This window comes from Rhopalosiphum padi, chromosome 3 (genome assembly GCF_020882245.1).
Source record: "Rhopalosiphum padi isolate XX-2018 chromosome 3, ASM2088224v1, whole genome shotgun sequence".
Classification (NCBI taxonomy): Eukaryota; Metazoa; Arthropoda; class Insecta; order Hemiptera; family Aphididae; genus Rhopalosiphum; species Rhopalosiphum padi.
The window spans coordinates 72,998,754-73,142,932 of NC_083599.1; the positions used below are offsets into that span (position 1 = coordinate 72,998,754).

The 144,179-nt window shown below is 30.5% G+C and overlaps 9 protein-coding genes, 2 long non-coding RNA genes and 3 pseudogenes across 11 annotated transcripts in view; 11 read left to right on the forward strand and 3 right to left on the reverse strand.

Annotated features, from left to right (window-relative positions):
- Nucleotides 1-20,680: 20,680 nt before the first annotated feature.
- LOC132928027 (uncharacterized) lies at nt 20,681-21,228 on the forward strand. The gene is made up of 2 exons (XR_009661949.1): nt 20,681-20,858; nt 20,973-21,228. It is a non-coding gene; the product is annotated as an uncharacterized LOC132928027 (long non-coding RNA).
- A 25,959-nt stretch (nt 21,229-47,187) lies between these two features.
- Nucleotides 47,188-53,839, forward strand: LOC132925629 (nucleolar protein dao-5-like). Its single transcript, XM_060990006.1, has 35 exons — nt 47,188-47,361; nt 47,426-47,693; nt 47,819-47,896; nt 48,014-48,091; nt 48,151-48,225; nt 48,343-48,420; nt 48,480-48,554; nt 48,663-48,830; nt 48,949-49,026; nt 49,086-49,160; nt 49,269-49,436; nt 49,555-49,632; nt 49,692-49,766; nt 49,884-49,961; nt 50,021-50,095; nt 50,213-50,290; nt 50,350-50,424; nt 50,542-50,619; nt 50,679-50,753; nt 50,871-50,948; nt 51,008-51,082; nt 51,191-51,358; nt 51,478-51,555; nt 51,615-51,689; nt 51,798-51,965; nt 52,084-52,161; nt 52,221-52,295; nt 52,413-52,490; nt 52,550-52,624; nt 52,733-52,810; nt 52,928-53,005; nt 53,065-53,139; nt 53,249-53,416; nt 53,535-53,612; nt 53,721-53,839. The coding sequence occupies exons 1-35, from the start codon at nt 47,188-47,190 to the stop codon at nt 53,837-53,839; spliced, it is 3,471 nt and encodes a 1,156-aa protein (XP_060845989.1).
- Nucleotides 53,840-55,907: 2,068 nt separating this feature from the next.
- Nucleotides 55,908-58,107, forward strand: LOC132925630 (uncharacterized). The gene is made up of 11 exons (XM_060990007.1): nt 55,908-56,081; nt 56,146-56,413; nt 56,539-56,616; nt 56,676-56,750; nt 56,868-56,945; nt 57,005-57,079; nt 57,197-57,274; nt 57,334-57,408; nt 57,517-57,684; nt 57,803-57,880; nt 57,989-58,107. Exons 1-11 carry the CDS (start codon nt 55,908-55,910, stop codon nt 58,105-58,107), a joined length of 1,266 nt encoding a protein of 421 aa, XP_060845990.1.
- Nucleotides 58,108-60,444: 2,337 nt separating this feature from the next.
- LOC132925631 (uncharacterized) lies at nt 60,445-62,698 on the forward strand. The gene is made up of 12 exons (XM_060990009.1): nt 60,445-60,477; nt 60,542-60,809; nt 60,935-61,012; nt 61,130-61,207; nt 61,267-61,341; nt 61,459-61,536; nt 61,596-61,670; nt 61,788-61,865; nt 61,925-61,999; nt 62,108-62,275; nt 62,394-62,471; nt 62,580-62,698. The coding sequence occupies exons 1-12, from the start codon at nt 60,445-60,447 to the stop codon at nt 62,696-62,698; spliced, it is 1,203 nt and encodes a 400-aa protein (XP_060845992.1).
- A 3,885-nt stretch (nt 62,699-66,583) lies between these two features.
- LOC132925632 (zinc finger BED domain-containing protein 4-like) lies at nt 66,584-68,816 on the forward strand. The gene is made up of 4 exons (XM_060990010.1): nt 66,584-66,599; nt 66,655-68,129; nt 68,221-68,455; nt 68,764-68,816. Exons 1-4 carry the CDS (start codon nt 66,584-66,586, stop codon nt 68,814-68,816), a joined length of 1,779 nt encoding a protein of 592 aa, XP_060845993.1.
- A 210-nt stretch (nt 68,817-69,026) lies between these two features.
- On the reverse strand, nt 69,027-72,601 carry LOC132925633 (uncharacterized). Its single transcript, XM_060990011.1, has 5 exons — nt 72,554-72,601; nt 71,882-72,420; nt 70,700-71,819; nt 69,303-69,570; nt 69,027-69,190 (listed from the first exon to the last, which is right to left on the reverse strand). Exons 1-5 carry the CDS (start codon nt 72,599-72,601, stop codon nt 69,027-69,029), a joined length of 2,139 nt encoding a protein of 712 aa, XP_060845994.1.
- Nucleotides 72,602-72,835: 234 nt separating this feature from the next.
- On the forward strand, nt 72,836-75,229 carry LOC132927796 (SCAN domain-containing protein 3-like). Its single transcript, XM_060992385.1, has one exon. It carries the CDS (start codon nt 73,165-73,167, stop codon nt 74,953-74,955), a length of 1,791 nt encoding a protein of 596 aa, XP_060848368.1. The 5' UTR covers nt 72,836-73,164; the 3' UTR covers nt 74,956-75,229.
- Nucleotides 75,230-83,129: 7,900 nt separating this feature from the next.
- LOC132925634 (uncharacterized) lies at nt 83,130-84,205 on the forward strand (annotated as a pseudogene).
- A 6,279-nt stretch (nt 84,206-90,484) lies between these two features.
- Nucleotides 90,485-92,887, forward strand: LOC132927795 (SCAN domain-containing protein 3-like). Its single transcript, XM_060992384.1, has one exon. It carries the CDS (start codon nt 90,823-90,825, stop codon nt 92,611-92,613), a length of 1,791 nt encoding a protein of 596 aa, XP_060848367.1. The 5' UTR covers nt 90,485-90,822; the 3' UTR covers nt 92,614-92,887.
- Nucleotides 92,888-92,923: 36 nt separating this feature from the next.
- On the forward strand, nt 92,924-94,699 carry LOC132925635 (uncharacterized; annotated as a pseudogene).
- Nucleotides 94,700-94,811: 112 nt separating this feature from the next.
- Nucleotides 94,812-97,643, forward strand: LOC132925637 (uncharacterized; annotated as a pseudogene).
- A 9,510-nt stretch (nt 97,644-107,153) lies between these two features.
- Nucleotides 107,154-109,068, reverse strand: LOC132925638 (piggyBac transposable element-derived protein 4-like). Its single transcript, XM_060990012.1, has 3 exons — nt 108,519-109,068; nt 108,283-108,382; nt 107,154-108,174 (listed from the first exon to the last, which is right to left on the reverse strand). The coding sequence occupies exons 1-3, from the start codon at nt 109,066-109,068 to the stop codon at nt 107,154-107,156; spliced, it is 1,671 nt and encodes a 556-aa protein (XP_060845995.1).
- A 34,119-nt stretch (nt 109,069-143,187) lies between these two features.
- The window catches only part of LOC132925639 (KRAB-A domain-containing protein 2-like), a 4,313-nt gene continuing 3,321 nt past the window's right edge, over nt 143,188-144,179 (forward strand). The window contains exon 1 of the mRNA XM_060990014.1: nt 143,188-143,630. Coding sequence (XP_060845997.1) covers nt 143,217-143,630 — 414 coding nt within the window. The 5' untranslated portion in view covers nt 143,188-143,216. The remainder of the gene's footprint in view (nt 143,631-144,179) is intronic.
- The window catches only part of LOC132927803 (uncharacterized), a 2,356-nt gene continuing 2,312 nt past the window's right edge, over nt 144,136-144,179 (reverse strand). The window contains exon 3 of the long non-coding RNA XR_009661847.1: nt 144,136-144,179. This exon is cut by the window's right edge and continues 519 nt beyond it. This is a non-coding gene — a long non-coding RNA (uncharacterized LOC132927803).

Consider the following 144,179-nt stretch of genomic DNA (forward strand, 5'->3'; position numbering starts at 1 on the left):
GCTCTCATTAAAAATTAAAAATTAAAAGAAAACTAAAGTTTGTAGTTTTATTATGACAGAAACAATTTTACACAATTTACTATTTAAATATTTTGACCTTAAAATTGATAAACGAAGTTTACTATAATATATAGGTACTCGTACATAGTTCGAGCAGAAAAATGATAGGCAAAATTTTCTGTTCTCTTTTTACTAGGCACCTATAAACTATATAAGCGTGATTTTCATCCGAACATATGGAGGTACTTGAAAATAATGTTTGCAATTCATATTATATTACGTATCTTGTAAAAATTAAAAGTTTTTACTATTTTTTATAAGTAGATAAAAACTATAAATGGACGTTACGCAACTTTTATCAATTTTATTTAATTTGTTGGGTTGTTTTTTTTTTTTTTTTATCGCAAATGATTAAATTACATCATTTACGTTTTTATTTACACATTCATTACAAGTTAAAATATTATAAAAGCGTATTACTACGCTATTAATTGTTGAAGATGTCTTGATGGCACTATGGCAATGGCGTAGATTTTATAATAAATTCTTAATTACACGTCCCAATTATTATTAGACATAATTATGTGACAGTGCCCTTTCTTCAACTACGTGACCTTTAATAATCTCGTCTTAAAATTCAAAAACATTAATTTTTAAGAAATTATAATGTTATTAAAGAAAATAATTTAATCTGTTAGAAATATTTCATTATTTAACAAATCAATAACTAAAAAATAAAAATGATTCGATTCAATTAATTATATCAGTTTATAATTTAAATTGGTAAAAAAATATATAAATAATAATTTTTTGTAGGAAATACGCTGGAATATTTAAGTAAATAGGTATATTGTTTGAGTAATAAGAGTGTTTAAAATAAAACGTAGTTACATTAGGTTTGTAAACAACCTTTTACCGCAGTTTGTTCAGAAATAAAATTATTTAATGTTACTTACTCGATGAAATAAAACAATAATTATAAAATATATATATATATACATACATAAAATAATTAGTACACGCTAAAACATGCTTTCTGTAAACAAATTAGATCCTACAATCAATAAAGAAAAACCTTTAAAAGGTGATTTCTTTAATTAAATTGTGGGTTTTCAAAATCATTTTAAAGTTTGTTTGATTATATTATTATTTCAGATGCAGTTTATTCTCAGGCCGACGTGTTAACATTCCAATCAGCTGATATATCTATTAGTACTTATTTAAAATGAAAAATTAATACCATGCATAAAATATTTTATTAAAAACAATCAAATCCAAAAACTATAAAATTAATCAAATACAGTTTTTTTTTATAATATTTAATTTTTTTCCCAATTTTTAGAAGTTTGTTAATATTAGTTTATTTAAAAATATTATATGTTAAAATTAAATATGTATATACGCCTAAAACAATTATGAACATGTCTGACATGCGGTCTTTTAAGTATAACTATTAACTAAAAAATACATTATTTACATTTTTATTATTATAATAAGTATGTTTATACCTTATGTCATTACTTATAATAATTTATAATTTATAAATAATCTTAAATCATAATATACTTATTTCATTTTATTATTAGTTTTATATGTGGCATTACCCAGGGCCCGATTAAAAGTTTTTTCTTCGCTAAATGGGTATAACTAATGTATTGCTTAATTCAGCATATTATTTATGATTTACTCCAAAAAATATTACGTAAAAAGGGCATTTTTACTTTAAAAAATATTATTAATAAATTAACAAATATAAATTAATCGATATTTTTTTGTTTATTTATTTAATAAATTCAAATTATATTTACTAAATTAAAATAAATAATAAAATATTACATATAATATATTCATCCTCTTCATATTATTATCTAATAATTAAGTATAATATCCTAAATAATTTATACCTATATAATATAATATCTTAAGTTCATTTATTTTTTTTTTTTACATTCTTCAATAATATCATCATAAGAGAAATATTAACTTTTTAACTTATATTCAATACTTTCAATACTATCTTGAGTTGGCTTATGAGTATGACACTTGGAAGTTAAAAGGCTATGCTTAAATTTGTCATATTATAGATTTGTAAAATAACTTCTGCGTGATATGTAAATATGTTACATATTATTTTCTTTTTTAATACAATAAACCAACTTTTAAAAATGATCACTTGCAAGTTGACGAGACTATAAACTTTTAGATATAATATATTATATTATTTATATACATTTAAATTTCATGAAATTTTAAAACCCTATATATAAATAATATTTGTTATAAAGTTAAATTCAATTACGGGCTCTAGTGTTCTTTCACGAGCTTATTATTTTTATTATTATTATTATCAACTTATTATGAAATTATTATGATATAATATATACACAACTACGACTGCAGTTTATTTTGAACACTTGAAAATAATTTCATAATATATTCAAATTGCTTGTGCTTACATTTTTAAAATAATGTTCCAACATCAATAATTAGTTTATTGTTATACCTTAAACAGTATAAAAAAATATGCTATTTTTTTGCCGTTTTACAACATTTTCTGCCATAGTCTGTTTAACCTACACAGCCTAAGCGGTTAACAACTATAAATAGTTTATTGATAGAAATACAATTTTAAAAGATTTACTTTATCTCTAGACGAATTATCTCCATTTGAAGTTCTCTTCAATCTGTTATTCCTGTACTGTATATTATTGTATCAATTAAACTTATTGTTCAAATTGTAACAGTTTCATTTGTTAATTTTCCTAAAATCACATCGGATAAATTTCAAGATTTTGATGGTCAATTTAATATTGATATTAATTTCATAAAAAAATGTTGTTTTTTCTAAGTCTTTAAATCTTTTTTATTTTATATACTTTTCGAAATGCTGTATAGTACTCAAAATTAGAAAAATGGTGAAAAATAGTGAGGATTTAACTACAGTTATTTCTAAAATAACGACTAAGGATGTTCGGGTTATATACAGTGAATTTAGTAGAGAAAAAATGGCGTAAAAATACTAAACTTTTCTGATACCAATATATACAAGTTTTTTATAGATAGGCACTTATAATAATTGAGGTAGTATCACTTAAGTTATTTTCTTTTTAATAAACAACTCATTTTTTTAAGTGTTTGCAAACAAATATCCAGATACAAGAGAGAAAGAGTTTTCAAGTATAGGTACTAAATTGTCGGTTTTCTGGAGCCAAAAACAGATTGAGGAAAAAAGAACGAATGGCCATGAAAAACTTATATTATATATAACTACTATTATTGTATTATATTTTATAAATATTATTTTAATAAATGCATAAGAAAGATGTGTGCATCTATGTTCATATTAATAATTATTTGACTCTGATATAAACATACATCGAATTTATTTGGGTTATGTGCTAATCTTATATATTTTTTTTAAATTTAAAAATTCGCATTATATGTAAACTTTTGATTAGTTAATGTAAATTGTATGGTCAATTTTTTAATTAAACATTGTATTATTCAAATATTTTAAATTCAAAGGATCAGATTTTAGATTTGTTTCTTTATTAGCAGTCATAGTACTTAATTAATATTTTGAATTATTTAGTATTAGTGTTTTACACATAATTAAATATAGTTATTAATTTATATTAAAAATACTTTACAGAAATTACGTAAATTTCAATAAAACGGTATTACATATTTTTCTAATGTTGTGGAATGGGATATAGACAATTGGCATACTGTCATAATAGTGTATTGGTGTGAGTACCAGTTGGGATAGTATAAGGTCTCAGTATCTCCCACTCGCCTTTTCAAGTGTTTTTCCAATTATATGGCACTATTGTCTGTACTATTATTATAAATGTATAACAGTTCTAAAATATTTTGTTACTATATCAGTATTTGGGTACTGCTAGAATACTAGAACTGGTAAAGCGATATCATTGAAAAAAATTAGCCAGCTTAAGTGTAGACACTCCTATTAAAAAATTCAAATTGTGTCTTTGCTCATTGATGTGATACATGCACACTCACTGTCTCATTCCATGAAAATATTGAGTTATAAATATTAAATTTCTAAGCAATATTTTTTTAAAATTATTTTAAAACATTTGCATTAAAAAGTGACATTATGAATAAGTATATGCCTACATCACAACATTTTGAACGCATTATCTAAACTTTAAAAAATTAACAAAACAACATATTCCTCCAGTATTTGATATGTACGTATATACTTCGATGTACGATCATCTTCAAAATGGTATTCTATTTCCGACTATATTTAATTTAAGAATGCAAACAGCCATTCATACATTGAAAGTTGATGGTATTTTCACCGACTAACGTAAGGGTGAAACAAATGTTAACCCACCTACAGTTAATAATATTAACATATGTGTGCCCGGCTATAAAAATACGTGCCTGGAAAAAAAAAAATTAAAAATAGCTGATCATTTTTGGAATACCTAATGGGTTATATTATTGTTAAAATATTCACCCTGTGTTATAGGCTGTTTGATTGAAATTTAAAAAAAAAAAATGTAATAAATCATCGGCGGAGAGTGGTCAAAATATAGGTTTGCTCATATCATTGTATTTTATGTAGGTATTCAATCATATATGGTATATATATTATGTTTAAGCATAAACGTGCATGCGACTACACGCAGCGCGCTTCGATGTATAATAACAGTGGCATTCGGTGTATAGCTAACATATTATATTATTATATTATAGTCTCGACGATAGGTATTGTATTTTATTATGGGTACAGTGTACATTGAACGATTGAAAATATTGGTATTATTATTATACACTACCATTGTCGTGGTGAAGCGAAGAACTTTTGAATGTTCAGATAGAAACGCACATACATATGCTACAATCATTCAAGCTCTGCAGCCGTCGTCGACGCGTGCAGTGGTCATTCCCGTACCTACCTATGTACAGGCAGAATACGTGTATATTACGTCCAAATATTTATCACCACACACACACCTATAAATTAACACTGAAACACTAACACACTGACACACGCGCGCACCCGAGTGTGGGATAATTTATGGTATCCGTTTTAAGTAATTTACGGTTATTTCCACCCTAAACAACTATTTTAGAACATTCTTATTGCTGATATCAAAATGTCGGAAAAATCGTTAGTAAAAAAAGTTGTGCCTACCTATGTTTTTTTTGTATTTTTAAAGTGATTAGAATAACTTATGAACTTATAGTATTACATTTTCATTTTTTTTATTTTATTGAAAAAAAATTGCTCCACACGCACATAATCTAAAAGTAAATACATTATTATACTTAACAAGAATAAACAATTATATAAGAGATGTATACAATGTTAGACTATGTCACTTAATAATGCAAAGATATCAAAAGACGAAAAAAGTAAAAAAAAATATGTGAGGAGGTAGAAGGTTAAGTACCACAAGTCCTTGGTTCAGGCCTGATTCGCCGACACCCAATTAGCTGGCACTACTTGTTTCGTCGACGCGAAAACCAATCTCCGGTAAAAATGGAAAAAGTTTCAAATCATAGTTTCACAAAATACAAAAATAATTTTAAACTTCGAGCTGGACCTCCAGCACAAAAAAACTGCAATTGGTCACAAAAGATGAAAACTAAGCATAGACAATTAGAATAAGTATTAACATTTGAAAAAGAAAGGTATAGAATTTGTAAAGTTGAGTGACATATAATATAATATATTTTTTTCTAATAACGTTTCAAATTAAAAATTTAGGTACCTACAATTTGTATTTTGGAATACTTGGACACAATAATGTTCCATTTTCATTTAATAGAAAACAGAAGCTCGTAAGGTTGGGTATTTTCTTATATAGTTGGTAGTTGATTTGGGCAATGTTCATAATTTCTACAAATAATTTAAAACAATAAAAAAATTATAGTTTTAAGTATAATCCATATTGAACTAAATTGAATGCGTGTGTCATTAAATCTGGGTATCGGCAAAATATGGCGTGCAGACGAATTGATTTGTCGGTCAATCGGTACGTCACGAAGTCCTTTACCTCGTCCGCATACTAATCGTCCTGATACTGGCAGAACCACTTTTATTTTCAGTTACGCAAAATGATTTTATTATTATATACATAATATACGAGTAAGTATTGAAAAATATGTTAACAATTTACGAAGTATAAATTAAAAAAATATAAAAATATTAGTGCGATTTTACTAATATGAAATATATAGACATAGGTATCTAATTAATAGGTGATACGTATAACAATAATTAACAACAATTTTAATAAAAAATATTAATATGAGTATACTAAAGTATAGTGAATATAGACCTATATAAGCATTTAAAATATGAAGTAAAATAATAATTACTATAACTAATTGTACTGATTCAAAATAAATAAAATAATTATTAGATTTCAATGTCTCTAAATATTTTTACTAAACACGTACGTAATACATATTCCTACTAAAAGTATCAACTTGAATGGAATTTACTAAATATTTTTCTAAATCATAGAAATATATAAACCAAAATAAATTACACATTCAAATGGTACATGCATTTTCGAGTTTCACCTGTTTATTTCTTATGGAATATACAAAGTACATACATCATATAATATTGTGTATTATATTTAGGTACTAATGTACTGTTGTAGGTAAGTAGTAAGCCAGTAAAATCTACTACGATAGTAATTAATAACATGTTAAATGTTAATTATAGCTTGGTACCTTAATACCTTCTGGTTGTTCTTATTTTGTTTAAGCATATTCTTTAAATTTGTTATCTTGCGAACATATAATAGAAATTAAACAACAATTTAAAATCACTCAAGTGTAAAAATATCAAATAAAATTTAAAAAATATATCATAAAATATGTTACATACTTTATTCATAAAAAATAACTATTTTGAATATAAGTAAAACGAAAAAGTTTGCTTTGATATGTACACCATTATTTGTGAATCATATTAACCATTAACATAAGTCAATAATAATAATAAAAAAAAAATAGTTAAAACACTGCGAGTAGAAAACCATCATCAACAATAGACAATCGCGGAATGAATGATTGAGTGGTGGTTTATAGAGAATATATTAATACTGTCACACGGGTCGTGCCTTAGCCAGTGAGCGGGGCGACCGAGGAAGGGTTTTGTAATAATTAGCACATTTTTTTTTATTATTATCTTAATAAAATATTTCTAGATAATACAGCTGATAAAATAATATGAATGTATAGAATTAAAGAAAAATAATATATTGATCATTGTTAGTTTGTATAACTTATGAACTCCAGTACAGTAGAACACTATATATGACGTATTACGTATATGTACATAATACGTTTTTAATTATTTTTAAATCATCAAACTTAAACCTATCATGACTTGTAACATCCGATACCGAAAGACTTAAAACGATTTTTTGTATAAAATTGAAACCTTATACTTATCGGCTCTAGTATTGGAGGACACGAAACATACCGTCGTGTTATGTTGTGTACAGTGTATATCCGACTTATATTTCGATCTCTATATATATATATATTATAGTTAATACAGGATACTGATACACATATGTGACCTTCGGTATATGATGACATTTAATATAATACAATCACCATACAAATTACAAAAAAAAAAAAAAGGTGTGTAAAGTAATACCAGATAAGTGCGAATACCTAACGGTATGTGTAAAATATAAATGTTACTTTTTATATCTAAATATTGATTTTACCGTTCCTACATTCCTATACATGGATATACATGACGCGATTTCAAAATTATTTTAATTAACGTTTTAAATTGAACGCGATAAAATGAAAATATATGTAGCATAGAAAATACCGACGATCGGTATGGAAAAAAAATTACTTTTCTATTATACGGTCGGTCGGTGGTGCTGAGGGGGGGCGCGTACATTTCGGCACACGCTTATAAATATTATACAGTGTATTATAACAATAATATGGCCATTCGCCATAGTATATAATGTATATATATATATATATATAGATGATGCATCGTCCTGCGGCGTTTGCTGCAGCATTATGGTGAAAGGTGAATACCTACGCGCAAAACGATTGCTGAAAACGCGGAGACCATTCATTGTTGTCGCCGCCGCGTCGTCGTCGTCGTCGTCGTCGTTGTCGGACTGCAGTGCACGCGATGCTCATAATAATAATAATAATAATAATAATAATGTATTATATTATATTATTATTATTATTATTATAACGACCGCCGTCGCACAATCGTTGCGAATTCGGTGAATCGAAAAGAAAAGGAACGGTGTGGGAGCGAGAGGGCGGACGACAGAGAAAGTGAAAAAAACGGGTTATATTATTTGCTCGTCCGGCCCGAGAGGGTAGTGTGTGCAATACGCGCACGTTTATATATATATATGTGTGTATTGTATTATATAGTAGCCAGTGTCCGAAACGACAACAATGGTCCGGTCGATGGTCCACAACGGTGTCGCACAAAAGGGTTTGTATATACGTGTGTGTGTGTGTGTACAATATGATTTTTGTCGAAATGAATGGAATACGCGCGCACACACACACACACACACACACGCTCGGAGAGATACGTATCGAAGAATAGGACCTTTATAATCTCACACGTTCCGCGGTCCATCTCGTCCGTCTCTGCGGATAGTAATAATATAATATAAAATAATGTATTTATATATACGTTGGGTTTTGCGTCCGAATATTATTGTTATTATTATTATTATGTGCGCGCCGCACGGTATTCCTTTGGACCGCGCGCCACGGCCGTATGCCGTCCGGTCACTACTACTGTGACTCAACAGGGTCGGACATCTGCGCGAAAAACCCTTTCGGCAAACAAACAAAAAAAAAAAAAAAAAACAGAAAAGAAACGGATGGCCAAAACATATTTTTAATAATAATATCGTCATCGTCGTCGACGTCGACGTACGCCCACGCGCGCCCGGTGCAAAACGGTCAACTCGCGTTCCCTTAGCGTAGGTCGCCCGAATATTGTATTATAATAATAATAATAATAATAATATATAATATGCGCGCGTGTTTGCCAACGATTGTTCGATCGTGTATAATATATTATAATGTATATAGCTATATATTTATATTGTGTCAGAAATGTATTCTGTGCGTGTACAATACATATATATTATATTACTTTATATCATGTGTGTATTTATATACATATACGCGCGTGCGATGCTGCGAGCACACGGTCACCGCGGCGGTGTACGTATATACTTACGTTTATATTATATATTTATGTATATTATATACGCATAAATAAATCTCAGTCCAATAGATCGACTGCCTATACGTATTACTATTATAACTATATTGACATTGCCGGAGTAAATATTAAACCTACCTGCAGATACGTGTAATGTCTCCAGTCTCTCCTCCAGAGTCTAGACCTCGGGAACCGACCGATTACACGAGTCCTGAAATCCGATCGACAAACAAAATAATGCGATAACTTGTAGTGTACACGAAACGGATCGGCATTAATTCATTTATAGATAGGTTACCTTACATTAAGGGACCGCATCAGTAACATCACCTCTCGCCCGCGGCGTCTCGGCATTAACACGTTGTGATTACGTTGTTGAAATTATTATTAAGGTGTTATAATCTATTAGTAACTGTTGTAATCAGTATTGTAAAGAATATTATCTGTGTTTTGTCAGACGCTTTTTAAAAAAAAAAAATATTTAAATATTTTGATTTTTAAACAAGTCTATACTGTAGCATTTATTAGACTCTGAACGGAATGAAGAATGTATTGATTTTACAATGATGTATGTTTATTTTTATTTTTTATTTTCGCGCCTGTCATCACGTTTTAGAGTAGTAATAGTGCTTTAATTTTTGACTTCAGCCCCTCTTTGAAAATGAAAATTCATCTAGTTGGTACTTTTGGGGGGGTGGGGGGTCAACATTTCCTGTAGTTTTCAAAAACGTTAGGAAAAACCCTAAAAATGTACGCAAATTTTATTAGAATGAGTTATAAAGTAGAAGTATTAAGCGTTTTATACGTTATATAAAAAAAAAAAAAAAACTTTAAAACGAAATGTTCATCCACTTAAGAGGACGTCGCACCCGCATGTGTTGTGTCCGTCTTACACACGTACGACATAGTAAATTTTCGTTTACCAGTTTCAATGGTGTGCTTTAAGTTTTGATATTAGAATGAATAGACCTATTATCAAATTTAGGTAAGAATATTATACTCATAACTCATTTAAAAATTAAAATATCGTAAAAAATTAACGAGAGAACACAGACAATGTTTTTACCTAAAAGTTTGATAATAGGTCACAATTCACTCTAACATCAAAACTTAAAGCACACTATTGAAACTGGTGAACGAAAATTTACCATGACGTACGTGTAGTGGCGTAATTATGGGGGGGGGGATATGGGGTTATATCTCACCCAGACGCTTTTTTTTTAGTATAACCATAATTAAATTCCCGCAAGCACTTAGCTTTAAAAGATTTTAAGATCATAAATATTTTAAAATAAGAATTCATAGATATTATCATAGTTGAGATTTTTTTTGTATTTTACTAATATAAACTTCGATAGCTCAACAATTACAATATATGACAAGAAAATTATATATAGCTCATGGTTAAAAGATAACACTGATGAAATCTACAACTTACGACTCTTATCATTTTTAACTAAAACTTCTTACAAAAATAAATAATATGAACGTGGTATAGACTGGTAATGAATGAAAACATAATATTATTTATTCTGTGGTATAAGGTATTAACTATTTTTCGAATATTATATTACTGTAAACCTTGAACAATAGTGCAACACCAATGTCTATTATAATAAAACGAGTAATAATCGATATTTTTGTAAATTACATAATAATTATGAATTTTTACTAACTTAATGACGTACTGGATATTTTGGTGAAAAAACAAAAAGGAAAATTGACTTGATATTACAATTTATGAAAAATATATTTAATTTAATTTAATTGTTTACTTTATTGTCTTTGAAAACCATTATTATACCATTTACCTCATTTAATTTATAACAATAAATAAATATAATATTGTGATCTATGAGATTTAAAGGTCAATGGTGGTATGAGGGGGCATAGCCCCACAGGAACGACAACACATGCAGGTACGACATCCTATTAAAAAAAAATATATTATGTTTAAAGTTATTATGTGTAGACAGATATATTCATATTTTGTTGTTATTACAACTCATATAGCGTTATAATATCAGTGAATGTATATCAATATTAAACAATATCTATTTATACGATTAACATATAGGTACTTATATTCACTTAAAATATTTAAAAATTGATCAATGTATAAATTTATGATTTTTAAAATAAAATGCAACATAGTAGTATTATATATATTTGTTTAAATAATGTCTAAGATTCGTTTGGAATACATAATTATTAAAATTGGTTATTGGTCATTCCAAAATCTCGGTGTACACTTCAATCTGTGCAAATATTTATTAATAATTAGTGTGACACTTTGTACATAATATGTGCTTTAAACTAATTTTTTAATACACTTCGAGCGTGACGAAAATACTTTCAAACAATCACGAATCCGGTATTATTACGAGTATAATAATGAAAATGTATAAAATAAATAATGATGACAAGTTTCAGATATTATTACGCTTTCACCTACCGTATTAATAAGTATTATAATTATGATATTTCTTGAAGTTTGGAAAATTGTTCGTCAAACAATGTGCGCATTCATTAGGATTATCAAACTGTTAAAATACAACTATTTATAATAATATATTAATATATAGCAACTGTGATAGTCTAAAAGTATTGCGAACTTTTAACATCACCGGTGCTCCTTTATTTAATAACAATAATAAAATATAATACATTTATTGTTATGTATACAACATTACAATATAGTATGTACTATGTACCTAAAAACTATGGACCAACGACAAGCATATTAAACTTATTGTTAAAAACTATTAATAACTGTAATAGGTATTATTATACAACTTCTTCTTATAAATTTATTATTATTATTATAAGTAATTTTATATTTTATTATTAACTCAATCCAGTTTTAGATGGGCATTGGAAACATTGGTCGAACATTCTAGTGATTCTCCTAGTGATCAAAATGGTAATGGTTTTATGGTACATAAAAAAATAAGATTAAATCTGTTTTTTCAAATTGTAGATTTTGAATAGAGCGATGAATAGCATTTTAGTTATATAATTAATGTGTTTTTGTATGTGTAAATTTAGACTTAGTAAAAATGTCTTAGTCTTTGACCATGGGTCAATCTAATTCGTACTTGAGTATTACTAAAACTTTTAAAATTCTTAAATTTTATTACTTGAAAATTTAATACAAGGTTCCATGTACCTAGACGCTTTTTTCATAGCAATTTAAAAATATAAACGCAAAGATTTCTAGTCTAACTTTTCAATTTTGAAGATATTTAAATCAAAAATAACGATTTAAATTTTTTTTTTTTATTTGTAGGGACTTGAAACTTTTTGCTACTATATATACTAATTATTTTTACTACATACAATACAATTTTTAAATATTATAATATCTATATCAGATTAAATTTAAGCATTTTGTACCGAGTTGAATATACCGAGTAATTATTTTTATAACTTAACAGTTATTAATGTTATTATTATTATTACTATTGGGAATATATACTATATATATTATGTTATATCGATCAATCATAAAATATTTTACAAACAAATGTCACCTCCCCTTGGCTACGCCTCCGTATGAACCCATTTATACTGTTCTATAGTACGTCGAAACTGACTTATTTATAAAGTTATAGGTTCAATACCACTATACCAGCTAGTAATATTACAATAACTATACTGTATAATATATTATGTGGTTTTTGTTTTCGGGCTAACAATTTACTTGATCTTTCACGTATTACTAATAAAAAAAATTAATTATTAATAGAAATATAAAAATGAATTGTCCTCAGAAATAGTTACGATTTATCGTTGAATTCTAACACATACAGCGGTAACCTACTCAATGACGGGTACTTACCTACATCTACATTACGATCGACATATATACAGTAGAACGACGTTCCAAGTTTTTCTTATATCCCCTAATCAGTCAGTAACATGTATTTAGTGTCAATAGGACCCTATAAATACTGTCGTATTCGTTTTACAAATGTCGAGATATTTTTCTGTGTCGCCTAACACACTTTCAATTATTCAACATTGTTAATTACAATAATAGCTATAATTTCAATGAAAAACGTGAGTCCGTGATGGCAAACGGGTATACTTACACGTGAACCACTTGTGAGCAATGAGCACGTACGGAAAATTCACTCGTTCGTTGGATAAGAAATTTTGACACAATACAAGAACAAAAATATAATATAATGATGTAATTTGGAATATACGCTTATCGGTTGACACGTTTTTATTATTAAATAGATATTATGTAAACGTTAGCCGTAATAATAAGGTGCAGCTTTCCTCGTTTGTGTACGATTTACGCGTAAGGCGTAACAACTAACGAGTGCTAATATACACTTTATGCTTCGGGTTGTTTTCGCTTGTAAGAAATACGATACAATACGATTCGTTTTACAAAAATAACCGATAAATATAACAGTGTACGTATTATATAATGTACCTAGTTTTTCAATTTTCAATAACAATTTATTTTATTTATTAGCAACGTCGTCATAATGATGGTTGAAATAGTCCAATTTTTCGACTGAATTACTCACGTGATTACTATTAAACTATTATTGTGTGTATATAGTTATTGCGTATTAGTGTATTACTGATTTTATGAATTTCTTCTGTCCCGAACATGATAACAATGTTTCACCATATCGGTTTAAAATAGTTTTTGCAAAGTATTTTACTTCATCCGAAGAAAACGCCAACATATTAGAATATGTATATTGTATATACACGCTCCGATTTGCATGCGTGTGTTTAAATTTAAAAAGATTAAGTGGTTGAAAAATTCAAAAAATGTTATGATAGTATACATTTTTATACATGTTAAATTATTTTGATAAAAACTATATATATTGTTATGTCTTATTATACTTTTATATCGATTGTAATTGTATTTTGGTAATAAAAAATAAACCTGTAGAATTCGACTTTTGTGTGTTTCTGTGTAAGAACGACATTATTTTTGAGTATAAATGAAAAATCAATTAACTTGATGATTTAAGTCACCGGAAAATTAGGTCATAACAGAAACATAACAGAAAAAAAATTGAAGTTTACGTAAATTAATTTAATCTGTTATAATTTATAAAAAATAATAAATTTCTACAATATAAACGTATGGCCATCAATCGTTCATAACATTTTAAATAGGTACCTATACTATTATTTACATAATTGAGGTTACATATGCATTCAATGTGTAATATTAATTCAAAATTCTATGGTAGGTATTTAATGGCTAAAATGACTTAAATATTAGTTTTAATATAAGCTTAAAATATAAATAATATTTATCTGGAAGTGTGACAAATGGATCCTTCTGGAAGTCTAATTACATACGTCCTTTCGTGTCTATGCGGTCATAAATGAATACAAACTTGAAAAATTGTATAATTTTTTCTACGATTATAAATATATATATATATTTACTAACTACTAATGTTTCTGTCGTATTTTTGTCCATTTTTAATTTTTTTGTTCCTTATTTACGTATTATATTTCTAGTTATTCTAAGTGCTTTATACATATTTGTTATCGAAACAATTAGCTGAAATAAAATTAATGTTTCAAAAGTTGCTAATACCCTTGCAAATTCATGTATAATATACTTTATAAAAATAGAGACATTTTGATCTGAAAATATAGGAAATCGCGTAAGAGTGATTTCTATAGTTATTAAATGGCATTGCTCTTTTACTAGCTGTTAGATCTAATCTTAATTTTTAATTAATAAGTAATAAAAAGTACATAGTAATAAATGTTAATAATATGAACATTAACACAATGTTCAATTAGTTTGAACTATTAATTAAATTTTAGTTTATGATTAATATACGCTATTTATAATTAATACATAAGATCTTAAATTAACATAGGTTATGGAATGGTGGGGGGAACATAGCATTCACGTTTTGTGTTGAAACAATGCGTATTTTTTCTGATCTAATCTATGTTTATAATTTACGAGTATAATCTAAACACATTTATTATTTAATACTTTTAATTTATTTAACAAAAAATAGGAGTCCATATTTTCTTCTAAAATTAGTTTTTTTTGGCAACAATATGATACACAATGCAGTCTCGCAGCATAATATTTATTCCTTAGTGTTTCTTTGCAAATTGTTTGCCCCATTCAAGAAAACATGCTTCGTAACTTATTATCCAGTATATATTTGAGGGTGCTATGCAAATATATGTGAGATTATCCCCCAAGTGAGCGCCTATTAAGTTGTGCTTATGACTATACGTATTTGTGTATTGCCGAATAGAGACATTGTACATCATATAGTATTTCATTATCATAGACACTATAGACACTCTAGATACACCCAATGATAATTACTAATTAATTTCAACTATATTTTCAATAAAAAAAGGCTATTTTTTAATTTATTATTAAATTGCGTAATAATACGAGCATACTAATTGTAAAATATTAATTTCATTAACGAAAATAAATAAATATCTGACATAGTAGAAAATGTGTAAAGTTTAAAACCAATAAATCTTCTTCAAAGCGTCACCTTCCTGTGTAGCGTTAACAAGGGAAAAATCAAGGTATCTAAAAAAATAATTTACTCGAATAAATATAAAATTATCCTTCTCTATTAACATATATTACTGTATAAATTACCACTGACCAGATTCGCGTTATATCAGATGTAGGCATAATGGTTACACTTTATTACCCGTATTATAATATTGTACATTTTTTTATCTTTTACTAAATCGAACATTATTGTTGCGGGCGGCTATAGATTGATGCGTGAATTCGACCTTATACGAGATATTATATACACTGTTGCACAACGATATTTTGCTTAATAATAATTAACAGATATGATGATATTACGCCGTTGTAAAACGAATTAAAACATAACGAGTACAATTTAATATAGCCTTCGTCGGTATTAATTAATCTCCGCACAAGTATAATAGTTATCGCGGCAAATATTGTACACGCTGCCATAGCTATCTGGCCGCGCGATTTGAATAATATTCTCAGATATTATGAGTACTTATATACGTTGAGTATCGAAGGACGTGATTGAGAATTTGCTATCGGTCTGTAATATAAACGGATAGATATATACATGCGCACGTATATATGAGATAGGTACCTTAGTATTTATGTGGAAGACGTCGCTGTATAATATACAATATATTATAATAGGGCCTTATGTATTAATAATTAATTTGACGACAATATTATGCAACCGCGTGTTTACGGAACAGTTTTTTAAACGAGTATTTTGTTTTGGTGGTCTTAGTAGGCCATCTCCTCTCGATTCCTTCATTTATATCGACGTAGTATTATCAATAAATTAAAATAATACGATGACCGTGTCGTCAGCTCAATGTATATTTCAGTGCAGATGTAAGATACAAACATAGATATATATATATAAATACTTTTATAGTCATATATTATAATTGTGTTTTGTAACTAATTTTATCGGAATTATTATAATTTATATTTTTAGAAAATTTCAAAAATATCATGTTTAAGACTTTTATGCGAGTTGTTATAATTTAAAATTTAAATTTTAGGTTATGACTTATTTTGCTACAATTTTTAGATATTTGGTTAGGGTGGAATAAAAAAATAAAAAAACACCTCTAAGCTAGGGATGGTAAATCCATGGCATACAAAAACATTTTGAGTGCACGCGAAAAATTAAAGTGTTTTTATAAACCAATTAACCAAATATCAACGAATTAAAACAAAAAAAATTAACTAGTGCTATGATGTTATGCACCTAAACTTACCTTTTTCATACATTTTCTGCCAAGATATCTGAAATTTGTTTTCTTTTACAAACTTTACTTGGTTTTAAGTTCTTTTAATTTGTCTTTCTTCATTAATCCATTACAGTGATCAAATTTTACACTGATCATAATGACGGTTAATATTATATACATTTTGGACACTTATAATAATCAGATTTAAGAAATTATTTTTTTATTATTCAACAGCAAAAATAATGATCCTTGTTGAAAAATTCGATGTTCATCGTTAATTTTTCATTTATTACTATAGGGGAAAGCGGGGTAGTTCCGTACGAAAAGCAAAAATGCGTCATATAGTTTTCTGAACATTTAGTTGACATAGAAAAAATGATTGATGTTTATTTATCCATAACCGTATATATGTTTATTATTAATGACTAAATATTAACCGCTCAAATTCCAATTTCCTATTATCATAAAATATGTATAATCACTATTTGTTTTCGCATATTATAATTAAAAATGTTTAAATATAATTTTGTTTGATGTGAACGAAAAGTTTTTAAAATTATGAAAAAGTAAGTATAAATTATTAATAATAATTTGGAAGAATATTGCTTGTAATGTAGTTATATGTTTTACTCAATTACTGTTAATTTAAAACCACCTACTGTGGGGAAAAACCGTTGGGGTAAAAAATTGATATCATGCATTATGCAAGTGGTCTACAACGATAATGAGTTAAAAATATAAATATTTATCAACACTAAATATTAGTTAAATATGATAATCACACTAACAGTATACCTAAAATCATAGAACTTATGGATAATGACAATATAATACTAAAATATCACTTTAGTAATTATTTATTGTTGATAATATTTAATATATAGATCGTAATATTATGGTCGATGGAAGTGAACAAGTCGAAATCCTATCATTTTCTTATAAGATGGCCAAATGGTAATACTTGCTAAATTACGATTGATAGGTTTTTAATTAAAAAGTTCATTTTGTATTTAATAATATAAAGTATGTAAAATGTAAATAAATAAATAAATAATCTTATATTTGTAATAATAATTTGTTCCGATTAGTGTAGGATTTACAGAAAGTTGATTGAAGTTCATTTCAAGCTGAAAGGATGGTTGGATCCTTGGACCTTATTTTTATGATGACCTTAATACCTTGATACATTATATAAGTGCTCTCTTACTTATGATAACTCGTGGCCTGTGGTTCACTAATTATCGAACTTTGAATGAAGCAAGCACTTTAACCAAATTGCACTAATTTCACGATACTCAAGTTATTTATTTTAAATTAAAATGTATTATTTATTTTCACTATAATTTATTTATTAAAAAAAATGTATACACTTAATTTTTGATTATTCATTTAACACGTTTATTTTTCAAATACATAAGTATTGTTTATTTTGAATTTGGTCAAATTCCGAGTTTTTTCGCCCACCAAGACCGAACAAATACAATATTATTGTATCTATAATCGTTTGTTTAAGCATCGTTTTAATAGCCAAAGCACGTGTATTTATAATATTATATTTTTCTCGTAGTAAAATTCAATATTTTTTTTAGTTGTTTAATTATATTTTATACAATATATGTGCAAATTGCAAATATTTTCTATTTTATTATTTTATTATTATTATGTAGAATAGAGTAATGACGTATATGTGCATATTTGTATTTTTCATGTTAAGAACTTGGCGGACGAAATTATTAAAGATAAAGCTAAACAAATAGACGGTAATGTTCATTGTATATTGAATACAAGAGGGTCGTTAAAAAAAATATATACTATTTAATTTATCTGTATTATAATATAAGTGTATATATATATATTTAATATTTATTATTAATATTATTTTAACACGAATATTTACAATCTAAAGATATGAAAAAATACAATAAGTAATATAATACAGGGCCTTATGGCTTGAGTGAAGTAGCGTCAATTTTCGAATGACAAGTGTAAGAAATGTTATTTGTTTAATTAGCAGTTATTTTTTTGAATAGGCATGTATTCAAAAGTTATTAGAACGAAATAATGTATTTATGATTATTGTTTTATTTTAAAACGTACATTTTTACAACGTACTCAATTAATATCATTTAAATAGTAAGATACCTATTGCTTATAAGTTATCATACCAACAGACGTGTAATCTAGTAAACAACAATAAGTGATTACGCTGTTTGTACTTAAGTTTAGTTTATTGCGAATTCGTTACGATTTATGTAATTTGTCTTTTTATTTTTAATTTATTAAAACGAGTTAAAAAATAGAAGTATTAAGCGTAAATAATTTTTATATATGTATATAAAAAAAAAACTTTGAATAAATGCTGACTAAAACTTTTTTACTGGACATGTTGAACATAATATAATATGTAGTGCGAAAATGTGTACTGTTGAAATATTGAACAGAGTACCTACATAAAATCAACAAGTTTTCTACAATTTGCAATAAATATTTCTAACTACATATGCCATATCATTTTATCAATATTATTTTATTATTATATTCAATTTAAAATATTTCATCACTTTTCAAATTAAATAAATAATTTTCGTAAACCTACTTATATTTGAACAAGTCACTTTTATAACACTCATCATTCTAAAATATGACTTTCGAACACATCACCTGCTCCCATTATTCCTAAATAAATATTTTTGTATTATAATAATCGAACAATTTAGATTTTCGAATAATATAGATCGATCAACAGCTCAAACTTGTGTATTTGTTATATATTATTATTGATTTTTTATATATTATATTTTTTTAGAAATGAAAGAAACAATAAATTAATTGAGAAATTTTAATGAGAAAGAGCGCGAATAAATGAATATCGAGATAAAAAGTATTTGGCATTAATACAATCATCAGTAACAACTTATACCCTCTGAAAAAAAGGTTAATTATTTGTATAATATTAAATTCATGATATTCGGAAAATGTATTAATTATTGCTAAAAATTTCAATTTCTATAAATATTGAATGGTACTCGTTGAAATATGGTACAGCGGAAAAAATAGAAAAGCCAAAACCATTTATTACTTCTAAAAATATAAATTAAAGATAACATCAAACAATATTGTATTTATTATATTAATTAAAGACAACGTAATTTCCAACTTCTTTTACTATAAGTATAATTTAAAAAAAATTCTTCTTCTACTTAAAATGGTTGTAGTCACGACCCGGGCTAATATAATAATATATTATTATAATTAACAACTGCCGGTCAATAAATATAACTATAAAATATCTATAGATAATCGAATGATGACCCGAGCGAAGAACGGGTAACCCCTGCTAGTATACAATATTAAACCTCAAACAGTAAAACAAATATTACACAAATTAATTAATGGTTCTGTATCTATGTTGTAGACCAAAAAGAAAAAATATAGAGAATAAAGAAATAATATCGGATTTAGAACGTGAGCTAGCGACATTAAACAAAAAAAAAAGGTTATTATTTTTTAATTATTTTTTTCTGAATTTAATTTTTGATATATTACAATTTTAATATTTTAAGCATAAACACATAAACTGTTTTTAAACTTGTATATACTACCTATGTGATTAATATTGTAACATAGGTATTAATATTTTTTTTATATAATATATTTTTTTGTAGGACAACTATAAGAGCAGAGTACTAAGTACAGATAAGAGCTTGAACAAAATTAATACTAACATATTAAACCCAAAACATTTTAATAAACAATACTCATGTGAATTAACTATTCTGTATTTCATTCTTCAGACTAATCCAATCATCCAATCAAAAATGGTGGAAAAAAACATTAAAATATTATATAAGCGAAAAATTCCGTGGATTTCCATGTATTTGTACATTAATAAATATGAGCTATAATTTTTAATATTATAGACTATACTTATTATAAAATGAGAAAAATAATCAGATTTTTTATTATTTCAAAAATTTACTCATTTCAGTTAAAATGGTGTATAGCAGGGATGGTGAATCTATAATTATTAGTTATGGCATACGCGTCAATCACGTATAATCACACGACTAACCATCACAGCAAAATTATAACAACAATCAAAAACATGACGATCAAGCGGGCATAAGCTGACTTAATCAATTTAAATTTTGGTTACTTTTATAATCTTATTCACACAGGAATAGACTTATTTTTTGTTATTTAAATATTATAATTTATTAATAAAGGAACAAAGGATATGTTTATATTATGACTATTATATTCTAATTATTTTTAGATATAAACAATATGAACAATGGGTATTTAAATAATCTATTTTTTTATCATTTTAAAATATTAAAAAAATGCTATTTTTCACAATTTTAAAGTATTAAAAATATTTTTAAATGATTAATAAGAATACATTTTAATATTTACAATAATGTTTTAACATTTTATTTTGAATGAAAAACTGGCCATTTGAACATTTTATTAACGTTTATAAAAACAAATGAGAACAATGAGAAAAATTACGACTTTAACTAATATTAATACATATATATATATATAATATATAATATATACTTGCGCTTTGCATATCAAAACGATGCTTAAATTAAGGATTTATATTATAAATACAATAATTATGTATATTTATCTCGCGTACAGACCAACTCTTGACCAAACTGAACAGATGGTCTCGACCGAACATATTTGGTTTCCACGAAAGTTCACTCGTTAAAATAGTGTTTAAAATGAAACTGTGTGTCATGATTGTCGACGTGGCATGAGACCCTATTCTCGACCTTTCTGCCAACACGCCGCGCCGGTCAATAACTCCACATCATCCACGCTTTTGTACACATTTTCACTTCATCGTCGGTTTTCCAGTTTTTGGTAAATTGGAAAAAGCTATCGTATGCAGGCAGTCCAAATCATCATCGATAGTTATTAAAAATCTGCGTGTTCTCGGGATAGCTTTATCAGAGTCTTAGTCAACGGTTTCGTCGAAAACCTATCGTTGTGAGCCGAGACCCTGCCCATAGTTTGACTGATCGTGAACTGCAACGTATTTTTTAAGTCCGCTTCCAACACTTGTTTAAAAGTATTCGTGAATTGGTTTTAATACGTATATTTTATATATTATATAATATACATTGCATGGAAGTCTCTTTTATTGTTTTAACCCGGATAATCCGTTCTAGTCACCTCGCCCTTAGTAAACCCTCTAATCGAGGATTTCTGCCTAGAAGATATTAAGAAAATGTTATATTTAAGAATAATATTTTCAAAATTAAAGAACGCAATCTCCAATAATTTTGAATAAAAATTCCATTCAATATATTAGTATTAAATATAAGATAATATGAATAATAATGACGTCAATTTTCCCAGTTATATGTTTAAAAATTATGCCAAGTATCTACAAGATTACATTTTTAATTTAGGTAATTCAATATACGAATAATATATCATACTAAATAAAACTTATAACGTGACTTAGCAAATTATTATAATATATTATTCTAAACATAAAAATAGATGACATTTTCATGTTTTTAAGTAGTATATATTATATTACACCGTAGTATATACACCGTTTTTGTAAATACGTATCTATTGATATTATTACTATACAAATTTTAAATTATATTATATGGTATACATTTTTTTCCGTTTTGAAATGACAATAAACTTAATATATTATTTTATTAAATTACTTACATTTGTAACCGAATGCCAACTGACGTCCCGAACCGAAGTACGAGTAAACGGAACGATGCACCACCAATTCACCGGCACGCCACTCCAGCTTACGTCCAAGTTCTGTAAATTACTCACCTACTTTGTAGCATTTGTATGAAATAGTGATAACTAACCACGGACAGCATACTATTTTAACACAATTGGAGGTAAAAAAACATGATCAATGTCTATACAAATACGAAATACGAATCGTCAGTATACTATAATAGCATGAATTGAAAATATTGATACAACAAAAATATATCAGATCGGTTTTATTTAGCAGGCGTGTATGCTCGTCGGAGCAGTAACAAAAATACAATGACAATATAATACAAGTTCCAACAAAACTACGAATGTTTTATAATAAACGATTCCGTTGTTATGCGTAACGAAATACAATATATTATTATAGTCATGTATAATATTTTATATTATGTAGTAAAGACAATATAATATTATGGTATTAATGTATAACTTAATAATATAGCTTAAAGCTAATAAATATTATATTAAATCGCATAACACCAGGAGTTGCCAATAAATTTCCAAAATTGAATTAATACCTACACAACCACCACGAATACAATTAATCTCTGCCCCGTGTCTCCCCTCCACGCTCGGTAAGAACTCTCGTGATGCTAAAAGGACGTCATAATATTATTTTAATGGTGTTAAACTAATGACAATATTGTTTTTCATATTAATTGAATTCATTCACGATTTTTTAGTCCATATACCTGTTGAGATACGTTATAGTTTTTACTTTTTAGTAGTTAATACTAGAACAATCATTACTACCAGAGGCGTATCCAGGATTTTTTAGGGTGGGGGGGGGGCTAAATACTTTTAACTTGAGTTATTTAAAATCAAAAACAACAAAAAAACAAAAATACTGATAACATATTAACGTCGATTTGCCGTTAACGAATTTACTATTTTATAAATAATTAAAATTTGTAAGATAATTTCCATATTTAAATTTAAATATTTCATAACTATATAAAAAAATATTGCCAATGGGGAGGATGGATATAGCCCCCTTCATCCCCTCCCACGGCTACGTCACTGATTACTATTAAATTTATAGCAAATACCTGAATTACATGCCATTTCCTATTTGATGTTTTATTCACTTTTATACGTACATTTGAGTTATTCCATTTTTACTATAAAAAATATCTGATTGTCATTGCATAACAAATTAAAATGTATGAAAATAAAATAGTTTTTGAATAGGGAATAAATATTAAACATTTTGAATACAATAGAAGTGGATTCTAGTCGTAACATGACATTATTTGCTGATGATATGTAATAAAAATTTAAAAGTAATACATGTTGATAATTAAAAAATAAACATCTAATTATGATATCTAACTATAAAAATGCGTGAAATGATAGCAATATCATTTGTCTAAGTTAAAAAAAATCTCTGAGTTATTTACTAATTAAAATGAACGTGTAAATTGTATAAATTGTATACCTATAAAATATACATATTCTCGATGCATTCCGAAACTACTCTACCGATTTTGATGAAAATATTATGATCAATCAGTGTCTAATTTTATCTCCATCATAATATAAGATAGGATAGTTTTTATCCCAGTTATTGACCTTAAAATATTACCTCGATTATTTAATCGAATATTCGAATAATAGATTATTTTTAACGAATGATACATAATCGGTTAATCGATTGAAAAAATGCAACTCTAGGCGGGACAGTTATGTAAAATTGATATGTCAGAGATATCGTCTATACACCAAATCAGAAAACCAAAAATAGTTTTTATCCTTACGCTAAATGTTAGCATTGTTACTTGTTAGTATTATAGCCTATATAGGCAACCACACTTAACACGGGTGCATTTTGTACGGGTGACGAAGTGTACAGGGACAGCTAGTACTTTATAAATATTATATATTGCAGTACGCCTTCGCGACTAGAAGATAGGCAACATAATATACAAGTTCTATCGTCCCGGTTTTAGTTGTTGGTATAGTCGCAATATTTTTTATAAGCATTTTAAGTTAGAATTTTGATATAATTTGCCAAAATTATAAAAATTACAAATTATTTTGTAGTTATAAATTCGTAAACATTTTTTTTTTATATCTAAAATTTAAAAATTTAATATAATTATCTTTATACATTTTTACCGGAAAGTTAAATTAATTTTACATGAATATTTTACCAGTTTAAATTGGACATGAGATATCATATAACCGTAGAATAAATATTTTTCCTAAAACTATTTTAGTCTTTTATTCTAATTAATAAACAAATAACTGTAAATACTTTAAATTTCCACCAAATATTTATTTTATTATTTTAAATACGTAATACAATAAAAACATTTTTTAACTGTTTTTGAGCTATTTATAGTAGTGACAAATTTTTATTTTTTTTGTGTTCTATTTATGTAAAATTTAAAATTTTGTACAAAATTTTTAATTTATATAATTAAGTAAATTCGTGTGTACAAATATACCAGATTTTCTTGTGCACTAACGATGTTTATGAAGTATACTGCTGTCATATTATCCAGAAGACAATTAATGTTATATTTACCTGGGTATTTTTTACCCATAAAAATCTTTAAATGTAATTCATGAATTAAATAATGTACGATTAACTAACCGTTTGCGCAATCATATAAATTGTGTTCATACGTATAGTATACAAAATTGAAAATATTATTTTCTTATTTCCGAAATTATTTAGTGTCAATAGTATTTCGTTTTTTAGAAGATAAACATATACATCGACATACAACCCCTAATCCCTATGTGGGGAATACTAAAAAATATGTGTAGGTACTGACATTCTCAATCGGCAAATCTGGAATGGCATAAATACGTTTTCGTAGTTACTATCAATGAAACCAAAATTATTACGTTACTACATAGACATAAGACGGGCAGATTCGTCACAAAACGAACAATTTTCATGTTAGGTATGTCTATCTAGCGGTAAAATTGTGAACTGCGTTTTGTGTTGTGCGGAGTAATAACTACACACTTAATGTCATCACAATTACAATTCGATACTAACTTGTAGCACTTATTGTCAGGATTATTTTAAAAGTAACTATAGATTTATAAGTATAATACTTATTGAAATATTTAATATAATATCATAAAATTATTGTGTGCCGAATATGGTACAACAAGCAAATAATTGTAATTTTAAAAGTTTTTTTTATAGTATCAAAAATGGAACCTAAACAATTTTATCGTCAAGTTCAGAATTTAAAATAATTCTTGAACTATTCTATGTGTATCAATATATTAAAAACATATAAACATATTTCGAGTGCGCGTTTTACCGAAACGGTATAAATCAACGTACTTTTTCTGTTTTCATTATCGATTATGTCACAAATAAAAATTTTACTATTTTGATTATGTCGTTGTGCCATATTGAGCACCGACTAAACTTTAAACCAACTATTAGAAGTAATTTAACTTGAATATTTGTTTAAACATTTTTTCATTATTAACATTTATTGTGCGGGTTTTAGAGTCAACGATGTTGATGTACCCGTGATGCCCAAGATAATTTTCATCGATAAACTTCTCGAAACAATTCATATTCATATCTACACGCCGATTGATGGACAAAAAAATCAGAAAACTCGCGGGCCCCGCAATTATGTATATGGGTAAACAATTTACACGTTTATTTAATTAATAGATAATTTGGTTACTTAGACAAATTCTATTTAAATAGGAACCTATTCCGTGATATAATCTTCCATTAAAAAAAAAAAAAATAATAAGAATATAGTAAAATTATTAAATCTGCTCTACATAACATTTGAATATATTCAGTAAATAAAGCTGTAGTATAATATAAATAAGTTAACACTTATTACTAATAAAATATAACATACAATATTCTTTTGACACACTGACATTTTACCTGGCTTTAGTAAAGCTACATAAAATTAAAATTACTTATAAACTTATACTTTTAATATATTTTTCCACATTGGTTTAGAATAAAATTAACCTAATTGTTTAAAATTAGAAAAAAAGTTTATAAACGAATTAGAGAGATTGATGAATCGCATGGTTATATGTTATTTAATCTAATCAATGAAACTTTAGAGTCTATTAGGTCTTATGTGAACATAATTATACTTTAAATAATTTTTTTCAGCCGATTGCAAATGTAATATTTTTAATTTATTATTAGTAAATAAATGGAAATTTAAATAGTTTTAATATTAAGTATAAATAGGTTGATATATAATAAATTGTGTACTTTTATATGATGGTAGAGTTTTCTGATCATTATTCTAAATGATAAATTTATAAAATATTATTAACCTTAGATCTACTGTTGATTGGTGATTCTAATTTTGAATTCAATTTGTCGTGTTCTTAAATTTAAAATTGTTATAGCTATAAGGAAAATATGTTGAGATGTGTGTGTTTGTGTAAAATGTTGGAAATAGTACGTTTTAAAATATATTGTTATATATTGTAACGAGAAATAGTTATATAGCACACTACCACGGCAATAATACTACTACCACCACCAGTGGAGTATACCGGAACTAAAAATTACGCTACGCGCATCACAACAATACATCATGCGCGCACCAGATCGCGTTAACGAGCGATTCTGTATAAACAGCTAGCGTGGTCGGCATTTTTATAATACTTAAAAGCCGTCCACGGCGTACATTTCGTAATCAGCATCACAGTTACATTCTAGCAAAAGCCTAATGCTAATTCACAGCCTCACAAGTTACCTACGAATCGTAGTAATACGGCAAAAGACCATATTGGCTACCCGGATAACTGTCACCGAGGAGACCACACGACTAGGCATAAATACAGCCCGTCGATCGATAATAAGACACCTCCCACCTTCCAGTTCCCTCCCGATCGATAAGTCATATTACGACGGAGATGATATAGAGGAGTACATTTGATGTGTACTAATGCCCTGTATCGTTGTCTCCATACTGATATGATTGTCGATCTGTATCGCAAGCTACCGATAACTTAACGCCGCCGCCGATAGGAGTCCAGCCAAGCCGCGACCCATCCGCCGACAATCAGACACTGCAGCCCAGAGGACCATTGCCACAGCCCAGGAACAGTACGACGCCGCCGATAGGAGTCAAGCCAAGCCGCGACCCATCCGCCAAGACGCCGAGTACACCTGACAATCGTCCCTATCCCACTGTCACTGTTTTTGTATACGGACTATGGTAATACCATAGTATACTACCTATACAAAAATATATGCTTTTTCCTCCATACTTCCCCCAGTAGTATTGTGTACGGACTACGGCAGTACCGTAGTAGTATACCTACACAGTATTATTTGGATCAACCAATCCATCCTCCCCTCAGGTTATACACCCGGACACCGTGAGTTAATATTATATATATATATATATGTGTCATCTGTGTTGTGTATCATATTTACTTTTATTATATGCTAAAAGCAAATTAATCTGACAAAAGAAAATAATGTAATTTATAATTAATTATTGTAAAGATTATATTACTTAAATAAAGTATACGGATTTGACGCTCTAAAACGGAAAGTTTAGTAGTGTAAGTCATTTCGTTACAATTGGCGCCCAACTTCAAGGCTCGATTTGGAAGAAAATTCTACTTCGACTCCGAGATCTTCACCATTTTGCAAAGAAGAAAAAAAAAAAAAAAAAAAAAAACTACATCTTTAAAAATGCCACCGAAAAGGCAGACAATCAATGAAGAAACATTCCAAACATTCAAAAAAGAAATCGAAAGGAATAGTCAATTTCTGGTACAACAACTATTAAAAAAGATAAACGATAATGAAGAAAACTACAATAAAAAGATCAAAAATATTAAAGAAGATTACGATGAAAAAATCGAAAAACTTAAAAAAGAAGTACGAGAAATCAACAATAAAAATCAAAATAATATGACACGTGTGGAGGAGCATAACGTACGGAACTCCAACATAGAAATATCAAAACCGACATTTTATGGCAATCAAAAAGATCAACACCCGATAGATTTCTTACAAAATTTAGAAGAATATTTCAAAGTCAAACAAATAAGCAGAGAAGAAAGACTGATCGTCATGCGAGACTGTCTCAAGAACGCTGCAAATAATTGGTACTTAACAATCAAATTTCAAATTAAAAATTACTCTGAGTTTAGAGATGCGTTTATTGATGAATTTTGGTCGAGAGAAATACAAATTCAGACATGGAGTAGTTGTCTCAACACATCACATGTACCAAATAATACTACATACAGAGAACACTTCTCACAATGGGCATCCCGACTACGTCACCTACAAGTCCCACAATTATCAGAAGAAGAAATAGTAAGGAATATAGCGAGTCATTACCCAGGGTATCTCAGAGCAATATTGGTATCTCTACCAGAAAAATCAATTTTCAACGCCATGAAAATACTTAGTACCGAGGAAAATCGTAAAGAAAGACCCGAGACAGCAAATACAGAAAACAGTACCAGCAACCAGCCACCGAGGAACAACAATTGGAGAAGTTCTGGCAGTGAGAGAAATCCAAGACACGACCAGCCACGAAACAACTGGAATGGCCAACCACAACACAACAATCATAGTCACCCACAAAGAAATTGGAATCAAAGGGGACAACAGAGAGAAAACGGCAGCGACCAGCCACAAATCAACCAAGTCAGTGTAGATGCGATAGAAGAAGTAAACGAAAGAAATGACAACCTACACACGTCACATGCCGTCAATAGTATACCCACTAATAATAGAATGATTAGCCCATATATACAATGTGAAATTGAAGGTGAGTCGATGCAGCTATTAGTTGACACTGGAGCAACAATTAGTGTTCTAACAAAAGAAATCGTGGACCGGATTATTCAAAACAACAACCGCGTACCAATGTTACCGATCAGTGGAGTCCAAATAAGTAACGCTATCGGGAAAAAGATATGCAAAATATCTAAACAAATTTTTTGTGAATGCAAGATGGGACCAGCGACCATTTTCGCGAACTTTGTGCAAGTGGAAAACTTAAACGAGAAGGGAATAATCGGGGCAGACGTTCTACGACAATACAATACGCAAATAAATTTCAGTAATAGAACAGTGACATGGAACATAAATCAAACAATTTACCATACACCATTTGCGAACATTGAACCAAAAGTCATAACTGAGGATCATCAAATGAATAGGATACAGATCACTAGCAATGATGACGAGAACAACCAACACCTGGGGGACGAGCAGCGATTAGAATTTGCCCAGCTGTTGGACCAGTATCGACATATATTTTCCGACCGTCCAGGAAAAATTGAACAATATCAATGTCGAATAAAAGTCAAAGAAGGGGAGCCAGTCTACCAGAGACCGTACCCTATACCAATGTCCAAGGTCGAAAAAATGGATAGAGAAATACAACGAATGTTGGAATGGGGTATAATAGAAAAATCTACATCACCGTGGTCTTCACCAGTAGTTGGTGTCGAGAAGAAAAATGGGGATATCCGAGTCTGTATTGATGCGAGAAAGGTCAATCAGCGTATTATACCAGACCGAGAATGTCCTAGTAATATAGAAGAAATCTTGCTGAAATTTGAAGGAGCACAATACCTAAGTTCTATCGATCTCACAGCTGGATATTGGCAATGCCCGCTACAACAGGAATGCAGAGAAATCACGGCATTTTTATACCGTGGGAGGAACTATCAGTACAAAGTACTACCATTTGGATTGGTGAATTCAATAGCTGAATTCCAAAAGATGTTGGATAAAGTTTTGGGACCAGAAATATTAAACTTTGTAGCCATCTACGTGGACGATATACATATCATGTCAAAGAATTTCCCCGAACACTTGGAACATCTGTCACAAATTTTTCAAAAGTTCAGCGAACATAATATAACGATCAACGCATCAAAATCACATTTTTTTCAGTCGCAAGTACTATTTTTGGGTCACGTCATATCCAAGGACGGTATCCAGATGGATCCGAACAAAGTTAGAACGGTTCAAAATTTTCAACCACCACAGAACCGAAAGCAGATCCAAGCATTTTTGGGATTCATAAATTTCTATAGAAAATATATTCGGGACCTTTCGGAGATGACATCGCGGCTGAGTGAATTGTTAAAAAAGGGGACTCCCTGGAGATGGACCGACCAGCACCAAGCTTCGTTCATAGAAATAAAAAAGGCATTTTTGGAAGATATAATCATACAATATCCAGACTTTCAGGAATGTTTCTATTTGTCCACTGATGCATCCCGCACAGCCATCGGTGCGGAACTCTTCCAATTAGACAAAGAGGGCAGACATAGAACTCTAGGGTTCATAAGTCGGACACTGAAAGATCCTGAGAAGAACTACCACACCACGGAACTAGAACTATTAGCGATAGTCTTTGCATGCAAGAAGTTCCGGAACCACATATTAGGATATCCAATAAAGGTACTAACAGATCATAAAGCGCTCGTGTTCTTGAAACAATGTCAATTATTAAATGCAAGACTCACCCGATGGTCTATCTTTCTACAAGAATTCAATCTCGAAATTATACACATACCCGGTAAGGAAAATATCGGTGCTGACACGCTGACCCGATATCCACAGGGCGACCAAGATTTTGAACAGCAGAATTGTATAAACATTGTTATAAACAAATTAATGTTACACCAATACAGCCGTGAGCTACAGAGTCAATTCAAACGCTTGCATGAAATACAGAATCAAGATCCAAGACTACGTTGTATCATTAACCGACTACAAAACAAACCAGACAAGTATTTCATTATGCATAGGAACTTACTATTTTCCATTGAGCGGAACAACAATTATCGAGTTATGGTCCCAGATGTAATAAGTGACCAGTTGATCAAGGAAACACACATCCATTTTGGACACATGGGAGCATATAAGACCTATCACATACTAAGGAATAACTACCAACTTCATAACATGTATATTAGGATAAAGAAATTCACTAAATCATGTGAACTATGTCAAAAAAGCAAAGTCAACAATCAAACAGCAAGAGGACCTACTATATCCACAATACTAGCTGAACCTAAACACACCATATCACTAGACCTAATGGGACCATTGCCCAGGGGACAGTTGGGTATGAAATACATTCTAGCGCTAGTTGATATTTTTTCAAAACATGTTAAGTTATATGCCATCCGTCGTGCTAACACGGACACCATACTCAACAAGGTTTTACATGATTATCTACCGAAACATGGACCAATTAAGAGAATATTGACAGACAATGGAACTCAATTTACAAGTAGTAAGTGGACAGAACAATTACAAGTTATAGGAATTAAGACGTCACTCACAACGATCTACCATCCAGAGAGTAACCCAATAGAAAGAGTCAACCGCGAAATAGGGAGAATTCTGCGGGCTTATTGCTCTCACAAACATACCACGTGGGTGAAATGGCTGGACAACATTGAATATTGGCTAAACAATACTACACACCAGTCAACCGGATTCACACCCACACAAATATTGACGGGGAAGAAACCGTCCTTAAGCATCGATAAGTTTATACCACGACCAATGGATGAACCGGTATCAGACATCAATGTCATAATAGAATTGGCAAAGAGTCGTCTACAGAAAAGAGCGGAACAGCGTAACCAAATCAAGGATCAGAAAAAAAGGTTTCCCACGTACCAGGTGGGACAACAGGTGTTGGTCAAGGAGCATAAACTATCTTCAGGCACCGATAAAGAAATACATAAATTCTTTTTACTTTATCGAGGGCCATATATTATCAGTCAAGTCTATGACAATAATACACTAGTCATCACGGATGATCAAGAGAAACCGCAGATACAAAACTTCAAAAATGTCAAGCTGTACGTTCCTCCCGACCCAGGGAAAACGGAAACAGGGAAAGAGCAATGAAATAAAATAAAATAAATGTTTGTGTGTCTATATGTCTGTGTGCAGGTGGTGGGTATATACTCGATGTCACATATTTACTTGTTCGTATTATTAGATGTACCCAAAACAGGAGGAGCACACACCAAATCGACATCAAGGCTACAAACATAATCGTACTAAGTGGTTGGACCAACTGCTAGAAACTAGGTACCAGGAACTTTTTGGTGACGACCATCTAGCCGAAGACATTCCACTAGTCAATCAACTGAATCAGGAAAATAATAACCAAATCAACGTATTACAAGCGACCACGTTACCTATTGACAAACAGTACGAACGAGCCATGGCTGAATATCAGCGAGAGAAGGAAGCCGAGATTACCAAATACAACTTCCAAGTCGCTATGGATTTCCCACTCACGCTGCAATGCCAACCTATCGTCAGCACGCCATCCGAGGTGTCAGCTATGACCGATGAAACTATCGAAATGACCATTAGCCCTCAAGAAGAAATGGAGATTATTGGAGAAAGTAGAGAACCCGAAGTCGGCGTACAAGGTGAGAGTAGACGACAACAGAAAAGGAAGAGTTGGGCGTATCGGAGGAAGCTGAAGCATCAGGCCAGAAAGAAAAAGGAATAAGCAAAACCCCATCACAATACTATCATCAACACAACAGTCAATACGTACAAAATTTTATTTTTATAACTATTCTCTCCTCTCTTGGTTTTAAATCATTTTATTTTAATGTCGCACAAGAAAGAACAAAATGATTTAAAAAGGGGACAATGTAACGAGAAATAGTTATATAGCACACTACCACGGCAATAATACTACTACCACCACCAGTGGAGTATACCGGAACTAAAAATTACGCTACGCGCATCACAACAATACATCATGCGCGCACCAGATCGCGTTAACGAGCGATTCTGTATAAACAGCTAGCGTGGTCGGCATTTTTATAATACTTAAAAGCCGTCCACGGCGTACATTTCGTAATCAGCATCACAGTTACATTCTAGCAAAAGCCTAATGCTAATTCACAGCCTCACAAGTTACCTACGAATCGTAGTAATACGGCAAAAGACCATATTGGCTACCCGGATAACTGTCACCGAGGAGACCACACGACTAGGCATAAATACAGCCCGTCGATCGATAATAAGACACCTCCCACCTTCCAGTTCCCTCCCGATCGATAAGTCATATTACGACGGAGATGATATAGAGGAGTACATTTGATGTGTACTAATGCCCTGTATCGTTGTCTCCATACTGATATGATTGTCGATCTGTATCGCAAGCTACCGATAACTTAACGCCGCCGCCGATAGGAGTCCAGCCAAGCCGCGACCCATCCGCCGACAATCAGACACTGCAGCCCAGAGGACCATTGCCACAGCCCAGGAACAGTACGACGCCGCCGATAGGAGTCAAGCCAAGCCGCGACCCATCCGCCAAGACGCCGAGTACACCTGACAATCGTCCCTATCCCACTGTCACTGTTTTTGTATACGGACTATGGTAATACCATAGTATACTACCTATACAAAAATATATGCTTTTTCCTCCATACTTCCCCCAGTAGTATTGTGTACGGACTACGGCAGTACCGTAGTAGTATACCTACACAATATTATTTGGATCAACCAATCCATCCTCCCCTCAGGTTATACACCCGGACACCGTGAGTTAATATTATATATATATATATATGTGTCATCTGTGTTGTGTATCATATTTACTTTTATTATATGCTAAAAGCAAATTAATCTGACAAAAGAAAATAATGTAATTTATAATTAATTATTGTAAAGATTATATTACTTAAATAAAGTATACGGATTTGACGCTCTAAAACGGAAAGTTTAGTAGTGTAAGTCATTTCGTTACAATATATATTAATTATTAATATATGTTAAAATTTCAAATTTTAAATAAAAATAATAATTATTTAACAAAAAGTTAATATGTACAATGTATATCGTTGCAATACCTAATATTATATTATATATTATATAATTTATATACAGTTATATTATAATAATTAATAGAAAGAAAAATGTTGTCTACATTTATTTTGGATTTAAAAAAAGTTGTTCTGTTCACGATTTTTACGTATTAATATTCAATAGTTAATAATATTGTAATATTATAGCCAATCAGTAATTTGATTTTGAAACCACTAAAACATAGTCCACAAATTACAATTTAAATAATTTAATGTTTTAATATAATTGTTTTCTCTTTTCTGATAAAACTTGTAAAATTATTATAATCCACTGATATATGTGTACACATGTGGTGTCAACATACAAATATTTATTTAAGAAAACAAAATATCAAAAACTAGGTTAAGAAAGCAGATAAAAATGTAAAAATATAAATAACAGGTGGCCGTGATCATATAAGAAAAATAAAATGTATATCTGACAGAGTTGGGTAAAATATTATCTAGATAATTATTCGAATAATAATTTTTTTAAATTATTTGAAAACAATAATATTCGAATAAAAAATTATTCGAATAATTTTAAAATATTATTCGAATAAATTTTTTTATAACTATTCGAATAAAAATTGATTTGAATAATTTTCAATCATAATGCTTATATAAAATACAAATATATTGTAGGATGATTTATTTTTATTTTTAGATTATACTATAGCAAGTGCTATTCCTATAATATATTTGTATTTTATATAAGTATTATGTTTTAAAATTATTCAAATACATTTTTATTCGAATAATTTTTTATTCGAATGACGCCTAACTCTGATATCTGACTACATCCGCGGTGTCGTTCTAGGCTTCTAGCCCACTTTCAGCAGAATATGGCTCGTTCATCACACGCATCGTGAACACCGCGGCTTACAACGACCGCAATCGTCTGCGCTCGGTAGAATATATAAACGAATTAAAAGCCGTGGATCACAATAGCCGAAAACAAAACCGTCGAATGTCGATGGTTTGCACCGAGTCGTAACAACATTAATATATCGGCAACTGATTATAATCATATAGATAATATCCACAACAGGCGTATCAGACGTATAAGGTGACCAGCCGGCTTTTGCATTAATAGGGACGCGCGTATTCGGCGTCATTCGTCGTTCGAAAATAGTGAACGGTCCGTATTGACAACGAAACTAATGCATCGCCGATGGTACGTGATAGAAATGCGAATTTTGCACACCAATAAGACGAATGGTGAAATGATACACAATAGTTAATTTCTCAAAAATTATAACACTTTTAAACGATATTTCAATCTTCATACAAAACATTATTGTTAATCATTCTTTTTCAGAAGACTTTCAACTAGAAAATAGAAATGTCCATTTACCTAGTTTGGTATTATTGTGTTCTTGGCTCATACCTAATACACCGAATGTCGAGTTATATCAGCTGCAAATAGTAATATGCCGAAACACTTCGATTGGACATTATCTTAATACATCTTAAGGGGCCACGCTGCGGTTATTATTTAAGGGACAACATTTAGGCAATTCATAATCTCGTGTTAGCCGCCCGAGATCTATGTGTTATTTGTAAATGATTATTATTTATTAGTGTAAGTGAAAGTCAATTCGGGTATCGGCTGGAGTCATCGACGGTTGTTACTCCCGTACGCGCATGCACATGTCAACAACTCGATAACAATAAAAATTCACTTTTTTGGGACACGCACACGCCTAGTCGTCTCAAGCACAACCGCTTGTATCGAATCGCTTAATTAAGCCCGGTGTCGCAGTCAAATCTTACCCACGGATACTTTTACCGAGGGGAGGTAAGATTTTCCTAGGATAATTTTACCCCCGGTAAGATATTCCTAGGTTATCTTTACTCCCGGTAAGATTATCCTAGGCCTATTATACCGGGAGGGGGTACGATAATAAGACTGTTAGTTTCAGGTATGACTAAAATTAATGAATATTATATAAGAATTTTACATATTTCAAAATTAATTAAATGACTATTGTTCATAGACAAAGAAGGTACGTATTATTTCATTATTTTGTATACAATTTAGGTATATCACATGATTTTAGATTTTGAGCCAAGAATTTTGAGTGATGTGTGTTTTTTTGGAACTATGTTTACAATGGCAATATTTTATGTAAATAAAACTTAGGTTTATAACTATAATATTAAAATCAATATGTTATCGGAATCATAAAAAAATATTTTTGATTTATGCTTTAGTTTGTTTTTTAATAGCAGTTTAAACAATTCCAAAGGCACTATTGTTCATTTATTAATTAACTGAAAGAACATTTTTTTAATTTACATATTTTACATATTTTATATTTAAATTAAATTCTAACAGTTTATTTGTTTATTTATAAATTAAAAATATTTGATTTATTTTGAAAATGATATCATGTCGAAAAGAAAATACTAATATGAACATTTGGTAAAAAATAAAAATATGGTTATTAGTTAATAAATTATAACAAAATATGAAAATCGATTTTGTCAAAACTGGTATAACGTAAAATACAAATATTTTTATAATTTGTTTGAGAACTATTGGAATTAAATTACTCTTAACCCCTACTAATAAACCGATTTGACTTAATTTTCTTGTAGAAGCTAGTCACAAACTTTTAAATAGAAGCAATTTTCACATTTATGAAAATTGATATTAAACACAGAAAATAATGTATCTAAATAAGTATAAAAAGCACACATTGTTGTAATAACAGTAAATTCACTGATCTAATTAGAATCTGAACAGAATCAGTTTGAAGTTCAATTAGCTCTCCTTGAAATTACTGAATATTCTGTAAATCAGATAAATCATAAATCTTCATAAACCTGGATAATTATTATTAATAAATCATTAAATTAAATTAAAATTACTTCTTTTTAGTATGCATAACTAAACATAAATATTATTAGTATTTTTTAATTTTATTGTTAAGAAATTTCTTTTTTGAAAATCATTTTGTTTTCATAATTTCTATCAAAAGAAATCTACTTATTTAAAAATATATATATTTTATTACATTATTTATTATTGTTCTTTACATTTTTGAATGAAAACATACATTGTTAATTTTACATTGTAACACAAAATATTTTTCTCAGTATTTTGATATATATAAATCGAAAATAGGACAAATATGTTATAAGTTATATCCTATAATTCTATTTTTCATTTAAATTACATAAACAATTTATAATATATATGCTATAAAAACGAATAATCTTTACAATACTGCCGTGCTAAGCGAAAAAGCAGTATCTCCAGTTTTGGTCAAAATTGAGATACTACTACCTGGGGGTTAACACTGTGGTTTAGTACCATTTTTCGCAGTAAAAAAGCAGTATATCCAATATTTAAAATTGAAAATGAGCATTTGAAATTAAGAAAATAAACAGTAAGTCCATAATTTTTGTGAAACTAGAAGCAAAAATACAGTAAATCCCAATAAATAGAAAATAAGCAGTATGTGACGTGGAGTTACTGTTATTTCGCTTATTTTAAAAACATTTTAAATAGTAAATAAAAACGCAGTATCTCCGTATTTACTATTTGATACTTGGTAGTTGGTGTATTATAATATTCTGTAGTCACAACCACGGTTTCAGATACATATTAAAGGTATATCAATCGTGGTCACAACTTACACACAGCTGATATGTTAATTATCAATTTGATGGAATACTGTTGGAATACTATAATTAATAAATATTCTATTTTTAGGCTATAAAATCAAAAATGGTAAGTTATATTTTACGCAAAATATCACAATAATGTATAAAAAAAAAAAAAACTACCCTTAATATCTTTGGACAATAATTGTATTAATTCGTTTTTAAAAATGATAGGTATATAACATAAATTATAGTGAGTGAATCGATCTAATGTATTGTAAATTCGAGAATGACGAAATAGAAGAATTTTTATTACCTATTTTAAAAAATAAAATATCGTTTTCAAAACGGTACTACCAAATTTGGATTTTTAGTAATTTTATTTACTATGATATGCATAGGGAAGACGTAATATGCACTACTCCGGTAGAAACGAATCGGTTTATGATTCATTAAAAATCGAAATATTGTACTACGACTTAGCCAATCATATCCCTGAATTCGTTGGGATGTCCCCTTTTTGGGAAATGCATTTTGGATACTTACAATTTGCATTAAGTGGTGGTGAAGTCGAGTTGTCCAGAAAACAGTATATCGGTGCAGGATTACTGGGGTAAAATGCACGTTTATCCCCGACTACAAGTCTAATTCGCCTACCAGGGGACTTAAAACTATTTGGGGGTATAGAGTAAGTCATTTAGAGTCGAGGGATATAGTTTTCAAAACGGTACTACCAAATTTGGATTTTTAGTAATTTTATTTACTATGATATGCATAGGGAAGACGTAATATGCACTACTCCGGTAGAAACGAATCGGTTTATGATTCATTAAAAATCGAAATATTGTACTACGACTTAGCCAATCATATCCCTGAATTCGTTGGGATGTCCCCTTTTTGGGAAATGCATTTTGGATACTTACAATTTGCATTAAGTGGTGGTGAAGTCGAGTTGTCCAGAAAACGGTATATCGGTAGAGGATTACTGGGGTAAAATGCACGTTTATCCCCGACTACAAGTCTAATTCGCCTACCAGGGGACTTAAAACTATTTGGGGGTATAGAGTAAGTCATTTAGAGTCGAGGGATATCGTTTTCAAAACGGTACTACCAAATTTGGATTTTTAGTAATTTTATTTACTATGATATGCATAGGGAAGACGTAATATGCACTACTCCGGTAGAAACGAATCGGTTTATGATTCATTAAAAATCGAAATATTGTACTACGACTTAGCCAATCATATCCCTGAATTCGTTGGGATGTCCCCTTATTGGGAAATGCATTTTGGATACTTACAATTTGCATTAAGTGGTGGTGAAGTCGAGTTGTCCAGAAAACGGTATATCGGTGCAGGATTACTGGGGTAAAATGCTCGTTTATCCCCGACTACAAGTCTAATTCGCCTACCAGGGGACTTAAAACTATTTGGGGGTATAGAGTAAGTCATTTAGAGTCGAGGGATATCGTTTTCAAAACGGTACTACCAAATTTGGATTTTTAGTAATTTTATTTACTATGATATGCATAGGGAAGACGTAATATGCACTACTCCGGTAGAAACGAATCGGTTTATGATTCATTAAAAATCGAAATATTGTACTACGACTTAGCCAATCATATCCCTGAATTCGTTGGGATGTCCCCTTTTTGGGAAATGCATTTTGGATACTTACAATTTGCATTAAGTGGTGGTGAAGTCGAGTTGTCCAGAAAACGGTATATCGGTAGAGGATTACTGGGGTAAAATGCACGTTTATCCCCGACTACAAGTCTAATTCGCCTACCAGGGGACTTAAAACTATTTGGGGGTATAGAGTAAGTCATTTAGAGTCGAGGGATATCGTTTTCAAAACGGTACTACCAAATTTGGATTTTTAGTAATTTTATTTACTATGATATGCATAGGGAAGACGTAATATGCACTACTCCGGTAGAAACGAATCGGTTTATGATTCATTAAAAATCGAAATATTGTACTACGACTTAGCCAATCATATCCCTGAATTCGTTGGGATGTCCCCTTATTGGGAAATGCATTTTGGATACTTACAATTTGCATTAAGTGGTGGTGAAGTCGAGTTGTCCAGAAAACGGTATATCGGTGCAGGATTACTGGGGTAAAATGCTCGTTTATCCCCGACTACAAGTCTAATTCGCCTACCAGGGGACTTAAAACTATTTGGGGGTATAGAGTAAGTCATTTAGAGTCGAGGGATATCGTTTTCAAAACGGTACTACCAAATTTGGATTTTTAGTAATTTTATTTACTATGATATGCATAGGGAAGACGTAATATGCACTACTCCGGTAGAAACGAATCGGTTTATGATTCATTAAAAATCGAAATATTGTACTACGACTTAGCCAATCATATCCCTGAATTCGTTGGGATGTCCCCTTTTTGGGAAATGCATTTTGGATACTTACAATTTGCATTAAGTGGTGGTGAAGTCGAGTTGTCCAGAAAACAGTATATCGGTGCAGGATTACTGGGGTAAAATGCACGTTTATCCCCGACTACAAGTCTAATTCGCCTACCAGGGGACTTAAAACTATTTGGGGGTATAGAGTAAGTCATTTAGAGTCGAGGGATATCGTTTTCAAAACGGTACTACCAAATTTGGATTTTTAGTAATTTTATTTACTATGATATGCATAGGGAAGACGTAATATGCACTACTCCGGTAGAAACGAATCGGTTTATGATTCATTAAAAATCGAAATATTGTACTACGACTTAGCCAATCATATCCCTGAATTCGTTGGGATGTCCCCTTTTTGGGAAATGCATTTTGGATACTTACAATTTGCATTAAGTGGTGGTGAAGTCGAGTTGTCCAGAAAACAGTATATCGGTGCAGGATTACTGGGGTAAAATGCACGTTTATCCCCGACTACAAGTCTAATTCGCCTACCAGGGGACTTAAAACTATTTGGGGGTATAGAGTAAGTCATTTAGAGTCGAGGGATATAGTTTTCAAAACGGTACTACCAAATTTGGATTTTTAGTAATTTTATTTACTATGATATGCATAGGGAAGACGTAATATGCACTACTCCGGTAGAAACGAATCGGTTTATGATTCATTAAAAATCGAAATATTGTACTACGACTTAGCCAATCATATCCCTGAATTCGTTGGGATGTCCCCTTTTTGGGAAATGCATTTTGGATACTTACAATTTGCATTAAGTGGTGGTGAAGTCGAGTTGTCCAGAAAACGGTATATCGGTAGAGGATTACTGGGGTAAAATGCACGTTTATCCCCGACTACAAGTCTAATTCGCCTACCAGGGGACTTAAAACTATTTGGGGGTATAGAGTAAGTCATTTAGAGTCGAGGGATATCGTTTTCAAAACGGTACTACCAAATTTGGATTTTTAGTAATTTTATTTACTATGATATGCATAGGGAAGACGTAATATGCACTACTCCGGTAGAAACGAATCGGTTTATGATTCATTAAAAATCGAAATATTGTACTACGACTTAGCCAATCATATCCCTGAATTCGTTGGGATGTCCCCTTATTGGGAAATGCATTTTGGATACTTACAATTTGCATTAAGTGGTGGTGAAGTCGAGTTGTCCAGAAAACGGTATATCGGTGCAGGATTACTGGGGTAAAATGCTCGTTTATCCCCGACTACAAGTCTAATTCGCCTACCAGGGGACTTAAAACTATTTGGGGGTATAGAGTAAGTCATTTAGAGTCGAGGGATATCGTTTTCAAAACGGTACTACCAAATTTGGATTTTTAGTAATTTTATTTACTATGATATGCATAGGGAAGACGTAATATGCACTACTCCGGTAGAAACGAATCGGTTTATGATTCATTAAAAATCGAAATATTGTACTACGACTTAGCCAATCATATCCCTGAATTCGTTGGGATGTCCCCTTTTTGGGAAATGCATTTTGGATACTTACAATTTGCATTAAGTGGTGGTGAAGTCGAGTTGTCCAGAAAACAGTATATCGGTGCAGGATTACTGGGGTAAAATGCACGTTTATCCCCGACTACAAGTCTAATTCGCCTACCAGGGGACTTAAAACTATTTGGGGGTATAGAGTAAGTCATTTAGAGTCGAGGGATATCGTTTTCAAAACGGTACTACCAAATTTGGATTTTTAGTAATTTTATTTACTATGATATGCATAGGGAAGACGTAATATGCACTACTCCGGTAGAAACGAATCGGTTTATGATTCATTAAAAATCGAAATATTGTACTACGACTTAGCCAATCATATCCCTGAATTCGTTGGGATGTCCCCTTTTTGGGAAATGCATTTTGGATACTTACAATTTGCATTAAGTGGTGGTGAAGTCGAGTTGTCCAGAAAACGGTATATCGGTGCAGGATTACTGGGGTAAAATGCACGTTTATCCCCGACTACAAGTCTAATTCGCCTACCAGGGGACTTAAAACTATTTGGGGGTATAGAGTAAGTCATTTAGAGTCGAGGGATATCGTTTTCAAAACGGTACTACCAAATTTGGATTTTTAGTAATTTTATTTACTATGATATGCATAGGGAAGACGTAATATGCACTACTCCGGTAGAAACGAATCGGTTTATGATTCATTAAAAATCGAAATATTGTACTACGACTTAGCCAATCATATCCCTGAATTCGTTGGGATGTCCCCTTTTTGGGAAATGCATTTTGGATACTTACAATTTGCATTAAGTGGTGGTGAAGTCGAGTTGTCCAGAAAACGGTATATCGGTGCAGGATTACTGGGGTAAAATGCACGTTTATCCCCGACTACAAGTCTAATTCGCCTACCAGGGGACTTAAAACTATTTGGGGGTATAGAGTAAGTCATTTAGAGTCGAGGGATATCGTTTTCAAAACGGTACTACCAAATTTGGATTTTTAGTAATTTTATTTACTATGATATGCATAGGGAAGACGTAATATGCACTACTCCGGTAGAAACGAATCGGTTTATGATTCATTAAAAATCGAAATATTGTACTACGACTTAGCCAATCATATCCCTGAATTCGTTGGGATGTCCCCTTTTTGGGAAATGCATTTTGGATACTTACAATTTGCATTAAGTGGTGGTGAAGTCGAGTTGTCCAGAAAACGGTATATCGGTGCAGGATTACTGGGGTAAAATGCTCGTTTATCCCCGACTACAAGTCTAATTCGCCTACCAGGGGACTTAAAACTATTTGGGGGTATAGAGTAAGTCATTTAGAGTCGAGGGATATCGTTTTCAAAACGGTACTACCAAATTTGGATTTTTAGTAATTTTATTTACTATGATATGCATAGGGAAGACGTAATATGCACTACTCCGGTAGAAACGAATCGGTTTATGATTCATTAAAAATCGAAATATTGTACTACGACTTAGCCAATCATATCCCTGAATTCGTTGGGATGTCCCCTTTTTGGGATATGCATTTTGGATACTTACAATTTGCATTAAGTGGTGGTGAAGTCGAGTTGTCCAGAAAACAGTATATCGGTGCAGGATTACTGGGGTAAAATGCACGTTTATCCCCGACTACAAGTCTAATTCGCCTACCAGGGGACTTAAAACTATTTGGGGGTATAGAGTAAGTCATTTAGAGTCGAGGGATATCGTTTTCAAAACGGTACTACCAAATTTGGATTTTTAGTAATTTTATTTACTATGATATGCATAGGGAAGACGTAATATGCACTACTCCGGTAGAAACGAATCGGTTTATGATTCATTAAAAATCGAAATATTGTACTACGACTTAGCCAATCATATCCCTGAATTCGTTGGGATGTCCCCTTTTTGGGAAATGCATTTTGGATACTTACAATTTGCATTAAGTGGTGGTGAAGTCGAGTTGTCCAGAAAACGGTATATCGGTGCAGGATTACTGGGGTAAAATGCACGTTTATCCACGACTACAAGTCTAATTCGCCTACCAGGGGACTTAAAACTATTTGGGGGTATAGAGTAAGTCATTTAGAGTCGAGGGATATCGTTTTCAAAACGGTACTACCAAATTTGGATTTTTAGTAATTTTATTTACTATGATATGCATAGGGAAGACGTAATATGCACTACTCCGGTAGAAACGAATCGGTTTATGATTCATTAAAAATCGAAATATTGTACTACGACTTAGCCAATCATATCCCTGAATTCGTTGGGATGTCCCCTTTTTGGGATATGCATTTTGGATACTTACAATTTGCATTAAGTGGTGGTGAAGTCGAGTTGTCCAGAAAACAGTATATCGGTGCAGGATTACTGGGGTAAAATGCACGTTTATCCCCGACTACAAGTCTAATTCGCCTACCAGGGGACTTAAAACTATTTGGGGGTATAGAGTAAGTCATTTAGAGTCGAGGGATATCGTTTTCAAAACGGTACTACCAAATTTGGATTTTTAGTAATTTTATTTACTATGATATGCATAGGGAAGACGTAATATGCACTACTCCGGTAGAAACGAATCGGTTTATGATTCATTAAAAATCGAAATATTGTACTACGACTTAGCCAATCATATCCCTGAATTCGTTGGGATGTCCCCTTTTTGGGAAATGCATTTTGGATACTTACAATTTGCATTAAGTGGTGGTGAAGTCGAGTTGTCCAGAAAACGGTATATCGGTGCAGGATTACTGGGGTAAAATGCACGTTTATCCACGACTACAAGTCTAATTCGCCTACCAGGGGACTTAAAACTATTTGGGGGTATAGAGTAAGTCATTTAGAGTCGAGGGATATCGTTTTCAAAACGGTACTACCAAATTTGGATTTTTAGTAATTTTATTTACTATGATATGCATAGGGAAGACGTAATATGCACTACTCCGGTAGAAACGAATCGGTTTATGATTCATTAAAAATCGAAATATTGTACTACGACTTAGCCAATCATATCCCTGAATTCGTTGGGATGTCCCCTTTTTGGGAAATGCATTTTGGATACTTACAATTTGCATTAAGTGGTGGTGAAGTCGAGTTGTCCAGAAAACGGTATATCGGTGCAGGATTACTGGGGTAAAATGCACGTTTATCCCCGACTACAAGTCTAATTCGCCTACCAGGGGACTTAAAACTATTTGGGGGTATAGAGTAAGTCATTTAGAGTCGAGGGATATCGTTTTCAAAACGGTACTACCAAATTTGGATTTTTAGTAATTGTATTTCCTATACCCCCAAATAGTTTTAAGTCCCCTGGTAGGCGAATTAGACTTGTAGTCGGGGATATACTATATATCAGGATTACTATATACCACGATTACTATATATCATGATTATTATATACCAGGATTACTATATATCATGATTATTATATACCAGGATTATTATATACCAGGATTACTATATACCAGGATTACTATATACCAGGATTACTATATATCAGGATTACTTAGCACCAGGATTACTATATAACAGGATTACTAAGCACCAGGATTACTATATAACAGGATTACTTAGCACCAGGATTACTTAGCACCAGGATTACTATATATCAGGATTACTTAGCACCAGGATTACTTAGCACCAGGATTACTTAGCACCAGGATTACTATATATCAGGATTACTTAGCACCAGGATTACTATATAACAGGATTACTAAGCACCAGGATTACTATATAACAGGATTACTTAGCACCAGGATTACTATATATCAGGATTACTTAGCACCAGGATTACTATATATCAGGATTACTTAGCACCAGGATTACTTAGCACCAGGATTACTTAGCACCAGGATTACTATATATCAGGATTACTTAGCACCAGGATTACTATATATCAGGATTACTTAGCACCAGGATTACTATATATCAGGATTACTTAGCACCAGGATTACTATATAACAGGATTACTTAGCACAGAGTTGTGTATTTCTTTATGTCTTTTAACTGATTTTTGAGACGATAGTTTTTTATTGCATATTTTACAACTATTAACCTTATTGGGGGAATGTGTTATTATATGTTTTTGGAACCAACCATGATTTTTGTACTTTTTTTACCGAGTAATCCTGTTATATAGTAATCCTGGTGCTAAGTAATCCTGTTATATAGTAATCCTGGTGCTAAGTAATCCTGTTATATAGTAATCCTGGTGCTAAGTAATCCTGATATATAGTAATCCTGGTGCTAAGTAATCCTGTTATATAGTAATCCTGGTGCTTAGTAATCCTGTTATATAGTAATCCTGGTGCTAAGTAATCCTGATATATAGTAATCCTGGTATATAGTAATCCTGGTATATAGTAATCCTGGTATATAATAATCATGATATATAGTAATCCTGGTATATAATAATCATGATATATAGTAATCGTGGTATATAGTAATCCTGATATATAGTATATCCCCGACTACAAGTCTAATTCGCCTACCAGGGGACTTAAAACTATTTGGGGGTATAGGAAATACAATTACTAAATCGTATACATTTATTTTATAATAATATTGTGATTTAAAATTTATCCAATTGACATTATAAGGGAAAATTTATATTTAACACCGTTTTTGGCGATCCAAAGCACATTTTACTTCGTAATCCAGAACCAATGTAACTCGTATGTAATATATACGTTACATGTATTTTTGATTAATATTATATTATACTATGGAAAAAAATGTATGGTTTCGATAATTATGTTTCGTATCTTATCGAATATTATTTATTTAGACAAAACGGCAACGTTTTGTATACGATTTAATTCGCATTACATCTATTGAGGTTTTTTCGTATCGGCCGGCAGGATTACTAATAATATACACCCAAAATCGCAGGCCGCTGGTTATACCACCCTCATCTAACATAAACATTACTAAATAACATATGATATTTAATTATAAACAAAATACTACTGGTATTCATTTGCTGTTTTAAATTGTATAGGTTTTACAACGCATAAAACCAAAACCGCCAAATTTCCATTTCACACAAAACGTGAAAAAGATATTTTAAACCAAGTAATGGAGATGTATAAAAAATCTTTAGAAGATACAGCCTATAAATACGAAAGAAACACAAGATTTAAAAATCAAATAAACGATATTAAAATTGTAGCAACCCAATCAATAAGTCTTGGTCAAATTATATACACCTTGTGTGGGATGACCGCTGCTATAAAACCAGAAGAAATAAAAGTATGTTTTGCCAAACTATTATTATTAAATAATAATAAACAGTATTTAATTATTTTTTTCTCAGATTGGGGTTAATGACTTCTCTATTTTAACAAGTTCACGTAATAAAAAAGATTTACTGTTTCTCGGACCTGCGGCTTATATAAACCATTGCTGCTCAAACAATACGGAATGGGTGGCTGGAAAGGGGGAAGGAGTCTGGTGTGCAAAAGCAATTCAACAAATAAATATTGGTACAGAAATAACAACATACTATGGTGACCATTACTTTGGTGAAAACCAAACAAATTGTGAATGCCAATGTCACACTGACAAAGTCCCAGTAAACGATGGTAAGCATACAAAGTCATTAAACACAGTACTACTAGGTGGAACAGAGTATATCATGTTAATTTCTACTTGCATTATTTAAAATAAATTTATGACAATACATTTACATAATATTTTTATATTACAGTAGATAGTCTGGGTAATCAAGATCAACCACAAAGCGAAACGCCTGTTGCATCAACTTCAGTCAAACCTGTGACACAAGGTACCACATTTTTTTTTAATTTTACTTTCTGTCATGTTAATTTCTGCCCTATTAACCACTTGCATTAATTAACATAAATTTATGACAATATATTTACATAATATTTTTATATTACAGTAGATAGTCTGGGTAATCAATATCAACCAGAAAGCGAAACGCCTGTTGCATCAACTTCAGTCAAACCTGTGACACAAGGTACCACATTTTTTTAAATTTTACTTTCTATCATGTTAATTTTTTAACTACTGATTTAGAGCAGAGGGGTAAACAAGATCAACAAGCAAGCGAATTGCCAGTTGCAAACCCTTCAGTCAAACCTGTGACACAAGGTACCACATTTTTTTTTAATTTTACTTTCTGTCATGTTAATTTCTGCCCTATTAACCACTTGCATTAATTAACATAAATTTATGACAATATATTTACATAATATTTTTATATTACAGTAGATAGTCTGGGTAATCAATATCAACCAGAAAGCGAAACGCCTGTTGCAAACCCTTCAGTCAAACCTGTGACACAAGGTACCACGTTTTTTTAAATTTTACTTTCTATCATGTTAATTTTTTAACTACTGATTTAGAGCATATGGGTAAACAAGATCAACAAGCAAGCGAATTGCCAGTTGCAAACCCTTCAGTCAAACCTGTGACACAAGGTACCACATTTTTTTAAATTTTACTTTCTATCATGTTAATTTTTTTTTTAAAAATAAAATAAAAATAAATTTATGACAATATTTTTACATAATATTTTTATATTGCAGTAGATAGTATGGTTACAGATACTGATACAGAAGAAAGTGAAACCGATTCAGAGAGTATGGATATAAATACAGATACAGAAGATACTGATTTAGAGCAGAGGGGTAAACAAGATCAACAAAAAAGCGAATTGCCAGTTGCAAACCCTTCAGTCAAACCTGTGACACAAGGTACCACATTTTTTTTTTAATTTTACTTTCTGTCATGTTAATTTCTGCCCTATTAACCACTTGCATTAATTAACATAAATTTATGACAATATATTTACATAATATTTTTATATTACAGTAGATAGTCTGGGTAATCAATATCAACCAGAAAGCGAAACGCCTGTTGCAAACCCTTCAGTCAAACCTGTGACACAAGGTACCACGTTTTTTTAAATTTTACTTTCTATCATGTTAATTTTTTAACTACTGATTTAGAGCATATGGGTAAACAAGATCAACAAGCAAGCGAATTGCCAGTTGCAAACCCTTCAGTCAAACCTGTGACACAAGGTACCACATTTTTTTAAATTTTACTTTCTATCATGTTAATTTTTTTTTTAAAAATAAAATAAAAATAAATTTATGACAATATTTTTACATAATATTTTTATATTGCAGTAGATAGTATGGTTACAGATACTGATACAGAAGAAAGTGAAACCGATTCAGAGAGTATGGATATAAATACAGATACAGAAGATACTGATTTAGAGCAGAGGGGTAAACAAGATCAACAAAAAAGCGAATTGCCAGTTGCAAACCCTTCAGTCAAACCTGTGACACAAGGTACCACATTTTTTTTTTAATTTTACTTTCTGTCATGTTAATTTCTGCCCTATTAACCACTTGCATTAATTAACATAAATTTATGACAATATATTTACATAATATTTTTATATTACAGTAGATAGTCTGGGTAATCAATATCAACCAGAAAGCGAAACGCCTGGTGCATCAACTTCAGTCAAACCTGTGACACAAGGTACCACATTTTTTTAAATTTTACTTTCTATCATGTTAATTTTTTAACTACTGATTTAGAGCATATGGGTAAACAAGATCAACAAGCAAGCGAATTGCCAGTTGCAAACCCTTCAGTCAAACCTGTGACACAAGGTACCACATTTTTTTTTAATTTTACTTTCTGTCATGTTAATTTCTGCCCTATTAACCACTTGCATTAATTAACATAAATTTATGACAATATATTTACATAATATTTTTATATTACAGTAGATAGTCTGGGTAATCAATATCAACCAGAAAGCGAAACGCCTGTTGCATCAACTTCAGTCAAACCTGTGACACAAGGTACCACATTTTTTTAAATTTTACTTTCTATCATGTTAATTTTTTAACTACTGATTTAGAGCAGAGGGGTAAACAAGATCAACAAGCAAGCGAATTGCCAGTTGCAAACCCTTCAGTCAAACCTGTGACACAAGGTACCACATTTTTTTTTAATTTTACTTTCTGTCATGTTAATTTCTGCCCTATTAACCACTTGCATTAATTAACATAAATTTATGACAATATATTTACATAATATTTTTATATTACAGTAGATAGTCTGGGTAATCAATATCAACCAGAAAGCGAAACGCCTGTTGCAAACCCTTCAGTCAAACCTGTGACACAAGGTACCACGTTTTTTTAAATTTTACTTTCTATCATGTTAATTTTTTAACTACTGATTTAGAGCATATGGGTAAACAAGATCAACAAGCAAGCGAATTGCCAGTTGCAAACCCTTCAGTCAAACCTGTGACACAAGGTACCACATTTTTTTTTAATTTTACTTTCTGTCATGTTAATTTCTGCCCTATTAACCACTTGCATTAATTAACATAAATTTATGACAATATATTTACATAATATTTTTATATTACAGTAGATAGTCTGGGTAATCAATATCAACCAGAAAGCGAAACGCCTGTTGCATCAACTTCAGTCAAACCTGTGACACAAGGTACCACATTTTTTTAAATTTTACTTTCTATCATGTTAATTTTTTAACTACTGATTTAGAGCAGAGGGGTAAACAAGATCAACAAGCAAGCGAATTGCCAGTTGCAAACCCTTCAGTCAAACCTGTGACACAAGGTACCACATTTTTTTTTAATTTTACTTTCTGTCATGTTAATTTCTGCCCTATTAACCACTTGCATTAATTAACATAAATTTATGACAATATATTTACATAATATTTTTATATTACAGTAGATAGTCTGGGTAATCAATATCAACCAGAAAGCGAAACGCCTGTTGCAAACCCTTCAGTCAAACCTGTGACACAAGGTACCACGTTTTTTTAAATTTTACTTTCTATCATGTTAATTTTTTAACTACTGATTTAGAGCATATGGGTAAACAAGATCAACAAGCAAGCGAATTGCCAGTTGCAAACCCTTCAGTCAAACCTGTGACACAAGGTACCACATTTTTTTAAATTTTACTTTCTATCATGTTAATTTTTTTTTGAAAAATAAAATAAAAATAAATTTATGACAATATTTTTACATAATATTTTTATATTGCAGTAGATAGTATGGTTACAGATACTGATACAGAAGAAAGTGAAACCGATTCAGAGAGTATGGATATAAATACAGATACAGAAGATACTGATTTAGAGCAGAGGGGTAAACAAGATCAACAAAAAAGCGAATTGCCAGTTGCAAACCCTTCAGTCAAACCTGTGACACAAGGTACCACATTTTTTTTTTTAATTTTACTTTCTGTCATGTTAATTTCTGCCCTATTAACCACTTGCATTAATTAACATAAATTTATGACAATATATTTACATAATATTTTTATATTACAGTAGATAGTCTGGGTAATCAATATCAACCAGAAAGCGAAACGCCTGTTGCAAACCCTTCAGTCAAACCTGTGACACAAGGTACCACGTTTTTTTAAATTTTACTTTCTATCATGTTAATTTTTTAACTACTGATTTAGAGCATATGGGTAAACAAGATCAACAAGCAAGCGAATTGCCAGTTGCAAACCCTTCAGTCAAACCTGTGACACAAGGTACCACATTTTTTTAAATTTTACTTTCTATCATGTTAATTTTTTTTTTAAAAATAAAATAAAAATAAATTTATGACAATATTTTTACATAATATTTTTATATTGCAGTAGATAGTATGGTTACAGATACTGATACAGAAGAAAGTGAAACCGATTCAGAGAGTATGGATATAAATACAGATACAGAAGATACTGATTTAGAGCAGAGGGGTAAACAAGATCAACAAAAAAGCGAATTGCCAGTTGCAAACCCTTCAGTCAAACCTGTGACACAAGGTACCACATTTTTTTTTTAATTTTACTTTCTGTCATGTTAATTTCTGCCCTATTAACCACTTGCATTAATTAACATAAATTTATGACAATATATTTACATAATATTTTTATATTACAGTAGATAGTCTGGGTAATCAATATCAACCAGAAAGCGAAACGCCTGGTGCATCAACTTCAGTCAAACCTGTGACACAAGGTACCACATTTTTTTAAATTTTACTTTCTATCATGTTAATTTTTTAACTACTGATTTAGAGCATATGGGTAAACAAGATCAACAAGCAAGCGAATTGCCAGTTGCAAACCCTTCAGTCAAACCTGTGACACAAGGTACCACATTTTTTTTTAATTTTACTTTCTGTCATGTTAATTTCTGCCCTATTAACCACTTGCATTAATTAACATAAATTTATGACAATATATTTACATAATATTTTTATATTACAGTAGATAGTCTGGGTAATCAATATCAACCAGAAAGCGAAACGCCTGTTGCATCAACTTCAGTCAAACCTGTGACACAAGGTACCACATTTTTTTAAATTTTACTTTCTATCATGTTAATTTTTTAACTACTGATTTAGAGCAGAGGGGTAAACAAGATCAACAAGCAAGCGAATTGCCAGTTGCAAACCCTTCAGTCAAACCTGTGACACAAGGTACCACATTTTTTTAAATTTTACTTTCTATCATGTTAATTTTTTTTTTAAAAATAAAATAAAAATAAATTTATGACAATATTTTTACATAATATTTTTATATTACAGTAGATAGTCTGGGTAATCAATATCAACCAGAAAGCGAAACGCCTGGTGCAAACCCTTCAGTCAAACCTGTGACACAAGGTACCACATTTTTTTTTAATTTTACTTTCTGTCATGTTAATTTCTGCCCTATTAACCACTTGCATTAATTAACATAAATTTATGACAATATATTTACATAATATTTTTATATTACAGTAGATAGTCTGGGTAATCAATATCAACCAGAAAGCGAAACGCCTGTTGCATCAACTTCAGTCAAACCTGTGACACAAGGTACCACATTTTTTTAAATTTTACTTTCTATCATGTTAATTTTTTAACTACTGATTTAGAGCAGAGGGGTAAACAAGATCAACAAGCAAGCGAATTGCCAGTTGCAAACCCTTCAGTCAAACCTGTGACACAAGGTACCACATTTTTTTTTAATTTTACTTTCTGTCATGTTAATTTTTTTTTTAAAAATAAAATAAAAATAAATTTATGACAATATTTTTACATAATATTTTTATATTGCAGTAGATAGTATGGTTACAGATACTGATACAGAAGAATGTGAAACCGATTCAGAGAGTATGGATATAAATACAGATACAGAAGATACTGATTTAGAGCAGAGGGGTAAACAAGATCAACAAAAAAGCGAATTGCCAGTTGCAAACCCTTCAGTCAAACCTGTGACACAAGGTACCACATTTTTTTTTTAATTTTACTTTCTGTCATGTTAATTTCTGCCCTATTAACCACTTGCATTAATTAACATAAATTTATGACAATATATTTACATAATATTTTTATATTACAGTAGATAGTCTGGGTAATCAAGATCAACCAGAAAGCGAAACGCCTGTTGCATCAACATCAGTCAAACCTGTGACACAAGGTACCACATTTTTTTAAATTTTACTTTCTATCATGTTAATTTTTTTTTTAAAAATAAAATAAAAATAAATTTATGACAATATTTTTACATAATATTTTTATATTGCAGTAGATAGTATGGGTACAGATACTGATACAGAAGAAAGTGAAACCGATTCAGAGAGTATGGATATAAATACAGATACAGAAGATACTGATTTAGAGCATATGGTACAGATTGAGCATTGAACGGTGTAAAAGCTTAACGGTGGATTAGGGCTACTGGCGATACCACCTTGATAAAAAAAACGCGCTTATGTGTAAGACCCCTTGGGTAGTGTGGAACATTACACTTATGTTGAAGACGTCTCCATAGATAAAGATCAGAACAACGAGGTCCCTAATCATGAAACCAGTGTTAATGTGTCGTGGATAACTGATAAAAGTATGCAAAATATTTATGGTTTTATGTAACTCTTAGAATATAACTGTATTGTTTTATATACATGCAATACATTACTTTTAGACGATGATGAATATAATTTTATTTTAATAACAAAATAAATTTAAATTCTTATTGGAATGTGTTCCAGAACTTTATTACAGGATTACTATTAGATCTGTTAAATAAAGAAAAAAACATTTACAAAATATTGTTAATATTTATTATATTCTATAAATTTTTATTTCACATATCATAATTAAAAATCAATACATTCATCACTCCGTTCAGAATCTAAAATAAATAAATGTTATAAACATTATGCCAAATTATTTATCTGTGGGTATCCTACATAAATAATCAATATTTTTTGTAGCATTGACATCACGAAATGGTTTTCCTTGTTTTTCTCAGTGTAGACTCTGCATCACAACTGTTTGCAATAATGGGTCTTGTAGCGATGGACTCTATAAAATAGCAAAAAAGAAACATTTAAGTATAATGTGTTAGTAAGTACTTTTCAAATTACTTGTATAAGCGTGTACATCAACATTTTTTGTGGCAGTTGGTGTCTCAATTATACTTGTGTACCTGAAAATAAAAATGTTTTAATATAAATGTGTTTTTTTTATATACATGCAATACCTTACTTTTCGACGATGTCGGAATAGTGCTATTGACATCCCAAATGATAGATCACACAATGAACATTTATAAGGTTTTAAGTGTGAATGAACATGAATATTGTGTATTTTTAATTGTTTTTGAGTCGCATATGTTTTGGTACAATGGAGACATTTAATTAACTCATGTTTGATATGTATGGTTTTTTGGTGATAATTCAGATCACTTATTTGAAGAAAAGAACTTTTGCACATCTTACATTTATACCTCTTCCTGCGAGAGTTGTGTATTTCTTTATGTCTTTTAACTGATTTTTGAGACGATAGTTTTTTTATTGCATATTTTACAACTATTAACCTTATTGGGGGAATGTGTTATTATATGTTTTTGGAACCAACCATGATTTTTGTACTTTTTTTACCGAGTAATCCTGTTATATAGTAATCCTGGTGCTTAGTAATCCTGTTATATAGTAATCCTGGTGCTAAGTAATCCTGATATATAGTAATCCTGGTATATAGTAATCCTGGTATATAGTAATCCTGGTATATAATAATCATGATATATAGTAATCCTGGTATATAATAATCATGATATATAGTAATCGTGGTATATAGTAATCCTGATATATAGTATATCCCCGACTACAAGTCTAATTCGCCTACCAGGGGACTTAAAACTATTTGGGGGTATAGGAAATACAATTACTAAATCGTATACATTTATTTTATAATAATATTGTGATTTAAAATTTATCCAATTGACATTATAAGGGAAAATTTATATTTAACACCGTTTTTGGCGATCCAAAGCACATTTTACTTCGTAATCCAGAACCAATGTAACTCGTATGTAATATATACGTTACATGTATTTTTGATTAATATTATATTATACTATGGAAAAAAATGTATGGTTTCGATAATTATGTTTCGTATCTTATCGAATATTATTTATTTAGACAAAACGGCAACGTTTTGTATACGATTTAATTCGCATTACATCTATTGAGGTTTTTTCGTATCGGCCGGCAGGATTACTAATAATATACACCCAAAATCGCAGGCCGCTGGTTATACCACCCTCATCTAACATAAACATTACTAAATAACATATGATATTTAATTATAAACAAAATACTACTGGTATTCATTTGCTGTTTTAAATTGTATAGGTTTTACAACGCATAAAACCAAAACCGCCAAATTTCCATTTCACACAAAACGTGAAAAAGATATTTTAAACCAAGTAATGGAGATGTATAAAAAATCTTTAGAAGATACAGCCTATAAATACGAAAGAAACACAAGATTTAAAAATCAAATAAACGATATTAAAATTGTAGCAACCCAATCAATAAGTCTTGGTCAAATTATATACACCTTGTGTGGGATGACCGCTGCTATAAAACCAGAAGAAATAAAAGTATGTTTTGCCAAACTATTATTATTAAATAATAATAAACAGTATTTAATTATTTTTTTCTCAGATTGGGGTTAATGACTTCTCTATTTTAACAAGTTCACGTAATAAAAAAGATTTACTGTTTCTCGGACCTGCGGCTTATATAAACCATTGCTGCTCAAACAATACGGAATTGGTGGCTGGAAAGGGGGAAGGAGTCTGGTGTGCAAAAGCAATTCAACAAATAAATATTGGTACAGAAATAACAACATACTATGGTGACCATTACTTTGGTGAAAACCAAACAAATTGTGAATGCCAATGTCACACTGACAAAGTCCCAGTAAACGATGGTAAGCATACAAAGTCATTAAACACAGTACTACTAGGTGGAACAGAGTATATCATGTTAATTTCTACTTGCATTATTTAAAATAAATTTATGACAATACATTTACATAATATTTTTATATTACAGTAGATAGTCTGGGTAATCAAGATCAACCACAAAGCGAAACGCCTGTTGCATCAACTTCAGTCAAACCTGTGACACAAGGTACCACATTTTTTTAAATTTTACTTTCTATCATGTTAATTTTTTAACTACTGATTTAGAGCATATGGGTAAACAAGATCAACAAGCAAGCGAATTGCCAGTTGCAAACCCTTCAGTCAAACCTGTGACACAAGGTACCACATTTTTTTTTAATTTTACTTTCTGTCATGTTAATTTCTGCCCTATTAACCACTTGCATTAATTAACATAAATTTATGACAATATATTTACATAATATTTTTATATTACAGTAGATAGTCTGGGTAATCAATATCAACCAGAAAGCGAAACGCCTGTTGCATCAACTTCAGTCAAACCTGTGACACAAGGTACCACATTTTTTTAAATTTTACTTTCTATCATGTTAATTTTTTAACTACTGATTTAGAGCAGAGGGGTAAACAAGATCAACAAGCAAGCGAATTGCCAGTTGCAAACCCTTCAGTCAAACCTGTGACACAAGGTACCACATTTTTTTTTAATTTTACTTTCTGTCATGTTAATTTCTGCCCTATTAACCACTTGCATTAATTAACATAAATTTATGACAATATATTTACATAATATTTTTATATTACAGTAGATAGTCTGGGTAATCAATATCAACCAGAAAGCGAAACGCCTGTTGCAAACCCTTCAGTCAAACCTGTGACACAAGGTACCACGTTTTTTTAAATTTTACTTTCTATCATGTTAATTTTTTAACTACTGATTTAGAGCATATGGGTAAACAAGATCAACAAGCAAGCGAATTGCCAGTTGCAAACCCTTCAGTCAAACCTGTGACACAAGGTACCACATTTTTTTAAATTTTACTTTCTATCATGTTAATTTTTTTTTTAAAAATAAAATAAAAATAAATTTATGACAATATTTTTACATAATATTTTTATATTGCAGTAGATAGTATGGTTACAGATACTGATACAGAAGAAAGTGAAACCGATTCAGAGAGTATGGATATAAATACAGATACAGAAGATACTGATTTAGAGCAGAGGGGTAAACAAGATCAACAAAAAAGCGAATTTCCAGTTGCAAACCCTTCAGTCAAACCTGTGACACAAGGTACCACATTTTTTTTTTAATTTTACTTTCTGTCATGTTAATTTCTGCCCTATTAACCACTTGCATTAATTAACATAAATTTATGACAATATATTTACATAATATTTTTATATTACAGTAGATAGTCTGGGTAATCAAGATCAACCAGAAAGCGAAACGCCTGTTGCATCAACATCAGTCAAACCTGTGACACAAGGTACCACATTTTTTTAAATTTTACTTTCTATCATGTTAATTTTTTTTTTAAAAATAAAATAAAAATAAATTTATGACAATATTTTTACATAATATTTTTATATTGCAGTAGATAGTATGGGTACAGATACTGATACAGAAGAAAGTGAAACCGATTCAGAGAGTATGGATATAAATACAGATACAGAAGATACTGATTTAGAGCATATGGTACAGATTGAGCATTGAACGGTGTAAAAGCTTAACGGTGGATTAGGGCTACTGGCGATACCACCTTGATAAAAAAAAACGCGCTTATGTGTAAGACCCCTTGGGTAGTGTGGAACATTACACTTATGTTGAAGACGTCTCCATAGATAAAGATCAGAACAACGAGGTCCCTAATCATGAAACCAGTGTTAATGTGTCGTGGATAACTGATAAAAGTATGCAAAATATTTATGGTTTTATGTAACTCTTAGAATATAACTGTATTGTTTTATATACATGCAATACATTACTTTTAGACGATGATGAATATAATTTTATTTTAATAACAAAATAAATTTAAATTCTTATTGGAATGTGTTCCAGAACTTTATTACAGGATTACTATTAGATCTGTTAAATAAAGAAAAAAACATTTACAAAATATTGTTAATATTTATTATATTCTATAAATTTTTATTTCACATATCATAATTAAAAATCAATACATTCATCACTCCGTTCAGAATCTAAAATAAATAAATGTTATAAACATTATGCCAAATTATTTATCTGTGGGTATCCTACATAAATAATCAATATTTTTTGTAGCATTGACATCACGAAATGGTTTTCCTTGTTTTTCTCAGTGTAGACTCTGCATCACAACTGTTTGCAATAATGGGTCTTGTAGCGATGGACTCTATAAAATAGCAAAAAAGAAACATTTAAGTATAATGTGTTAGTAAGTACTTTTCAAATTACTTGTATAAGCGTGTACATCAACATTTTTTGTGGCAGTTGGTGTCTCAATTATACTTGTGTACCTGAAAATAAAAATGTTTTAATATAAATGTGTTTTTTTTATATACATGCAATACCTTACTTTTCGACGATGTCGGAATAGTGCTATTGACATCCCAAATGATAGATCACACAATGAACATTTATAAGGTTTTAAGTGTGAATGAACATGAATATTGTGTATTTTTAATTGTTTTTGAGTCGCATATGTTTTGGTACAATGGAGACATTTAATTAACTCATGTTTGATATGTATGGTTTTTTGGTGATAATTCAGATCACTTATTTGAAGAAAAGAACTTTTGCACATCTTACATTTATACCTCTTCCTGCGAGAGTTGTGTATTTCTTTATGTCTTTTAACTGATTTTTGAGACGATAGTTTTTTATTGCATATTTTACAACTATTAACCTTATTGGGGGAATGTGTTATTATATGTTTTTGGAACCAACCATGATTTTTGTACTTTTTTTACCGAGTAATCCTGTTATATAGTAATCCTGGTGCTAAGTAATCCTGTTATATAGTAATCCTGGTGCTAAGTAATCCTGTTATATAGTAATCCTGGTGCTAAGTAATCCTGATATATAGTAATCCTGGTGCTAAGTAATCCTGTTATATAGTAATCCTGGTGCTTAGTAATCCTGTTATATAGTAATCCTGGTGCTAAGTAATCCTGATATATAGTAATCCTGGTATATAGTAATCCTGGTATATAGTAATCCTGGTATATAATAATCATGATATATAGTAATCCTGGTATATAATAATCATGATATATAGTAATCGTGGTATATAGTAATCCTGATATATAGTATATCCCCGACTACAAGTCTAATTCGCCTACCAGGGGACTTAAAACTATTTGGGGGAATAGGAAATACAATTACTAAATCGTATACATTTATTTTATAATAATATTGTGATTTAAAATTTATCCAATTGACATTATAAGGGAAAATTTATATTTAACACCGTTTTTGGCGATCCAAAGCACATTTTACTTCGTAATCCAGAACCAATGTAACTCGTATGTAATATATACGTTACATGTATTTTTGATTAATATTATATTATACTATGGAAAAAAATGTATGGTTTCGATAATTATGTTTCGTATCTTATCGAATATTATTTATTTAGACAAAACGGCAACGTTTTGTATACGATTTAATTCGCATTACATCTATTGAGGTTTTTTCGTATCGGCCGGCAGGATTACTAATAATATACACCCAAAATCGCAGGCCGCTGGTTATACCACCCTCATCTAACATAAACATTACTAAATAACATATGATATTTAATTATAAACAAAATACTACTGGTATTCATTTGCTGTTTTAAATTGTATAGGTTTTACAACGCATAAAACCAAAACCGCCAAATTTCCATTTCACACAAAACGTGAAAAAGATATTTTAAACCAAGTAATGGAGATGTATAAAAAATCTTTAGAAGATACAGCCTATAAATACGAAAGAAACACAAGATTTAAAAATCAAATAAACGATATTAAAATTGTAGCAACCCAATCAATAAGTCTTGGTCAAATTATATACACCTTGTGAGGGATGACCGCTGCTATAAAACCAGAAGAAATAAAAGTATGTTTTGCCAAACTATTATTATTAAATAATAATAAACAGTATTTAATTATTTTTTTCTCAGATTGGGGTTAATGACTTCTCTATTTTAACAAGTTCACGTAATAAAAAAGATTTACTGTTTCTCGGACCTGCGGCTTATATAAACCATCGCTGCTCAAACAATACGGAATGGGTGGCTGGAAAGGGGGAAGGAGTCTGGTGTGCAAAAGCAATTCAACAAATAAATATTGGTACAGAAATAACAACATACTATGGTGACCATTACTTTGGTGAAAACCAAACAAATTGTGAATGCCAATGTCACACTGACAAAGTCCCAGTAAACGATGGTAAGCATACAAAGTCATTAAACACAGTACTACTAGGTGGAACAGAGTATATCATGTTAATTTCTACTTGCATTATTTAAAATAAATTTATGACAATACATTTACATAATATTTTTATATTACAGTAGATAGTCTGGGTAATCAAGATCAACCACAAAGCGAAACGCCTGTTGCATCAACTTCAGTCAAACCTGTGACACAAGGTACCACATTTTTTTATAATTTTACTTTCTGTCATGTTAATTTCTGCCCTATTAACCACTTGCATTAATTAACATAAATTTATGACAATATATTTACATAATATTTTTATATTACAGTAGATAGTCTGGGTAATCAATATCAACCAGAAAGCGAAACACCTGGTGCATCAACTTCAGTCAAACCTGTGACACAAGGTACCACATTTTTTTAAATTTTACTTTCTATCATGTTAATTTTTTAACTACTGATTTAGAGCATATGGGTAAACAAGATCAACAAGCAAGCGAATTGCCAGTTGCAAACCCTTCAGTCAAACCTGTGACACAAGGTACCACATTTTTTTTTAATTTTACTTTCTGTCATGTTAATTTCTGCCCTATTAACCACTTGCATTAATTAACATAAATTTATGACAATATATTTACATAATATTTTTATATTACAGTAGATAGTCTGGGTAATCAATATCAACCAGAAAGCGAAACGCCTGTTGCATCAACTTCAGTCAAACCTGTGACACAAGGTACCACATTTTTTTAAATTTTACTTTCTATCATGTTAATTTTTTAACTACTGATTTAGAGCAGAGGGGTAAACAAGATCAACAAGCAAGCGAATTGCCAGTTGCAAACCCTTCAGTCAAACCTGTGACACAAGGTACCACATTTTTTTTTAATTTTACTTTCTGTCATGTTAATTTCTGCCCTATTAACCACTTGCATTAATTAACATAAATTTATGACAATATATTTACATAATATTTTTATATTACAGTAGATAGTCTGGGTAATCAATATCAACCAGAAAGCGAAACGCCTGTTGCAAACCCTTCAGTCAAACCTGTGACACAAGGTACCACGTTTTTTTAAATTTTACTTTCTATCATGTTAATTTTTTAACTACTGATTTAGAGCATATGGGTAAACAAGATCAACAAGCAAGCGAATTGCCAGTTGCAAACCCTTCAGTCAAACCTGTGACACAAGGTACCACATTTTTTTAAATTTTACTTTCTATCATGTTAATTTTTTTTTTAAAAATAAAATAAAAATAAATTTATGACAATATTTTTACATAATATTTTTATATTGCAGTAGATAGTATGGTTACAGATACTGATACAGAAGAAAGTGAAACCGATTCAGAGAGTATGGATATAAATACAGATACAGAAGATACTGATTTAGAGCAGAGGGGTAAACAAGATCAACAAAAAAGCGAATTGCCAGTTGCAAACCCTTCAGTCAAACCTGTGACACAAGGTACCACATTTTTTTTTTAATTTTACTTTCTGTCATGTTAATTTCTGCCCTATTAACCACTTGCATTAATTAACATAAATTTATGACAATATATTTACATAATATTTTTATATTACAGTAGATAGTCTGGGTAATCAAGATCAACCAGAAAGCGAAACGCCTGTTGCATCAACATCAGTCAAACCTGTGACACAAGGTACCACATTTTTTTAAATTTTACTTTCTATCATGTTAATTTTTTTTTTAAAAATAAAATAAAAATAAATTTATGACAATATTTTTACATAATATTTTTATATTGCAGTAGATAGTATGGGTACAGATACTGATACAGAAGAAAGTGAAACCGATTCAGAGAGTATGGATATAAATACAGATACAGAAGATACTGATTTAGAGCATATGGTACAGATTGAGCATTGAACGGTGTAAAAGCTTAACGGTGGATTAGGGCTACTGGCGATACCACCTTGATAAAAAAAAACGCGCTTATGTGTAAGACCCCTTGGGTAGTGTGGAACATTACACTTATGTTGAAGACGTCTCCATAGATAAAGATCAGAACAACGAGGTCCCTAATCATGAAACCAGTGTTAATGTGTCGTGGATAACTGATAAAAGTATGCAAAATATTTATGGTTTTATGTAACTCTTAGAATATAACTGTATTGTTTTATATACATGCAATACATTACTTTTAGACGATGATGAATATAATTTTATTTTAATAACAAAATAAATTTAAATTCTTATTGGAATGTGTTCCAGAACTTTATTACAGGATTACTATTAGATCTGTTAAATAAAGAAAAAAACATTTACAAAATATTGTTAATATTTATTATATTCTATAAATTTTTATTTCACATATCATAATTAAAAATCAATACATTCATCACTCCGTTCAGAATCTAAAATAAATAAATGTTATAAACATTATGCCAAATTATTTATCTGTGGGTATCCTACATAAATAATCAATATTTTTTGTAGCATTGACATCACGAAATGGTTTTCCTTGTTTTTCTCAGTGTAGACTCTGCATCACAACTGTTTGCAATAATGGGTCTTGTAGCGATGGACTCTATAAAATAGCAAAAAAGAAACATTTAAGTATAATGTGTTAGTAAGTACTTTTCAAATTACTTGTATAAGCGTGTACATCAACATTTTTTGTGGCAGTTGGTGTCTCAATTATACTTGTGTACCTGAAAATAAAAATGTTTTAATATAAATGTGTTTTTTTTATATACATGCAATACCTTACTTTTCGACGATGTCGGAATAGTGCTATTGACATCCCAAATGATAGATCACACAATGAACATTTATAAGGTTTTAAGTGTGAATGAACATGAATATTGTGTATTTTTAATTGTTTTTGAGTCGCATATGTTTTGGTACAATGGAGACATTTAATTAACTCATGTTTGATATGTATGGTTTTTTGGTGATAATTCAGATCACTTATTTGAAGAAAAGAACTTTTGCACATCTTACATTTATACCTCTTCCTGCGAGAGTTGTGTATTTCTTTATGTCTTTTAACTGATTTTTGAGACGATAGTTTTTTATTGCATATTTTACAACTATTAACCTTATTGGGGGAATGTGTTATTATATGTTTTTGGAACCAACCATGATTTTTGTACTTTTTTTGGCATATACTGCAATGGTAGCGGTCACCCTCGATTGGACACTTATCACTGGGTGTAGCCTCTACATCACACCTTTTAACAATGATGGGACTTGTAGCGATGGACTCTACAAAATAGCAAAAAAAAACATTTAGGTTTATTTCTTAGTAAGTACATTATTTTTATAATTACTTGTATAGGTGTGTACATAAACACTTTTTATGGCGTTGACAAGAGGAAATGGTCCATGATGATTACTTGCCAAATGGCACAGAAACGTTGATCGGTTCTTAAATTTAATATTGCAAGCATCACAATAATTATTGATCATTATTACATTAAAATATCAAAAAATAAAAAATAAACAAACATCTTATCAATTGTTATCATAGTGACTGTGGCGCGCTAAAACGTTACCGCGTTCATATAATCAGTTGCACCGGGGTTATCTAATTTTTGATAATGTGATTATGTGCATAAGCCACAGATGGCGTGTTGTATTTGGCAGAACGAGTAAAGGTAAGTATATGACAAGGTTTATAGATTATACAGGTTGCCTCAATCCGAAATTCTGAAAAAGAAGGAGTGGGGAATATTATTTCGTGACGTCATTGTCGTACAGCTATCGTACAGCGCCCGGCATACATAAACATACTACACTTTACCTAAGTACAGATTACACACAATATTATGAATAAAGTCCCGGATAAAAAAAATCAGTTGCATATTATATAAAAATATGTAAAATATTAAATTATATTAAATTAATTGATCTGCAGATTTATTTTCATAAAAACGTTGACACAAAGTGTTCAATGGGGAACTTCAAATAACAAATTTATTAAAAATGTTTTAAAAAAGTAAATCTTATACAACAATATTATTTAAAAAATATAAAAATTTATTTATTCATTTATAAATGAATTTTTTCTTATATTTTGACGTATTTATTTTGAAAAAATAGGAATATCTGCAGATTTATCTTCATCAAAACGTTGACATAAGGCGTTTAATCAAACTTCATAATAAATTTATTAAAAATTATAAAAAATGTATATCTTATGTAATAATATTATTTAAAGAATAAAAAAATGTGTTCTATCAGTTTTAAAAGATCTCTTTCTTATATTTTGACGTATTTGTTAATATCTACAGATTTATCTTCAACAAAACGGACAAAACGTTGACATCAAATGTTCAATCGAACTACATAATAAAAAACTCATCTATAATACACTCCTATCTATTTTAATGTTTTACAATAAATAAAATTTTTGTTATTTAATAATTTTTGTTCATTGCTCCTGTAAAAAAAATAATTATTATAAATTATTATTTAAATTATTTATTTAAATTTTTAATAAAAACTATAACTATATACCTCGGGTAGAATTTTTTTTTTTTATCTTGGTGATCGCTGGCCGGTGTTTCCATTGCATAGAATATTGCTGTGTTAGGTATTTGTTTTAATGAGTTTATTTTTAGATATGTTTCTATTTCTTGAATTTTGAGCTTGTATGATTTAAGATGCATCCGGAAATCTTTTGTAAAAGAGGTTATATCGGTATGAAGATGGTCATTAAGAATTTTGATAAAATTTTGATAGATTTGGAAACAGTGTTTTTTCATTATAGTAGGATTAAAAAGAGCTGGTTCAGAAAGAGATCGCCGGAAGTAAGAAAAAAACAGAACAGGAGGTATATTTACTAGGGTATAGAAGAGTTTGGATTTTTTTAGTTGAGAGAAAGAAAATGAAGGATTTAGAGAATAATTATAGCGGTGTTTATTGGTCAGTCGAAAACGAAGAGAAATTTGTTGTTGTACTAATGAATATATTGATTTTTTGATGAAGGGGGGGGAAAAGTCATTTAGGAAATTTAAGGAAATAATTTTGGAAAAAATAATAATATAATTGATAAGGTCTTTCATCTGCAATTTTTAAATAGTTAAACAATTTTATAATTAGAGACAATTTGTAAATTTATATTATAATAGATGCCAATAACTTACAGTTAAATTGTCAATCTGTAAATTTCTCTTGACCCATTCGAATACTGATATTATAAAAATGTCTGTGGTGGAATGTTTCTCGGGAATGTCCTCCACTATATATTTTTCTATTCTTTTATCTGATGTTATATATATATGATTTAATTGAGGTACATCTTTTCTGTAATATATATATATATATATATATATATGTAAAAAATTATTTGTAATTAGTATAATTTTTTTTTAATGCTACTTACACAACCATATCAATGTCGAACATAAAATCCTATTTATACCGAGTTGGCTATCTAAAGAAGTTCATTTAATTACAATACACATATTTTATATTTATAGAAACGTTATAATATTGTGCTTAAGGCATAACAAATGAAAACTAATATACATTAATAATATTAGAATGTATTAATAAAATATCTATTATTTTGTCTTTTATTATATTGTTAGGTTCTTAAATTAGTTGAGCCTACACTCTACACTTCTACAGTTGTACAGTTTATTTTTCAATCGCGGTGTCTATGTGCATAAAATTATTAATATTACATTTATAAGACATTTTGTCAATTTTAGTTGATTAAACGACAAAATAGTAAGTTACATTTCATTTATATTTTCTATAAATTAAATTAATAAGTAATTTAGTAATATTATTCTTGGTATAATGGATAAAAAAAGTGGTTGATGGTGAAAAAGCAAAATGCAATTTTTGTTCTAATACTATTTCTTATAAAGGGGGTTCTACGGCTAATTTAACGAGACATTTAAAACGAAAACACATAGTTCAATACGAAGCCAGGAAAAAAAGATCTATAGAAATTCTCGAAAAAAACATCGATGAACCTGATAATGTTTCCATATCCGAACCTTCCCATTCTAATTTAACTACTATTACACCTATAATTAAAAATAAAACAGCTAACGTTACAAAAACACAAGTATCCATAGATGCGTATACATCAAGGCCGATGCCTATTTCGAAATCTAAAAAAATTGATGAGCAGTTAGGTATAATGATGGCTAAAGAATACCAACGGTTTAGTTTGGTCGAAAATAAAGAGTTTAAAAAATTTGTATCATTATTAAATCCAAGCTATTCTTTGCCAAGTAGAAAAACAATTACTTATAATATTTTACCTCAATTATTAGAAAACACCAGGGAAAAGGTTAAAAGGAGTTTAGATAATGCATCATATATAGCAATGAGTACGGACGGTTGGACATCTGTTAATAACGAAAGTTACGTCGCTGTTACAGTACATTTTATTGATACTGAACTATGCGTTTTAAAATCTCATTTACTAGGATGCTATTATTTTGAATTATCACATACAGCAATAAATTTATCGACATTTTTAAACAATTGTTTTGAAGAGTGGAGTATTGTAAATAAAGTTAAAATAGCTATTAGCGATAACGCTAGTAATATTACAGCTGCAATAAGTTCAAATAAAAATTGGAAACACATTCCTTGTTTAGCGCATAGCATAAATTTGATAGCCCAATGTGGGTTAGAAGAAATTAAAGAAATACATAAAAAGTTTAAAAAAATAGTAGAGCATTTTAAGCGTAGTTCTCAAGCAGCAGCAAAATTAAAAAACACACAAATTCAGATGAATTATCCAGTACTAAAACTGAAACAAGATGTGATAACGAGATGGAACTCGACTTATGATATGTTTAATAGGTGTTTAGAGACAAAAGATCCATTAGTATCCACTTTGGCTATGATTGGTAATACTGAAATGTTGACGGCGTCAGATTTTAATTTAATGGATTATTATTGCAAACTTTTTAAGCCTTTTAAAGAAGTTACAATTGAGTTAAGTTCGGAAAAAGGGGTATCAATTTCCAAAGTTATAGTTCTCACAAATGCATTGTTATCTCACATAAAAACAATGAGAACTGAGAAAAACTTACCACTTGGTATTTATTCTATGATTTTAAAGATGGAAAAAAAAGCCGAAAACAGATTTTCCGGTATGGAAGACAATTCTACTTTTGCTGAAGCAACTTTAATTGATCCACGTTTTAAAAAAAAAGGATTTAGTAGCGAAACATATTATATCCGTACTTATCAAAACGTCGTGGGCAAGATTTCAAGTATAATTAAACGCAAAAGACAATCTATTAATCAAGAAGAAAATATAGTTACAGATAACGAACAAATCACTATGTCAACTGAAAAAAAAGAAACCTTTGATTCACAGGTATGAATTTTAATTTACATTTTTAAACAATTTATTAAATAACGATAATTTATGATAATTAATAGCCTATTACATATAATATTTTTTTTAGGTAAAAGAAGTTACAACAGTGAGAACTGACACTTCCGATGCAATTGTGAAATTAGATAAATTTCTTAATGAGCCTTTAATCCCAAGGAAATCAGATCCTCTTGTATGGTGGAAGGAAATGAAACGTATATATCCAAATATATACCATTTGATGTTACAAAGATTGGGAGTGCCATCAACATCAGTTCCATGCGAACGAACGTTTTCTAAAGCAGGATACACACAAACAGACAGGCGTAATAGACTTTCCATAAAAAATATGGAAACATTAATGTTTTTAAATGGCAATCTATAATACATATTTTCCTAATCATTTTTTGTACTATTATTATTTTAAATAGTAATTTATTGAATTTTATGTTATTGAAATATAAATGCAAAGACTGCAAAAAACACTGTTGGGTTTTTTATTTTATAATTTATAAATACCTATTCCTAATCCTAATTATAAAACATGAATACAATCCAAAATATCGATTATTAATATTTGTGATAATGTGTTTACGGTGGTCAATATGTTACAATTGAGTTATAATTATTTCAGTTAACGGAATACCGGTTCCGCCGCCCGGTAATAACCGGGCCCGTACACTGTGAACTATAATATATTTTGTGAACGAAAGGACCGAAGGAACGAATCATTTGAACTCGTTCCTTTTCCGGACCTGGAACGATAAGAACGATTCACAAAATGGAACAAAAACTCCCATCACTAAAATGTATTACTATCATACGTAGACTTAATAGGTAAAACTAAAGCACTGTGGCGATACTAAGATCTACAATTATTATTGTATTTAGATATTATCAGTTGTATACATACTCATATTCACTTTTGATATTTCCAAACTCTGTTGTCAAAACGCCAAATAACTCTGGTCCCAAATATTCCAAAGATGATTTGTAAATATTCTTTGCTGTATATCGTTCAATATGCATGTACTCAAATCGAATATAATGAGCCCACAACTCTGTAAATAGATAAATAGGAATATCACGTAAGTAAAATAGTTAATGTCATTATTCACCTTGGACTTCGGAGTAAGAAGTATATCATTTAAGAAAATCGATGACTAAACTTACCAACATCACCATGTCCCAAGTTATAGCATACTTCGTTGTACAATTTACTGACTTGTGTTATGTTGACAGAACTCAAGGATTGTTCATAAGAAATCATTTCAATGTATAATTGTTTACAAGACGGACTTATACTATTCAATTCTTTAAACAGTCTACGAATAGCAGTTATCCCATTGTTCATTCCAAAAATATTCAAGTATTTCACTCTGTATATCAAATTAATTTGGGGCCATGGCACGTATGAAGCTTGGTAGTAGAAATCTAAAAGCTAAAAAAAATGGCTAGTACTTTAAATAATATTCATATAATTATTGTATTAGTATATTTTTGTGTATACTTAAATATTTTATTTAAGTACTTTTATGGACATTTTTGCTCAGCCCTACTAATGCCTGTTAACATTCATCGCATTTGATATTATTTAATATTTAATTAAACGACCTTAAACAATATATTAAGGAAGTAAACAGGTCTATGCTCGATTGTATAAAAGTCATTCATTAAATAACAAATAAATTATTAGGTAATGGCTCGTTAAATCAATGTTACATTGTAATACAAATTTTCAAATTATAAAAGAAGAATAAAATATATATCATCTATAATCTTATTTAAATTTCGGTACCTATTTATTAACAGCTGAATTCATATCACAAGGTTGTTATCATGAATTCTTACTGATAACCATAGATCTCATAGAGAGGAGCGTCTAAACACAGGAATGCACCTTATGCACTCTGCGCATGCGCGTAATTTATTCACCACTATCATTGTTAGGCTGTTATCAATACATACCACATATTATATTTGAAAAGTTAATTATTTTGAATTTGTTTCCGTTTACTACATGTTGTATAAATAATATAATAATAACAATTTAAGTGTTAAAATAATTTACAGTTTGTCATTTCATTTTAGTTGTTAAAAAACATGTCAAATGTATAAAGTATAATAATAATATTTAAAGTGCTAAAAAAAAATCAAAAAACATCTATTAATTTTACTTCTTAAAATAAGAATGTTCAGTTTCGTCACAACTTAAAATATATTTTTTTTTTTTAGTAGTATAGTATTGAGCTGTTCAGTTTCAACTCTCGTTGGTTTTATTAATTCGTTAGGTTTTTCCTGTTTTTTTTTTTTTGTAGAGAAGAATGTGTCTTGAGTTTTAAGTTTTTTATTTGGTGGTTCATTTACTATCTTACTAAAATCTTCATGTGTCTCGTCATTATTTGATGTTGCATCAATGAATGCTTCTAAAGAGTTTAATTGTTTTAATGCTTGTTTAAGATGTTCACTGTTTTTTATATTGTTTATTTTATTGGCTAGACTAATGGCCTTTTCTTTAAATTGTTCTTGCATATTTTCTGTTTTTTTTTTTCAAGTGTCTTAATATGAACTTGTATTTCATCATCTTTGTTTGAAGTTGCATCAAAATTTATATTTTCTGTATCTGCTGCTGACAAAATAGCAATATCTTCAGAATTTTCTGTTGACATTGTCTTCAGAGCAACATAATGTATGTGCTTACATATCATAGACTTGATTTGGTAATCAGGACAAGAACATTGAAATGTGTGAACACACAACTTACAAATAGAACATATCATTGGACAACATACATCATCATTATTTTTTTTTATTTTATAAAACTGACTTGGTGTAAATTCACTTTCAACACTCCAGTTATTCTCACTATCCAGATTGATTGTAAGTTCAAGTAATGTACTTTTATTGTGTCTTTTTTTTATTTCCTGAATCCTTGTACTTGTTTTTCCCTTAGTTAATTTTATAATTCTTTCAACTTTTTTATCACGGGTATATCTTCTAATAGTTGTTATACTTTTATCTAACCGCCCAACTTTGCAACCATTTAAATAATGATATTTTATTGTTTTGTGCATAGATTCTAGATGCATATTACAATTTATACCTAGACCTTTTCGATGGCAATATGCCCACAAACCAACTCTATTGCCATACATGCGATCAAAATATATGCCAAAGTCTCTAGTGTCTGGATCATTCATTAGCTCAAGGTTAAATTCTTTTAAAGCATTATTAAATTCATTTTCATCACACATTGATTGAAGAACTTTTAGAGTTTTATATATAATTCCTTGTTTTTCTTTGCGTGTAGGTCCAGTTATCTTGCAAATGTTTTGTCTCCAAGCTCTATCTACATGCCATGAACATAATAAACGGTGAGGTACTGAGCCCATTGTATTTTCCCAAGCCGAATAAAACGTCTCAACTATATCTGTCATAAAAGTAATTGGACTTATTAAACCTACTTTACTTTTTATAGTTGAAAACATAACTGTGTAAATTGTTGTATCCTTTAAATTTGTGAACATATAACAACATGGAAATCCAGAACCAAAATCATCAACTACTAATAATGTAACTAACTCAAAATCATAAGCATTAAGGCCATGTGTCCAATACAAACTATTTTTCCATTTCCAAATTGTTTTAACATATGCATTTGGCTTAGGTCCATTAATATAATGCAAAAGTCTTTTATGTCCAATATGTTGTTTCCATCTACTTCACCTATTATAAAAAGTTAAAAAAACTACTTTAATATTGTTTTCTTATGCAAAGCTGGGCACTTTTTGTAATATATAACTGGATTATTTTCTCCTTCTTGTTTCATCTGTTCTACCCAAATATCAACTCTTGTAGCATCATTTTTGTGTAATTGACCATCCTGTATGGTGATATTGTACTTTTGTTTGACATTGTGCAAATCGGCTCGTGTAATAAGATCTTCTCTTTTTAAGTTACTCCCTATATTGTCTCTGAAATCATCCAATATTCTTTCCATCGTCACGCCTTGCGATAATTTAGTTGCTATTTCATGCTTTTTAGTAATTGGTAAACTAATATGTTGAAGTTCACTTTCTTGGTGGCCATAGTGATATTTATAGAATATTACTTCACAACTACTTTTATTTAAATGCTCAAATAATATTATGTGACTTGTACAGTTGGTATTAATTTTTTTACTACCTTGTGATTTTATTGATCTTTTAATACTATCAATTTCTTTATGAACACCTGTTCGACCACACTCATAGTAACTTCTATGGCCATCTTTTGACTTTTTTTTCCCCGTCTGAAGGACATATTCACATTTATTTTTTGATTCATACTCTTTTAACCAGTTGTTAAATTCTAGATTTTAATGAATTATATATTATTAAAAATGATTAAAAGCATATTTTTATTAACTAAACCATTATACATACCAGAGACATTTGAAAAGTTAATAATTTCTTTTTCAATACATATTCCATGTTGATCATTTTAATGATTAATTAATAATACTTTTTTAGAAAATGTTAAATTAGAACAAGTAATACATTTAGATGATTTTTGTTTTACTTCATTTATTATATTATGTTTATTTTTCAAATGCCTTGTAAGTGTAAACTTAGTAGAAAATTGACTTTTGCAAGTATCACAATTAAATTCCATTATTCTTTATTGTATTTAAAACACTGGTTCCCAAACTGGGGGGCGCGCCCCCCTTGGGGGGCGTGTACACATTGCTGGGGAGGCGCAAGCAGTTTTTACGAAAGACAATTTTTATTGATTACATTTTTTTTATTTTAAAACGTAGAGAAATAAAATTAGTAGACTGGTTCTCTTTATCGGTTCTCGGGTATCAATAATGGATAACCGATAATAACTATAAATAGTTTTATGCTACGTTATCTGTAAATTAATCGGAACGATAAAAGGATGTTAGGGAAAAGCTATTAGATTAGTTTAAACTCGATTTAGTTTCGTTTTGCAGTCGCATACTGCACGTAGTATCGTAGTACGTAGTCGTCGCGAGTGTACATACGTAAAAATAATGGCTCCACAGAAAATAAGATTGTATAACGACGATTATATAAAGTTTGGTTTCACGTTCATTCAAAAGGATGGTATCCAAATGCCACAGTGTGTTATTTGTCACGTTGTGTTAAGTAACGATGCTCTCCGACCAAGTCGACTAGAACGACATTTAACCACAGCTCATCCGATGCTAAAAGAAAAACCTAAAGAGTTTTTTGTTGCTAAAAAAAATTCTTTAAATAAAATTAAACTTGACAGAACCGGAGAATTTCAACAGAATAATGAAAAAATTATTGAAGCTTCATATCACATCGCCTTTATGGTGGCTCAGCAAAAGAAACCACATACATTGGGTGAAACATTAATTAAGCCTAGCATACTTAAAGCCGTTGAAATAGTACTTGGTGAAGAAAGTAAAAGGAAAGTTTCTCAAATATCTCTTTCAGACAATACAATCAAACGACGCATTGATGAATTAGCTTTGGACATACAAAATCAGTTGATTCATAAATTAAAAAATTCCGTATTCTTTGCAATTCAGTGTGATGAATCAACTGATGTGGCCAATTGTTGTCAGCTATTAGTTTACTGCCGTTTTATAAATGAAAAGACTATTGCAGAAGAGCTTATGTTTTCCCAGGCCTTAAGTTCTACCTCAAAAGGCAGTGACGTTTTGTCTGCCATCGATATATTTTTTGATCAGAATGGCCTCTCATGGAAAAATGTTGTAGGTGTATGTACAGACGGTGCCCCTGCTATGCTAGGATCACGATCGGGTTTTGTGAAGCTTGCAAAAGATAAAAATCCATCAATAATTGGTTCTCATTGTGTAATACACCGCCAAGCCTTAGCTGCAAAAACGCTGCCATTTGAAATTAAAAATGTACTAGAAGTATGTATAAAAATTGTTAATACCATCAAAAGTAGTGCTCTTAATTCACGTCTTTTTAAGATTCTTTGTTCTGAGCTATCAGCCCAACATTCTGTTTTATTATTCCATACCGAGGTTCGTTGGTTATCCAAAGGAAATATGCTTGAGCGTTTGTACGAATTAAAGTCTGAAGTCGAAATAATGCTTTTACAATTAGGAAAAGACGATCTTCGGGAAAATTTTACTGATGAAAATTTCACATTCTACTTCGCATATCTAGCAGATTTTTTTGAGACTATTAATAACCTAAATCTCAAATTACAAGGGAGGAATATAAACGTAATAATCGCGAACGATACTATCAACTCATTTCTAGAAAAGATACAACTGTGGAAACGCCGAGTAAACAAAGAGACTCCTAATTTTTCGTCTTTCCGTCGACTGAACGAACTTCTCTCTGATGAAGAAGAACCATTTTGTCCTACTGGATTGAAAGATATAGTGATTAAACATCTCGACAGTTTGACTGATGAATTCACTCGATATTTTCCAAATTTTTCGAACAAAAGTTGGCAATATATGTTAACAAGTTCTCCATTCAGTACTAACGTAGACACATTGCCAGATATAATTCAAGAACAGGCAATCGAGCTGAAGAACGATTCACGGGCGAAAATTGATTTTAACAGTGGTAGCTCTTTGGAAGAATTTTGGGTAAAATACCAACCTATTTATCCTGAAATTTCAAATGAAGCTTTAAAAGTCCTTGTACAATTTTCATCTACATATTTGTGCGAATCTGGGTTCTCCAGCATGGCAGTTATAAAAAACAAACATAGAAATCGTTTAGATGTCGCATCTGACTTAAGGTGTTCATTATCAAATATTGAGCCGAACATAAAAAAACTGTCCAAGGAAAAGTGTTGTCAGCATTAACATTATTTATTAATTTCATTATGTATTTTTTTATTTACCATTATTATTATTATTATTATTATTATTATTATTAACATCTAATTTCATTATGTATTTTTTTATTTACCATTATTATTATTATTATTAACATCAATAAAAAAGTAGTCATTCTGAATAATTTAAAGTTTATTTTTAAAGAACACAAAAAAATATGATCAATTTTTTTTCAATTTAAAAAAGGGGGGGCGCGAGATTTTTGAAAATATATAAAGGGGGCGTAGAATAGAATAGCTTGGGAACCACTGATTTAAAATAATTAAATGCAAATTTTATGTTAAAACAAAAAATCATTACACTTTATATCTGTCATTGACAGCAATAACTATCTAATATGCTGAGATGGCTTTTAATAATGTTTATTTATATCTACATTTTACCCAATTACCTATTTGAACATGTCATAAACTAGACTTTATCAAAATTTATTACCAAAAGGCTATTTACTAAATGTTTTATTGAGTATTAACAATACACAGTATTGTAATAGATACTTTTAAAATTGTATTTAATTATAGATACCGAGATACAAGTACATCCATTCAGAAAGCATTTAAAATACATATCAAATACTTAAAAAAAATATATTTAAGAACAAATATAAATACTTTATTTTTTACTTTTCTACTAGTTAGCTTTCCAAATTAATGTTGTAATAACTAATTTAAAATTGTCATGTTACATTCATTTTAATATTAGGTAGTAGGTTGTTAATGAAATATAAATAAGAGGATAAAAAAATATCATTCCCAAAAAATTTTGTTGATTGTAAGTATATTTATATTTTATAATAATCACATTCACAAATAAACAATAAACCAGCAATAGGAGACAAGAGTTTTCAATATTTATAAATGGAAAATATAAATAAAATAGACAAATAGTATAATAATTTTCAAAATAAAAAATATGTGACAACTGACGAATAATTCGTTTATCAATAGTATTTGTATAAAAGTATTTGATTTTTCAAGTATAAATACCTCCTAAATAGTATTTAAAATACTTTACAAGACTGATATTACAATTTTAAAAATTCAATATTATCTAATATCTATATAAATTACATTATCTTAATAGTAAATACTTAACTACAATCGACATAAAGTAACCAAAATACAATGGGCTCAGTACCTCACCGTTTATTATGTTCATGGCATGTAGATAGAGCTTGGAGACAAAACATTTGCAAGATAACTGGACCTACACGCAAAGAAAAACAAGGAATTATATATAAAACTCTAAAAGTTCTTCAATCAATGTGTGATGAAAATGAATTTAATAATGCTTTAAAAGAATTTAACCTTGAGCTAATGAATGATCCAGACACTAGAGACTTTGGCATATATTTTGATCGCATGTATGGCAATAGAGTTGGTTTGTGGGCATATTGCCATCGAAAAGGTCTAGGTATAAATTGTAATATGCATCTAGAATCTATGCACAAAACAATAAAATATCATTATTTAAATGGTTGCAAAGTTGGGCGGTTAGATAAAAGTATAACAACTATTAGAAGATATACCCGTGATAAAAAAGTTGAAAGAATTATAAAATTAACTAAGGGAAAAACAAGTACAAGGATTCAGGAAATAAAAAAAAGACACAATAAAAGTACATTACTTGAACTTACAATCAATCTGGATAGTGAGAATAACTGGAGTGTTGAAAGTGAATTTACACCAAGTCAGTTTTATAAAATAAAAAAAAATAATGATGATGTATGTTGTCCAATGATATGTTCTATTTGTAAGTTGTGTGTTCACACATTTCAATGTTCTTGTCCTGATTACCAAATCAAGTCTATGATATGTAAGCACATACATTATGTTGCTCTGAAGACAATGTCAACAGAAAATTCTGAAGATATTGCTATTTTATTTAATATAACACTCACCGTCGATTATCGCTGCCTTCCCGTTTCTGGCTCTGTTATCTTAAAACGATAAACCGTTAGCATAGTATTTTTCAATACCAATTAAAATGGTTAATCAGAATAATCCTAATAAAAATAACAACACTGGTGTTAACAAGCCGGTCAGCCCGATTAAACTTAATAAAATAACAACGAACTCTTCTCCAAGTAATGAATGGACTATACAGAATAATAATAAAAGGAATCATTCTGACTCATCTAATCCTACCTCACCTCAAGCACCGGGTAATAAAGTACACAAAAAATTATTCTCGTCTTCAAACCGATTCGCAGTTCTTTCCCAAACCTCAAACTCAGACAATAATCCTACGGTCGGTCCGAACGCTTTTCTGGACACAAACTCTAATCGTGAAGATGACTCAATGGATTCTATTACAATTAAACCTCCTCCTCCAATTTTTGTGCGTGGAGTTGAAGACTTTCCAGAACTATGTAAAAGTCTAATTGAAAAAATCGGCGTCGAAAATTTTGTCTGTAAATCTTTTACTGACCGTTTAAAAATCCAAACCAGCACTCCCGATGCCTACAGATCACTTATCCATTTTCTGAAGGAGGAGAAGGCTGAATACCATACCTATCAATTACAACAAGATAAGCCAATACGTGTGGTAATTAGGAATCTACATCCAACAACTCCAATTAGTCTCATAAAATCTGAGCTAGAATTCCTTCATTTTGAAGTGAGATCTGTGACCAATGTTCTTCACAAAACAAACAAATACCCCCTTCCGCTCTTTTTCATTGATCTGGAACCCGTCCCTTACTCAAATGACATATTTAAGTTGACGTCTCTGCTTCATACAAAAATTAAAGTAGAGGAACCTTTTAAGACGAAAACAATAAGCCAGTGTGTGAATTGTCAGGAATATGGTCACACAAGATCGTACTGTGGTTATCCGTCACGCTGTGTTCGTTGCAGCGCTTTCCATCCATCATCTGACTGTCCAAACCCACCTGGTACTCCACCGAAATGCGCGCTCTGTCAAGGCTCTCATCCAGCCAGCTACAAGGGCTGTTCAATATACAAGGACCTCCAACGTCGTAAGAAACCCACAAGTAACTTTCCATTTGATAATGTTAGAGATAAGTCACGCGTTGTTCAAGATAGCCACCCTCCAAATCGTACACATACCCATGAAACCACATATGCGCAGGCCACTTCAGGCCAAAATGATAACCGCCCCTCTCCCCCTGCAGCTCCTGACGTTAACAACTTAATGTCCAGCTTCCTGCAAGAATTCAAAGCTTTAATTAACCCTCTAATAGCTCTTCTTACCAAAGTAATATCCTCTCTTCTTGATAAAAAGAATGACTAACAACACTTTCACAAACCAATCTCTCACAATACTTCTTTTCAACGCTAACGGTTTAAAAAATCATGTAAATGAGCTCCAATTCGTGCTTCACAATAAACGTATTGACATTGCGCTCATTACGGAAACTCATTTTACACAGTATTCAAATTTTTACATTCCTGGTTATAAGCTGGTGAAGGCTAATCATCCGGACAATACTGCTCACGGTGGTGTCGCCATTTTCATCAAATCTTCAATAATATTTCAAACTCTTCCAAATTACTGTTACGATCACTTACAATCGTGCACTGTACTAATACACTTAAGTAATATTCCTGTGACAATATCAGCATTATATTCCCCTCCAAAACACAAAGTTTTAAATGTAGACTTCCACAATTACTTTAGTACCCTTGGCAATAATATTATTGTGGGAGGCGACTATAATGCCAAGCATCAAAGTTGGGGTTGTCGCTCAAATAATCCTCGTGGCTGTGTTCTTCATACCTACGCAAGTGCAAAAAACTTAAATGTACTTGCCCCTCCTGACCCTACCTAAACACAAACACAAAGCCTCTTTACTTGAAAAATTCTTGACGAATCTGTCTCCTAATGACGGCAGTCTTTGGAGAGCCACTAAAATAACATGTAAACTCAATTCTCCTAACGTACCAATTAAAAAATCAGATGGATCCTTTGTCTGCTCCGACTGGGAAAAAGCCGAATTATTTAAAGACTTTCTTCATGAGACATTCCAACCCCATCCTGAAATCTTCTCTCTTGTAAATAATCTTGCTGTTGCCGAGTCTCTAAATTCGCCTCTTCCTGTTTCTCGCCCTGTAAAACACTTTTCACCTAGTGAAGTCAAATTTGTTATTGATAAGTACCCACAGAAAAAATCTCCAGGTTTTGATCTCATAACAGGCGAAGTTGCCAGATGCTTACCAAAAAAAGCTATAATACACCTCACCCACATTTTTAATTGTATTTTAAGACTTTCTTACTTTCCAATATTATGGAAATTTTCAACTATTATTATGATTCCCAAGCCTAAAAAACCTCCAGATACCGTATCTTCCTTCCGTCCTATTAGTCTTCTGCCTTTTTTCGCAAAAATTCTGGAAAAATTGATCCTTAAGCGCATCTTACCTAGTATCTCAAACTCGATTCTACCTGATACCCAATTTGGCTTCCGTTCTGCCCACTCTACCATTCATCAGGTACACAGGATTATCGATGCCATCTCGTACTCACTCGAAAAAAAACAGTATTGTACTTGTGCCTTCTTAGATGTGTCACAAGCGTTTGACAGGGTATGGCACGATGGTCTTCTTGTCAAATTAAAAAAAATCTTGCACCCTGTATTTTACCTAATCATTAAATCCTACCTGTCAAACCGTCATTTTCAAATCAGATTCGGTAATGCACATTCAACTATATCCAATATTTCAGCCGGTGTTCCCCAAGGGGGTATACTCTCTCCCATACTTTATAACATTTATGCTGCTGATCAACCTACCACTCCAAACACTTTAGTAGCTGATTATGCAGACGATAAGGCAATAATTTCTATCAATTCAAATCCGGTAATAGCTTCATACAATCTTCAAAATCACCTAACCCTTATGGAAGACTGGTATACCAAGTGGCGAGTTAAAATTAACCAGACAAAATCTATCCACACTACATTTACACTGCGTCTCTCTCCATGCCCCGAGGTATCTATATATGGTACTCAAATTCCTACTTCTTCCTCTGTCAAATATTTAGGACTTACACTTGATCGCAGACTTACCTGGGCTCCTCACCTTAAATCTAAAAGACAAAATTTAAACATACGGCTGCGCTTGTTAAAAACTTTCTGCAATAACAATAAATACACAAACATTAAAACTAAACTTCTTATTTATAAATCTCTAATCAAGCCCATCTGGACATATGGCATACAGCTCTGGGGTAATGCAAAAAAATCCAACATCAACAAGATTCAAACTTTTCAAAATATTGCGCTAAGGAAACTACTTAATGCCCCACCTTACGTCTCCAACCATTCTATACAACAAGACCTCAGGATGAATTCCGTCAAAGACGAAGCAAAAATTTATTATAAGCGTTTTCACAGTAGGTTACCCAACCATCCTAACCCTCTTATAAAAAATCTGGCAATCTCTTCGATTCCGGGTAATCCCGCTAGGCGTCTTAAACGCAACTGGTGTCGTGACCTGCTAAATGCATGACCCCTAGAAAATCCCCTTACTAATCTGAAACAAAATAGGTAGTGTCATCATTGGGTGGCTTCTTCCGTCATATTTTTCATGTTTTTATTACTCATATCAAATTTACTTATTGTTCTATGAATAGATTGTAAATACCTTGTAAAAATAAAAAAAAAAAAAAAAAAACTTCTGGTCTTTACTGTTGGGTTTGATAAACTACCCGGTAGCAGTAAATTGAACGAATATTTAAACGGTAATAAGTCGCGAACGGATTACTGAAATTAAATTCTATAAACGTTAAAATTATTTTTTTCAGTATGTTTATAAATTTTCGTTATTGAAAATATGTATTGCCATTTGAAAATCGAAAGTTGATAGTTTTTTATCAAATAAGGGAAGAAGTTAAAATTATCAAACTTGTAACACAGTGTAAAATAGTAAAACCTAGAAAGTTTAAAAAAAAAATTATTTTAAAATTCCTAATATTTACCGAGATATTTACTGGTTCACGATAAAAAAATCACCCTGTATAGTTATCATAATATAAATCTAATTTTAGACAATTTTGAAAAATTACTATATAATATGGGCTATGGGCATGTAGCATGTAGTGATTAGCGACTAGAAAACAGCTAACATCGTCAGTGCCGTAAAAAAAGTTTAAGATTGGAGTGTCTATAGTATAGACCGGATAGGCCGGATCCGGCCCGCAAAGGTGTTCCAACCGGCCCGTGACCATTTTATAAAAATTAGAAATTTATATAGGTGTAAAAAAAATTATTATTAATAATAAAATTTTTATATAAAAAAAATGCGTTGGATTTTAGAATATTAATATAAATAAATCAGTGTAATAGATGCTACCTACAAATAAATAAATAATTTAATAATTTAAGTATATAGATTTTAGAATATTAATAAAAAAAAATTTGTGTGAAATTTGGGCTTGTTAACAAAGAAGTTCTAAGATTCCCTAAAAATATAAATTTAAGCATTTATTTCTACACTTAGTTAGCGAAATACCTAAATACCCTCTTCAGAAAAATAAAAAAATATGATAAATATTTACCTTCACAATTGACGTATTTGTTTTGATATTTACTTTCATAATGTCTTTTAATATTAAATTCTTTAAATACCGCCACAGTTTCGTAGCATATCAAACACATAGCTTTATTTCGATACTCGATAAAAAAATAACTTAGACTCCAATTATCATTAAAAACACGGCATTCGGTATCAATTTTGCGCTTTTTATTTTGAGACGTCTTAATGTGAACCTACAATTTCTAATGACGAAAATAAACTAACAACTATAGCGTGGAAATATTGAGAACTTTAAATACATACGATTTGAGTCATAAATTCGATAAGTGAACAAAGATAATATTATATCGGATATAATATATCCGATAAAATGTACAATAGATATACCTATGACTAGTCTATATTTTATCGAAATGAACAAAAAAAAAACCCGTGAAGCATATACGGCCCGCAGTATAAATATAAATTTTGAATGTGGCCCGCAAGTTAAAAAAGGTTGGGCACGCCTGGTCTATACCGTAGGCTCCAGTGTGACAGTGCAGTTCTCCCATTCCACCGTTTGTATCACTATCGTGTGACTGTATCTGTAGAGATTTCTTAAACCTTGACAAAATTGTACTATTTCTCAAATGACCACGATAACGAGTACTATATTCTATTCGGAATGAGATCGTACCTTGGCGGCCAACTTGTGCGCACGGACGCGGCTTTACTACACAGCAAGTGTACCGATAATAATTGATTCGGTGGGATAGACAAACGGGTTTTATCTGACTGCCGCTCGACGAGAAGAGGAATTAAGTATTATTTATAGTGTCGTGCTATTTTTTATTAAAATATTTCCTCGCCATAAACGCTTTGGTGCGTACCTACTTCGATATGAGAAAAATAAACAAATAGTTATTAATCGAAACAAAATAAATAAATAATTGCACAAAATAACAATAATTAAAAGATATTAAAATTAAAAGTTATTAGTCGCAATACACCACGACGGACCGATCGCTCCGTTGTTGTCGTCGACGTCGCTAATTTCATTATTCATTTTTTTTTCGACTCGGCATTTAATGATCCCCGCTCCTTAAAATAATATTCTGTTATTTAGTCATTCTTATGTACAACATTACAACTATACAGTGTGATTCCTTTTAAAGGTAACACTAAATAATTCTGTTCAGTGACATCGGATTAATATGCGGTTTTTGGGAGAGGATAGGGAATACATAAATACACATTTCTTGATGATTTTTACATTTTTAGATCTTCTCGTGTGCGCATGCGCAATACAACTTGCAACAGGTATTATTTAAATCATTTAAATTTAATTTTGAGGAATTAATTAACCTCAATTAGACGTAAATGTTAGTTCATTTACTAAGAAAATATTAAACAAACTGATTTGATTTATTTCTCATAACTTCTATTATTAAAGTTTCTATTTAAATTATTAACTTTATCATTTATTGTTATTTTTCATGATACAAGTGGGTAATTACTTGTAATCTCTAAGATTATTTTATTTGTAGCCGTTACTAAAATAAACCAAATTTATTTATCGTGTGCTAAGAATGATATTATCTTAATGTCCGTATAAATCTGACAATAATAACTTATTATAACTGATAAGTTTTAGCATTTGTTTAAATGTGGTTATTGAAAGTCATTACAAGTCTTAAACTCGTATGTAACGCAAGTATTTCATTGAAATTTAAAAATGCCAAGTAACAATGAAAAAGTTGATATGCTTTTAGTTTATGGTGAATGTCGACGTAATTCACGAAATGCCGCTAGACTTTATGCAGAACGATATCACCCTCCTCACAATTACTTTGTCCGAATTGAATCGTCTTTGAGAAATAGTGGTGAACTACCCGCAAGACAAGGTGATAATCGACGTAATCAAAAACAGTTGATTGAACAGGCAAACGAACAGGACGAATTGCAGGTATTAGCATATGTTCAATTAAATCCTCGATCTTCAATTAGGCATTTAAGCAACGAAATTGGAATTTCTTATAAAAAAGTTTATAAAATTTTGAAAAAAAATAAATTGCACCCGTATAGGCCTGATTTAGTACAAAAGTTGATACCAGGTGATTCTAATCGTAGACTTATATTTATTGCATGGTGTATGATACAATTACACGACGAACCTGATTTTCTACGATTTATCTGTTGGACCGATGAATCAAAGTTTACCAACAACGGTATAATTAGTAAACAAAATAACCGGTATTGGGCTGATCACAATCCATATTGGACGACTGATACAAATCATCAAACAGTTTGGGGAACTAACATTTGGTGTGGGTTACTAGATGGGAGACTTCTAGGCCCGTATTTTTACGATGGAACACTTACTGGGAGAAGATATTTGGAGTTTTTAACTGATGTTTTACCTACATACATGGACAATATTCCATTAGACTAGAACTAATTTATTTTTTCAACAAGATGGAGCAAATGCAATTGTTGTAAGAGAGTATTTAAAAAATAAATTTGGCAATCGATGGATGGGTACATATGGAGCAGTAGCTTGACCACCGAGATCTCCTCCAGATCTCACGCCATTAGATTTTTTTCTGTGGGGACATTTGAAGAATGTAGTGTATTCAACTCCACCTTTAAATGTTCAAGATCTAAAAAATAAGATTGTAAATGCTTGTGCAGAACTTAAAAAGGAACAGATATTAGCAGCTACTCAAAGAGAAGTTAATTAATCTTTTCTTACTTAGTAAATGAACTAACATTTACGTCTTATTGAACCTCTAATTCCTCAAAATTAAATTTAAATGATTTAATCAGTTGGTTGTGTGCCGTTCACCGCACGGCTGCTTAACGTAACCGATCGTTATTTTTACTTAGCTTTTGCGTGTAGTTGTTGTTCATTTAATAAAGATTTTTGATATTATAAACGAATTGTTCATATTTTATGCCCGAAGTTAACACAATCCCGCGGTGGAAGTCGGTCGATACGCACGTATCAAATCGTGCGCTCCTGCTCGTGTAACGAATTAGTGATCACATTGGTGACAATGTGTTTTTAATAGTGTTAAATAAACTTACAATTACTTTATTTAAATTTACTAGAACTATTCACTTTACTATGTTAAATTGTTATTATACTACGTATTAGTACGTATATAACATTTCTATTATTCATCTGTTTACGTAATCAGTACAATTACATAAAAACCTCATACGTCATCTTTAAGCGATCATACTCATAACAATAAGTTACAAAATAACAAAAAAACCAAATGTTTAATTCAACAAATCGGTTCCAAATTCTCACCCAAGATGAGGAGTCTGTTACTACTCCACCATCGAACACAGATATGATCGACGATAGTCCTAACGATGTATTCAAACCTCCCCCTCCTATATTTGTGTAAGAGGTGTAAAGAATTACCTAGATTTATCAACAGCACTCATCGAATTAATCGGTGTCGATAATTTCTTCTGCAAAGCATCCGCCGACCGTTTAAAAATCCAAACAGCTAACCCGGTATCCTATAGAACCCTAATTCATTTTTTAAAAGAACAAGAGGCCGAATTTCATACATATCAACTGAAAGAAGACAAACCTCTCCGTGTTGTCATACGAAACCTCCATCCAACCATGGACCCGAAAACAATCAAAGAGGAACTTGTAGTTCGCCTGTTCGACGTAAGACGTGTTACAAACGTACTTCACAAAGTAACCAAAGCACCACTCCCACTTTTTTTCGTAGACTTAGAGCCAAATATCAAATCCTATGAAATTTTCCAACTTACTTCATTATTGTACACAAAAATTAAAGTTGAAGAGCCCTACAAGCCTAAAACGTTAAGCCAATGCAACAACTGCCAGGAATACGGTCACACGAAAACCTACTGCGGCTACCCCTCAAGATGTGTTCGCTGCGGTGCTGTTCACAAGTCTCCCGACTGTCCAAATTAACGCTCGGATCCTCCAAAATGTGCTCTCTGTTCAGGCAATCATCCTTCTTGTTACAAAGGCTGTTCCATCTACAAGGATCTCCAGCGTGCCAAAAGGAAATCATTCACTCCAAGTCACCTTGTATCAATTAATACTAATACTAAATATAACTTTACAAATGTCAAAGATAGTCACCCCACAAATGACACACACCCAAATCAGTCTAATTCTCACACCCCCACCTATGCTCAGGCCACTTCTGGGAGACATAACAACACGGCTTCTCCGTCAACTCCCAATTCAAATATTACTATCACTAGATTCCTTGAGGACTTCAAATCTCTTATAAATCCTCTAATATCACTACTTACCAAAGTAATAGAAAAGCTACTCGTCAAAGTCTAATGTCGTACAACATAATTATAAATAAATCCCTATTAATACTACAATTCAATGCTAACGGTTTAAAGAACCACGTCACCGAACTCCAAACTGTACTATACAATAAACGTATTGACATAGCCTTAATTACTGAAACACATTTCACTAAATACTCAACAATTCTTATCCCCGGATATAAGCTATTAAAAACTAACCATCCCGATAATACAGCCCACGGTGGTGTTGCTATACTAATAAAAGCCTCTATCCTGTTTGAACCTCTTCCGAACTTCTGTCTCGATCATCTGCAATCATGTGCACTTAGAGTAAAATTAAATAATATCCCCATTACCATCGCTGCGATCTACTCCCCCCCCCAAACATAAAATTACAGTACAACATTATTCTAATTATTTTAATTCAATGGGCAACAATTATATAATTGGCGGCGACTTTAATGCAAAGCACAACTCCTGGGGCTGTTGTGCAAACAACCCGCGTGGTTTAGTTTTACACAATTTTGTTTCTCAACATAATCTTAAAGTTCTTGCTCCCCCAGGCCCAACATATTGGCCAACCTCAGTTCGTAAGAACCCAGACATTTTAGATATTTTTATTGCAAAAATTCCAGGCAGTATTTATTGTAATACTGATAATATCCTCGATTTAAATTCCGACCACTCTTCAGTTATTTTAATTTTGAATGTCTCTCCTCCTCTACGCCGCGAATCTCCGAAATTATTTAATGGTACCACAAACAAGCTCAACTTTCACGACAATACAAACTTTTCAAAATCTAGCTCTCAGAAAACTATTAAATGCCCCACCTTACGTCTCGAACGACACTATTCATTCTGACCTAAAAATGAAATCAGTCCAAGAAGAAGCTAAAGCTCACTACAAACGGTTTCATTGTCGTCTGTCCTTCAACCATAACCCATTAATACGCAATCTTGCAGCTCCTTCCATTCCTTGTAATCCACCTGACGTCTCAAACGTAATAGGTGCCGTGACCTTCTTGACCCCCCCCCCCTTTATAATAATTATAAAAAAAAATAGTAATCATCAGTGTGTGTCATTAATGGATGGCTTCTCACATCAAGCGTTTCATGTAAATATTTGTATTTTTTATTAATTGTTAAACTTGTTTATTTAATTAATATTTAATACGATATGTGTTCCTACTCTTATCATATATACTCATTGTGCCCCTATGTATAGATTGTATATTTCAAATAAAGAAAAAAAAATGATTTAATAATATCTGCAAAATTCTAGTATGATTGTTGAAAAATTCAATAATTTTAATCGAAAATTCGACTGGTTACCATTTACCGGGTTATTTGTGACCCAATCTTCCTGAACCTAGGGAATATACAAATATAATATAATATAACCAATCAACTAGTAAAAAGGTCATTGCAGATAAATGTGTTGCTAGAACATTTAATTCAGTATCATTAGCATACTTTTTCTATAGCCAAATATTTTGAATTTATCTATAAATACTCAAGACATAAATGAAAAAAAAACATGTCAAATGGGCTAATGGAAAATTTTGATTTGATGAATTTACGGCCACTTTTTAAAAGTGTGATTATTTCCAAATCATTACTTTGTTTAATACTAATATTTTTGTCGACGCAAAATTAATTTTATATACAAAATTCTCGAGTATACAATAGCTCTTCACTTTGTAAACATTCATTAGGGCAAATACTAATGATACAAAAATTTCTTCAGTTCCACGTTTAATCGATCCATAAATAACATATATTTGTTCAAAAATGTATTGGACGTGCCTCGAATGTTTCATCTATTAACTAGCAGATAAATTTACTTAAATATTTACAATTCTCATATATCGTAAATAGTAGCGTGTTTTCATTTTTTTTTTTTTTTAATAAAAATAATTCACTTTTTAGTGTTTGACAACTAGACATATTTCATCAATAGATTTTGATTCTTTGTAGGTTTCAACATTGAGTCTCTTTGACGTTTCACTAAAATATGTTGAATTGAATTCTTACTTACGTGCGAGGCAACAATTGTTGAACACTCGTTAATAGACTTCTAATTAATCTGTAATGGTATATCTTCGCTTGAACTTGCACTCATTTAAATTTTTTCTTTTATTTTTCTTACTCCAAGCTTATAGAATCGGGAAAGTGACAGTGTTGATCCGGAAAAACTGTTGAATTTTTAGGGCATGACCTGTTTGGGCGCAGTTTAAGAAAATTACCTGAAAATTGTAACTGGTAAATAAAAGTCTTGTGTAATCTAATCTAGTATTAAGTATTCAATCGTTTCATGTTTGATCTATAGACAATATCTTAATTATTGGAAAATACCACATAAAATATAGCTATAGATATTTATATGCTAGTACAGATAATAATACGTTCTGTGTTCGCCGTTTATCTTTTGATAATTTACAGTCATCGTGTATTGAGCTCTCGTATAGTCGTATGTGTACAACGTGTTTTAACATTTGAAATTTTAGTAAAGTTTTGCTTTCAATGTGTTTTAAAATATTTACTCTTGTTAATTTTGTATTTATTATTATAGAATTGATAATTGATGACAAATTAAAAAATATATGTGCCCAAACGTTCTATCGCGAAAGGAAATATTTCCCCCGAATCTTTATCTAGTTCATGTTTTTTTTCATTTCATTCAAAAGTTCGAATTTTCGGACCACAAATTCAATAAAATACACGTTTGCCGTTAGTTTTACGTACCATATATTTGTCTTTTTTTATATATATACATCGCACCCCTAGAACAAGACTGCCATATCTCAATATTTATAGTTTTGAAAAAAATCGATTTGATGTTTGGACCTAAGATTTTAATGAGTTTTTTACTTATGCGTTTGAAATTAAACATTTAAATACTTTCAATCATACTTCTTAACAATATTAATTTTTCTAATATTATGAAATTCACTCTTACACCCAAAAATTTAGACTAGTGGTCATTTACAATTTTTTAAGTAAATTCAAGACTGTCATATTTTGAGATGTGAATGTATTGCATACAGAAATTGATTTTTAGATGGCCACTTCAAAAATTATTGGCTGCACTATCACAAATTATAAAATGCAATACTGCCACAACTCTAAATATTGCTGTTTTGCATTCAACTTATCATACGATAATTAGTTTTTATTTAGTGCTATATTCGGTTCAAGACGAAATATTCGATAATATCGTTATTTATCATGGCATATTAACATTTTTGTATAGGTATCACATCTATAAATATTAGCTGTTCTTGTTTTTAGCCTTATATAATAATTATGGTATTTTTTAGTTTTTTTAAAATATTAAACTGTTTATCTTTCATCTACATATAACTGGTATATCCTTGACCAAAATTTCATTTTCATTACTCGTATAATCCTTATTAATAACTTACTGTTTCCAATAAAATATGTTTCTGCAGTACTTTTATGGAATTTCTATTAATCTGTTTGCAGTTTGGACACATTTTTTCTTGTTTTTCAATATATTTATTGTAAAACATCCATTATTTGTTAAAAATTCATTAAGTAGTATTGTAGAATTATAAAATATTGTTTTTTATTACTAAGGGAGCATATTGATGTTTGTATACTACTAGGTATACCAGAAAGAAGTTTGTTACATAAAGCATTATATTGACATTTGCGTCCAATATTGAGGTTCCAGATTCTACTATTGTAATTTTAAAAAACTAACTTTCTACTAGCAAATGACCACGTTGTTCATAAGTTATACTTGTAGATCCACGAATAGCTAAATCTTTGCATAGATTTATGGACGGATTCGTTTTAATGTCATCAATATACAACATATAACTTTTGCTATCAATGTAGCTTACTGATATTGCTACTAAAAGTGAATCAAAAGCACACGTGTTAAATATCAGCATTTTTTTTTTATTTACTTTAACTGCGGTTACAATATAAAGAATGGTATGATGATATAAGTCCATTTATGGAAGAAAATGGATATGTGCTTTCCTCCTGTGGCATGTTAATGGGTATGTTAAATGCATCCACTACCTTAGGTTGTGGGTTTGTGATACTTAGGATGGACAAATTAAGAATGAAGGTGGTGTTACGAGCCATGGCTCTAACGTAGAAATTCTTATATAAATATTGTAATAATTGGTTACACATATTTCATTTAACAAATTAATAATACAAACATGTGGAGGCCAGGACGTTCTTGACAGAACAAAGTGTAATATTTAATTTAGACATTAAAGGATGATCACACGTTGCTCAAATTCGTATAAAAGTCGAAACTCATAAAATGGATATCAATACCAGCGACATGAATATTAATAACAATGCGAGGCCCCTTGTATAAACACAGTCACCACCATTCTATTGTGAACCGCCTGTGTATAGGGGTGATCAAGACGAGAGCTCAGCAGACGGTTAAGGATATTAAAGACGCTCAGAGGCAGGTCTCGTAACACCACTCATTGTTTTTTATATCAGTATTTGGAGTCAGGTCGTAATACCGCTCATCATCACCTTTATATTTTACTTACATTGTAATTTTATATCAAGTTTAAAACGTATAATAAAGATATTTATACACTTATACATCAGTATTTCCATTCTTACGTTGATGTATGAATCGACGTCAGTCGTGACGTAACAGTGGTGACATTAAGGCACTGGTTCCCAAACTGGGGGGCGCGCCCCCCTTGGGGGGCGTGTACACATTGCTGGGGAGGCGCAAGCAGTTTTTACGAAAGACAATTTTTATTGATTACATTTTTTTTATTTTAAAACGTAGAGAAATAAAATTAGTAGACTGGTTCTCTTTATCGGTTCTCGGGTATCAATAATGGATAACCGATAATAACTATAAATAGTTTTATGCTACGTTATCTGTAAATTAATCGGAACGATAAAAGGATGTTAGGGAAAAGCTATTAGATTAGTTTAAACTCGATTTAGTTTCGTTTTGCAGTCGCATACTGCACGTAGTATCGTAGTACGTAGTCGTCGCGAGTGTACATACGTAAAAATAATGGCTCCACAGAAAATAAGATTGTATAACGACGATTATATAAAGTTTGGTTTCACGTTCATTCAAAAGGATGGTATCCAAATGCCACAGTGTGTTATTTGTCACGTTGTGTTAAGTAACGATGCTCTCCGACCAAGTCGACTAGAACGACATTTAACCACAGCTCATCCGATGCTAAAAGAAAAACCTAAAGAGTTTTTTGTTGCTAAAAAAAATTCTTTAAATAAAATTAAACTTGACAGAACCGGAGAATTTCAACAGAATAATGAAAAAATTATTGAAGCTTCATATCACATCGCCTTTATGGTGGCTCAGCAAAAGAAACCACATACATTGGGTGAAACATTAATTAAGCCTAGCATACTTAAAGCCGTTGAAATAGTACTTGGTGAAGAAAGTAAAAGGAAAGTTTCTCAAATATCTCTTTCAGACAATACAATCAAACGACGCATTGATGAATTAGCTTTGGACATACAAAATCAGTTGATTCATAAATTAAAAAATTCCGTATTCTTTGCAATTCAGTGTGATGAATCAACTGATGTGGCCAATTGTTGTCAGCTATTAGTTTACTGCCGTTTTATAAATGAAAAGACTATTGCAGAAGAGCTTATGTTTTCCCAGGCCTTAAGTTCTACCTCAAAAGGCAGTGACGTTTTGTCTGCCATCGATATATTTTTTGATCAGAATGGCCTCTCATGGAAAAATGTTGTAGGTGTATGTACAGACGGTGCCCCTGCTATGCTAGGATCACGATCGGGTTTTGTGAAGCTTGCAAAAGATAAAAATCCATCAATAATTGGTTCTCATTGTGTAATACACCGCCAAGCCTTAGCTGCAAAAACGCTGCCATTTGAAATTAAAAATGTACTAGAAGTATGTATAAAAATTGTTAATACCATCAAAAGTAGTGCTCTTAATTCACGTCTTTTTAAGATTCTTTGTTCTGAGCTATCAGCCCAACATTCTGTTTTATTATTCCATACCGAGGTTCGTTGGTTATCCAAAGGAAATATGCTTGAGCGTTTGTACGAATTAAAGTCTGAAGTCGAAATAATGCTTTTACAATTAGGAAAAGACGATCTTCGGGAAAATTTTACTGATGAAAATTTCACATTCTACTTCGCATATCTAGCAGATTTTTTTGAGACTATTAATAACCTAAATCTCAAATTACAAGGGAGGAATATAAACGTAATAATCGCGAACGATACTATCAACTCATTTCTAGAAAAGATACAACTGTGGAAACGCCGAGTAAACAAAGAGACTCCTAATTTTTCGTCTTTCCGTCGACTGAACGAACTTCTCTCTGATGAAGAAGAACCATTTTGTCCTACTGGATTGAAAGATATAGTGATTAAACATCTCGACAGTTTGACTGATGAATTCACTCGATATTTTCCAAATTTTTCGAACAAAAGTTGGCAATATATGTTAACAAGTTCTCCATTCAGTACTAACGTAGACACATTGCCAGATATAATTCAAGAACAGGCAATCGAGCTGAAGAACGATTCACGGGCGAAAATTGATTTTAACAGTGGTAGCTCTTTGGAAGAATTTTGGGTAAAATACCAACCTATTTATCCTGAAATTTCAAATGAAGCTTTAAAAGTCCTTGTACAATTTTCATCTACATATTTGTGCGAATCTGGGTTCTCCAGCATGGCAGTTATAAAAAACAAACATAGAAATCGTTTAGATGTCGCATCTGACTTAAGGTGTTCATTATCAAATATTGAGCCGAACATAAAAAAACTGTCCAAGGAAAAGTGTTGTCAGCATTAACATTATTTATTAATTTCATTATGTATTTTTTTATTTACCATTATTATTATTATTATTATTATTATTATTATTAACATCTAATTTCATTATGTATTTTTTTATTTACCATTATTATTATTATTATTAACATCAATAAAAAAGTAGTCATTCTGAATAATTTAAAGTTTATTTTTAAAGAACACAAAAAAATATGATCAATTTTTTTTCAATTTAAAAAAGGGGGGGCGCGAGATTTTTGAAAATATATAAAGGGGGCGTAGAATAGAATAGCTTGGGAACCACTGCATTAAGGTCTAGTGAAGATGATTCAATGACGATATATGTAGCAAAAGATGCTCAATCTCTAGTAGAGGCAATGGTGACTGAGAGGAGCGTGCAAAAGACAATAGGTATAAATCTCAGCTCAGACAAGACATTCATATTCCCACCAGGTTATGGAGAATACACATCATGGTTTCAAGATAGTAAATTCGTGTTTCAGTATGGCCACTAAATACATTACATTGCATGTACATTATGATTTTTTGCTCTCATGTAGATATTAATGTAGATATTAGTAACCATGATAGTTCCAAAATTTGTCCAAGGCCAGTTACAAAGAAAAATAATAAGACAGGTTAATAACTTTTTTTAAATAAATTATTTTTTGGAATTTATCCATCAAGTTACTTTATTTATACATTATTATCATTACTTTATTTAATGTTTCCAAATAAACTAATTTGTTGAATCAGTTCCAATACTTATTACTAATTATTTATCTAATGTAAATTGGTACATTTATAGGATTATTAGCAAATATTGGTGTGCGGAATATCAGACATCTTACTCCACGTTGTAAAAAGTTGTATTCAATCACCAATAAACTTATTAAGAAACAACGTCGGTCAGACATAAAGAAAGAACTATTCAAAAATAGATTAAATAGGGCAGAAATATTTGCTGATTCCTAGATTATTAATAAATTGAATGGAAAAGTAACGGCTGCAGCATCACTTTTTACCAAATTACAACTTCGGGAAACAACGAAAAAAAGAAAAGGTCATATTGGAAGAAAAAGTGATGAATCTTTCAATTTATAAAAAAAGCCCGAAATGCTATAGATTTTTATCAAATCTTTTTACGCTTCCATGTAAACGGACGTTAAATAATTTATTAAGCACTGTATCTATTGGTCCCGGAGTTTCACCTGTGGTCTTACAAGTTTTGAAGGAAAATGTAAAAAAACTGAAACCTTCTGAACGGTAAGTTTCTTATATAGCATCAATAATTTTAAATTTATAAATGTATAAATTGTTGATTTGATTTTTAGTTATTGCTCACTTATATTTGATGAAATATCATTGAGTAGTGGACTCAATTTTGATTTTTCTGCTGACAAAATAGATGGTTTTGTAAATTCTGGTTTTTATAAGAGCCAACGATTGGCAGACCATGCTTTGGTTTTTATAGTCAGAGGAATAAAAAAAAATATAAACAACCAGTGTCATTTTCATTCTGTCAAGGTGCTACTAACCAGCATGAATTAGCAAGATAAATTACAGAAGTATTTATAAAAATGTTTATTATTATTATGAGTTGTGTTTGTATTAATGTTTTGTATTATTTTGATCTAGGTAATACAAAAAGTTTCTGGAACCGGGCTTCATATTGTAGCAACCGTGTGCGATCAAGGTAAGCCAAATGAAGGTGCAATTAGGTTATTAAATAATCAAACAAAAGAACATTACATTAAACATAACCTTGAGTACCGAGAAGAATTTTGTGAAGTGGTACAAGAAAACGGAGAACGAACCAAAATTGTTCACTTATTTGATGTTCCTCACTTATAAAATGCACAAGAAATAACTTGTTAACCAAAAGTCTTTCACTTGAAATGGATGGTATCAAAAGAGTAGCAAAGTGGCAACATTTAGAAGAGTTGTATCATACGGACAGTGCTTTGCCAGATTCAAAGATGTTGCCTAGGTTGAGTGATTATCACGTTATTCCTAATAAAATCCCAAAGATGAAAGTTCGATATGCAACTCAAGTTTTTAGTCAGCGAGTGTCTGCTGTTATGAATAACAGACTACCAAGCTTGTAATAGATTATCTTTAAAATACCCTACTAAACCATTTCATCAAATGCTTCACAATATTATTGTGTATATTGGTCAACATCTACCATCAAAATGTCATTTTTTGGGAATAAGAGAAATGATTGCTGAAGGAATATTAAACAAGTATGATTTAACTGCTTTGCATTGCGAAAATCATGACGAAGCTTTTGAAAAAAAGATTGTAAAATCAATTGTCAAATTATTTATCGATGGCTGGTGTACTGAAGTTAATTGTATTTTACTTAGTAAAAGATCATTACAACCGGGAGAAAATGATACCATCAAACAACTGGCTTCGATATGGCACACAAAACATAAAAAAAAAGACCTATCACTGGAAAATTCAATCAAGTAAAATAAACCAAAAATGTAGTTTTTATTTATTATTGTTATAATTAGTATTTTTTATTTTATTTTTATTTAAATTAATATCGAAAGATTAATGGGCCATGAGTTATCTTAGATTACAAATAATTCTTATTGTTTTAAGGTACATGTTACATTTTTAAGAGACAAATAAGGAGTTTTTCATAAATAATTCTAGTAACTATTATAAGCGTTAAATTAGTATATGTTACATACAATTTTATGTTTTACACACATATTCATATCTTAGCCAGTGGTTAATTTTTTTTTTGAATATGGGTAGTGGTAAATTAACCATATCATTGGGCATTAAGTTAGCTATCTGCGTTCCCAAAAAATAGTAAACTTTTTATGATTTTATGTATATAATATAATACAAATTAAAGACTGATGTTGTGATGTACCTACAATTTAAATATTAATTTTTAACTATCAAGTGTTATGTATTATATTGGAGATAAATAAATGAAATTTTAAGAGTAATAACTGTCTAGTATTTTTTATTTATTTTAATAAAACCAATAATAAACTAAAAATAATTTCTTATTTTAAGTATGGCAGTAGTAGTAGTAACATCGATTGTTCGATTGTGATAGTCTCTATCGAAAGCACGGATATAGATACTAGTATCTATATCCGTGATCGAAAGTACCATCGATTGTTCTCCATCAGGTTAGTTAAGCTACGCAACCCCCGGAGCACTATTTATGCGGTTCGTTTTTTTAACATAGGAGTTGCCTATTTATTATATTATACTGATCTATGAGTATGGCGTTGAGACTGCTACGTGCTCTGATGTCCTATACCAATAATATAATACACAATGAAGAATACTACGATGTATGAATATTTTATTATATATATTTAAGTGATTGTTTTTTTAAATAATAGATAGAACTAATTCTGCCAAAAACAAATCACATTTATTATAATATTAAATATAACTGAAAGTTATTAACTTTAAATATCCAATTTTATTTAAATTTGAACATGAATTGTTTTAGATTCCTGGTGTTAAACTTAAGTCTCAAATATTTATGGATAATTTAAACTACAACAAAATTCTTAACTTATTACTATTTAGATATCATAAAATCAAAAGAATCACACAGCATTTAGTCCTAGGACAACACAACCATGTACCTAGGTAGTCGATGTTCACACGGTTAATTTGAGAAGAGCTATTGCTGGAACAAAACCTAAAACTATGTCCAACTCTATTAGAGAAATTTATAACAGAGAAATAACCAAGTAAGAGAAGATCAATAATAACCATATATATATATATATATATAATACTACATTGCTAATATCAATATGGTTGGTTTTATTAATAATTGAGTGGGAATATTTATTTATTGCCTTAAAAAGTACAACAAACTACAATCTCAATTACCATTTATGGTAGAAGGCGAAAGGTTCGGTATCGTTTTTGCAAATTTAGATGCTATTCAAAGATATAGGCTATATAGAATAGCTGTTAATAGTAACCGTTACAGGAGTGAGGAGTAGATGGCACTTTTAAAATAGTTCCATGATGTCCACCTCAGTTGACTAAAGGATGTTTATTAACATTTCAAGTGGTTTTTAAAAGTGGAGTAAGTATAATTAGTTGGGCAGAGGACTTTTAACATTGATATATTTTATATAATTTATCATTTTGTTAAAATTTTTATGTTTTAATTTCATCACAAGATTTAATTATCCTATTTTTTCTCCTCATCGTTATTAACAATTTTTCTGGAGTACATACCTTTTGACTGCATTTTCTATTTAAGTCTTTTCCAATAGTTTATGCGCTGACTTCAAACATGATACAGGCTACATATGGGTCTTTTTTGAGGATTGCCAATAAATTATGCAAAGCTAATAATCATATCAGATTTTGAAAGAGGGTTCATAAATGTAGAAATTTCCCGAAAGCAGATTTCAGGGTTTTGAGTTACATTACTTTCAAGTGAATAATGTAAAGTATTAAGGTACTTAAGTAATTTTTATCAATCAAAATTGATTTTCTTATTAGGCGTAGTTAACATCATTTACAACATTTAAAATCTATTTTTAGTCCACTGTAAGGTACTGCAGGAGTTTAAATAGTATGTACAATTTATTCCAATCAAGTCCTGAGGCAGCTAAAATATTGCGCATGGTAATTTTACAAAAATGTCTGTTATAGATTTTAGATTTACCACATTTGCCAGCTGAAGTACACCGCAATTATTGTAGGTTTACAATTTTAAATGGATTTCTGGTAATTGTTGAATTTTCCAACCAACATCCCAACATATACCATCATTTACATATTTTTCTCTATGGTTATTTGAAAGAAGAATTTTGGATCATACAAATTGGTGTTTCCTCTATAAGTGTCTATGGCTATAAGAATTATATAAAAAACTTTAACTACAAAATTTATACTAGGTACCTACCTAATAGTTTTAAAAAGTAAAATATACTTTTTAGTTCAGATATCCGCACCAACAATTACTTGGAATTGTTTCATGCAACGTTACTGAACTAAATGGGAAAACATCCTAATCAAATGGATTTTTTGCTTAGGTAAACTCAATTTCATAAAATATTTTTCTGGAAATTGGAAGCGTAATCTGGTTAAAGGCTAATATAGTTCAAGGTGGTTGGTTATAACTAGGGCCCGGATTCCAATGCAAAATGCATCATTTTTTGATTAATCCTAGACAATGCTTTCCAAGTTTATAATTTGATTCATGTAACAGAGACTTCAAAGGTGAAATTTTTATTTTGCATTTTTTTGCTTTTTTTTGCATATTTCTATATTTTTTCATTTTTAGAACATATTTTAGCTTTTTTCGGTCATTTTTTCGTTTTTAATGCATATTTGTATAATATACAAGTATAATATATAGACATTTGTCACCAGATGACATTTGTCATTTTAAATATGCTCCTATAACATCAGTGGACGTCGAACGAAGTTTTTCAACATAATATAAAAATATTCTTTCGGACAACAGAAGATCGTTGGTGTTTGAAAATATTAAACAATATATTATTGTTCAATGCAATGCTGAACATTTTATAGGTAAAATAGCTTAACGTAGAATTTAACATAATCTTAAGTGTATATTTTGGTATGTTTAGAATGAATAATATTTCCCCTAAAACGGCCAAAACATGCGTGTCAACATCATATCAGTCAATATTTCAAATTTTCAGTTTTTTTTTAATAAAATAATTATTATGTCATTTATAAATTACAATTTGTATAAAAAAATATATATGGCATTTTTAAGGTCATTTTTGTGGTAAATTGTATTTTTTAAGTGCATTTTTAAGGTCATTTTTGTGGTAAAATGCATTTTTTAAGGGCATTTTTGGCTATTTTTTAGAGCATATCTGTATGGTTTTAAGTGCATTTAAATCCGGGCCCTAGTTATAACTAATAAGCAATGAAATATTTTATTTTTATTCTAGAAACTGCTGCTGGTGTTGATTAAAAATCAACTTATATTGAAGTGGTCCAAGTTCAAAGAAACCTAACAGTAGATTAATGAATTTATTTTATTTAAAATTTATATACTTTATTATTTATGGATTTTTATTGTTTTTAATGTTTAGATAAGAAATCATACTCTAGAATAAAAAGAGTAGATGCTATTCGTAGAGTTGGAGAATATATTAATATACTCAATGAAGATGGAAACTTCTTAATGTTCCTTAAAAGAGAGCAAGCCATATGATGGACGATTATCTGCATGGGCAAGTTGACACAGCTATAAATGACCAAATAAATTATTACGTTTATACATTTTTATATTTTTTGATTGACAACTCAATATTTTATTTTTTTACATTTATTGAGCGATGAATGTATTGGTTTTACAATGACTATGTGTGTTTTATTATATTTATATCATTATATTATATAATAAATATAATACACGTTGAATGTTTCGATTTTACAGTGATTATGACATTGTGTATTTAATAATTTTATTCTAATAGTAGTGTAGGATTGTCAATAAATTATAATAATGGTTTTAATGCCATACCTTGGAAAACCACTTCAGAAGCTTCAAACCATGACAATGCAAAAAATATAAAAAGTTCAAAGCGTCAACGCCGAAGGTTAAACAAAATGTGTAGTGATGTGTTTTTTGAAAGCCATATGATTGTTCCTGTTTCTAAAGAAACAAAAGTATCATCTACTATATAGTGTAATTGACTTTAAATTATTATCGTCTTGATTCTTAACGAAGTGAGGAATGTATTGATTTTACAATGATGAATGTTTTTTTTTGTGTCATCACATTTTTGAGTAGAATAATGCTTTGATTTTTTACTTTAGCCCCTCTTTGAAAATTCATCTAGATAGTACTTTGGGGAGTCAGAAGTAAAAAATTCTATCCTTAGCTGTTTCAGTTTTAATTTGTAAAAAATTAACAGGTAAAATAAAAGCCAATTACCAATAATATCTAAAAATATAATAAATATTATTCTACACCATTTAGTACATCAGTAACTTTACCTACATTTGTTAACTGATCTTCACTATCTTTAAATGGTAAATGGGATATACTGTCTGCTAATGTGTTTGTTGAGCCTTTGATGTACTCAATTTGATAATTAAATCCAGAAAAGAAAAATGTCCATCTTTGTAATCACCTGATGCCATTTTAAGAATTGGATTGTTTTCCCCTACCTAGTAATGGTATTAAAAGCTTGTAGTCAATTCTTATGATAAATTCTCTACCTTTCATAGAATTGATAGACTTTAGTAATTCCACATATAACTGCTAACGCTTCCTTGTGAATAACAGAATAGTTTTTCCAGCACTTGTTAGTGTACGCATGCATAGCAAATTATATAATAATATTAGGTCAAGCTTGAAGCTCCCACAAATGATTTCGTCGTGACCATTTGCAAAGAAATAATAAAAATTGATAAACAATTTACCCTGGTAGAAATAAATATCTATAAACCACAAATATTATAATGAAGCGGAAACTGAGATAATGACGTAACTCTCCAGTGACTATGACGCACAACAAGACAATGAACGTGGCTATGGTCTGCCGAGACGGCGGCAATACGGCGCAGAGCGACATCTATCGAGCGTTGTATACATTTCACTTACGGCATAGCGTCCTCTTAAAAATTAAATTATGAATAATCACGAAAATTTGATGTCGCTGATTTTCAATCCGTCCTACAACTAATTTGAATAGAAATAAAAACAATATCTTGGAGCTTTGGGTCGTTGATATTTGTCCCGTTCTTCGTGGTACAAGTTCACGATAGGTTGGTCGAATACATATTGGACCAGTTGATTAAATTTTTACAATATGCCACCCGTCCGCAGCCGCAAACGTGTTCGGTAATATTTTTCTACAAACAGCCGTTGGCCAGGTCCGGTCGTCGCTGTAACAGCTGCTACACGCATAGAAATTTGGAGTTGTTTTAACTACAAAATTGTCATTGTCACACACATTTAAACGTCGATTTTGAGCTAAGGCTGTCTTTTAGTTGAATTGACAACAACTTCGGGGTTATTTTAACATTAAGACAAGTTACATTAGCCGTGTAATAGTTAAGTTAATTTGTAATCGTTGTGTTGTTTTAAATAAAATAATCGTCATAGTTACTAGGTACCAGTTTTATAAAATCATTTGATCGGCAAGTTAATTATTACTTGGTGATGAATTAACCACCAAATTCTTTGATTTAACTACAACAGACGCATAGTAAGAACATTATTAGTAGTTAGCAGTTTTATAAATAATGTAGAATTCATTAATCAGAGCCGTGTATTGTGGTGGAGCCAAGGGAGCGGCCCGAGCGCATACTTTAAAAGAGCGATACGTAGAAGAACTATACGTAAATAAAACATGTGAAAAAGATTATTGTTTTACAATTATTTTGGACTATTACAAATGTCCGACTATGTTCGAGTAATAACAATTAGTCAACCGCAACGTTTTATTCCTATATTTTTCTAAGTTTTTTTTTTTAATGCCTATAAAAAAAAATTGGCATTCCAAAAAATCTTTAAAATTTAATACAAGGTAAAAGTGGTCCTTATCGTTGTAAAAAAAAATCGAAAATCGTTGGTTACGATTTTTGTTTATAAGCATTTAAAGTTCAAATGTTTGCAAAATATATCAAAATCGCGAAAATTTACAAGAAATGTTGAAGTTGAAAATTCGTAAAATTTTTGTGATTTATACTTAGTTAAAAACCCAATAAAAGGTTATCCGTAAGTTTTCCTTGAAGTAACTGAGAAAAACCTCTAGCAGTAATATAGAAAAAATCTATACCTAGATCTTCATATTATGTATTTATGACAAAATATGTAAAAACATGTAAAATGAAATATATGTTTTATTTTATTGCAAATCACGTGAAATGAATTTAACAATTGCAATACTTAATTTATCATGTTTTAGTAATCATATGTATTTGCATACAAATCCCAACCCTAATTATCAGCCATGGGGATTAGTTTTGATAAAAGCTGTTTTAAAATTGAATTAATTCAATTTGTCGTGAGAGGATTTGAATGTATATATACATAACATATTGTATAGTAATCTTAGATGATTGTCAACCGTCACCATAATTTATCACCATAAAAGACGATATTATAATTATAATACTAAACTTCAACTGAAATCGATCACTGTTGTTTTTGAAATATAAAAATACCATTTATTTATTTTTGTGATTTTATTTCACTATTGAGTTATAAAAGATTATAAATGTTTTTATAATTAGTGTCCAGTGATCATTGATCACGTTGATTACGAAAAAGTAACAGCACCGAACGCACACATACACATACACGCGTAGACAAGGCATTGGGAAAACCATAATTAATTAATTATAAGTTATAACTATAATATTTATGGATAATCGTTACTAAATTGTAACATAATTTATATAAATAAAATTATAGTTCGTTAATTTTCTTATGTATTTGGTAAAAATGTAGTAAATGCAACTAAAATCTGTTTGTTTTAACTTTAATATTTCTACCTAAGATTATTTATTTATAATTTTTTTCTGTCGCAGTAGCCCTCGGTGATGTCCATTCATGCGTTCGGGGCAAATTCCAAACCAACGCGGTCGGCCTCGGCTATGCGGGATCTTTGCTTCGTCAACCTCATGCCTACGTATAATACGAATTCACAGAGCATGACCGCAAACAGCGTTCGACCAAACGGTAGTACGGCCGTTAGAACCGCGGTTACTGGTAAACTGGTAACACGAACAGCACTTGCACTCCCTAATTGACGTTGTTGTAATTATTCAGATGCTGGAGCAAGCAATGCGCCAGCTCATGCCCAATTATTATAGAGAGCTGGTCGTCGTTGACTTGGTTCGCTAGCTCGATAAACTCAAAATTGAACACGTTGGTCACGACGAATGCGTTGACCTGAGAACTATCCAACACCTCTATGTTTCACTTGTGATGTCGGATCTGTCCACCTTGGAGTTGGTGGCCAACAGCCGAGACGTCACACTGGCAATGAGTTTATACGTGGGATGTTATGTGCATAAAACATAGAACTGGCCAAAATAGTAGCCATCTGTTTGTCAGCGCTTTTCTCCAGCATCTGATCGCAGAAAATGAACAGACACTGTTGGTTCGTGCATGGATCTAGTTCCATGAAATACGATAGAAATGTGCCGATTAGGCTTAGCCCGTCACTACCGTCAACCTCTGTTTCGTATCAAACGTCTGCTTACTCTGCTTGAACCATGAATTAAGATATATCTTAATGAGTCTGTTTCGGTCAGAGACGGTTTGAACAATTACATGCTACCGGGGCAGATAAATTTAAAACACCTACCTAACCTAAAAAAATTGTTCTTGGTTCGCTCGATTAAAATAATAACTGCTTTAACGTTAATTACGTATCACCAAATATGTTCTTTCATTTACTGGTATATTAAATTTTAATTTATTTATTTATTAATGTAGTGTAAAGCTTAAAAAAAAAAATTGAAAATGTTGTTGACCCTGCTTGTTATTTTAGTCCTAGAAAAATATATAAACCTATAACAAATAGGTTTAAATTAACTTAAAATAAATGTTATAATACGTTAAATAGTTCGTGTTTAGACACCGTACAGTCCACACGTATATTGTCTCGCACACCGCTTTTATCAGCTCCCGATAGCAAAGTCGTTAGTGCTTATCGTCGTGCCCAGCGCTCGATGTAATATCTAAAACCGTCGGTAATGTATAACTTATCGTACATATCAAGGCTAATACGTTTTAATACTTATTCCTAAATATTGTATTTAACCAACCACTAAATAATCGATTGTCGTATCCTAACACCAAGGCAACGTCGCATACGTTGACCCTTGGACTCAGATAACTATGCCTACTAATAAAACTCCAGCTATACGCACCGTGCCGCCTATAAAAATACTTAAGAACAAAGTTGTTAGTAACATAAACACAAATAACAAGCCACAGACGCAATTAGAATCTAATAAACGTTCTCTACCTTCTTCACCGACGTCCCCCTCTAACACCGCTAACTCCACCACTACTACTGCCACTAAGAAATCAAGATTCTTTATCTCTCCAAACCGCTACTCTGTCCTTGCCGAAGATGAGACCTACTCCGCCAACCTTAACGATAACAATCCAATTGACGTCGACACACAAAGCCAGGGGTCCGTGCACTCTACCAAACATACACAAAAGAAAATAGATCTGCCACCACCAATATTTGTTAAAGGCGTAAAAGATTTTTTCGAACTATCCAAAGAACTAGCTACTATCACTGGCCCAAACAGTTTCAGCTGTAAGTCAACATCTTCGCATCTTAAACTCCAGCTTGACACCCCTGATAACTACCGAAAAATAATCCACTTTCTGAAAGACAATGATGCAGAGTATCACACATACCAATTAAAATCTGATAAAGCTTTTAGAGTAGTGTTAAGAAATCTCCATCCATCGACTTCCGTATCCGAAATTTCAGCAGCAATTGAAGAAATTGGTCATACCGTCAGGCAAGTTACCAATATTATTCACCATCAAACCAAAATCCCATTACCTATGTTCTTTGTAGACCTTGAGATCGAAGAGAATAATAGTGATATATTTGATGTAACATCCATACTCTACACTAAAATAAAAGTCGAAGAGCCACATAAACAACGACAGATTCCCCAGTGTTTAAATTGTCAATCTTATGGTCACACTAAAAGCTATTGCAGCTATTCTCCACGTTGTGTTAAATGTGGCGGAAATCATCTCTCCACAAACTGTTCCAAGTCACGCGAAACTCCTGCCACCTGCGCATTGTGCAATGCCAACCATCCAGCAAACTATAAAGGTTGCACTGTCTATAAAGATCTCCAGCAACGACGACGCCATCTTGTGAGCTCCAAGCATGCCCGTCTACAGCATCCACAACAGCCTCAACATCCTCCAGTCGACCAGTCTAACTACCAACCAGCCAATCAACCAACCTTTCATGCCACTAATAAACCTAGTACTCGTTCATACGCTAATGTAACAGGTAACGACACCACACAAAATAATTCTGATAATTCTTCAACCAATGTTGATCTCATGCTTACCAAATTCTTAGATGAATTTAAATCAATAATTAACCCCCTAATCACCCTTCTAACCACTGTCATCACTAAACTTATTGAATCCAAAAATGATAAATAATTCATTCACCTCTAATTCCCTTCTAATCCTACTCTGGAATGCTAATGGACTTAAAAATCATAGAAACGAACTTCTTATCACTCTCCGAGAAAAAAGAATAGATATAGTACTTATTTCTGAAACCCATTTTACTAATACATCCTATGTTAACTTTCCTGGATATCATGTATACCGAGCAAATCATCCAGACAACTCTGCCCACGCTGGTGCAGCCATATATATTAGGGCTTCACTCGCATATACTCCATTACCTAACTTTCATACAAATCACATTCAATCGTGTGCAGTTTCCTTATTCCTCAACAATATACCTATTACCATAGCAGCGGCATATTGTCCTCCTAAACACAAAATCTCGCCGGATAAATTTACTGAATTCCTATCCACCTTAAATAATAATTATATAGTTGGGGGTGACCTTAATGCCAAGCATATTCAGTGGGGCTGCCGTGCCTCTAACCCTAGAGGTAACTCTCTCCTTCAAACTGCCCACCACTCTAATATCTCAATTCTCGCTCCACCTAATTTCACCTATTGGCCCACATCTCGTCATAAAATGCCTGATATATTAGATATTTTTGTCGCCAAAATTCCAAATAGTCTTCACACACAAACTCAAAACTTGTTAGACCCGTGTTCAGACCACTCACCTGTATTGCTCTCAGTAGATTGCCAACCTCCTGATAAACTCAACTCATCGATGCTATCTCAATATCGAACAGATTGGGAAAAATTTGGTCACATCTTATCTGAGAAAACAGATTTAAAACTTTGTCTAAAAACAGCCCCCGACATTGACGATGCTGTTAACCTACTAACAAATAACATTCAATCAGCCGTCTGGGAATCAGCAATCCAACCACCCTTAAGAAAGGCTGAATTTAATCTTCCTATACACATCAGGACCCTCATATCACTGAAACGTCGTGCGCGAGCAATTTGGCAGCATTCCAGATACCCATCCGATAAGCGTCACTACAACGCCCTTACACTTAAACTCAAACGCCTCCTCGCTAGTCATAGATCCGAAGCTTATGCAAACTACGCATCTTCACTCTCACATAATGATGGTTCACTTTGGAAGGCCTCTAGGAAACTTTTACATATTCATAATCCACCCCCTACTCTACGTAATGATGATGGTACTTGGGCGGTCTCTGACCAAGATAAAGCAAACATATTTATGAAACACTTAGAAAATACCTTCCAACCGCATTATAATATTCTATCACCCAGCAAAATCCAAGAAGTTGAAAGCTTTCTCAACTCTCCACTACAGATGTCCCTTCCTCCTCGAGCCTTCTCCCCTGGTGAAGTTTACTTTAATATTAAAAAGCTCCCAGGAAAAAAAATCCCCTGGATTTGATCTAATAACTGCAGAAGTAATCAGAAACCTACCTAAAAAATCTATCTTATTCCTAACACAAATCTACAACGCAATGCTCAGACTATCCTATTTCCCTATTCTCTGGAAATATTCTACTATAATTCTCATATTAAAACCCAAAAAACCCCCGGACACCCCGACTTCGTACAGACCAATCAGTCTTCTCCCAATACTTTCCAAGTTATTCGAAAAACTGCTATTAAAACGTATTCTACCTATTGTCGACACTGCAAAAATTTTACCTAACTCGCAATTTGGCTTTCGCAATAGTCACTCCACCATCCACCAAGTCCACAGGTTGGTGGACAAAATCTCCTATGCTCTGGAAGAGAAACTCTATTGCACTGGTGCGTTTCTAGATGTCTCCCAGGCCTTCGACCGCGTCTGGCATGCTGGTCTTTTATATAAACTTAAGATTCTTCTCCCTAGTCACTACTATTTAATCCTTAAATCCTATTTAGAAGACCGGCACTTCTCAGTGCGAGTAGGCTCCACCTTTTCTGTTCCCACTTTAATTAATGCAGGCGTACCTCAAGGTGCAGTCACAGCTCCCCTTCTATTTAACATATATATATCTGATCAACCTTCTTCCATCCATACTCTTGTTGGTGACTTTGCCGACGACAAAGCTATCTTAGCCTCTAGTTCTGATCCTCATCTAGCCTCCAGCTATGTTCAAGACCACCTACACCTTCTCCAAGCCTGGTACAAGGAATGGGGAGTTAAAATGAACGAATCTAAATCAATCCACTGTACTTTTACGCTCCGGCAAGGAGTATGCCAGACCCTCCTCCTTAACCTTCTATCGGTCGCGCGGTTTTTTTTTCATATTTGGTCGCGCGGGGTAAAAATTTTCCAAAATGTATGTATTTTGATGAACAACCGTATTTATTTATTTAAAATTATACATTAAGTACATTTTAATATTTAAATCCAAAATTGTGTTTTTTTTTTCAAATTAAATTAAATTATAATATTAATTTTATATATATTCTTGTTTTATTTACATTTCTTCACAGCAGCTTGGACACATTTCTATGAGATGATCACGGCAAATAAGTCTTGCACAATTTGTGCATACTTTTGTTGTCTTTCGATCCTTATTTCTGTCACAAAAAGAACATCTCCCTGATTGTCGAATTCGTTGAATTTCCTCTGTAGCATTTACATGAAATCCATATTTTACAATTTTATTTTTTATTTCCTTTGGTAATGATATGATAGTGCAGCGATATTCCATATGCTCCTTCATCAATTCTCGAGATAAACATTTCAAAAAATCAAGACGTGTCTTTTTGTTATTTGGGCAGTTTTCTTGATATATTATTTGAGCATTGACACCTCCGATGTTTAGCATAGAATAAAATACTGTCAATGGCCATCGGAAACTTTTCCTAGCTACTGTATAATTTTCCGTCATGCGATCCATGTTATCGACGGCGCCTTTGGTGGCATTATATAAAGTAATTATTTCCGGCTTTCTTGCTTCATTCGTATTTGTATCAATTGCTTTATCAAAATGCATTGTTGAAAGAACTAAAACAATTTTATTTTTTTTCGGCATGTATGAAACCAACGTTTGATTTTTACTAAATGCAAAGTACGAAGATGTTATAATTCGGTGTTTTGTTTGAGTAAACTCGGGGGGGATCTGTCTTTTATTTTTCCGTAAAGTACCTAGTAGTGAAAGTTTATGTGTTTTTTGTAAATCGTTAGCTAACTCAACACTGGTAAACCAGTTGTCAGTAGTTACATTTCTACCAGTTTTTGAAATCGGTTGAATTAACCGTTTGACAACACTAGCGGCACCATTATCAACTTTGAACGGCCCATCAGGTTGTGTACCAGCATAAATTTCAAGATTTCCTGTGTAAAAATTTAAATTGTCGCAGAGGGCAAATATTTTTATTCCATATTTTGCTGGCTTACTCGGTATGTATTGACGAAATGAACATTTTCCACGGAACGCTTGTAATTTTTCGTCGATGCAGGTATATTCAGACATGGAGTAGGCCGTTTTACAACTGCTCACAAACATTTCAAATATTGTCCGTATATGTGTTATTTTATCAATTTTATGTCGTTCACTTCGACCTCGAACGTCATCAAATCTAATGCAACGGAGTATAAACCGGAATCTTCGTTCTGACATTACGCACGAAAATAGTTCTGCCCCTGTTCCATCCTTTTTCCATAAATCTTCCGAACTTCGGTGTCCACATTTTATAGCACCTAAGTATACATACACAAAAAAATTGAAATAAAAATAATATGGCAAATATAATATGATATAATTATAATATTTTATAATAATATATATAATATAAATATATTATAATTATATATTATATATATTTATTATATTTACCTATCATATAAAGAATTCCAATGACAGCTTTTATTTCTGCAATATTTGTGTCAGAAGCATCTCGTTCCCTCGTAAAATTTGGTCGTACCTTTTGGATGTATACGTTCGTATATTTGACTATAATTTCCAACATAGATTTTGGAAAAAAAATATACCACGAATCTACTATAGTTTTCGCTTGTCTCGAAGTTTCTTTTACACCTGATTTCTCGGTAAGAACATTCTGTGCATAGGCTCGTCTTATCTGAAGTGGTTTTTCACGGTTCCATTTAGTACCATCTTTACCATAATACGAATCGACCAACCGCATAGCCAAAGGTAAGTCGTCATCAGATTCATGATAACTTTTTTCATCACAAACATCAATAGTATCGCGTGTAATACCATTATCTTCATCCGAGTATCCCGACTGTTCCGTGTCTGTATCGTGATTCGAAACTTGTGATTGTTCAGCATCTTCATTTTCATCACTAGAAATATCACCCCAGATTTCCTCATCACTAGCATCATCTAACATTTGTTGAATACGTCGCCGTTGGAATTCGTCCATGTTGTATAAAAAAAATAATAATTGGTCGCACGGGGTAAATAATTTCCAAAAACGACACAATCAACGGTTAAAACTAACTGATTCACTAAAATAAGCTTTGGTCGAATCATAAATTCAGATAAACATGTTATCAACAGCTATACAAGATATAACGTAGGCACGTTATCGTGGGAAAGTTTTACTGATGTTTATATTTAGACTGGGAGATTATTTACCCCGCGCGACCGATAGAAGGTTAACAACCAACCTCTCCCTACTGCCCAGTGTGTACGCTACCTTGGAGTCAACATTGACCGTCGACTTACCTGGTCAGCTCACATTAAAAATAAAACTCGAACACTTAATGATCGTTTTCGCCTTCTTCGGCCGTTCCTAACTTCCAAAAATATTAAGTTACCTACTAAATTACTGCTGTATAAACTACTACTCAGACCCATCTGGTCTTACGGTTTGCAGTTATGGGGCTCAGCCAAAGTATCAAATACAAACCGTATACAAAGGTTTCAATCCAAAGTCCTTCGCGTCATCTCTAAAGCTCCCTTCTATGTTTCAAATAATACCCTTCATTCTGACTTCAATTTACCCACCGTCACTGAACTAGCCAAGCTCCACTATAAACGATTCAATAAAAAGTTAACACATCATTCTAATCCCCTTATCGTCCAACTATCATCTGCAACTCTTCCAGGAAATCCACACAAAAGACTAAAAAGGCAATGGTGTCGTGACCTGCTTATATAATATTAAAAAAAAAAAAAAAAAAAAAAAAAAAAAAAAAAAAAAAAAAATGTATATTTATATATGTATGATGTTTGCTACTTATAAGTTATAACTACTATGTACTCATTGTAATATCGTTACTTTTATTATTATTTTAGGATTAAAACTTTAAATTATATCATGCTGAAGTACCTCCGATGGGTGGTCTCTTCCCTCTGTCTTTCTCTGTCTACTGTTCTATTTTATCACTTAAGCTTATTGTTCATTAATTGTAACAGATTGCGTAATATAAAATTTTGTTAAAAAAAAAAAAAAAAAAATAATACGTTAAAAACATAAATGTTAATGTTTTGTATCATACAAAATATTCTATATATTATCATTATTTATAAATATTACTATATTAGTATTAAAGTTTTTATTTGTTAGGTTTAACATATCATTTAAGACCAACCTAAGTAAAATTATAAATTTTATTTTAATAAAACATACTGTTCAAATATTCAATATTGTTTATAAATTTCTTAAGTCACCTAATGAATGAATATTGTATATTAAACATAATACAATTCATTTTTATACTATTTTAAAACTACAATCTAAATGTTTACTAAATATTCATTCTGTGATTCTGTATAAATAAATATCTATATAAAATCTATATAAATAAATCATACAATTAATGAAAATAGTCATGGTTATTGTTCGCACTAGGGGCTCCTCACACTGCGGTTGGCACCTAGAACTCGCACACCCTGGACCAGGTACAATAGAGCTAATATAAATATTATACAAGTGAATTATAATAGGTGAATATAATAGATCTTTATTATAATTAATACCAATAAAATAATAGATTAGCTGAGATGATCAGTCTCAGACTAATAAAACATATAAAATAACAAAATATCTGTCAAACTGATAATAATATATTAATTACATATATTCTGTCCCATACCAGAATATATGAAAAATAACAATAAATCAATAAAATATACTCTGTCCCATACCAGAGTATATAACAAAACGAATAACAATATTATAACATGTATATCATATATATAGATATATAATATACGTAATACAACGAACTATATGTATTAGCTTTATTATAATAATATTAAATACGGCAATAGCCAAGGGGGGAATGAGACAACTGCTCAATACATAAATAATAATACAAGGGGGTGGTGCTGAGCTGCATCTTGAGCTGACTGGAACGACTTGAGCTGATGGAAACCACGAGGTTTTGAGTCCGAACTGAACGGTGTGAATAAATATAATAGTTACCACACTAATACTGCTGCGAGCTGCAAAGGCAATGAGCTGCGAACTGCTGGAGCTTGTTGTCAATTGTCAACGAGACATATGACCTAATATGAATGATCTTCCAAAATGAGCGTTTTCACGGAACGGTGCATTGGACACAACCACAAAATGGCGTCGTCTTATTGCGAACGGCAAAAAGGTAAGAAGACAGAACTGTCCGGTAGAACGGCAACGGAAAAACAGAAACGAGTGATAGCCGCCCAACCAACGCGACGTCAAAAACATCGCGACCGTTGCGAGCTGCAAGTAGGCGACCGGGGTGAAGAGGAGCGTCTCTTCAGTAGTGTTACCAACCTGGGGCAGTGGGACTGGGCAACACGAACTCAGGTTGACGAAGTCCGAACAGTTATAAATTAAAAATGTCGAAATATTATGATAGATATTGCCAATACATTAACATAATAAACAAGTAACAACTAGGTACATATTAAGTAAATAGTACTTTTATAAAACTATCAACATGTTTATTTTCACAGATTAAAAGATATTATTTTCACCATGTCTGAAATGTCTGCATAACTCCACAGAACTGATGACATGAATATAAATCATAAAAAATACAAGACAAGAAAAATATACATTATTATAAATTATATTATATTCTACGGATCATAATATAAAAAATGAATAAAAAATAACATTAATAATAAAAAAATTATTATTGATACAACAGTTCTGTTTGCAATAATTTGGATTTCATTGCAAACCTATCAATAGCCTTTTCTTTATCTATGTTTATTTCTGGTGAACATGAGAATACCATTAAATGGTCAAGCCTCGATTCACCCATTGAATACCTATGTTTGGTTTTTATTAATTTGAGTTTTGAAAAGGTTCTTTCGGCTGTTGCTGAAGTAGGAGGAAGTGTACATATTGCTTTATACACTGTATATAAGTTTGGAAATGCTGATTTCAGATTAAACTTGGATAACAGTTTTAAGATTTGAACCATTTTAAAATCTGACTTTTTGATATTTTCGATACTTTCCGTTTGAATATCATCATCACTATTTTCTGTGTCTTCTGCATCATGGCAACTTATAAATAATTTGGATATATTTAAATCAACATTTTTTGAATTTATTTCATCAAAATAGTTTTTAAATATTTCAAATTCTACACTTAAATTTTCCTCATTCACTGCGGTTAACCATTGTGTTATTTTTTAAAAAATATCTTTAGGGTATTCTTCGCCAAATTTTTCAGGAGAAAAAAGTGTCCGAAACTTTCGGTATTTTCAGCGTAGGATTCGGTGTCTTATATACATAGACGTAATTAAGGGGGCTTGGGTAGGCCACTCTTCAGCCATTTAAGCCAACCTAAAATGAAAATGATTTAAACATTTGAAAACAAGCAAGTTATTGATATATGTAATACGTTTTTGTTTACTTATATCACAATAAGACACAATCGCGAGTGACACGAAAAAAAGGTGATGATAAATATGGAGTTTTGTGATAATGCTGTAAAAAAAAGTTACTGATGAGGTTGTGGGGCAGTAATGCATAGTAGGTGTAATACAACTATTATCAGGGATTTAAGTAAAATTATTTTATAAATAGAATTATGCCAGTATTTTCCTTGTTCTGGAGAATATAAGGTTATTATGAGAATTTTTGCAGCCTATGTGTTCTTTTATCATCTATTGTTACTCTATTTAAAGTGTATTCATGGTCATTATGTTTAGAATATTTAATTATAATGTTAAAATGAGTTTTAATCACCCTCAAAAACCATAAAACGAGTTATTGGTATCAAATTCGCAAACGGTAATTTTTTCATCTATTGAAAAATGTTAATTGTAGGTAATTAAATCTTTAACTTCAGTACTAATCAAACGTTCATACCAAAAGGTTGATTGTCCATTGTTATCGTCATGTCGTGCGTTGAATGCGATAAAGTTGTTTTTGCCGAACAAAAATATATCTTGCGCTGAATGTAAATCATACTACCATCCAAAATGCACGAAACTCGCTTTAATATCCAATTATAACAAATTGGGAATTGAAAAACGGCTTTGGAAAAGCGATAATTGCGAGCTCAAAACTTAACACTATACATCAGAAAACAAATACTACCTTAAACCCAAAGAATTTAATGATCTCCAATCGCCATTTAAAATAATTTTAAACAAACTCGAAAAACTTGATGAGTTAATTAATTCATTTAATGGATTGCAAATATATATATGACTATTTGTTCTAATACGATTGATGATTTATTAAATTAGAAAATATAGTTACTAATGTCAAACAAAACACTAATAAGATACAAGGAATTGAAAATAAATTTATTATGATGCATAAAGAAATTGATCATTTAAAGTCAAACTATAATGTTTCTGAACAATTTAAATTAATTAATAACCTAGATCTTATGAATATTCCTAAAACAGCTAACGAATCTCTATTTGATATCACTACTAAGTTAACCAAACTGTTAGTATCGAAGTTAAAGAAGTAGATATTAACAAAATATATCGCATTAAATCAAAGAATAATGATACTAGTAAAATAATTATTGGATTAAATAACATTAATAAAAAGGAAGAAATTCTATCGGCATTTAAATCAAAATTCAAAACAAGGCCAATTACAGCCAATCATATCCACACTTCGTTCCCTGACCGCAAAATCTACTTAAATCATGAACTATCAACAGGCAATATAAGAATACTGTGGATAACAAAATAACTTTCAGCTTACCATAGAACACTATAGAAGCGACACTCTCGGGCGGCCAATGTTAATGGTTCGTAACTTCTTGTCTTACCGTCAAGCTTACAACATCATTCTTGTTGTTACGCCTAATCATACAATAAATATGTGAGAATTATAAATTATATTTTAATTTTTTTTTGATATATAACATCAATTTTTTTCGATTTTTTTATGTTATATGATACGAATATTGAATTTATGATGGCTAATATATTTTTAAGATATTTATTCAATAAATTTGTGAGTAGTTTGTTTTTCGGATATGATTTTATTAATGCAATATTATTTAACATCATTGATAATCAATGTTAATATATACAATGAATATGAATTATTTACCTTCTATAAGACAATTTAACAAAATATATACATAACAATATTTATACAAAATATACAAACTAGATTATAAGACAATTTAACAACAAAATATATACATAACAATATTTATAAATTACATAAAATTTGCAATTTTCTATTTTTCATGCAAATGTATTTGCAAATTACGGTTAGTTCTGGTCAAAGTAGTATAAATTCTAAATCTTATATATAAGTTCAACAAATAGTCATGGGGGAATTGTTCAAAGTATATGTTTTATATATGTAAAAGCATTTATTTCTGGCAATTCTAATGATCTATAATTGGTTGCATCAATGGGTAATGGATTAATTTGAATTACCTTTTGGTTTTCAGGGAATATTGTTTTTAAATCTTCAGCTGGTATTTTATTTAAATTACTCAGTACTTGGTCTATGTTTTCCAAACAATTGGCACCTTCATTATATTCAAAATAACTTAATGAAAATAATTTTTTGAAGGTACGCTGTAACTGAATAGTTGTGGGGTTTATACAGTTACCATTCTGAATTCGCATAGTACCAAATAAATTTTCCAAACAATCCTGGTTCAATCTCCTTGTCATTAGTTCAATCTCTTCATTATATTCTTTTAATAATATATTGTGTAATTTAATTAATCTTGCAATTGAAATCATCCAACCTGTCAGAAATTTTATGTTGTAGCCTTTCTTAATGTTGTGCCATTGCTTTGTTGATGTATTAAATTTTTGTAAATTAACATTTAAAAAAAATTAAACATTTTTAATAAGAAATTATTTTGATATTCAGCATTTTTAAAAGGTAAGCAAAATCGTTTTGCCCCCTTAGGTTCAATTCATCGTCAGATTCAACGTCGTCTTCTTGTGGCTTTATTTTCATTCGAGAATTAAATATATCAAATAAATTATCAATTTCGTCTATAAATTCTATTGTACTAGCAGCTATATTTGGAAGTGATCCATCTGTCTGTCATGCATGTTGTCATTGCACAGACAACAGTTTTACTGAAAACTTGAGATGCAAATTTCACTTTCATCTTTTGAAATGGACCAGGATTCATATGTTTTTCTGTCAATTTAGGAGCTAGGCGATGAGTTCGTTGTGCGTCAGAATTATAGAATTGTTTAAAATGTTTGCTCTCAATAATTTTTTCTTCAGAAACTAATCTATAGTTAAAAAAGTTATTTCTGGTCGATTTTAGTAAATAAGGAGGGTCAAACATGTATATAATTTCTTTTGTTCCGACTTTAAAATAAGGGTTTTCAGGTGTTACTCCCACATTATCAGCGAATGATTTAAAATTAGAACCCATATCAGATATCATGACTCTAACATTAAATGAAATACTAGTTAACTTTAAAATACACTTATATATTATGATATTTCGGATAGGGAGAAGCCAGATCGAACGGCAAAATGTCTGTTTTCTAAATAGGATTTAAATAATAGAAAGTAGTATGGTGGAAGAATCGATTTGAGTTTGCAGAGTAGGCCTTCATGCCATACTCTGTCGAATGCCTGTGATACGTCAAGGAAGGCAGCTGTGCAAATAAGCTTTTTTTCAAGAGTGTACGATATTTTGTCCACTAGACGATGGACTTGGTGTATTGTAGAGTGGTTATGACGGAATCCAGATTGGGTATTAGGTATGCTAGCTTCAATGATAGAAACGTTTGATAGCGTTTTAGGATGATTCGTTCAAAAATTTTTGAAAATAGTGGAAGAAGACTAATGGGCCTGAATGATTCGGAAGAGTTGGGGGGCTTGCCAGGTTTGGGGTTCATAATGATGATTGATAATTTCCAAAGAACAGGGAAGTATGACAGTCTACGTATAGAGTTGAAAATGTGTGTTAAGAGAAGTAATGTTTTTTTGGGAAGTTGTGTAGCTACCTCAGCTGTGATTAAGTCATAGCCTGGGCTTTTGTGGCGAGGAGAGTTTCTTATCGCACATTCAACATCGCTAGGTTGGATATGTTTGGGTGGGAGAGAGAATGGTTCACTTTTTCGATTTGAGAAGGAGTAAGAATATTGTTGTTAGGTTGGAAGGTAGAGTAAAGATGATGTCGAAATATATTGGCTTTATCTAGATCAGTGACGGCCCAAGTACCGTCGGTTTTTTTTAGTGGAGGAACAGATTGTTTTGTTCGAAGGATTTTCCTTGTTGTTTGCCAGAGCGAGTTGTCAGTAGACGAGAGGGAAACGAGACGTTTGGTGAAATTATCTGATCTAATAGAGGTTAGGATTCTTTTAAGTTTATTTGTTAAATTGTTAAGTTTGCAATCAATTTAATTATAAAATAAATAATTTATTTTGATATTTCGTAATTCCAGTTTTAATATTTTATTTTTAATTGAAGGGTTAAATAAATTATTATTAACTATTACATACCTTGTCCAGTAGCTTCCGTGGTATAAAATAAATAAACTCAATATACTTAATAATTTAAGATTTCGTAAAACTGAAAACAAGCATTAACATTAACCGTGTGTACTATGTAGAAAATAGCTAGGTAATGATGATTATTCCGTCGCGGCGTCGCTCTAGTTACTAATAGTATTGATATAAACTTATATAACTTAAGATAAGGATCTATTTTAAAACCAGTAGATAATAACAAATGTTATGTATGTAGTTTTTATCTATATTTTGATATATTTATTTTTTATTTTTGTCGCGGTAAAACGTCAAATCCTCCTACTGTGGGTCGTTGAGATTAGTTGTTAGGCTGTGGAAACTGTTGGGAATTTTAGATATAAATATGTCCAAAATGTCTGGCCTTTTTCTGGGTGAAGTGGGCCAGTCACCGGAAATACAGAAAAAATAACGTTTAGTCAAAAACTGATTTTGGCTAGTCTATACATATTTTACATAGTATTGGGTGACACAATCCATTTCAAGCATACAGTATGTTTTACTTTAATTATTTAACGTACATGTCCCCAACCCCACCCATTCAAAATGTTGACATTTTTTTTAAGTCAACATTTAGCAACAATTTGCAAGCCTATTTTTTAATCGGAAAAAATAAAAAACTTAGGGTGGGGCTGGAGACACATGGCCCCGGCCCCACCCATATCATTGAAATCATATTTTCAAATTTTTCTTCAACCATCATTTAGCAGCCAATTAGCAACGTTTTGCAAGCTAGTCGTCGAAATTTGCAAACCAATATTTCGCCGGTAAAAAACTTTTTCGCAATTCGCGCATGTCTCCAGCCCCACCCCGAACCCAAATATTGCGATTTTCGACCTGAGATTCATGTCAACATTTAGCAGCCAATTAGCAATGACCATGTGATTACCTTATAGCTGTATTTTATTTACCACATTTTAAACTTACTTCTTAAATCAGTGATGACGTTATGTTAATATATATATCTGTAAATTAATTTAGATTTAATAAACTTTTTCACTATCATATTATTAACACAACCTTACGTTATTGTAAAGTATCTTTACAAATTAAACAATATTTATTTTCTTAATCTAAATACGTATAATTCAAGTTTTTCGTTTATTATAACCATGATTATTATTAATTATTAATGTCGCATATTTTCGTAATGATATGTAGTATTTTTTATAAAATCATAATAGAATTGATTTGAGAGAAAAATTATGTGCACTTGTTTGGATCTCTAGGGTAATTGAATAATTATAAAATTTGTGGAGATGTGTGAAAGAAATTTAAAAATGATTTGATTGGTATTTGATTTCTGAATAGGATCCAGTACTTTATACTATAATGTAACAGTTCGATTTTTTTTCTATTCTATGTTTTATTAGTTTTGAACATTAAATACATTAAAAGATATGGCCGAAACTGGGAGCTGTATGACGATTTAAAAAAAAAAAACCCGTACCAGTTAATTTGTCTTTAACTGGTACTGGTTTTTTTTTTTAAATCGTCATACAGCTGCCAGTTTCGGTCATATCTTTTAATGTATGCCGTATAGTGACCCACTGAACTTCTCAGACCACCTTTTCCGCTGTGAAAACAAATTACACCTCGAAGCTCGTAGTTTGTTGTTCGTGTATAAGTCTTTGAGGAATGTCACATAATTTTATTTTTAGTAATGTAGCAGCTTCATTACTTCGTTTACTTGATATCATGTCTTCTCCTAAATTTAATATAGTTAAAAAAAATAGTTATTTGACTATATTATTTACTATAATTATTACCTTCCCAAAATAAAATGTCAATGAATATGTGCATTTTTGAAATTATTTTTTTGATTGTTGTGATTCCTTCACAATTTGCATTTTTGCATTCTCGCTGTTGGATATATGTGCGATCGTTCAAATATTGTTGAAGTAGATCAATATTAGTTTCCATATCAGTTTGATATGTTAAAAAATTATAATTTGTGGTAGAAGTGTTAAGGCAGACGTTAGATCAACACTCAGTTTCTTCTTTAAGTGAAGGAAGATCAATTTCAATCAAAATTTTAACATTTATTTACCTTTGTTTTATGATCATTAAAAAATATCATACATAGATTTTTTGAACATGATATAATATGAAGCATAATATAAATTGAAACATTTAATTAAACAAAAAAAACATTAACATTTATATTTTATGATGAGATTTTAGGGCAGCAAAATGACCTCATTATAACTAATTGATTTAGTTATCTCACATATTATATTTAAAATTGCCAAATTGTTTAAACGGTTGTCATTCATTGAATATCATAAGTATGATCTCACTCTTTTCAGAACACTAAATGACCGTTCAGCTGAAGTATTAGAAACCAGACAGCATTAATACATACGTAACGCAATATCTACATATGGGTAGACACTAGACATCTAATTTTTCAAATTAAGAATAGATGCCCGGGGCGATTGCCCCCTCTTGCCTGTATTTCACGGTCCATTTTTCTCAACAGGTATGGATAATTTACTTACTTATACATACTATTATTTACTTATTATTTTCTTTACTTAGTGATTTATATCAAAAGTAAATTTTTATGGTTTTTTCTTCTTAATCATAGAAAAAATAAATAATTGAATAAATCATATTATTTAACAAATCTTTATTTTTAAGTACAACAAATGATAAATATAGTAACTATTTTCTTTATATATAACAAAGGCTAATACCTTAGGTACTATATAATATAAAATATGATGTATAAAAAAATTAAAATAAGAAATATTAAATAAATATTATAAATATATTATAATATGAGTATAATTTATTATTAAATATTATATTAAACTTATAAAATATGTAAAATACTATATAAAATTATCAAAAAAATCAAAACAAAAAAAAACATGTTTTTTGAATAGCATAATAACATAATAACAAAAAGTTAATAATAATAACACATGATTTTCATTTATCATTTTTTAAACCAAGAATTACATACTTTGTGTTTATAATATATTTTATTGTAGGCAACGAACAGTTTTATGGCATAAAAGTTACCCAATTTGTTGACAATTTGATATTTAATTTTTATGTTATAAAAAGTTGAAATCACTGATTTGACTAACAGAATTACATGATTTCTTAAAGGACCATTTTGAATATTATGATAGTTTATAGAAAAAAAAATATTTTTATTATTTATGAAGCTTGCTAAGATCTTGCTTTGAATTAATAAAGGATTTAAAGATTTGTTATCATGCATAATAAACTTTAATAAATTTATCAGCAATTAAGCATATTTCAATTACATCTGCACTAGGATATATTAAACCACCATATCTTTTAAATAAATTAATGCATTTCTGTTTCTAATTCAATATTACCATAAAGAGTGGGATTAGAACTATTGATAGCTTGAATTGGATTTGTAGAGACACTTGAACAATTTAGAACATTTTGAACAAATATGGTTGTGAACAAACCAATGGTTCGAACAAATATGGTTTCATTTTTTTTTTTTGTAGTTTGAATAGGATAAGAGCAAAATGTATCCATGTGTTATAATATTAGACGCGGCAAGCTATAATACTATATATAAGCTTCAAGTTGACGACTCGCCGCACTCGTGTCCACTAGAAAACTCATTATTGTTATATATATGTTAATATAGGTATATAAAAAAAATGTATATATTGCGTTTTCTAGTGCAGTGTTTCTTAACCTTTGTATTATGGTGACACACTATTAACATTTTTCATACTTTGTGACACACATTTTTGTATAGAGGTATTTTTGAGATAAAATAAAGATTTTCAAAGATAATTTCAAAAAACTGAAAAATTGCTCATAAAATCCAAGATGGCGAACACTTCCGGACCTCAGAAGGATAGTGACTTTTTTTGGTCAATCAGAAGCCTATAACCAAACTTTTCGCAAAGTTTCAAAACTTTCCGATTAAATTTTTTAAAACACCAATTTTGGAGCTTAAATAACTGGACTAATTATAAAGTATGGTTTTAGCCAATCAAACTTTAAATTGTTTTTTAAATTTGAATACTGCCTATATAAATAATAATTTTTTTATTTACATTATTATTACATTATTTTTATTTATTATTTATTAAAGGAACAAATCTAGTTTAGCGCCCACGCAAATCATATTATCAATATTATGTGTTACGTTAACCGTGTTAAAAACAGCTATGATACCAAAAAAAAATAGGTATTATATTTTATCTTCAGTTGAAAACATAATGTCTCTTTATCTTACGAGTAGACCATACAAAATTTAATATCTGCATACCTAATGACATTCGTACGATCACTACGATTGTTAACGAACATCAGAATAACGTAAAATTATAATTAAGCGTATGATATTGAGATAACGAAAAGTATATTTAAGCAAGTTGGACAGCTTTTTGTGGTCAAAATAATAATTGTGCTGTTAATGCAGGTTTATCCTATGTATCTCATGTATTTTTGTAACAAAACAAACACGTTTTATTAAAAACTGTCAATTGGTAGTTTGTATTGATTTGATATTCGGTCACTGAAAGGAAGGATTTGATACAGTAAGGGGATTAGTGATTCCAATGAATTTTGATTTGCTAAACATTTTTTAAAAAGTTGATGGAAAGGATGGATCTAGATTCTAGAACATTTTTAATTATGTATAGATACAACAAATAAACAAAAAAGTAAAATATAACCAGTCTTTTGGTACTCAATCAAGTCCTTGTTTGAGATCAGAAATTTTTTTATATAATTACCAATTAACTAATCTTAATACCTATCAAATCTTTGTGTTAATGTATTATACTATTATTATTATACTTTAATAACAATTGATGTTCAAAATTATCATCAGTCATTCTTGATCTTTTGTCATCTTTTCCGTAACTTAAAAGTCGTTCATCTAATGCACTGGAAGGTAGATTTGTATTGTAACGCAAGTAATTTTTTTTATAATTGAGAAACCAGCCAAGCATTCTTTTGATTTCAAATCCTCATTAAGAAATCTATCAAATTCAGCAAATCTAAGTGAAATGATTGCTAAATTGAAAGACACGGCAGTGTTCTACAGCTCAAAAATTCCTTAGAAAAGATAGAAGATGATACACTGATTGAAATTTTACAGTGGGAAGACAATATTTTTTCAACAAAATCCAACAATTAGTATTTGCTAATTGTAACTGTGATTTTATTTTATCAATATTTGTATTATCAAGTAAATTAAGTGTAATATTTCCTATCAGTAAATTACTGCAAGGAAAATATAAAGACATTTTCACAGCGTCTAAATACATCAAGGACATAATTTCTACTTTTATTAAATATAAAAGTAACTGCTATGAAGAATTCAATTCAATATTTAGACAAAGTTAAATTATATTAAAAACACTTAATGATGAAGTAAAACTACCAAGACTTTATAGACGTCAAAAATATAGAAACCGCATAACAAATTTAGATTATCCAGAAGATTACTATCATATTAATTTATACATTCCACCATTAGACGGTATTTTAGAAGACTTAAATTCCCGTTTTATTAATAAAAAAAAATAAAAATCTTTTAGCATTAATGCAATTGGTACCAATAGTACAAATAAAATATGACACAATACTTAAGACCACATTAGACAACATATCTGCAATCATCAATGAGCAAAATGTATTTAAGGCTGCATCCGAGTTGGGTCCCAAATTTATAATTACTACACTAGTTGGGTCCCGAATTATTTTAGGTACTACACTAGTTGGGTCCCGGATTTTTGTAGGTACTATACTAGTTCGGTCCCGGATTTTTATAGTTGCTACACTAGTTGGGTCCTGAATTATTTTAGCTACAATACTAGTTCTTGAATATTTTTTGGTAAGTACTACACTATAGTACTATACTAACATTTTCCTTCCCATTTTAACAGACTTAGGACTGTCTATGATCTATTTAGACCACAGGTATGGTTAAAAATGTTTTTTACAGTTTTTTTTTTAGTTTTGTTTCTTTTCTATTAAAATATAAGTAATTAGAATTTTATAAAAAAATAAATCACTTATATATTGAAAAGGTTAAAAACTAATTAGTATAAAAATACATATTATATAATATAAATATAGCCATATAGGTGTAAGTTAAAAAATATTAAAAATGTTAAAATTATTATACAATAATATTATAAATACAAAAAAAAAATATTTTTGGAAAAATCACATGTTTGTTGGTAAAAATTTATACGATATTAATTTTACAAAATCAAATCGATTGATTATTCCTGCAGTTTTTTTATTCATATTGTCAGCTATAAATTTTTCTTTTAGCAAAATGCAGTTTCTTTTTTTCATTACTTCTACACTTCTCATTTTTATATAAGTATCAATTTGTACGTTTTTTAAAATTTCTAGGAACTGATAAATATTTGGGTGTGCTGTGTAAAACATAGAATTAAAATGAGAATGGAATGATTCGCAGGAATTTGTGGTTCGCATTGTCGAGGCATTAAATTCTGACCAAATTTTTGGTGGAAATCTAGATTCTTCATTAATATAATTGTCAAAAACATAATCAGTGAATTCTCGAATTTTATTGTCGTTTGGTTGGAGACTCATTATATCTTCAATAAAACAATTTTCCACTTCTTCTGGGTGTAGAAATGGTAAGCCAAAAAAATATTTGAGATATTTACTTAATTCAGAATTACTTTTATACTCGTTTGTTAATCCCAAATTTTGAATTTTCCGCCACCAGCTCTGCCCTAAATGGAATCTACACCCTTTAATATTTATTTCCGGCCATACTGATAAAATAGAATTATGAATAGCTTCTTCAAAGTCTACATATATTGTTTGAGGTAAAAATTTTAAATTAAGTTTTTCGCATTCATTACATAACATCCGAAAAGTTTGAGTATAAATTTCTTTTTGTTTATTTGGGAGTAGACAAAAAATAAGTGGAATATAATGATTATTATGTATTGTATGTATTGTGAATATTTGCATAAATATTTTTGGGCAACTTTTGAATGTGCCATCTACGTAAAACGTGTTGTTGTTACATAAAAAATTTAAATTTTCGACTGTACAAAAAATAACTATGTTATATTGATTATCATTAATTAATAAAAAATTTTCTTGTTTGTTAGTTTTTATATTTAAATCGTTCAATACTTTGTGAACCTCGTCATAACTTTGTGGAATATTTGGTAGAATATTTTTTCTCGCGTGATGAATATTTTTTTTAATAAGTGTACAATCGTAACGTGTTAATGTATCTATATCATTGTTTTTTAATTCAGCATGTATTAATTTAGAAGGTTTCTCACATATATCATTTTGAGCTTTTCTCTTTAAATTATTATTTAATATCTGCCTATTTAATATTTTTTCGGAATCACAATTATGATTATGTGTCAAATTTTGATCAATAAATTGATTTTCGTTGTATTTAAAAAATGACTTACATGATCTATGAATACATCTCCATCGTTCAATATCATTTTTCAGAAGTTTGTGAAATGAAAATTTATATCCTTCTATAATATATATTTTTTTGCCCTTTTCACTGAACATAACGTTAGAATCTTCCATAGTGCTAGTGGTTAGAATGCAGAACACTTACTACCAACATGTAGCTATATCGATAGATAACTCGTCGAGGTTTAACCGGCATTTATCGCTGTTCCAGATAGTTTATTATAAGATATGTCAAAAATTATCAGATATTACCGATAATACTGATATTATTACACGAATGCTCGAAAAATCCATGAGAGAAAACCACTTACGTCTTTTTTTATTACGAATATCCCATAATAGTCATATTATATATGTATAAGTACTTTTCATTTACTTTTAAATTTAATAAAATTCTATTAATATTATTGTACAATATTTTTACTAACTATCAAATACTATTATATAAATTATACAATTCTTCATAAACCTATTATATGGATTTATTTAAATTAAATAATATGTATTTATATACTTGGTTTTTAGCATTTTTAATATTTTAAAAAAAAACTGTAAAAAACATTTTTAACCATACCTGTGGTCTAAATAGCTCATAGACAGTCTGTTAAAATGGGAATGAAAATGTTAGTATAGTGTAGTACTTACCAAAAAATATTCAGGAACTAGTGGAATACCTATAATAATTTGGGACCCAACTAGTATAGTACCTATAAAAATCTGGGACCTAACTAGTACACTACCTGCGATTAGCCCCTAGTATTCGGGACCCAACTCGGATGCACCGGTATTTAAACGTTTACCGATGGATGCTGACACGGTACGCAATAGTCGCCGGTATAAAGTACAAGTACCGCAGCGACCGGTCTGTACTAGTGCTGAGCATTATTCTGAGGTATCCGGATAACGGATTACAATAATTATATAATTTGGATTTCGGATTTATCCGTTTTATCCGGATTCTATCCATTAATTCGGATTTCGAAATCAATTCGGCTACGCTCTATTTAAGAGAATCAGTTATTTTTTCATTCTTATCTATACAATATGAAAATACGATCACAGACCTATCAAAAATCTACTCAATGTAATAACACCCCTAAAATAAATATATATTGGTTCTCAAGTATTTCACTATTTCTTAACTTAATAGTCCAGAGAAACTTTATCCAAAATTATAATATTACAATGCATCAAAATATATTAGCTAGGTATTTATTAATTATACTTTATAATTTTAATTAGCTCTATATTAATAAAGAAGAATCCTTATGTATATATATATATATTATTTATATTCAACTATGTACGCAATCCACATACAAATTTAATAGCACTCATAGTTTTTAAAATAAAAAGATACGATTGTCATTGTTTACGTTTATTTTCTAATCAATTAACATTCAAAAATTAAAGATTACATTATAGTATTATACATTTAGTATTTATTGTAACAATAAATAAAATATTATACCTACAAATTAAAATTTTGCATTATGCAAATATTTACCACTTGTTTATTTCACCAGATAGACAATTTCTTTTTGAAGTTATTATGTTTCCTGCAGCGAAAAAAGTTCTTTCTGACGAAGTAGATGTTGATGGAATACACAAATATTTTTTGACCAGTTTTGAAATCATCAAGTACCTTTTATTGTTTTCTGCCCATCATGTTAATGGACAAGCATTTTTGTTTATACTATTTTCTTTTAAACATTTGTCAAGCTCATTTTGTTGATTGTTATCTTCGCCGTTGTCATTTTGGGGAAATAAAATATCAAAACAGATTCCGTAGAATTTGGCTGATTAAAAAAAATCATTAGCCAAAGAATCATCAACATTTAATTCAAGCATAATAAAATCTTTTAATTTATATAAAATGTCACTATTATTATCAAATATTTTTTTGTAACGTGGGTTTAAAATTGAAGCAATGTTATACAAAAATATATTGAGTCATCATTTATTTGACTAAAAAATCTTGTGACAATGTTCTTTTTAATGTTTTAATTTCAGGTAAGACATTTGATTCATTGGGAATCAAAAAATGTTCAGCAATGCTTTTTAAAATAGGATCTATAGTTGATATTGTTGGAGTTTTTACAGTTGATAAGACTTTGCAACACGATGTGGCTTAAGTACTTTTACCAGCTGCTCTAACAGTTCCCACTTACTTTTTATTAGTCCCAGTGATATTTCCTCTGTGAAAATGTTTTGAAAATTTTATCAAGTATAGCAATTGATAAAATAGACATATAGTGTAAATTACCTGTATGGTGTATTTAAAATATCTAGTTACAGTTTTTTTGTTTTTTTAATTACAACAAAATAAGAAAATCGCTAGATATATGATAAATCGAGTGAATACCAATGTAAAAATTTGAACTTTTCAAACGCTCATAAAAATTCTATTTTAGTTTCTGGTAGAGATAATTTTTTTATAAAATTAGACAAACTTACGAGGAATTTTGTATTAAATTTTTAAATTTTAGATTTAGTTCCGTTGCGGCAGCCGTCCGATACACACGCATGTTATCAACGTCGTCGTGCCTCGCCTGCCAACTAGTGCTTAATTAAACAACGCGTTTAATATTTTAAATATTAACGTAATATATTCAATTTCTTTAATGTCTCTCGTACATATAAATAATCAAAAATAACCTATTTTTTATTATTTATTATTTTGTTTTTCCACGCATTCGTACAGTCGTGCGAATGAATATTATTTTATACAGTTTTAAAATAATTATATTTATAAATAGTCCAACTGTTGTTCTATTACGTAATCACTCCGATCGGCGTTTCCTTATCTGCGACTTATATGTCTTCGACGGACCGGTTAATCTGATTAATTACTCACCTCCGCATCGACCACAATGTCAACAGCTACGAACAAAAACAACAACGCTGATATGCCTCCGATCAACAAACTCGCAAAAACAAAACTCAATGTAAATACAAATCTAAATGATTCAAATCAGAAGGCTTCTTCGTCTAACGTCACATCAACGAGTGACTGATCAACTCAAAAGAAAAGGAATCACTCCAATTCCTCTTATTCTAATCCTGATTCACCAACCTCTCCACAAGTGCGCCCTACTAAAACTAAAAAAAAATTATTCATTACGAATAATCGCTATGAAGTTCTCAGTTCAATGGAACAATCGGTAGAACCTTCTGCTGAAGATTCGCAGGATACAAATTTCGAACCAGACGTTCCCTCATCTATCAAACCTCCCCCTCCTATATTCATAAAATACGTTCGCGATTTCCCTGAATTATGCACCGAACTCTGCGAGTTAATTGGTGTTGATAATTTTCAGTGTAAGTCAACGCCAGATCAACTAAAAATCCTAACAACAAATCCTGAAGCATACAGAACGCCAGTCAAGTTCTTAAGAAATGAAAAAGCACAATTTCACACGTTTCAATTAAATGAGGATAAACCAACTCGAGTGGTGATCCGTAATTTACATCCTACTACACCAACTAGTTTAATAAAAAGTGAACTGGAAACACGTCTTTTTGAAGTGTGTCAAGTCTCACAGGTACTCCACAGACTAAACAAAAAACAGCTCCCACTGTTTTTTGTAGATTTAGAACCAACGACCCACTCAAATGAAATATTCGAACTCAAATCTCTTCTTCATACAAAAGTAAAGGTTGAAGAACCCCACAAATCGAAAACGATCGCCCAATGTGCTAATTGTCAAGACTATGGACACACAAAGGCGTACTGCGGCCACCCACTTCGCTGCGTCCGCTGTGGAAAAGATCACCACTCTTCTTCCTGTCCGAAATCTCGAGATGAACCTCCATGCTGTGCACTCTGTCACGGAAACCACCCGGCGAGCTACAAGGGTTGTTCTATTTACAAAGAGCTCCAACACCGTAAGAAATCAAATTCCAATAATAACAAATTTTTTTTTGATACTAAAGATACTAATTTTAAGTCTAATTGTGTACAAGATAATCACCCTTTAGGTCCCACTCCTACTAATTCTCCCAAGGTGCAAAATCAATCCTACGCAGAGGCAGTAGCCAATCAGACAGCTCGGCATACATTACCACCTTCAACACCTAATACCTCACCACCCTCAGAAACCAATATCACACTCTTAATGACAAGTTTCCTGAATGATTTCAAAACCTTAATTAATCCTCTAATCTCTCTACTAACAAAAGTAATCTCAAGTTTATTAGATAAAAAATTAATAACAATGCTACAAATAACTCACTCCTAATCCTCCTCTTCAATGCCAACGGTCTCAAAAATCATATCAATGAATTACAAACAGTTTTATATAATAAACGTGTAGATATAGCACTAATTACAGAAACCCATTTCACAAAATACTCCTTTATAAATATCCCAGGTTACTTTTCATTAAAATCAAACCATCCAGACAATACCGCACACGGTGGTGTAGCAATTCTAGTTAAAACTTCCTTATTTTATCAACCACTTCCTAACTATAGTTTTGATCATATACAATCCTGCTCTATCCAAATCAAATTAAACAACATACCACTTACTATTGGCGCATTTTACTCTCCCCCTCGTCACAAGATCACTAAAGAAATACTTTCAAATTACTTTAATACAATTAAAAATAATTTTATTGTCGGTGGTGATTACAACGCCAAGCACCAGAGTTCGGGTTGTCGAGTCAACAACCCTCGCGGCACCGTACTTTACAACTTAGCCAACGAAAGTCATTTCCAAATTTTATCACCACCGGGACCTACTTATTGGCCTACCTCTCCTAAAAAAAAGCCCAGATATATTAGATATCTTCTCAGCTAAAATTCTGGGCAACTTATATTGCTCCACCTATAATATTCTAGACTTATTCTCAGACCACTCCTCCGTATTACTTTCGATTTCTGCAACACCGTCAGTTCGCATAGAGCCTCCTAAACTATTCTCCCCCGTAACTAATCGTAAACAATTCCACGATCTAATTAAAGAAAAAATCAACTTAAATATTAAACTTAAGTCCAACACAGATATAGACGAAGCAGTCTATAATCTAACAAATCTCATTCAATCGACAGCATGGTCAACTAGCAAGCCCGACAAAAATAGAAACTTAAAACCCAAGCCACACCTTTTCCCAGAAGAAATCCGTAATCTGATTGTCGAAAAACGCAGGGCAAGAGCAAGGTACCAGGCCTCCCATCTCCCATCTCATAAAATAAAATATAATAAACTTGCAAATTCATTAAAAAAAGTTCTTGCAAAACATAAATCAAATACTTTCGAACAGAAATTACACAAATTGTCGGCTGCAGATGGCAGTCTCTGGCGAGAAACCAAAAGGTTACTAAATTATAAATCTATCTCAACCCCTCTCAGAAAAGAAGACTAACACTAAGAAAAATCACAAATGCCCAACCCTACATATCTAATCTTACCCTTCATAACGACCTACGTATGAATTCTATAGAAGAAGAATCTGTAATCTTTTACAAACGATTCTTCTCACGCCTAAACAATCACGAAAATCCACTGATTCAAAGCCTAAATTCCTTAACGCTCCCGGAAAACCCTCGTAGGAGGCTAAAAAGAAGATGGTGCAGAGACCTCTTAAAAAAAAAACAAAAAAAAAAAAAAATGTGTACCTCACCTACTGCTTAATAAATTTCCTGCCTTCTTACTCCCACCTTCCAATCTTTTCAATTTTATAGGGTTACCATAGGGTGATTTCTTAATCAAGTCTATTCATGTATAACTACTCTTTTCACATATACTTATTGTGCTATACTGTATAGATTGTATATTATCTCTTAAACAATAAAGAAAAATTTTTATGAATTTTTAACAAAATAATTTGCACATTTTCTTCATTTGTACGTATTTTATATATTGTCAAAATTCGAACTTTAAATGCTTATAAAAAAAAATGTGATTGCTGACTATGTATAAAATGTATTATTAATATTTTTCAATTATTATAATTTATATAAGGCGCCTCGTACTAAATTTTTAAGTTTTTTTTACCCAACAAATAACATTTTATTGACATTCATAGAAAAATAACTAAAAAAATTTGGAAACTTAAAAAGTAAATAGTTAAAAAATAATTTAATTATTTTAAAAATGTTATCGTTTTTAGAAAATTCTATAATATAAACAACCTATTAAAGTTTTAAGTTAAAATGTCTTGTATCTACGGTAATTTGTTTTAGAGTTACACCAAAAACCAAAATTGATTTTGTGATTTTGTCAAAAACCGATTTCGCGTGAAAATGTCTGTTTTTCTCTGCTCTTTAGAAAATTACTAGGAATTTTTAATTTTGACCTTCCCAATGCACCAACTTGTTTTCGTGTATGTCATCACGTTTTGCAGGAGTAGAAATAATGCTTTAATTTTTTACTTCAGCCCCTCTTTGAAATGGAAAATGAATCTAAATGATACTTTGGCGAGTTAAAATTTCCAGTAGTTTTCAAAAACGTCAAATAAAAACCTAATAAAGTAACGGAAAAACGGGAATTTTTACGCAAAATCAATTTTCGACAAAATCGATTTTTTTATTTTGCTGTAACTCAAAAAAAAAAAATCATTTTAAATACTTGAAATTTTCACCAAGTCTAAATATTTTGACTTTTTTAAGCTATTTATTGACAATTGAAAATTTCGATGTATCTATATCTAAGTTTTTTTGTTTGAAATGCCAATAAAAAATATTTGGCATTTCAAAAAATTTTTAAAATAGATATAATACTGCAAGGTTTATAATAAGTTGCATTTAGCGTAGTAAAAAAATACTCAAAAATTGTTAGTCATAATTGTTGTTTGTAAGCTAAGCATTTAAAGTTCAAATGTTTACTAAATATGTCAAAATCGCGAAAATTTGCAAGGAATTTTTAAGTTGAAAATTCATAATGTTTTAGTGATTTATATCTAAAACCCAATACAAGGTTCTCTATAAAATTTTCTTCAAATCATCACTGTAAAAAAAAAACTCCAGCAACAATATAGAAAAAAATGTACGAGCGTATGAAATTAAATATTTTACAAAATTGCGTAAAATAATAACGATATATTACAATTTAATTATAGCTAATAATATGATATAATCCTAGACTGACAAATTATCTCCATCATCATTCAGAACCGATTTTGTATACAATGCTACCTTTCATTGCATTAAAATTTAACACATCCATTATAGTGACCTACTCTCCATCATTACTATACAGCAGAGCGATACTCGCTTTTCCACCCTTTTTAAATTTAAATACGGAAATTGTCTTACAAATTTTAATTATTTAAAATAGTAAATATGTTAACGGCAAATCAACGTTAATATATTTTCAATATTTTTATTTTGTTGTTTTTGATTTTCAATAACTCAAGTTAAAATTATTTAGCCTCCCACCATAAAATAACCCCTGGCTACGCCTCTACATTAAAATTTTGATAACTCGAAATATTTGTATTTTGTCGAATTATTTTTTTCCCCGTGATCTTTGAGTTACCGAGAGTACACTGTAATATTGTATTATTATTTTCTATACACGATAAAATTTCCAAAATATTTTGACTTGTTTCTAGTTGATTATGAACATTTAAAATTTTAAAATTTTAGATTCTAAGCGGAGCAAGAATTAATGTATTGGTTTTACAATGATGTGTTTTTTTATATATATATATTTTTTGGGGGGAGGTCAACATTTTAATTTCCCAATAGTTTCTAAAGCGCCCAAAAAAATAAAATAAAAATTAAGAAAAAACGAGAATTTTTACGCAAAATCGGTTTCTGACAAAATCGATTTTGGTTTTTGGTGTAACTCTAAAACAAATGATCGTAAACATATGAAATTTTCACTAAATGTTTATGTTTATACTAGCCTTTTCTATACATGAAAAAATGTTCAAAATATTTTGATTTGTTATAGTATAAAAATCCACTTCACTTTTTTTTTATAAGCATTTCAAGTTAAAAATTAAAATATTAACAAAATACGTAAAAATGAAAACAATTTGCAAATTATTTTGAGTTATAAATTCATAAAAATATTTCTTTTTAAATCGGAGATTTAAAAATGTAATACAAGATTCCTCATCAGGTTGTCTACCTTTATCAAACAAAAAAAAAAAAAAATGTTTACAAAAGTCACATAAGTTTTTATGAGGGTTGAAGTTCATATTATTACAACATTGGATATTTATTCGGTTTCTCATGTAGCGATTTTCTTATTTTGTTGCAATTCAAAAACGAATAATTGTAAATACAAGACATTTTCACTAAATGTTTATATTAGGATTTTCTATACATGAAAAAAAATGTATAAATACGTCCGCCCAGACGACCAGAAAGCATCCACAGTTCGACTACTGCACTCGAAAGCCTGATCGTACAGCTTATCCCTGCGCAGGAATATTGTGAATCAATATTGAACCTCACATATAAACTGTCGACCTGGTAACTACAGGCAGTATCCGATTATAATCGCCGTTATTGTTTTCGTTCGTCATCAATTCGCCGCCATCGCCACAACACTCTTAACGAGCCGTGCACGCAGTTAAGGAGTATCGACGCCGCCGTCTGCCAGCATCCATTACGGTACAGAATTCTTCCACGACGACACCGGTACCATATCCTGTAGCCATGAGTTAAATTATTTATATGATCACTATTTCTCGCAGTATGTCTGGAATATCACTTGTGGATACATCGCGAGTTTACTGTCCCTATCCCAAATTGTTTAAAACATTACGGAATATGTATTCTGAATGTTCAATGTGTCTTAATTTAACTTGTAGTTCGAAGAACATAAATATTATATGTGAAAAGAAAATATTGTACACATTTAAATAAATAATTTATATAAAATAAAGCATAAGTATTTTATAACCAAGAAAGTTTTGAGCGTTATAATTTTACTTACAATATGAACTTAAATAATAATTATAAAATTGTTCAGAGTTTACACATTCATTTTGTTTTCAATTATTATTATTTTTACAGTTTAATATATTCCTACATTTAATTAAAATTAATATTGTGTTTTTGTATCTATAATCTATACCTATATGCTATTTCAAATTTGTATTCAAGTCATATTTAGCTGCGTTTTGGGGTGGTCCTCTAAATCTTATAATAGAGACTGTTTCTAAAATGGAGTTCGTCTCCAATGTTGTAATTGTTGAAATTTAAGTTTGAGTGTAATATTGAGGATTGCGGTATTTAACAGAAATAGTAACACGACTTTATGATTATTATAAATTTATAACAGTGTAATATAAATGCAACATACAACTGATCTAGACACACATCGTAATATCGTATGACGTACCCTGTACAATTCACTCTTGTACAAGATAAAAGGCAAAACCTCTCTCTTTATATATAAATGCGTTATTGACCTATGCGCGTGCGTGTCATTAATAAGTATTGCCTCACATTACAATAGAAAGTTAAACTTTGATACATAATATTAACACGTGAACTCGTGTGTTTACAATATATGCATACTGATATTAATTGTTTATTTCAACAGTAATAATGAAATATAATATGAGTATAAAAATGAAATGGACGTCGTACTAAGTTAATAAAATTTATATATTTATAAATGTATACATTTTTTGTTTTTCTGTGTTACCTATATTAGTTATAATTATTTTTAAATACCTTAAATATTTAGCGATGACAGCATTTAGATTTTACTAAAATCTGTGGAAATAATTGGTTTCATAATTGAAACAAATACTCTGAATATATTATAAATAATCTTTTGGTTAATTAAAAATAAATGTATGATCATCTTTCAATTATTAATGCTTCCACGTAGTTTGATCCTTTTGGAGCAGGGTTCCCAGATCTATGGAAAAATAGTGCCAAACTACACAGCTCATCTACCTTGAATGCCATTGGTTTTGTATAGGAGTCTCTTTATCCGAGGAACTTTCGGTGTTCCTATAAGTTGCCTTTTACGATCAAAGAACAGCCAATGGGTTTATTATTTCCTAAGAGCCACACGGGCATGTGTATAGTGTATATTAATATTATTGAATATAATCATACACTTATATTATACACCTCATTTTGTTACATTAAAATATTAGCTATTGTAGCTGTGTATTTTTTAAAATAATGTTAAAATAGTTTTATTACAATGTCATACACAAAATAAAATTGTATTATATATTATGGGATTTAACTGAAAACAAAATTGTATACTAATGTGCGTTGTAATAATGAATACAGTATATAGTAATTAATTAGTTGCAATCATAAATTATAGTGTATTATAATGATCCTATATTTAATTAATCGTCATACTCGTCATCATAATAATCTGGAGAACCAATATTATTCTGTAACATAATGTAAAATACATATTAAAGTTTTAAAATCGTATATTAGTATTATTTTATAAGTATAATGTATAACCAATTCTGAAAATTAATAATCAACAATGAATTATTAAGATACTGTTTTATTTCAACGAATAATGGCAGCAAAACACGATAACTACGAAAAAATGTTAACAACTAAGGGGGTTTTTAATTAAAAAAAAAAGACGAAGGAATTCACCCTGACTAAGATGTGGTAAGTATCGAATGTATGTCACCATTAAGTAGGTTACGGTATTGGAAAATGTGTAATTTGAATTCAACGTCTATCATCACGAGCAAAAAACGTTTTTGATCAGATACAGTTCTTCATTTTTATTTCTAAATGATATTATTATACATATATTTTATTAAAATTAATACCAAACGGCTTTGTACGATATAGTATAATATATAATATAAGTACAACGTAAGAATATATAATAACAATTTGTTTGTTTAAGACTAAGCTAGATTAAGAGTAAGAATAAAGATGTACTTGGTATGAAACGTTTAAAGGATATAAAAAGATGGGGGAAAATATGTACCTCCATACTAAAAATATTAAAGTTGTGTAAGTTGTGTATCATTCTTGGAAAAGTTATACTTATTGTTAAGTGGATAAAAAGAAGACAGAAGCTTAGTTGTACTGGGAATACAAAAATAAAATATTTTAAGAAGTATTGGAGCGTTCACTAGGTCCTCTTTTAAACCTAAAATGATGTTGACACTAGATTTGTCACGCCTAGCTGAAAAATAACTTTATTAATAGGTAGATAATCAATTATGTTTAGGATGAGAGATATTGAGGTAAAATAGGTATAAAACAGTACTGTACCCGTTCAATTTGGCGACTGTCGACGGCGGCGTATGACGACCAGACAACGGACCCATATATATTCAAGAAAACAGAACAGACTATGACATTATAGAGAGCCAGTAGGAAATTAGGTGAACTGAAATTAACTGAGTTTTTCCTAATAAAATCCAATACTTACGCAAAACGCCTTTCCAGCCATACAATTTATGACGGCCAAAATTGAGCGAAGATACAAATAGAATGCCCAGATACTAGACCTAGTTGAACCTTGAACAGATTGATCGCTTAGTTTGTAATTAAAGGGTATTACCGACCTAGAGTGATAAAAAGTCATTACTTTAAATTTGGTGATATCGAGCGACAAATCACCAGGTGCTGAATTTGTCAAGGGCATTTTGGAGAATAAGGCAATCATTGTTCCAGGATATCATATGAATGATCTTAGAGTCGTCGGAAAAAAGGAGAAATAATAAGGGTCCTTAATGACTGCCTTGCGGAACTCCCGATGACGCTTGGAATAGATTGGACAACTTGCCGAAGAGACTTACAAATTGGTGACATTATCGCTAAAATAGGAACAAATCCAAGAGTGGCTCAACAAACACTAGTCTGTCAAGAACATAAAGAAGAACCCTATGATTTATAGAGACAAACGCTTAGGAAAAGTCAATGCATATCACATCCACCTGATTACCTAATTCAAATTCCCTATGAAGGAAAGAAACACAGTCAATAAAAATGTTCACAGTCGAGCGACCTGGTAAAAATCAATGACACATATGACGTATTATTTTTTAACTAGATAATCTTACCCAGCGTGTTGTTGCCCGTGACAAATTAAATACTTGTATATAATATGTAGATATACATATACTCTACCCCTTTTTTCAGATTTTTAACACAGTTATTTGGATTTTTTTTAATATTTAGACTAATAATTGTTAGCTATTTAAACATTATAAAGTTTGATTAAACATCATTAACGTTTTATCAACAATTGATTTTTTTTTATTATTATTATTATTATAAAGATAAACCCTCGGCATCAATGCCATTGGGCAATATAAATATTACAACATATTATGTATTAAGATGTAGATTACTATACAATTATAGGTTTGGTATATTATTCAATGAATATAAAACTTAGATTAGTTTGAATAGTCCAGATTGTTAAAGGAAGGCGACAATTGAGTTTAACCGACCGTATAATCGTACTTATAGTACCTATCTAATGCAAAAAAAGATTATTCTAATTCCTAGTTTCACGAACGTTCGTTAAATGTTTAATGAACCAATAGCATTTAATGGATAAAAATTTAATCATCTACCAAACCTGACATTCGGCTACACACGAATTGTGTTGTGAAATATAAACATTGATAGTTGGGTACACGAATTGCGTCCGGCTTTATCTGAACGACTACATGAATTGCATCCGGTTTTTAAAATTTTTAAGTGAAGTTGATTCAATATTTGTGGATGGAACTTTTAAAAGTTGTTCAAAATTTTTTACACATTTTTTTACAATCCATTAATTGGATTGGTTTGAGTCAAGAATACAAAAAAAAAGATTAGGCTTAAATGGAAATTCAAGTTTTTACCAGTTTTTTAATTTTTTAATTTTAAATTTATAACTTTTTAATTTTAATTATTATGTTGCATTCCGATAATTTAAACCTACACATTTTAATTTTACTTATTTCTAATTGCAGTCCTAATTCTGTGTAAAATGGAAGGAAAATAATGTTTTTTACAATGGGACGCAATTCGTGTAGTCATTAAATATCACCAGGACGCAATTCATGTGTAAAGCGGATTTCGGGACGCAATTTGTGTGCAGCAAAACTTTCAATAGCGTTATCGGTCATTAAGCTATTGGTCCGATTTCAGAGCTCATTCAATTTTAGTCTATCATTAAACTCTTATTACCATGTCGTAATTTTTCACTATAACCTATATTAAAATTAAAAGAGCCGAAGAATTGTCATCATTTTTCTTTTGATAAACCAAAATGTCAACATAAACATTGGTACCATACTTAAAACCAATACATTTGTATCTTGTTTATGCAACCCAAATGTCTCAATAAAAATATTTAATGATTCGATAAAACTGTTAATTATATAAACTTAAAGAATATATTGTAACTTATCATACCTATTTTACCCAAATTAATAATTAATCTATAATAATAATTTGTAGTATTCACACTTCACAAATAGTAACTAAAGAAAGTATAAATTTTACATACATATTGCATAGGTTACTATAAATTATGATTCATTAAGAACTATTAAAATTAATTATTGTTATCATTTTACCTTTTTACGGAGACCAGGGTCCGTCAAAAATGTTTTATATATGTCATTATATTTATCCACCTAAAAAAAAATGTATATATATCCTTAGAATTAAAGTTTAATAATACATAAAACATTTTTTTTATATATCAGGGTATTTTCAAATCTTTAACTCATTAATTAAAAATTGTTTAATATTATGTTTAATTTATTGATCTTATTACCATTTAAGAAAATTATTCATTTGTTAAATTAAGAGAATTCATCAACAAAGTGATAATATTTTTTGAAATTTGGAAATATATTATAACCATGTGTAGGGTACACATATCATTAAATAATCATAATGCAAATTAATATTTTGATTTACCTTTTGAATTGCAATTTCATTACGCTCCATTAAATACATGGAAAATAGTTCATGCGCTTCCAAATTTCTCAAGCGGTCCTAAAATTAATCAATATATAATATATGAATAGTATTATTAAGAGCTAAAAAAAAAAAAAAAAACGGGAATTATAATAACGTTTTCAAGCTTTATCTTATTTAACCCGAAATACGAAATTACCACATTAATTAAAAATGTTATTGCAAATCTAATGTATAATATTATTGTATTATTTCATATTTCTTTAGTCATACTAGGTACATATTTTGACATTTTGTGCACAATGTTTTAGTCAGATAAATAAACCAATAAAATGTATGTGGTAGTACACAAATATTTTTATTTTATTTCAATATTACGACAAATACAATTTTCATGATCTACACGAATATAATGATAGAGTTAAATATAATATACACAAATTTGAAATTGTACTATGCCCCTAAAAAGATTCCGGTCAAGCCGGGGCTTGTCTGGCTCGCCCCGTGCGCACGCCTATGTATATTAGGTATATTATATTATTATGTTTCTACTTAGTGCCAATTATTTCATTTAGAAGAAACAAAGAAAACGTTGAGTGTTTAATGGCGTTAGTTAATGTAGATGTACTAAAAATATGGGCTATTAGACTTAGACCTACTTAATATAATATCGATAATGTTTAGAGCTCGGATTTTAATTCCATAAGGTAAATAAAAAACGTAATTAGAAAATGCACAACAATGCACGAGTAACGAACTAAAAACTCGATAAAAACCTCACTCAAATGCACTCAAAAAATAAGTAAATAGTATTTATATAAAAAAAAAGAATGACCTCATAACTTTTCACTTTGTGAAAAGAGGTTATAAATTCAGTTGCGCACCGAAGGAGACACCTTCCTTCTACCAAATGTGACACGGCCCTAGCGCCTGCGCTTCTCCTCAGCCGTATACACTGCCACTCTGGCCCAGATAGGAGAATATCGAGGTTAAGCTGATAAGACCGCGGTGGCTCATTGTTACGAGACTGTCACCCCAGTCTCGTGGGTCGCGGGTTCAAATCCCGTACCGTGCGTAATTTTTTCAACTTAATTCTCGATATCTCTCCTATGACCGGCCACATCACGTGTGGTCGCGTAAAATGGCTCCCCGGCGGGGAATCAAACCCCGGTCACCCACGTCATCAGGTCGTGTTGCAATGATGCACTTCTGCGTACTAAGGGTGAAACCTAAAGTAGATAAGTGTGTTGCAAATGCGTCGAGATCGGAGTAGCCGAGTTCAATGGGTATGCCAAACAGAGAATCATCTCCGAGGACATATGTTTGAAAGACGCGATTGTAAATCTTCAATTGAGCGTAGCTGATAATAATGTGATTAACAACTAAATCGACAAGTTGAGTGAAGTAAGAACCAGAGGGCACACCGACTCGTTTGAGCCACATGCGTCCGTCAGGCATAACAACTGGTCTGTTGATAAAATGCTCTATCGAATATGCGAGTGCATGAACCTGTTCAGGTTCAGCAAAATTGACATTCTGTGTTAATATGTCAAAAGCAGTACGTATCAGCCAAGGCTGAACAGCAGTGTCAAAAGATTTGATGTCGAGACCGACTCCATATCTTATTTCATTCTCATCTGCTAACGTACGTTGAATAATTTAGGGTAACCGTTTATACATGTTGATTCCTATGGGCATAGGGTAACCAATCTGTTGGTACGCCTTAATCAGTGGTGAAGCTACTACTCCTTCAAGGATGACGTTTTCAAACGCTTCTCCCCAGACGTGACGGATCTTGGGCGCTTCAAACGTGCCAAGTTGGGTCCGTGTCCATGCCAAATCAAGTCTGTACCTGAAAGGGCGGACGTCTGTCCATTGATTGTTTCCAACCACCAATAAAGAGATGAAACCGCGCGGTTAATCGCTCTCTCATGGTTGCCGGGATCCTCTTTCTTCCCATCGTAACCCCATCCAGCGGATGAGCTTGGGATGAATGGCACTGACTTAAGGTCATAACAGGAGATTGCATCCACCTTCGTTTGTAGACGAAAGTGGTCAGTGGTGTTCTGAATCGCCAGTTCAAGGACTGGGTTGTCAGGTTTACCCACTATAGGTATGTCATATTTTCAAATATTGTAATAGTGACCTTCTAACGTGTAAAAGGATCGGGTATATTCACCGAATTCGATTACATTGTCTGATTCCATTAGTTCAGCGAGGCATTCTTGTACGAATTCATCGATGATCCAAGGGTCTTTCCTTATCCTGTGAGGTGCAACTCTCGTTAGGTAGGTGAGTGTGTTGTGTGTAGGACGATCCATTTCAAGATGGCGTCTGTATGCACACATCTTCTTTCTGATTGTGGTTTTTGTTTATCGTTGTGAGGGTTTGTGTTCGCCTAACAATGTTAGCGTCGAAACTATGCGTAGAACTTACATAAAAGACAGTAGAAAAGAGGTTAGAGGACTTATTTTGTTCTTAGAAAGAATTTATTTCTTATAATATGTATTTTTTTGGTTACTAATATACCTAACGAAAAAATAAAATACATAGTACCCATTCGAATTAATTGAGATTATTTAATATTTTAGCTATAGCAAATTTACCTCCATGGTTAAACAAACGGTTTATATTTTAAAGCACCTTTGTAATACCGTTTTGTGAATAATTGTTTCTGATTATAAATACTAAATAATACAGCTGAACATTGTCTTATGTGAATGCCTATGGTTTATTCTAGTATTTCCAAAAATTAGTATTATAAAAAAGTATTACCGCGGTACAAAGTCCCAATAATAGATATTGCCTATTTTTTAAAGAAATTTGTGGAAAATAACCAGTTAAAGTTAATTTACGAAATGCATTGTTTAGTTCAGGACATCCGATTTATTTATCATAATTTAAAAATAATCTATCACCCTCCACCCACTACGAAAACAAAATTTAAGATTAAGTACGCCATTGGTTATAGTTATACGGAAGTGAAAAAAAATTAAACTTCCATCAATATCTTTCTGTAGAAAAAATTTTAAAATAATTGAGTAAAAAAAAAACTAAACTATTTATGCTAATCCTCGTTTTGAAAAATTTAATTAAATTTTGTTTTTGTAGATTTTTTTCTATATATTCATATACATTTTTAAAATATTGTGCTTCTTTTAATATTGATTATGGATATTTGAAATCGTCCACATACTTTGCATTATTATAATTTATGTATAGTAATAATTTATGATTTGTTAAAAATTTGAAAATTTTCTTACATCGCAAAAAATATTGTGTTTCCATGGTCACAATCATTTTTTATAAAAATTAAAAGTTATTTACAAAATTTATCCTGTGAAATTATCTGAGTCAGCATTTTCAGAATCTCAATTTGTATTTAAATACTAATTCAAATCATTAAATGCGAATATTTTTTTTGAGTGATTTGATAAATAACAATTGAAATTTGGACGGGTAAATTATGAGTTATATGTATATAAGCTTTGGTGAGCGGAGTAGTAGTTCAACATTTTGCGGGATATCTCCGTAGTATCACATACTGCTCAAGAAAACTTTAAATTATTATTAGGTATAACTGAAGGTTTAATTTTCGATTTCTATGTAAATAATGTTTTGCCTCAGAATATAAAATTAAAAACGAATATTATCATTCTATAAAGTTAAAAACTTTAAAAATTATAAGAATAGCAAATATTAAAAAATATTTACTTTTTTAAAGTTTTGATTATGATAAAATATTTTATAAAACTTAAATACATTTTGAAATAATGAGTGTTGTTCGATAAATCCAGTAACCAGCAGATGCTTGACCTGTCCGCACGTATGGTACGAATGCCGACTCGCTTATCTCTAAACTCGTTATATACGATTATTTTTGCGTTACTACAATGATTTTCTCTAACTTTGTAAAAATGATGTGTGTTATTTGTAATGATAACATTTTTGAAGGCGACAACCTTAATTGTTCCAAATGCAATGCAATTCTACACTTCGGATGTGCCGCGTTGAGAGAGTCTGCTTTTAGAAAAATGTCCAATACAGCCATACAAAACTGGTGTTGCGGTAAATGTAAATTGAATAAGCTATGTTTTAAACCACTAGCTTCAAAAACTGAATCAATCTACGGACAAAAATAATGTAAATAATGAAACTATTAATAACCTAATTAAATCTGTAAATTTTATGAGTGACAAATTTGATAGTTTCGGAAAACAATTACAAGAGTTAGTTACGACAATAAATAATATTAAAGTTGAAAATTCATTTTTGAAAGAAGAAAATTGCAAATTAAAAAATGATATTGCTTCATTAGACAAACGAAAGAATATATTTGAGCAAAAAGCGATTGAAAAATTTGTGGAATCAATCGCGGCAGCAGTAGGAGCTAATATTTCCGCGTCAAAAGCATTCCGTATTCATTCTAAAATTACAAATAGATCTAGGAAACTAGTGGCAGAGTTGCTGTCAATTCAAAACAAGAAAACTATGACGGATAATGTAAAAAAATCGAAGTTGACGGGTAAAGTAGTAAATTCAAACTGGAATGATGAGAAAATTTATATTAACGATAGCCTTACACAATTCAATAAAAATGTATTTTACAAAACCAGAGCTTTTGCTCGAGATACAGGATACAAATTTATTTGGTTTAGAGATTCGAAAATTTTTATTAAAAAAAAATGAAAATGTTGGCATGTAAATAACAATATAAACAACAAGTTTGTAAATATTCTGTGTTGTAATATTAGGAGTGTTAACTCTAACTTTGATGTACTCACACTTTTTTTAGAAAATGATCCAAATAGTGATAAAATAGATGTAATTATATTGACTAAAACCTGGCACAATCCTTTGAATCTAAATATGTATACTATTGAAGGATATAAATTATTCTTTTCCACTATAAAAAGGAACCAAAATGATGGTATTTTCGTTTTTGTTAAATATAATTATAACGTAGACTTTTTTGAATATTATTTTGTTGAAACCAATATCGTTAAACTTTCTTTTACTAATTTAGGTATGCCAACTATTTTATTATGTATCTGTTACGGGTAAAGTACAACATACGGTTAGTGTACATATTACCCGGGTAATGTGAACACTACCTATACCTATCGGATAAAGTAAAAATACTAATTATAAAACGTTTATTTCGTACATTACTCGGGTATTTTACACATTATCTACGACTGACTGGTTAAAGTACTTTGATAAAATGCATACGATAAAATTACGATTGTAGATAATTGTTTTTGATTAAACACATAATATTTAGTACAGTGCTAGTTCGTCGTTCGTTTTAATACATGTGTCGTACATATAGATATTTAAAATGACTTCACGCGAAAGATTTTACGAATGTTTTTATAAAATAGTCAATGAAAAAAATAATAATTCAGTTTATTTATCGGCAGTTAAGTATAATGAAATAGTTTCGGAAATTAAAAATGTGAGATCAAGTGGAATAAAAAGTAACAAGGCATATCGAATTTTGAAAAGGTACGACCTCATTACTATTGGAGAAGAAAATAAATTAATATTGCCGTTGTTGGAAGGTAATACAAACATTTTGTACTATATTACTGATGAAAATATCTATGATGTGCTACATGATGTACATTTAAGTATTGGACATGGTGGAAAACACCGCATGAATGCTGAAGTTAAAAAAAAGTATAAAAATATAACACAAGAAGCAGTACCGTCAATCAGGGTGACTTGGAACGATTTTGACCTTTTAACTACTGTAATACATTCATTATTGATAATTAGGTTCTGTAAAAAATCATGCAGTGTCGCACACCTCCAAGGAATAGATTAAGTAAAAAAAAAATAAAGTTTTTGAGTAAATTAAGATAAAAAAAAAATAAAAAGTGCTTGTTCCAAGTCACCTGGGGTGTTGGGTGACTTGGAACATACATTTTTTCAAATGCAGATTGCATTTAATGATTTGTGGAAGGTCACTTGGAACTCTACAATTATTTTTAAAAAAAAAAAAGTGTTTAAAACCATATTTTTATTAATTTAAAAACAATTTAACATTTTTTTAAAACTGTTTATTACAAAATAATACTTTTTCTTATAAGTTGCAGTCTTTGCTCACAAAATAAATTTAACAAACATATTAATAAAATTAAACTTTATATACAACAAAAAATAAAACAGTTTAAACTGACTTGTAAAACAATAGATACAACATAAGTATTTCTTTTTTGAACCTTAAAATTTAATATTTATAACAAAAAACAATATAACAATAACCAAAAACCATATTTTTATTAATTTAAAAACAATT

What these genes read in the sequence shown, in the direction of transcription:
- LOC132925633 (XM_060990011.1), bottom strand. Translation starts at nt 72,601, where the DNA reads ATGGAATATGTATTGAAAAAGAAATTATTAACTTTTCAAATGTCTCTG. An exon ending in TAACTTTTCAAATGTCTCTG is followed by an intron (nt 72,421 to 72,553) that starts GTATGTATAATG and finishes TATGTCCTTCAG; the next exon opens with ACGGGGAAAAAAAAGTCAAA. An exon ending in CTTGGGACATGGTGATGTTG is followed by an intron (nt 69,191 to 69,302) that starts GTAAGTTTAGTC and finishes ATCTATTTACAG; the next exon opens with AGTTGTGGGCTCATTATATT.
- LOC132927796 (XM_060992385.1), top strand. Translation starts at nt 73,165, where the DNA reads ATGGCTCCACAGAAAATAAGATTGTATAACGACGATTATATAAAGTTT.
- LOC132925630 (XM_060990007.1), top strand. Translation starts at nt 55,908, where the DNA reads ATGGAGATGTATAAAAAATCTTTAGAAGATACAGCCTATAAATACGAA. An exon ending in TAAAACCAGAAGAAATAAAA is followed by an intron (nt 56,082 to 56,145) that starts GTATGTTTTGCC and finishes TTTTTTTCTCAG; the next exon opens with ATTGGGGTTAATGACTTCTC. An exon ending in CAAAGTCCCAGTAAACGATG is followed by an intron (nt 56,414 to 56,538) that starts GTAAGCATACAA and finishes TTTATATTACAG; the next exon opens with TAGATAGTCTGGGTAATCAA.
- LOC132925638 (XM_060990012.1), bottom strand. Translation starts at nt 109,068, where the DNA reads ATGGACGAATTCCAACGGCGACGTATTCAACAAATGTTAGATGATGCT. An exon ending in TGGAATTCTTTATATGATAG is followed by an intron (nt 108,383 to 108,518) that starts GTAAATATAATA and finishes ATGTATACTTAG; the next exon opens with GTGCTATAAAATGTGGACAC. An exon ending in ATGTCAGAACGAAGATTCCG is followed by an intron (nt 108,175 to 108,282) that starts GTTTATACTCCG and finishes GTTTGTGAGCAG; the next exon opens with TTGTAAAACGGCCTACTCCA.
- LOC132925631 (XM_060990009.1), top strand. Translation starts at nt 60,445, where the DNA reads ATGACCGCTGCTATAAAACCAGAAGAAATAAAA. An exon ending in TAAAACCAGAAGAAATAAAA is followed by an intron (nt 60,478 to 60,541) that starts GTATGTTTTGCC and finishes TTTTTTTCTCAG; the next exon opens with ATTGGGGTTAATGACTTCTC. An exon ending in CAAAGTCCCAGTAAACGATG is followed by an intron (nt 60,810 to 60,934) that starts GTAAGCATACAA and finishes TTTATATTACAG; the next exon opens with TAGATAGTCTGGGTAATCAA.
- LOC132925632 (XM_060990010.1), top strand. An exon ending in AAGAAACCTTTGATTCACAG is followed by an intron (nt 68,130 to 68,220) that starts GTATGAATTTTA and finishes TATTTTTTTTAG; the next exon opens with GTAAAAGAAGTTACAACAGT. An exon ending in ATACACACAAACAGACAGGC is followed by an intron (nt 68,456 to 68,763) that starts GTAATAGACTTT and finishes TAATTATTTCAG; the next exon opens with TTAACGGAATACCGGTTCCG.
- LOC132927795 (XM_060992384.1), top strand. Translation starts at nt 90,823, where the DNA reads ATGGCTCCACAGAAAATAAGATTGTATAACGACGATTATATAAAGTTT.
- LOC132925629 (XM_060990006.1), top strand. Translation starts at nt 47,188, where the DNA reads ATGGAGATGTATAAAAAATCTTTAGAAGATACAGCCTATAAATACGAA. An exon ending in TAAAACCAGAAGAAATAAAA is followed by an intron (nt 47,362 to 47,425) that starts GTATGTTTTGCC and finishes TTTTTTTCTCAG; the next exon opens with ATTGGGGTTAATGACTTCTC. An exon ending in AGTCAAACCTGTGACACAAG is followed by an intron (nt 52,625 to 52,732) that starts GTACCACATTTT and finishes TTTATATTACAG; the next exon opens with TAGATAGTCTGGGTAATCAA.